Consider the following 144,179-nt stretch of genomic DNA (forward strand, 5'->3'; position numbering starts at 1 on the left):
GGTGCAATTCCCTCATTCAGTGATAACCTACGACATACCAACCTCTATTTTCTTTAGGGGCAGTTGCCTTCAGCCTCCTGCCTTCGTGAATTAAGAGACTGTAAAAACACTGGGTCATTTTATCTACAGATATACGCAAACCGTGTGGAGATGTTAAATATGAAAGGACATTTAATCACACAGGTCAATACAGATTCAAAGTAATCTCAACTCTCCTGTGTAACCAACTTTCACCGTGAGCTCTGGCCCTGGCACGTGCCACGTTGCTGTGGGGAAGAGGAATATGCTGTAGTGAGGAAGAAGAGGGCAAACTGTAACATCCTGCTTAGTGCAGGCTTTTGTCCTGTTCAAGTTAGCATCAGCCCATTTCTATGGATCACAAGTGTTCTGTTTAGGCCACTTTGGTAAATTGTTAAATAAAGAATCATGTAGAGCTTTTAATAGATCTTTCCTCTATAGTTACTGAGTTTTGATAAGTAGTGTGACAGTAATAGTTGTTATTTAGGGAGCAATGCTGGCACACACACAAGTAATTTGCATATAAACACAAATTCCTCTTATTTAAATATGTGACTTAAGTGCTAGTAAAAGGCACTGGCTGATTTGGCCTACAGTGGAAATGAGTCTCCAATTTCCTTCCTAGGTTTGTTTTCCCTGAGAGTTATGAAAAGACATGATCTGTTTCTGTGCACCTCTTGTTACAAAAATATACCTCTTGTTATGAGAGAGATGAACAAGGGCTTGAAGGAGAGAGTGAGGAGGGAAGGAGGCTGCAGGGCTGGATTCCTACCGAAACTCCTCCGGATGGGCACCAGCTCCTTCAACATGTAGGTCCCTGCCTTTCTCCTGATCTTGTGTTACTCGTCATGTGAGCCCTGATAAACTTCTCATTTTTCTGTTTATTTTAGAGCTCTCCTTATCTCACTGTTACTCTGCTTGTACCTACATCTCTCCTTCCCCTTGCTGCTCATCAGCTTTCCCTCTTCCCCTGCTCCTGGAGGTGCCCTGCTCTAGGTACCACCTTTCCCAGGGATCACCTGATGTAATTGGGAACAATGAGGCAAATTATAAAACAGATGTAGTCAATGGTAAAGAAATATCCTGATTGCTGGCGTGATCTCAGCACATGGCACAGTGCCTTCCAAGGGCAGGATCTGTCACTTGAGGATCTTTCTTGGAGTCTGGTTTGACGTGCACATCATCCCCTGCGGTACAGGGCTGCAGGAAGCAGATCTTCATGCATAGGTGTCCCTCGAGAGGTCTGATGCTCGGCAGGTGTGACTGCACTGTAAAGATCATATTTGATTGTACCAGCTTGGTACAGTCCCGCGAATTAAATTGAAAAGATTGAAGGGGCCTTCTGGCTTGCACAGGTACAATGACAAGCTACAAGATTTTGAAGGCAGCTGAAAGAGTGGAAGGAACTTGTGAAATATTTTTGTAAAAATACACCCAAATGCTTCCTCCTTCATTTCCCCCATACATACTCATCATTTTTCTTCTGTTTTAGAATAGACAGAAACAAGCTGAAAGCAATACTTTTATAAGCTGGAGGCAGGTGCGGGGTTTTTTTTCAGTAACTTTCACTATCAGATGCTATTTTAATATGCTTGTAGCAGCTGGTCATTCTGTTACTTCTCATAGTTACTGTCTGCTCATAAATGTTGAGAGAAAAGCTCTCCAGATTGTGCAAAAGAGACTCTAAGGAGTTAGAGCGTCCCTTTTCTGCTCTTGTGTGGTAAGTGGAGGAAGATGTGTGCTAGTTTCATGTGTTTGTGAAAGATGGAGTTCATCACATTTGAGCCAATTAAAAACCAAGCATTGGATCTTAAAAGCCCAGAGCCTAAAAACCCAGGGATCTGTAAACCACCCCCAAACAACAAACCCAAAACCTAAAAAAAGGCAAGTCTTAAGATGCCTGTATTATCTGCATATGATAAACCTGCTTTTCTTAAGCTTTGTATTTACCATAGATAGTATTTGTGATCTTCTGCAAGGACTGTAGATTTCTTCCAACTTACATCAAGAAAATAAGGCTATTTCTTTTGGTCATCTTATTTCTATTCAAGCATTGAAGCATATAAAACTGTCTGTTGTGAAGCACTTGTACTAATTTGGTTGACAGCAACAGGTCAAGTTTTTATTTTATTTTGTATTTAAGTTTAGCATCCCACTATGCTTTGCAAATGAATCTGTAACAACAGAGCAGTAGAAAAAGCAGGATCTGTATCAACCGCCTGGCATCATTTGAAGCCCTACAGGGAAGCGTAAGCACGAACGCAATGGCAAGATTTGGAAGCTGGCCAAGACGTGACCCTGCTTTTGCAGCAAGTCGCCTATGCAATGAAGACGTTAGCTACACTTCAGCAGTGCGCTCCCTTTGCTTGTTAGTACTAAAAATAATTCTAACACTGATTTCCCCAGGGTAATTAGCCTGTGCAGAATCAGGTTGAGATTAGACTTTTTTTCTGGTGCCTTATCAAATTTAAGTTCAGGTATTTACCGTATGCTGTAAGACACAGCTGCAGGAAGAAAAGGCTGTCTCAGTTTCTCAATATTGTGATGTGTGTATCTAATGCAGTGTCCCTTGTTAGCTTCTGTGGTCGTACCCAGAGAGGAGTGGCTTCAGGCCCACCTAGGTCAACCTTTCGGTTTGGACTTGTTTTTTCCGCAAAGGAAACGCAACTCTTGAAGGTGTTGATAATCCAAGGGACATCTTGCCCCGGTAAGGTGTTCCCTTCTCTTTTAAATGTTTTAAATATCGTATATGAGTGTAGCTGGTGTGCTGGGTTTGGAATGCTCCAGGAGAAACTGGTAACTCTGAACAAAGGGTTACTTTATTTGGATGATATTTTCTTACTTCCGTGGCTGTTGATGCTTATCATAAAGCTACTGCATTTCCAGATAAGGTACTGAAACAAGCCATTGCAAAGAAAGAAATGTAGATTTCTTTTTCTAATGTAATTCCACTCTTAGTAATGATTTGTATTTGACTGTGTTCTAGACAGTGATGAGAAAAGCCTGGAGTACTTAGTGTGAGCTGTTATAGAAATAACCACCCAGCACGTACAGTTGTTGTTTAGCCAGCTGAGAGCTATTTTCCTGATATTTTCCTTTTTCTCCCAGGGAGGAATGGTTTAATTTATGGTTCTGAGGGCCAGAGGGTAGAATTTATAGCAAAAAGCTAAAAGAAAGGGTGTGAAAAGAAGATCCCAATTCCTTTCCCCCCTGCTTCCTTATCCCCTTCTTGATGTCAGCCTCGTTTCTCGGCGCACTGAATTCAGAAATTATAAATCTAAAGGTGTTATACTCTTATTATAACTTTCAAGAGCCAAATACGATGCTGCATAGCAGAAGTGTAATTAGCTTTGCTTGTGACTTGTACAGTGTCTCATGCGTTAGGTTTTAAGCCAGTGAATCTGCACCAGGCAGGCAGAGATTGAGGTGAATATCCTATGCCAGAACAGCCAGAATCAATAGAGGTTTTACAATGAGGAAGTTTCACTAGTTCCTTCCAGTTTGAACCCATGTTAAGATGCATGCAAGTAAGGAACATCTTCCTAACAGCCTCTAATGCGTGTTAGTGTTTTCAGCTATGATGGGTTTAAATGTTGGCTAGCATTTAGTTGTAGCTGAAAACATACTGACTGAATCAGACATCACGAAGATGGATGGCGTGCAAACTGACCCAACGTTTTTACCTTAATTGGATAAGCAAATTGAGTACAATGATTATGAGATTTATGAAAGTTGTAATAGCGGTGGTGTTGTGCTCAGTTGCATTTTATCTTCTTGCTGGCTTTGAGGATGCTTCTTAAAAGTGTTAGCAGGGAGTGTTTCAGGGTGCTTCAGGGAGTATTGTGCACTTCTGGGTGTGCAACGAATGGTTACTTAGTGAAGAAAGGCAAGGTATTCCATAATTTCCAATATGTAAATCAATTTGGGTTTGTTTGCCAGTTTAGTTATATTGGGCACTTTTATAATGTTTTCAGAGTGTCTTGCAGTATTTCTCACTTGTGACTTTTCTGGCTTCCTGACAAAGACAGTAAGTGAAGCAGAATTGCAGAATGATTTCTCTAGGCTTTCAATGGCATTTGAAATATCTCTTATAGCCACCTGCTAGAACATCTAAAAAAATCATTTCGCTCTAAATATCATAACAATTTAAGGGAGTACATAGGGAGTGTTATAGTAAGAGAAACCAAAGCACATCAAAAAATAAAAAAAATCCCAAGGACCATAATTATAAGATACTTAAGGGAGGATAAAATGCTAGAAATATTTGTTATGTCAGTCAGACGGTGAGCTGTGACCAACTTTTCTGTCACTAGTCCTTTCCTTCTTGCCCCTATTGCCCCCCAAAGAGGAGGAGATAGCAAAAGAAAAGGATATAATAAAAATGACAGGTGCAATCAAAAGTGGTCTCTCTGAAGGAAGAGAGTAAACTGTATGGATTCTTCAGAGCATTTGAGATTTAGCTCCATATTAAAGAGAAGGCTGGAGAAGAATAGGCTAAAAAGATATTTTTTTTTTCTTATTACATAAGAACAAGGAGCCATTCAGTTAAATTAAAAACAAAGTTAAAATTGATAACAGGAAATGTTTCTTTTTGAATGGTTACTGTTTGCGATTTTTGCTACAATATGCCATTAACGCAGGGAAAGAATGAAGAGGCCAAGTTTAGACCAAGAATTTGGCAAAGTAGACTTTTCCCTGTGGTTGCTTAGGGAATATTTGGCGATACAGTTGGCACCGAACTCCTGAGACTGTGGAAGGAAGAGGGAAAACTTCTGGCCTGTGGAGGATGAGTACGTGAACAGCATGCTGGTACCGAGAACATACTTTTTACAAGCGAGGGAGAATTTCTCTCTCTTGAAAATTATGTGTTTCTATTGGTGTTGCTCAGTGTGGAAAAGAAAAGCAGAGCAAAATAGATGTAGGAAGAAAGAACAGTGGTGTATGCGAATATGTGCTGGTATGGCATGGGGGTACCCCAGGAAGCCTGGCGCCCCTGGCTCCAGTACCGTGCTGGGGAGGGAGGGTGGTCCCCATCCCTGATCTTCCAGTAACCTCTCTGGGGAACAGATTTCTGGTCATGGTGGTGATGTGTGTTTTTTCTGCTTGAACTGGGGAAGTGAAAAAGGTGCCAGTCTGTGGATGGCTGATATCAGAGCGCATTTGCCCTTCAGACTCTATTTGTCCTTTTGTCAGATTAGAACAGATTGTGTATTTGTCTTTATTTGTGTATTATAACCATCATTTGGATTATTTTTTTTTGTAAATACAATATTTATAAAAGAACAGTTATAGCTGCAGCAGGAGTGTGGGTATAAAGGTTCAGAGGCGGAGTATGGCCAGACTCCTTGGCAATCCAGGGATGAGCTTGTTTCTTCTGTGGCCTCAGTTCAGGCGACCTGGTGCTCGCTATGCAGCAAATATCACCACCGTGTTGCCCCAGCATGGGAGCTGGAGTGGGAGCTGCTAGGTGGCTGGTAGCTGGAGCCATCCCTGCTGTCTTGACCAAAACCCAGAAACTTTTCCCCCAGTTTTTTTTTTTCTTTTTTGTTTTTAATCTTCCACTGTGATTCTACCTGGCTTGAGGAAGACTCAGCTCATTCTGGGTTAAATGCAAGTGGGTCTCAGAGATATAGTATGATTCCTGTACCATCCTTGCAGAATGGGCATTTCTATTCAGCAACTGAGAGAACGTAACTGGAAAAAACATTCAACTGGGGGAAAGTAACTGCAAAAACCTACAGGAACAAGTCCGCTGCTAGGAAACAAAATCTCAAAGCAAACAAAATAAAAACAACAGGAGTGGGTCGTCAAAATGAGAGGGGTGGAGAATAACAGGAAGGGAATAGGAAGCAGTAAGAGCCTTGGGAAGTGGATGTTGAGCTGGGTCCTGCATTTATTTACAATGTCTTTACTTCAGCAGGTTTCTGTGCATGTAGACGAGCAAAGCAGAGAGTGCTGGCAGTAGAGGAGTTGTTTAAATGAGTCCCAACAGTGTGTTTCATAATGTTTTGTGCAAATGTGTTTAGCCTAATAATTTCTGTTATTGGCATGTGATGTAACACTACCAAGGAGGCCTACGGGTGCCTTGTCAAGTATTTATTTAAAGAGGGAAGAGCCTAAGTGAAAGCTATCAGCTGACGAGAGCAAATTCAGCCACATCTCAGGTGAACTTGTGCAGGGCATCAGGTGCTGCTCCAACATGGGCATCTCTGCATCTCCAGTCAAATGTGTTAGGGTTGGCATGTATTTCTTTTCTCCTCCCCCTGTAAATCTGATCATCTTGCACTTCACTGCAAGTTCAGTGGGAAAAGAAAGCCCCACCATGCCTTTGTGTGCCTCAAATCTCCCTCTGAAGTTCAGAAAATTGTTTTTGCTTCTCAGTGATGCTGTGAGGGGAAAATATAATTTCAGTTTGTCCATGTGCACTTTGATACTGGGTCTGACTTCTGGAGACAGGTAAAAATACTGTTAAGCTGGTGTGTCTATACTACCACACCTTCCTATTTGGGCAAAATTTGTTACTGCCTTGTGAATGCATGTAATGTCATTAAAGCTTGTTATTTTTTGTATGGAATGTAACGATGCTGATATCATTTACATACCAATATAAATGGAGGGAGGATTGTGCAGCTTTACCTGGTAATACAGTTAAAGCATTTTTTGTAGATGCCTGAACACTCTGCAAGTATGGTGGGGTTAGTCATAAAATTATTTAAATAAGTTATTAAGTAACTGGCTATACAACCTCATTCAAATTAATGAATCCAAGAGTAGATTTCTTTGAAAGCACAGTGATTTCTCTATTTGGATTCAGCCAACAGTTGTATTTCTATTGCCTGTTCTGGTGTCTTCCCTAGTGATCAGGAAAACAGTGGGATAAGTCATTTTTGGCCAACTATACAATTTTTAGAACGTAAATATGCTGTGAGTTTTGGAAGCAGTAGTCATGTAATTAATGGGTATACGTTTCTAAGGACATAGGTATATACTCTAACCTCTGTGTTTGTGTGTCTTTGGGATTGTAAAGGAGTAAATCTGCAGGTTTCATCAGCTTTTTTCTTAATGAGTTTCGATGATGATTTGACTCTCTCTGCTTCACAGAATAAGGATGGTTGCTCAGCTGTTAACCACGAAAGACGCTGTCCGTGAGGATATTCCTGTGCACAGAGGTGTCCATTCAACCGCTCCGTTACGATGCAGCTACAGTGGATGATTTTGTCTTGGCTCTTTTCTTCTTGTCTCTCCCCACTGTATAAATGCTCAGTATGAATCAACTCGAAAACAAGAGTCCACCAGTAGGCTTTCAAAATCTGTAAGTGATCCATCCATCCATTTTTGTCCTCGTTTTCTCTCAATTGCTGCCTTTATGAGGAAAATTGATTCTGCAGCGGCAACTTTCACTGGCAGTGGGTTAATGTAAGGGAGTGTTTTGGGGTCTTGGCTGGGATTTCTCATGTCCTATGCGTCCTCTTCAGCCTCAGCCACTTAGTTTATGGAGCTGTTTTTCGTGTTGTGCTTGTCCACTAACATGTTGTGTAAGAATCCACATAGCCTAACAAATAGCCAAAAAGCCCCTGCACAGGCTGGAAAAGTGTCAGCAGAAATTATGGTGCCAGCTTTGCCAGCATTTTTCTTGTGCTAGCATTATCGCAGTTTAACTCCCATCAGTAAGTTTTGTACAGAAACAGTTTCAAATTGGATAAATCTCAAATTTTTGCAAATCGGGACTTGGCAGAAGAGGAAATATAACATCTCCTCTTAGCAATCACAAAGTAGTGGGCAGACATTGCATTTTAGTGTAGGATTAAATACTTGTTCCGGCTGTTTTCCTCCTAAATAATCAAACCTACCCACCAGACTGTATTTGGAAGCACTTACTAATGCGGCGTGCTTTGTTTTAACTGTTTAGAAAAATGACTGAAAGTTTCAAGATGAGACAACATGAATCATAATCTTCAGCGGCTGTTCACTTTCGTGATTGACTTGCCTTCTTCCTACGTTCCTTTTAGTCACCCTGGGAATCGCTGAAGCTGTTTTGTGCAGGAGGCATTGCTGAGATTCCCCTTGCAGCAATGGACTTGGATAAACCATCCGTCTGGGGATCCCTGAAGCAGAAAACTAGACCGTTCCTGCAGAACCTAAGCGTGAAGAAGACAAAGAAGAGGGCTAGCAAAATGGTAGAGAGGAAGGTCCACTCCTTGGACCGACGGCTCAGCGTGTCGGTGCCTGACATGCTGGAGGTGGAGACTCTTACGGAAGAAGAAACGACTTATTCGAGCGCTCAGGTGTTGTCAAGCTGCTCCCCTAAGAACTTCTCCAGGTCTGTGGTGTCCCTGAAAAGCAGAAGCGCTTCGGTGAGGCCGGTGGGAGAGGACTGGCCGTGGACGTCGCAGCAGGCGACGCGCACGGAGGTGACAGTCACCCACCTGGACGCGCAAGTGGCGGGCAGCCCTGTGTCCGAGGGGAAGAGGAAATCCAGCGATGACCTCTTCGAGCTGCTGCAGAGCGCCCGCCTGAGCGCTGCTCTGACGGACGAGAGGGCAGAGGTAGGTGGCTTGGGCATCAGCCAGGCTCAGTGGCTGCCTCGGGCTCGTTGTGTAATTATCTGGGTTATAAAGGGATGGAGGAGGGGGCCCTATTCAAGGAATAAATGGGGGATAAAAATAAGCATAGACTATACATGGTATGCAAATTATTGGAGACTAATTCAGGTATCCTTTCTGTCAGTCTGGAGCTGCAAAATAACCCTGCTCCTTTTTTTTTTTTTTATTCTGGCAAGGTTATGATACTTCAGACTTTCCAGGTTTGTTGGAATTGCTTGCTTAAGTCAAAAGTTGTTGCAGCCCTTTGAGCTCTGAAATGTGCTGCTGATACTTTTGCCATAGTTATCCTTTTTAGTTAATGTAGCTTACCGGGATTGCTATATAGCAAAATCAATTTACCATCTGCCTACTCAAGACTTAGCTGAAGGCAAGAGGTGAAAGATGATGGGTGAGTGAGGTGAACTCTGCCTGTACCTGGAATTAACCAAAACAAGCACGTGATAGAGAACAGTGAACGTGTAGCATCATGCTCAGGGCTGTCCTTGGGTTTTACATTGTGATTATTTAGAGGAGGTGCAAAACCAAAATTTTTCCTCTGCATTCCCCGCCTTGTCCCCCTTCTTCCCTTCCCCCCTGCCTCTGCAGTCAGTATTTCTGTGGCTGGACATGATGTCCCATGAACAGGAGGATCAGAGACCAAGGTGCTTCAAATCTGACATGAAACGGCAATTCCTGCCTGGCCTGAGCAAAATGGGGAAGCCTGTGGAGTTGCACAATGGCTTTTTAATGTAGACAGCAGGTGAAGATTGTGGCTGCGTGAAACTTTTTAGGCAAAATTTGTTTTATTTATGTTTTGTGGAAGTGTATCTCCTCCTGTTGACTTTTTTTTTTTACTGGGGAGGTCAGATTTTGAATTTTGTTTTGAGGCCTTTTTCCCATTACCTAGTTGTTGCAGTTATGGTAGCTGCTTTCCTTAGTCATCCGAGATGCGAAAATGGGAAACAGACGTTTTGGTTTAAAGTCATCCTTTGGGAGTGGTGATTTCACAGGTTAATTAACATTTTTTTAACTGCATGTTCAAAATGCTGGTTAGTGCTGCTGTGGGGAAAATGGTCGTTTCTGATGTAAAACTGCTTGTTCTGCATCTCAAAGGTCTCTCTATTCCTATCAAATCAGTGTTAGCTCCTAGTCTGTTGTGATGCAAAGTGTCAGACTGGTAGTTACTGACCATCACTTCCAGTTTAGTGTTGCTAAATTGTTAACACATTGGCTTCAACTTACTGGAGTGTACCATTATTCAGGGGTCTACATAAGAAAAATAGCTGAAATAGTATGTCACTTTATTTCTGTGCTTAAACTTTACTCCAAAGTTGTAGCAACTCAGTTTATGGTAGATTGGACATCACGGACATGTCATTATTTTAGGAGTTTTTCCAGGTTGGTGTAATGATAGCAGCAGTTCTTTCCTGCTGTTGTAGACCAGAAACTCTAACCTAAAATTTACCACAGCAGCACCAAAGTTAATCCTAAATCCTGGTTTGGCTTTGGACAAATGAAGTCCTTTAGGAGAAGGAGGTACCTGTATAGTGATGGAATAGCTTAACTTCAAGTCAAGTTTCCTCCAGACGCACACTCTGAGTCTGGCTTATTCTCTGCAGTATTTATATCTTTCCCAAAATGTGTATTTGTATATGTGCTTCTGTGTGTGTGAATCGTTTAGTATTTACTTCTATGGCAAATCATGTCACTATGTGAATATCCTACATTTCTTCCTGGAATCTGCCTCCAATTACAACTTTTAAATGCAGAAAGATTTTTTTTTTCCCTAAAGAATACACAGGAGAGAGTGAAGCAAAGGAAAGTAGAAATAGATAAGGAATATTGAACAAATTTAATTACGTTTCAGTTGAATTTGGTGAAAACCTCAATATTCATTTTTTCTTGTACTTCATTAGACAGCTACAAAATCTGTACTCTGTGCCTCAGATGGGAACAGTTTATTGCAGAGGTTGTTGGTCTCCTAATACTTGGTGGGGTTGCTGTGAGGAGCACGACAATAGTTTGCATCGTTCTTTTGTGAGCATCATTCACTGATCAGTGAGGGAAATCAGAAGGAAGGCAGATCCCTGGAACAAAACAAACTAAAAAAAGCAAAAATGTAGGTTGAGCTCTCTTTCCCTCCTGAATTGCTTGTCACATGCCACCTACTCATTTCCTGGTTATCTTTGGTCACCCAATATCATCAGATACTTTCCGAGCCTCATGCACGAGCTCAGTGTGGGCTTGTGGTTTTTACACTCGTCTAAACTCTCAGTACAGAGCTGTCAGTGCACGGAGCGTGCCACCTTCAGTAAAGGCTCTTGCCACAGCTACCATATTTCCATTTGCAAAGAGATTTACTTTATCTGTTCTCTATTGCAGCCCAGCTAGGCAAATTTGAAGGGTGAAGAAGCAACTGCAGTTGCACTGAGCCCCTCTCTGATTGATTCAGGTTGCAAAGGGCACCGTTAAAGCCACTTATTACAGTTGCATTTTGTCCGTGGTCACGCGTCATTGCTGAAGTGCTCTAACACCACTTCTTCATCTTCTTACTAACACCTTGCAGTGAGTCACTGGCAACCCAAAGCCTCGTCCCATTGCTGATGCACTCAGTGCCCTTGTATTTTGAATCATTCTTCCGCAGAAAACAAGAGGAGGTAGAGGTTACAAATCTTGTCAGGAGGAACATTTAATTGATTTTTTCAATATATATATACACACACACATATACTCTTGTTTGATTTGCTTTTTACACGGATACATTTGGGACTATGACCTGCTTGGTGGATGTGGCCGTGTTTGTTTATACTTTAAAGTTCAGAAATGTCCCTGTAGTTAGATAAAAATCAAGATTTCAGGACCATTTTTTCAGCGAGGCTTTTGTCTATATTCAGTGGTCTCATTGCAATTAGCTACTGAGAATAATAGCAATTTACATTATAGGGAGCTAAAATGAAAAAACAGGCTTTTTTATTTAAAATTATAATCTTTCTTCAAAATCTGTCAATGTAATGCAAGTAAAAAAGCAGAATAAAGACAATCATAACTTTGAGGGTAATTTTTGTATTATAAATGATATCAAGCTAGTAGAGAGGATACTTTTTTATTATTATAATTTCAATACAGTTCTTGGATTCTGTGTTTATGCCATTTTAAACAAGCCGTAAAGAGAAACCATTATCAGTGCCAATGATGGTGCCTGAAGGAGATTCCTGTGAAGCCAGAGACTACGAGAAATACTAGGTTTAATGCACACAAGTGAGATTTTATGCATACTAGTCAGGAAATTCAAAGTTAGGGTTCCCTTAGCAGCTGTAACTCAGCTCTGTTGCACGAGAAAACTCTTCTGCTGCTCTTTATGATGATAATTTTTCTACTTTTAATGTGTTTTTGCAAGGTGGCCAAGTTACGATTACTGTGGGAACCATAATGTTAAATTTCGTCTGTCATGCAAGTGAAATTTTACTTGCAGTGCTGGATTACTGTACTTCCTGATATGTAATATATGTATTTGGGGGGAGGAGGGGGAGAAGAATTACACGCAAGCATAGTTATATTTATTTCAGCATATCAGTATCTCTGAGATTTATGATCTTTGGTGCAGGAGCTGTTTTTTTATGTTTGTATCGTGCCCCACACAATGCAGCTCTCATCTGAGAGATTTGGATGTTACCACGCTGCACGTAACATTTTCACATGAGGATCGAATTCCACTTTGTGCATTTCTGTAGACTGAGGTTATTCTTATATCTTTGTATTTGAATGGGCTGTGATTGCCCTGCATTAGACCAAAAGAGTTGCCCAGGCACTTAAGTCCTCTTCAGCTGAAATGATGATCATAGGCTGTTCTAGCAGTCAAAATAGCATCAGAGGTGTCTTGACTGATGAATCCCTTCTGTGTGTCCAGACAGTCTAGACGCCATGCCACCGTAGCCTCAAGTCTTTGGATGAGTCAGTATTTAGGAAGAAATGTTTGACGACTACTACTATGCTGGGCACTAGATAAAAATCCTTTGGATCTTCCAGTTACTGCAGAAAGTGGGGGGAAGTACATGTCCAACATCTTTTTTCCCTTTCCCTTTGACCACTTCTTTCTAACTTTTCCCCTGAGCTTTTTTTCTTTTGGGAAAAAAAACAAAAACCCAAAACTTTTCCTGGACATTGACTTTTGGATGATGAAGGAGAAATTGTAGTCAAGTGAGAGAGCAGCCAGCTCTCCAACCCCAGGATATTGCTGCTGCTGCCACCACTTCTGGCATCTTTTGTTTCATCTTAGCGAGGACGCTTGGAGATTCAACAAATAAAGTTCTGCTCAGGAATAGGGGTCAGCATTACAATGCTGACTGATAAGTCACCAGATGCGATAACCTTCAGGCATCAGGAGAGTTTGTGGTAAGGACCTTCAGCACCGAAAGCACAGGTCTCTACTGGGGAGGAGAAGAATTTATTCCAATAGCTGGAAGCAGGCACTTATTTTTTTTTTTTTTTTAGATTAAACTCAAGAGACTAAGTGCAGTTACTGTAAAACAGGAAAAAAAAATGTATATCTAAATTATGGAGGGGAAGGTTCTATAAGCAGAAGTAAAAGAATTCCACTGGTTACACATATGTATGAGTACTTTCTTGACTGATACTATGAGTATTTTCTTGATCCCTGTATTACTGTTGTCTAATTCATTGTATCTTTTATAGTACCCATGTGGAGAAATGGATCTAGACTCTTCCGTATCGTCTCAAATTTTTGATGATCAGATGGTAAGTCCTTTCATTTTAAAGCATTTTGAAACTTGATCAGAAGCACAATTTATTTTAGGTTTAGGTTCTTTACTTCTTACAAATTTAAAAACCCAGCAGGCGAAGAAGCCTTCTAGAGATTTCTCCAGTGTGGTTTTTTTTGGTTTGTTGGGTTTTTTGTTTGTTTAGTGGTGGTTTTGTGTTTTGTTGTTGGGTTTTTTAGTAGTGCAAAGCAATTGCTAATGTTTTAAATAGACCCAGATGTTCTGGATTTTTTTTAAGTATTCTATAATTTCTGTGTTGTACTGGTAGCTGATGAAAGCATCAACATAAATACTCAACTAGCAGCCCAGGAACAAACTGGATTAAAATAAAGATGACAAATACCTTAACACGGCTGTAGGGTGTGATGGACAACAAAAACAGTTTTAGGGCAGCATGAAAAGGCATTGGCATTTTTGACACGTGCTTTTCTCATGTGAAGCATATTTGCCTATTCCGGATGAACTTCGCTACCGTTGCCCTCTGGTAACCTCTCAAGTGCTGTCCAGAGGCTGTTTTCACTGAATGTACCAGCTGGATGCTGCTGCTGCTGAGGTGTGTAACCCTGGCAGCATCTCTGAACAAGAATCCTCTTGAGTTTGCTACTGTAAAACCTCAGAACTAGCATTGCCCACTGCTGCGTTTCTCTCTTAGAAGTGTATAAAGAAATGCAGTTCTCTCAGCAGCTATGTGAAACGTGTACTTCCTCGTGAGGTCATCAGATGAGTACGAATGGACTCGGTGATCCTTATGGGTCCCTTCCAACTTGAGATGTTCTATGAATGCACAAGAAACAGCTAGGAAAAAAAAATGCATTAAGCTGGTAGGATTTGGAAAACCTGTGCACGCATTTATGATTGTTAATATTACCACTCCTTTTCAGGTATAACCCTCCTTGTGTTACCCTTTGCTTTGTTGAATGTACCTCATGCTGATAATTAGCTATTTGGATAATGAAACAAAGCCTGGGAAAGAAATCTTTTTTTTTTTTTCCCTTCTGTAAAAGATTGCCCTAAGGAAAGATGAGAACTTTGTCTCTGCAAAACCAAGAGAACACCTGCTTCATTCATGGTCTGCTTCAGGAGGTGTGCAGTGGGGACTGATTTCTTTGTTCTCCTTAGGCTCTAGAGGAAGCAAACGATTGCCTGAGTGACCTGCCCAGCCCCTTTGCCTACCTGCTGACCATCCACCTGAAGGAAGGCCGGAACCTGGTTATCAGAGATCGCTGTGGTGAGCCCCACCTTGCAGCTGATTTCCCTTAAAATTCACATGGCTCTCCTTTCACTGACTTCAGTTTGGCAGCAGTTGGCTTCTTTTCTTATCTCTAATGCAACAAGTCATTGACCTGTGTCCCTTGCCCGAGTCAGAGCACTCAATGATTGGGTTTATCCACCTTAGGTACACAGGGGAAGGAGCTGCTCTCTGCTTGCTGCTCCTCCTGTCTGACTGCGCAGCTGCAAAGCGCCTCCTTGGCTGGACTTAGCATCTGTACCTATTCAGGAACTGCAGTGTCATTAACCTTGAGAAATTCTATTTGAGCTTAAAAAAAAAAAGTCAAAGAATATTTTTAAATTTATTAAATGATGGAGCTGCTCTAGGAGTGCTTTTAGGGTTATCTGTAAAGATTTTAATAAAAGGGAAACCCCAGGAGCAGGGCTGTAAGCCAACAATCCCCTCTCTAATCTGAGATGCAATTTAAGGATGACAACATGCAAAAAAAAAAAAAACCCAAACCCAAAACTCACCCCTAAATGACGTATCAAATAAATTAGAAAAGATTTGGGGAATTCCTGGAAAAACTGTGTGAAAGTGCCTGCTCTTAGCCTGGCTCTGTTTCAGGCTGTTGCAACAGGGAGTAAAAGTGCTTATAAGCAGCTGGTTGGTAGTTTCTCCACTTGCTGCAGAGGGAAGAGCTGTCCTGCCGGAGGCTCTGCGGAGGCTTGTAGGGCTCTGCAGCAGTAGCTGCTTCAGGACCTTCAATCTGAACCTGTCAGAAAGCTCTTCCATGTGTCCAGTCTTTCTGCATTTTAGATTTATTCTTTATTTCATATTTTTCTGCATGTGGAAACGGTTCTAATACTTTTGCATTGCAAAATGTATGAGCAATTTCTCTCTTTTGAGATGAAGCAATAGGTTTTATTCATACAGTTTTAAAGAAAATAAGCTTGCACAGCTTGAAGGCCTGTGAAAATCTGGATGGACCTGTATGGATTTAGAAACCTTCTCACATGGGGTGCTTGTTGTTGGGATTTCCCTTATCTATTATCTCAGTTAACTTTTTCCATGCTGGTTTTTCATGTCTTTACCAAACAGTAACTCTTGGCCAAGTGTACGCTCGTTTTTCCTCCCAGCTTTTGGAAGGAGTGAAAGAATACTTAGATTAAGATCTTTACTGTTTAAACAGAAGCATGTATTTCCTAACAGTGTAGCAGTTCATCAGGTTTACTAGCAAGCTGCACAAGCCAGGACACATCCAGCTCTTTGTATGGAAAAGATGCTATAAATGAGCAATTCCAGCAGAGTAGTTCTTCTAAAGAAGACAAAGCCTAGTTTGCTCTAGGCTGTGTTTTGTTGCATAAGAAAGCAAATGCTTGCCTTAGTGAAGCATTGGACAACACAGTGAAACAACATAAGCAAGGGGAAAAAAAAAACATTTTGATGTGTGTCTGTTGCTTTGTGGCAAATGACTACTCAGTTAGTAAACTAAGTATGTGAGGTGATGCATCTTTCAATAAAATTCCTGCTTTTTTTGCACAGACACTGGGAGGGGGGAAAATAGCGACTTTAATGATTATTCTTCAGTCACCATCATGTTGCAGTGGTGGCTCCTTAAAAAAACAAGCATGCTGCTGATGCCCTGATGCACATCTTTGTAGGTCTCTGCTGTTGTAATGGTTACTTAGGATTTTTGTGTGACACTCAGGCCTGACCTGCAACCGCTGTGCTTTTTGCAGTGTGCTTTTAAAAGCAGGAAGTTGTCAGCTTTGCTCGTATCTCCAATGTGAGAGAACCTCAGAGAAAACTTGTGGGCTGGGAGAACGCGACTTCCCTCTTCTCCCGCCACCACCATGCCAGATACAGCCACTGCACTGGGGTATACCAGCCTACTCTGAATAATCTGAATATAGGAACATGTTGTCCGCAGCCGGTGTATCTTGCGAGTCAGACTGTGGCTTGGGCTGAAGGCCAAGTCGTCCTCATTCACGTTTTGGGAAGAGCAAACCTCTAGAGCTAACCAAGCAATGCTGCCTGACACAGCTGGGAGAGCGTTTCAGTCCCTCTTCCCCGTGGTTTTCTGTGTGCAGCGAGGTGCTGGAGCTCTCCAGCGGGTAACGCTGCATTGCTGGTCCTGTGTTTTATGTGTGTGGTGGAGTTTGAAACCTCTTCTAGTCAGCCTTGTGTGAGCAACTGCAAAAATGCTCTGGTTAGGTAGGAGTGGTGGCAGAGTGTCGGAGTTTGTAGGTAGGAGTAGCAATGTCCTCCTTTTATTCAAATAAAGTGGTCATACTTAGCGGTAACTTCTTGCCTGGTCATTGATGGAAATTAACTCCAAATACTGCGTGGAGTATGCTACACATTAAATAACAAAATGTTCACCTGAAAACCACAGACTGAGTGAAGAGGGTATGCCAGCATCTTTACCCTAAATCGAGTTTAAGGTAAGTTTTGTAAATTTCCTAAATTTTAGTATTCAGTTATGATGGTATCAGCAGTTGCTCTGAAAAGAAAGTCTCAAAGCAGTCATCAAACCCATCCATCCGTTCACATTTTGAGGGGGAAGCTCTGTATCTGCTCAAAGATAAAGAAAACGGCACTTCAGTGTGGTGTCCTCCCCCCCCTTCTCACGCGTGTACGTGTCCCCTTAATTCTAACTTAACCGACAACTTCTTAAACAGCTCGGGCTGAAGGGAAGCGGCCCCACGCCGCGTGTGGTGGTTGCCCTCTCGTGGCGGTTCCCGCGCTGCCCGCAGCCGGCGGAGCCCCCGGCCGGGGAGCGCCCCTCAGCGCTGCCGGCGGGGGGGGCCGCCCCACGGGCCCCCCTCGGGCTTCCCCCCCGCTCAGCTGCCGGCTGCCTCTGCTGCCGTGAAGGCCGCGGCTTCGGAGCTGGGCGAGGGTGCCGCGGCTTCAGGTTGTGCTGTGCGTTTCGGCTCTATAGCAACTTCTAGCGCGAGAGGCGATGAACGAGGTGTACTTGGAATTCGGGCGGACACAGCAAAGCCTCTTGTGCTGGCGTTCAGTCTTTGTTCCTGCCTCTGTTTTGTCCCAGTGGAAGGAGTACGTATCTGTGTGTGTATGTAAGTATATAAAAATAAATCTAAGGTGTGTGACCAAGGAGAAATATTTCTGCCATTGGAAACAGCTGTTGCTGGAAACTCCTGGTTCTACTCAGCAAATTCACAGGGCTCTCCCTGAACTTACTCATTATATGCCTAACAGTTATTAAGTAGGAATTGATTACACTTGGCTGAGTAAAGGTGAGCAGTAGTTCTGCTGACAACTGCAGGCTGTAAGACCAACATGTGACTTTACTTTTTCCCAAACTTTCCAGATATTTTTCCAGACTTTTTGACTTGCTATGTACTTGTTCTTTCCAGGATATGTTCCCTTTGGTGTGATTTAAATTCCTCTTTCACTTTACCAGATTTTTATTACTCTCTCTTCCCCCCCTTCATAATATTATCCCTGTTAACCTCTGTTCTTTCCTGCTTTTCTCTTCGCCTTTTGCCTCGTGCATTGTTTTTTGTCTGTCTGTTGTCTCTCTACTCCCTGGCTTTCTGTAGCTCCTCTCCTTGTACCTGCTCTCTGTAGACCAGGTACAGGGTATCAGCCCAGGAGTCTGGCTCAGGTGCATGTGCTCCCTGTTGCTTCCTGTAAAGTGCATGAGCAATGCAGGAAAAAAAATCAGAATTGCAGCATTTCAGTCTCGTGTTTTTTTTTGTTTTTTTTTTTTTTTTGTGGAAGGGGGAAAAAAAAAAAAGCCTCCATACAGCAACACCCTATATATGTAGTCTAGCCAAGAAAGCAGAGCGCTGTTAGGATCTGGGCTCTGGTGGAGAGGCTCCAAAAAATCCCTCTCTGGGTCAAAATTGCAGTTTCCCCCCTCCTGGGGATGTAGGATGGCAGAGGTGTAACCTGTTGGTCTTCAGTTTGCTTGGAGTCTGATTTATTTGCTTCTCACTGATGCTTCTTGGGATACAGGCTCACTCAGTCATACATTAGAAACTGCCTGAGAAGATGGCAAGGTGCGCTTGGCAAGCGGCATTCATGTCACCTGCATGTACGTTTGGTGCCTGGTGTTAGATGGTGCACGGGTCCTCCTGTATTTATAGTTCTTGTAATTGATGAACCAAACACTGAAGGTTATGGATCTGTGTGTGTACCTACACAGTACCAAAACTTTGGGTTTTGTGTACTTTGTTTTGTATTACTGTTAATAGATGACATGATATATCATGGTGATGGTGAGGAGTTTGTGACCTATGTAGTTTTAATACTGTAAGTAGTAAGAAAGCAGAAATGCATTTTATTAATTAAATATCTGTGGAGTACTGGTAGTTCTGCAGAAAATAGAGATAATTATATTTTATTTGGCTTAAAAAATTAAGCAATCTTAATCACCAGTGCTCTAACTGTTGTCATTTTCTTGCAGCCTTAGTGGTTTTACAGCCTCACTGAGCCATTTTTGTGAAGCTCGCAACTTTTGGCTACACATGCTTTGAACTGGGGGAGGCTGGAGCCCATTATCTACTTGCTGGTTCACTGTCAAAGGGCAGGGTGATGCCTGATGTTCGTTTGAGTCAGTCTAATGAAATCTGAAATGTCCTGCTCCCTTATAGCTCTGAGATGCTCTGACTGTGCACTTTGCTGCTGGTATGAGTCACCTTTGCACAATGGTGACCCTGTGACACTGAGCAGCAATGTGATGCCAGAGCTGTAAGGAAGTGTTACCTTCCTTGAGTTGACAAACCCAGTTTTACTGGTATAAGAAAAAACAGAAACTGGGTTTTGAGTGCCTGTAAGGGTGAGAAGCCCCTCCTGTTTCCAAATCCTGTACTTTCAAAGTCTGAGCATGTTTTTTCATCTGTTAAGTAGTGTGGTTACAAGAAATATTTCTCGGATGTGATGTCAACTGGTGAGTGGCTGTGGTTGCTGTCTTCCCCCCCCGCCCCCTCAGCTGCATTGCTGCAGCCTGAATTTTGTGTCTGTTCTCTTTTCCACATGGTTTTGTGTTTTCTAGATTTGTACAGGATCTTTGTGCCCCGTCTCTATTTCTTTCTTTCAGGTTTCCTTTGTTGTTTCCTGTTGCTGCACTTTGGTTTTACTTTCATTTCTTTCCTCTCACGATGCAGGCAGCTGAACGTGCGAAGGGAGCAGGGTGGTTTGCAGTAGTACAGAACGTGCCATCGTCTTGCTGGGTGCATCCTGCTTCCCCCATCCAGAGCACATCATCTGCTCTCACATCTAACACCACCCACTGTCGGAGAGTCCTGGTGGGCTCCTGGAGCTGGCAGAGAGGCTGTGCTGCTCTGCTGCATGGGCAGCTCCTAACATCAGTTTGAGCTGTACCAAAGCTCAGTCTCCCAAAGGCAAAATAAAGTGAAAGAGGACAGAATAACATGTCCTTTTAACTTTTAAGCAGTAATGAACCTGCAGTAGCCCACCACTCATAGCTCTGGGCTATCTGCTGCCTGGGTCCACGCCGATACCAGGGTGCTGGAGGAAGGGATGTGTTTGTGCTGTGCTGGGCGTTTGTCAGCTTAGAGCAAGTCCATTGTTTGGAAAGCAAATGCTCAGTGCAATTAGGCTGAATCGCTCCCTGCAAACACGCTGATTAATTTAGACTTTCTCTGTTTTCAGGGTATCGGCAATTAGATCATTAGTCCTTCAGATTTATTAATTATTGAGATTAATATTAATTATTAGGCAACTTTTCACACTTCTTTTTGAAAGGCGTAATCATGGCTAATTTACAACTGCTAAGAATTTGAATGGTGCTGGGTGCTTATTCTGATGTTTTCTGGATCCCGTGTAGCTCCACGTACAAGGGCTTGTGCTGCAAGCAGTTGTCTGCACCAAGTCCAGTTTCTGGAAGCGCAACGTGTGCGGCTGAAACTTTGCCCTTATACATAGTGATCCCTGCGAGCATCCCTCCTGGACTGGCCATGGGAAATGAATGCGCAGAGATAGGAACTGCAGGAAAATAGATTGAGTTCAAACAAAAGCAATTAATCCATTATATGCATAGCCACCTTTGGTAAATGAATGTTAAATTAAGAAGTACAGAGATGGCAGCACAGGAAGAGAATACGTAGGGCCCAGAGAATGCCCTATGACTCTTCTTTTGTAGGTAATTGTAATTTAGGTAACTTTATAGTTATCTATATATAACTTTATATGTTGTAGATCAGTTGTCAGAGCTGGCTCTTGGGGAGGCACCTGCCTGCTTTAACAGCTCACACTGCGTCTTTCTGGGACCCCATAAGGAGATTTTATTAGTCCAAAGACTAAGAATACAAGAAGATGGAACTACTTACACTGAAGGTCCTCAGTGCTGCCTAGTAATATAAATGTGCCCTGTCCTTGTGCCCTCCTGTGCGTTCCTACCCGAGCCCTGACTGGGAATATGACATTCAATTGGACTAATTTTGCCATAGGCAAGTGTTCTTTGTGTCACCGTGTCCCTAACACAGTCACGTGGAGTTTTGGTAGGGTCTTGCAGCTTTTCTTAGTTCCTTTAGGTTTTTTTTAAACTCTGTTTCTGAAGTGTCTTGCCTAGAATGTTCTGCATCTGCTTCTTTCATTCTACTGATGTTCAGTTCAGGCTTTTTTCCCCTCTTTTTTTCCCTGTCAACTGTGGGTTTGCTTACATTCTTCACACTTCTCTGGTCTTTTTGGTTTATTGGGTTTTGTTGCGGTGGTTGGTTTTGGTGGGGTTTTTTTTGGTTTGTGGGGTTCTTTTTTTGCTTGTTTGTTGGTTTATTTTCCCTTGGAACCTATTGGTGATGCTTGTTTCCAACCAATATTTCATGTCCATCCGGCCATGTAAAACTAGCTGGGCACAAAACTTTCCGAAATTACCTGAATTTCCTGCCAGCAGAATACTTTTTTTCCCTGATTGCCCCTTTAAGCCTTGATCTCAGCTATTTCATTACATGAATATAGTGGTTTTCCACTTAAAAAGAAAAGTGTGTGTTCCATTTTAAAATGTCTGTTACTCCTTGTTGTAAATAACTCCAGTAATTCTATTTCTAGGAAGATTTTAAGAAATTTATTCTTTACATGCATATAAAATAAATCCTTCATTTCCTTCTTCAGATTAAAATTCAGGTTTTTAACCAAAACTTAAGATGGTCTAGGTTATATTTCACACTGTTCTTTGATTTTTCAGGATTTTTAAGGCAACTTGGTGGTAATTTTTATTTATTTATGTAACGAGACTTGTTTCATATGCTATATTTCCAGTAAGTTTACTCCTATAAAGTAGTGTGTGGCTTGAAATTATATCGAGTCTTCTGGTCTGGATTTTTTTCCTAATTATGAAGCAAATGTGTAGTAGTATTAAATACAGTTGATGTGATACATCTCTTGGTAGCTGCTAGAGGGCAGCAGTATCCATTTAAAAACACCATTAACAGTTTCTTGGGCTACTAAACCCTCTCCTGCTGCTGTCCCAGCAACTTTTGCTCACTGAAACGTGGTCAAATTGTAGCTGATGTTTGGTCTGCCTGCACTCGTTGCTTTTTAGTGTTAGTGGAAGACAATAGAAGTAAAATAGGTACTACTCAAATGAATTTAAGGGTGTATCACTGAGATGCGTGTTCTTTCTCTAATGGGAAGAGAGGTCCAGCTGATGGAATGATTTTTTTCTTAGAGGTCATCTTTTCTTTTTACTCTTACTGGGTTTGTTTTAGGCTGAGAAGCAGATAATCCTGTTTGGTTTATATATTTTGTCCATATATTTTACTGTGAGAACCTTCTTGTCATTGCGTAACATTTAAATTAACCTCAAAGCATCACACCTTGCTTTTCCCACCAGCGAAGTGTTTTTCTTGGGCTAAATTCTCAACTGATTTCAAGAATAATCAGTCTCCTTGCATTACCTTGTTGACACGTGGCTACAGCTGATGTGACTGAGATGAACAGGTTCAGACCTTGCATTGCAGAAGAGCCTGGGTACACATACTTGAAAGCTGACTCTGTTGCCTTCACTAGGAAATGGCTGCTGAAAAGCTCAATTTTTTATTTTTTCTTTTTTAATGGCCTGGCTTCTTAAGAAGATTATTGGGTGCCTGTCATGTCTAAATGAAAACTATAAAAAATATATCCTTTTTTTTAGACCAGTTTGTCTCTAAAATCACTAGGCACTTTTTTGAAAAGTTACACTCTTTTGGCTAGATTGTAGATTGTCTCTAATAAATAGCTTTTAATAGATGCAGATGTCTTTCTGATCTTGAATCCAGAAGCCTTCAAGCCTTGAATTCAAATGCAGTTAATAATTTGCAGTCTGTGCTGTTCATCCTGTCAGGTGAGGCTTGTCCACCTGCTTTATTGCTCATTCCCTGTCTCCTTTTTAACCTATTTTGATCACCTGGATGCAATCCGAGGCATCTTAAAGAAAAACAGAAATGGGCATGCTGACCCAGGGAGGTACAGGAGCTTCACCAACATCCCAGGAGCAACTTGGGGGGAGCCTTGAAAGCCCCAAAAGGGGCTGTGGTACTATATCCATCCCCATCACTTCTCTCCTGGCCATCCAGGTCCACCTCAGCAAATGCCACCGAGCCCCGGTACGTGCCAGCTCCCGCCGCGGAGGTGAAAGTCCATCTGTTTGCCGGCGTGGAGATGTCAGCTCGTCATTTGTATGATCCGGGAGCCGCGCTCCTGTGCCGCTGACCCCTTTCCCCCGCCTGCCTAGTTGAGATGTTACCCCTCTGACAGCCAGACAGGCGAGCGCTGCCGAAACCCGTGCCCCTCCGCAATTATTTTCCCTAACAATTAACACCGGTGCTAACTTGACACCTTTTCCTTGTTTGGCTTTTGTAAACCATCATCCCTTTTTCTATTAATTCCTGGCATTAATATTTTCTTCCGCGCAAGTGCCGCCGTTCACCCGTGAAACAGTTTGAACATTATGTAGCTGTCAAGATAGCGAGGGATTACCCAGTGTGCCTTGCCGGAGTAAGTGACACCACTGAGGCCCCAGTTTGAGATGTTTATTTTGAGAGTAAGCTGACAAGCATGAAGGCCTGATCCCAGAGTGGCAATCTTATTTAATTAAAGGCCTCTTTTTATTATAGCTTTCTTCCCCTCACTGTTTTTTATATATTTTTATATAAAAATATGTATTTATATAGAAATAAATATAAAACATATATGTCTATAAATATATGTAAATATAAAGGAAGACATTCTTGTATATATAAATGAGAATGATTGCTAAAGCCTGGCTCACATGAGCAGTGCTGGGCAGCCCTTCCCCCTCTTTTATTTGCCTTTACTGTATAACAACCTGGAAAGCTTTCAGAGCAATAATGCAATCGGGATGCTTACTTAGCTATAGTCTTCTTGCTTCCCATCCTCAGAGAAAGGGCTTGGAGTTTTCTACTTGCAGATATTGAACTTGCTGGCTGTTTGCTTTCTCTGTCTCCTCTTTCTCTCTCTCTCTTTCCAAGTTTTGCCCTTGTTCATGGGTTTTCTGTGCCAAAAGCAGATGAGTTATGGCCATAGATCACCTCCCTCCATCGCCCTCTTCATGCTTTCATTTCATCAGTTGCTTTCCTTGTCTCGGCCAGTTGCTATTTCATGCACAGAATAGGTTGTGGACATTATTATTACTATTACTGTTATTTTTTGCTCCTGCTTATCTTGTAAATAAAAGCCAGTTCTTTTTTTTTTTTTTTTTCTTTTTAAAGGAGCTGGAAGAAACTAACACCAAAGAGCTCAATGCTGTTATTTCTTAACTTCTGCATCCTCTGAGAGCTACTGCTCACATTGTGGGGCTACGATTTATCTGTGTGTTCCCACTCATTGTGGAAAGTGTGCTGGTTTTAAGCTGTACATTTTAGATAAGATTGTAATCATAGTTCTGAGAAGTATTCCAGGGAAAGGTCTAGTCCTAACTCATTGAAAACAATGAGAAGCTGCCCTCTGACTTCCCTGGCTTTGGATCAGGCCTTTATTATTATTCTCTCTTAGAGGAGAAGGAAAAGAAACTTCTTTTTAAGTTTGCAGCATTTTTCACAGAAAGGGGTTGATTTCAACAATTACTGTTCAGGAGAAGGATCAGCTGCAGGTAGTATTTGAAAACCAACTGATATTTTCCTTCTGTGAATGAAACATCCTTTAGGTGCAGAATTGGCCAGGGCTCTTCCCTTTTGAAATTAAAACAGAATAAAAACTTTCTATAATTCTTAAAAATAAGTCTGTATGTTTCAGGAGCACAGTTCTTTACAGTACTACTACAGTACTAATTCCAAATAGATGCTAATGCATAGCTATTTTTTTCTTGAGTCTTAAGTCTGTCTTCACATAACACTGATTAGAGCTTTGGATGTTTAAATACGGATTTTTCACATTCTCACCGTTTCACCAAACTACAGACAAGACTGAGTATTGGTCTTACGCTGGGTTATCCTGAACTGCCATGCGTTCGTCGGCCAGTGTCTCAGTGGGAAGCAGGGAGGACAGGTTCAGATTATTTCTGAATGTGAAGTCTGGTGCAGGAGTCAGTCTTTTCCTGCTGGCAGCCCACAGTGCAGGCTGGGGGACAGCCAGGACCATCGTGTTAGCTGTTATTTTTCTAATGAAATTGAACTGTTAGGAGGGAAGTTTAATTCCAAATATAAGGTATAATACAGACAATATTGAATATGACAGATGAATGGCACCTGGGATCAGTTAATTGTATATGCTGCTACACCTCAGTTTTATTCTTTCCCTTATTTGCAGCTTGTGAGTTTTTTTTTTTTTTTGCAAAGTCTGTGTGCATTACTAAATCAACCATCTAGATAAATCCTTCGTGTACCTTGTTCCCCCTTTTGTATGGTGTCCTGCATGCCGGTTGGTGTTAGTGCAGATGCCACTGGTTTAATAACAATAATAAAAAGTTGATTCCCTCTTCTGTTTTCCTTTGACAGCTGCAAGTCTTTCTATCGCTGCTGAGTGGCACGAGCCTCACGCTCTGTCCATGGACATCTGCTCCATAAAAATATGGGGCATTATTGCCATGGCAAATTGTGCCGCTTGGATTAAAAAATGTGTTACCTGAATATTGTTTGTTGTCTTTACGGAGTCTGTTCCGTGTGTGGTTTTTATCCTGAGCTGGTGAATAATGTTAGTATTTTTTCACTGAAACTTCAAATATGGTTTTAAGTAAATTGGCAAGTGACACCAGTGATGAAATCCTGATGGGTATTTTAGCTATTGTTACTGGTTTCCTTGGAGCTCCTATCCAAGTTGCGATGCTTCTGAGTTTTGGTCTTTTTATATATTCATAGTCACAGAATCACATTTTCTCTCTTCCACTGTCTGTGTTAGTTGGCCTGTAAATCGTCCTTCATCCCTGCTTCTGTTTGCTCTATTCCCAAATTAAAATGTTAACTAAGTTATTAAAGAATAATTAACGTTTTTTTAAGTATAACACAGCAGAGATCAAGCAAACTATGAAGAATTTTTGTTGCCCGCTTTCAAACGAGTTTCTGGTTCTGTTCTATAGATTTCCTGTATGAACTAGCAATTTTTATATAGGTAATTAAGTATATGCATGTATATATAAAATAAGTAATTTTACCTATTATTTATTGTTTTATGAAAATATAATTTAAGGTTGTGGGGTTACGTGGGGGCATGCTAATTTATTTTTTATTAATTATCACAGGTACAAGTGACCCATATGTGAAATTTAAACTGAATGGGAAAACTCTATACAAAAGTAAGGTAGTCTACAAGAACCTCAACCCAGTTTGGGATGAAACTGTTGTGCTGCCTGTACAGACCCTTGATCAAAAACTCTGGATCAAGGTAAGTTTTCGTTTTAGATTTTTGACAGATGGGTCAATATTTTTTTAAGCAATTATTTTCAGCTTCAGAAACGTATTGATTTTTATTCACTGTAGCAGCATAACATAAAACACAATCCGGTTTAAGAATTTCAGCAATTTCAAATTAAAATGCACATATGTCTTTTCCAGATTCTACTCACATGTTTTGCTTTCCGTCTGCAAAAAACCCAAGTTGAAATAAAACTCCTTGACTGGATGTGTTTAAAGCTATGGAGCTAAATTCTGCTCGCTCTTACTGTGCTTGTGCAAATGCAGTGAAACCAATAGCGGTTTCATAAGCACGTTTTAAGAGCATAATTTGGCTGGGTTGAACAGAATTATTACCTGGGATGCAGCCGTGACAAGTAGCAAAGCCTTTTCTCATTATGAGTAACGTTACAGTTACCAGAACTGTAAGCTACCAGTTGCGAGCACTAATTGCTAAAACATCTGTAGCCAGAAGTACCTGATTTTTGTGCCGTGTTTTCATTATGCTATCCCGCAGAGCATAAAGGAACAGGCACAATCCATAGCAGCACACATATCTCTGTTTACATAATATTAAGAAGATACTTTCAAAATCCTGTTTAAATATTTAGTTAAAAATACAAATTAAAGCAGGGAGATGGAAAATTATCCCTGAATTGTATCTAAGCTTTGATCTTTCAAATACGAAATTGAACTGAAAGGGCTTAAAATATCTGTTCTTTTATCGGCTGGGATAAAACTGGCTTATGATGTGAAAATTAGAAATATTTATTTTATTTTGCTACCAGGTGTACGATCGAGATTTAACCTCTTCCGACTTCATGGGTTCGGCATTTGTAGCACTCGCTGAACTTGAACTCAATAGGTAATACGTTTATCTAATTAAAGGTTGTTAATGCAGCTTAATTGAGAAACAGAGGAAAATAATGAAATGCTTTTGCTCTAGCTTGGAATTTGTCTATTCGTGAAAACTTTGATAGAAGGGTGGGGAGCACATTTTAAGAGAAATTACTTGAGATAAATCCTGTACACGCATGTGTTTATCCAGCGTTACGTACCGGATTCAAATCCAACCTGGATGGAGCCCAGTTCAGCAGAAGGCACCCTTTCCTTTTCATATCTAGGAATAAGAGTTTCTATATGCGGCATTGTTTAGGGAGAGCTACACCAGAATAATTTATGGAGGTGGAAGAAGAAAGAGACCCCTTCTTAGTCCCACGTAGCGTGGGGTGCCTTTTTCTGTACATAATTGGGCTGGGGAGCGGTTTGCCTGGCTGGCTGCGAGCGCCCCGTTTCCAGCCTCCCCCCGCAGCCATCCATCCCTGCGGCAGCTCATCTGGCCCTGATTTAGTGCGGAGGCAAGCCCTGCGCCTTTTGTCTGCTGCTGCTTGGTCTCAATGTGGAGCTGGAAGCCAGGAATTCAAGTTTTAGTTCTCTCTTTTATACTCCCTTGCTGTGCAAATTTTTTGGGGAAAATGAGTTTTCCCTGTGCGGGTGTATTATAGCTCCCGTGGCTGTTGTATCAGAATTTCTAGAAACATTAATGAATTTATCCATGAGATAGTGCCGCCAGGTAAATACCAGCATTCCCGTTTTCAGAGAGGGAACTGAGTCACGGAGGGAGATTAAATGCGGGCAGGAATAAGGCAGAATAAATATCTCTGGAGATGAATCCTAGCTATTAATGTTAGAAAATTCCCTTGGATGAATTGTCCTGTCACTCTTCTTCCCTGTGAAGTGGAGAGAGTAGTAACTTAATTCAGCATGTATCTGCATATGCAGAGTTATGAGTATTAAGCAATGCTATATAAACACTATGCTACGTTATTAAAAGGGGGGTGTATTTTGTCAGAACTAAGAAGGAACCCTCCAGATTTCCCGTTTTAACATTTAAACTCAATATTGGGAATTCCAGACAAGAAGCTGAAATTTGCACAGCTCAGTGTGACCTTTAATAATGAACTCGAGTTAACTGGAGTCAATAAATGCACGTCTTTTTTGCTTGTAGAACTACTGAACAGGTTTTAAAACTGGAAGATCCCAACAGTTTAGAAGATGACATGGGAGTGATTGTATTAAACTTGAGTCTAGCAGTCAAGCAAGGAGACTTCAAGAGAAATGTAAGTGGTTTAGGAAATCAAATTTATAGCTGGAATGTGTAGGGGGGGGAAGACCTGGCATAATCTGATTTACTGGGAAATGCCACCTTTATTTTCATCCTCTGAGACTCAATATTGAAATTGAGATAGATCATAACTTTAAAAAAAACCTCCATGTTTAACTGGGTAAAAGTTGTGTAGACATCTGTAGCTGGATGCTTCTGTCTCGTAGCTGTGAGCAGCTCTCCGTGAGCTGTGCAGTATCCACCACTGCAACGTGCAGGTTGCTGAAGTGAATGTATGAACTGTACCTGCTGTGATTGCTATTCCAGAGCATACTATTTTCTGATTTCCACCTAGGAGTTTAACACTAAAAAAAAAAAGTTACTACCTTTTTCCCCCCCCCCATGACAGTGAAAAAAAATCTATCCATGTGAAATCTAAAAGCAGAAATTTGATGTTAAGACTTAAACTGCACCAATCCTGCAGAGGAGCACACTGGCTGAGAGGAAGAGATTGCTTGCAAAAACCCTGGTTTTGCCACTGACAGTTTCTTGACTGAGTTCAAATGAACCTGGCTCCTGATGCTGAAATGTGGTGCGTTTAGTGATGCTAGAAACCCAGAAGAACCTGGGCAGAGACTGGGAACACCACAACTGAAGCTGATAGTTTTTAAATTTCAGGTCCTGCACGTGTTTTTTTGCTTTGTTTTCATCTTTCAAGTTTCCTACTAGTGTTTTACACAGTGCGGAGCATACCTGTGTTGGTGAACTCATCCTGTTCCTGTCCTGCAAGGGGTGGGGAAAAGCCAAGATCAGGCGTTTACTTAGCTCTGGTTTTCAAGCCAGTCCAATTTTAAATATGTGTAATAAATATGTAAAGAGAAAATCTTTCTACAAGTCTTCGATATAGTCTAGCATGAAAGTTGCTGTTTACAGCACTTCATTGAATTATAGGTATGGAATTCCAGTCTGAATGGGATTATTTATAGAAACATAAATGTTTCAAGGGGTTGGAAAGCAAAATAAGAAAAAGCTAATGTGGGACATCTGCCATTCATTATTTTTCAAACAGTTGCCTTTTTTGAGAATTGTAAAATATCAATTAATAATAATTGTAATATGATGTAAATGATAATTGTAGAGTTATTTCTACCTCAGTATGTGATTATTTAAAAGCTTAATGACAACATTCAAAACACGGTTGTATTTATATATCTATATTATGAGATGGCTTTGATCTGAGAGGTGAATTCCCCCTCTAACTTGTACAAGAGTGGTGTTGGCACACGTGACACTGGATTGCAGAAAGGGGGGAAGCAAAGACATAAAGTTTCTTTAGCAAAAAAGCAGCCAAAAGAACCTCAGGAATTCTTCTGGGATTTTTAGGAAGGCATGGGCTAAAGTGGACCTAGCCAGTGAGACAGAAAATACATTGGTTTAAAGTAGTAGCTTTTGGTACTCTTGGGTGTGCTTAGTTAACATTCAGAGTGCAGATGATAGAAGAGTTGGTGCACACTGTAATTTTTTTTAAAGACGATGTTTTAAGCCCTCATATTTCAAATGCAAATTGCTCAGCCATTTCCAGTGGAATCAGAATAGTGAAATGGCTCTGTCCACATTAGCACTTAACAGCAAGATGATTTTTTTTTTTTCCTTTTTAAATTAGCTTACTGTAGAACCAGATGGCACCAAAAGTATAAGCCATGTTTCTTACTAATGGCTCTGGGTCCCTCCACTTTTTATTCTTGATTTTTTTTTTTTTTTAAATTTCCTCTTTTTTTTTTTTTTGGTGCAATGCAGGTATTTTGAGTTTGTTGATTGTTGTGTTCCATGAGGGAGGGGAGGTAAGTGAATGCAGTAGTAGATCCAGCCTCCTACTTATTAATAAGCTTTTCTAACACATTTGACAAGCTGCTGTTTGAATTATTTTACTAAACACTTTCTTTGTTTTACTCCTTCTCTTTTTCCTCTTTCTGGGTTCTCTTTGGTACGGTGGTGGGGACTCATGAATAGAGATGGTCAAGTCGGAAGAAGCGAACTTCATCCAAGGTAATCCATATTTTTTTATCTTCAAAAAAAAGTCCCCTCCCAAAATATTTGTGCCCTCCTCTGAAACAAAGCATAAAAATATGAAAACTCTGAAGTCTAGATGCAACCTGTCTAAAAGTGGTAGCAGTATTTTGCTTTTTTGATTTTTTTTTTTTTGTGGTGAGAAATTGCCACTGTTTTGTTATTGTAGGTCCTACTGTAGTGTCTAGTGGCAAGTGACAGTAAGACACCACTCAGCAAAGAGCTGTAGAAAGAGAGAAACTGTCTGTGCTAAGGAAATGGGTGTAAATATAACCAAAAAAAGGGGCTATGGGAGATTTGAGTTGCTTAAGGATACCCGAAAGATGGCCGGTAGTTGCTACTGGAGTTGAACATGGGTCTCCTGGTTCCCAGTCTAATTGTTTGGATTGCCTCTCACCATGGGGGGAATTTGTGAGGCAGTATTTCTTCTGGTCACTCCTGTGGGTTTTGAAATTCCTTTTGTTTTTAGGAGGGAGACTGAGCAGGGAGTTTTCATTACCAGCAATGTAACAGGATTTCCAAGATTTGTGTGTTGCTGCATATCTACATAACTTGCTTCCCTTGGTCTTCTGTAGTATCCCTGCAGGCTTACATTACTTTTATATTCCTGTACTGTCTCATTTTTGCATTAGATTTTAGCTTGTTCGGGAAACAGACTGTGGCTTTTTATTTGTTGTGTAAAGCTTTAATTTGCTATTGAGTAAATAACAATGATATAGAAACTGCAGGCCCCAGTACCCAGCTTGAGCTATACAGTCTAACTTTCTGAAAAGCAGAATTTGGCTCTTATGAGAACACATACGCATCTTGATATTTTCCCTATATAACTATCGGTTTGTGCCTAAATAAATTGAATAATTAACCTCCTCTTGTTTTAGTCATTACAACTGTAGTGTGCTATGTAGAGGAGCCAACCCTCTCAGGTATTCTGCCAGCAAGTATATTTTTGTCAACAGAAGAAGTGCAAAGTACAACCCTTGGAGCTGGACGGCAGCTCGGCGAGCCCCGGTTCCAGGGATATCGCAGCCCTTCCCGCGGGGCTCAGCGCGGAGAGCCGCCAGGCATCCCTGAATGCCATATGACAGAAAGTGATGGAATAATTGAAGAGCTCAGCACTTTAGTTTTTAACTGAAGCTCTGGAAATTACTGTGCCCTCACTCAATCTGTGTAGCTTGATCCCCCTTTTTCTCACACACGCACACACAGCTGTCTCTTGATGCTGGTTGGCTTTGGGTCCCAGGAAAGGGAGCCAGGTTTTTAAACTCTGGTCCTTTTTGTCCAGAATAGCCAAACTTCTGTCTTGGTTGCTGTCACTGGAATTTTTTTTTTGGTTGTACGCTATATCTCATTGCATTTTGAATAATTTTACATACAGTTTTTTGGACCTTTAGCTGTAAGCCATACTGGCAAATCATTCAGTTCTCAAGACTCTGGCTTGTGCCTTAGCATCTTTTAAAACAAAATTAAGAGATGCTGAAGCATGGTACTGATTTAGAAGTGAAAGTATTGTTTAAAAGAGGAGGGGAAAAAAAAAAAAGCTGCAACCCTGTGCTCTATTCTGTTCCAGTCACTAGAGGGTAGGAGAGCTTCAGTTCTTCCTAGGGAAGACACAGTTCATGCTCCAGTGTGATCTCTAAAGAAAAGCTCTGTGACCATCCAAAGGCAGTAAAAACATTTCCCAGCATGCGCTGGAAAAATCTGACAAAGCAGTATTTCCTAGTTTATTGATTCTGCTACTGCACTAAAACACTAGTACTGTACATCAATAACAATCTTTAGTTAGGAAACTCTGGTCTGTGGAAGCGGTACTAGCAGTTTGTGGCAGAACATAAAGGCTAGAAAGAAAAATTGTGTGCATGGGGAATATAGGTGTCTAGGGAAGGCACAAGAGGTTATGGAAGAATAGCCAGAGAGTATGATGGGGTAGAAAACAATGTTGCTGGACGAGATAAAGACACAGGAATAAGGAGAGCAGGGGAAATGGAGAGAGCTCTGTAACAGATACACAAACTCGTCTCTTTTGGCTACTGAGCTGACTCTGGTTGTTGCAGGAGAAAAAGGCCGTATACTTCCCATTTGAGCAGCTGAACTGAGATCTAAATTTCATCTCTGTAGGTTTAGGCAAATAAAAGTTTTCTATTTGAAATAGTTTTCCAGGGTTTTTTGTGCTGAACTATAGCTGACCTCTATTGTAATATTTAGCTTTTCCTCTACAAATACAGGGAAAATGTCTTATATTCAATTTGTCCATCCTTAAAATAACTTTCACAGCTTTTTTTAATCTGTATTGCCTATATGAAAGAAATCTGGTTATACTCTAATTTGACCATTTTATGTTATCTTAGTGTGGATTTGGCACATCAGTGTCATAAATGAGTCTTTTCCCATTAATCATGGGATTCTTGCTGGCTTCTCAAATTCACCCCAAATGGTTAGTACCCCTGTTGATGGCATTAATACCTGATGCAACTCCGTGTCAGACTGGTGAAGGGGTTCACGTGGGCTGTTGTGGATACTATATACTCTTCATGTGTGTTCTTTGAGCTCCCTTGCTTTTTGAAGAAAAAGCTACATTTCAGACAACAATGAAAACAGCATCAGCACAAGATCTCCAGTCTAGCTGCGGTTGCCTCATGGTCATTACAGATAGTATGCAGGAAGGATTTCAGCAACTGAATATTGTCTTTTAAATCATTTTGGTGCAAGAGCTGTTGAACTGGATGATTTAGCTATCTCTTGATTACACAGTATATATTTTTCACTGCTGCTAGAAGGGAATCATCGCACATTTGGGCAGACTCCCAAGACATGGGCAGCACATCCAGATCCCTCATTTTTCATGGGAGCTGAGAACAGCATTGTCCTCTGTGGGAGCTGTCTCCAAGAGCGCAGCTTTCTTCTTTTTCTCATGGAGGGTGGCATTGCAAAGGGAAGAGGATACTATTAGGCAGTATTAATATGTGCACTCATATCTGTGTATTGGCAAGCTCTCCCCTCTTTTCTGTTTTTCTTTCTGGGTCTATCTGGGGCGCAGAGGGAGTTGGTAGCTATCTCCACTGGAGCCCAACATGCTGATGCTCAGTAGCCTTGTTTGTCCCGGGTGGCTTGAGTCTCACCCTGAGTGCCCCGCACACTATTTCCAGCATTTGTACAGCTGAATAACCTTTAAGTGTTGAACATCTATGAAGCAAATAAGCAGGTTTGCTTGGGGTGGATTGACCTGCAGCAGTTCAGTCCTGAAACAAAAGCGACACAATTGCCACCTTGATAGCCTAAGCTGATTGAATAAATTGGCTGAAAGGCTGACCGGACCGAAGTGCTCCTCAGCATCTCATTGCAGGGGAAAATCCCTCACTCTCCTTTTTTTTTTTTTCTTTTTTTCTTTCTTTTCTGCGTGGGCTGTTAGGTTTCATTTTTGCCTGCCTTGTTGTATTTGGCTTTCTCCCACAATACCCCGTGGGCAGCGACGCTCTCCAAGCGTTTCGCGGAGCGGAGGGACTCGGTTGCCACAGGGTCACGCATTGTGGCGGCAATCTCGTGTCGGTTCACTTGCCTTTTTCTCGCTGCCCTCTCCTCTTTCCCAAGGGGAGACTGCCTCTGCAAAATGGTTTCCTTGCCTAATGAGGAGAGGTCCAAAGAGTCTTCCTATTTGTGTGTTGTTGTTTTCTCAAATGGCAAATTACGTGGCCCAGTTTCGATGTTGACCTCTTCACAGGGATTGCAGCAGGCTTTCTGTTGTCCTGTCTCATCCTTTTAAATGAAAGATGTGAGAGACGGGCTCGCTTCACACTTGGCCACCTCGCCGTGTCATTTAAATGTACAATTTTTCTGCATCTCTTTATTGCTTCAAAAACAAGTTTGAACTTGGGGCATGTACGCGTGTGTCAGGAAAAGAGACAGATTTGAAAGCAGCCCTGATGCACCAGAGGGGATTCGCTGGGTGCCTATAGAGGGAGATTATATACAAATGGTGTTATCGGGGAGACCCGAGCTCCTAAAGGATTTTGTGAAGCTGGATCAATGAGCTGGTTCTTTCCCCTCCAAAGCTCTGTCGTTCTTGCTTGTCTCCTGTATTTGGCTCTGAAGGCAGAATATGGCCCACCTGCTCATTCTTGTCCAGCTTTCTTCTTTAAACCAGAAATAGAAAGTAATAAAAAAATTGAAAGTTGGTGTGAGAAGCTTTTATATTCATTTTGAAACCAGGAACTAGATTCTGAAAATCATATTGTGAGCACTGATTTTTAATTTTTCTGTTCAGAGATGTGGGATGTTTTCTGGGCAAATGTTCTTTCTATGCAGTAGGGAGAAGAACCATCTTCTGTTCCTCAAGTGGCAGGGTCCTGCTCTATGACAAGGCCGTACATTTGTTTCAGAGAAGATTACTCATTACTTACCTGATGTTGCACAGTCCCTAAATCTGCAGTAAATAAGGGCTCTTAGACTTTAAAAATATCTAGTTTGTTTTTAAGAGTAAAGCTGTCTGGATATTCTTGTGCTTATTGTTTTCTTTCTGACTGGCTTGTTTGAGGGATGCTTTTTGTTCAAATTGTTATCCGTTTTACAGCAGTGAACTGCTCATAAAGGTGACCTTTATGGTATCACTGGTTATTTGCACACAGAGCACAGCCAAAATCCGAGCTGTATCTGGAGACAACCCCTCAAATTCTGGTCTCAAGGCCATCTTGATTTCAGAAGTGATGGGGGGCAGGAAGGAATAAGCAAACTTGTCCAATGTCTTGTGCTTGACATGTGCCAACTTCCATCATAAAGCATGTGTTTCCTAATTTCCCGCCCTATAGCCTGATCCTAGCTTCAGCCAACTTTTCCGTACCTCTGCAAGGCACCTTTACTTTGGTCTGGGATGTAGCCAGAGTGTGAGCTGGCTGACTGCAGGGAGTTTACAGGAGAATATAGCAGGAGAGTCCTGAAGGACCTGGCATCCAGTCTGGGAGCATAGCTGGAAAGAGCTCAGGTTCAGCAGCAGGAGGAGCTGAAGTACCCAAGTGCAGAGGTGTCCATAGCCTGGGAGGTAACAGGGAGAGGGAAGAGCCGAATAGATAAAAACACTTTAAAATTGTCACTCTTTAAGCAGTTATGTCCTCCTTTTCTGGCCGGTATAGACAGGGGCTTTGACTTTTCTGGTCTCATTGTGAAGGCAGGTTAGTGTAGTGATGGCTGAAGCGAGGGAAAGTGTTTGGCATGGTTTTTTCAGTGCTTGTTTTGCCCCTGAGTAATTTTGTTGGACTAATCGCTGCACTTCTCTGTGCTCTGCTCTGTAATAGTTTTGCCAACTCGCAGGGAGGCTGTGAAGTTTAATCAATTAACTCTGTGTAAATCAGTTTGAAACAAGTAGGTGCGGGGTATCAGAGAGGAGGTAAGACTTTTACAATAAATAGTACAATATCATTTTCTTGTCACATGGGAGGCATTTTCTGTAGTGCAGGCTTCCCCAGGCAACACTGAAGTCTACTCATTGATGGTCCAGGTCTGTGGATCTACCACACATCTGGGTTTGCCCAGATGTGCTTCCTTCCAGAAACTGAGTGGAATCTGAGACGCTACCTGTTTGGCTGGGATTTCCATCAGGGTGGTCAGAGGAACAGCCTGCCAAATACCCGGGGAGGCTGGAGAGGTGGCCGCAGAGCATGCACGGAGTGATTCTTTGGTATGTGTGTAGATGATACGAGGCACAGGAGACGTGCCAGACCTGCTGAGCACACACTGTGGGAACGACCTGGGCATGTCCAGGAAATCCAAAGTATGCCTGACGTGACGGGCTGTCTTGCAGGGGTGCAAGGCAAGCAGCCTTCCCGGGCTCTGTGCTGCTCTGTTTGGAGAGAGGCTTGTGGTGGTGGTAGAGCTGGGTTGGGGGAGGTAAGAAGCAGCCTGCAGTCATTGAGCCTGTATCGAGGTGCTGCAGATCAGCACTGTGCCAAAACCAGTTGCAAACATCTTGGCTTCTCTATCTAGTGTGATGTTCTAAAGTGATGCTAGATTTCATGCAGAAAGTAGCCAGGTCCCGTTAGCTGGAGGCCAATGTACCCCTCTTCTGAGATGAGCACAGAGCACTTTTGCAGCTGTGTAGCCATCCGGAAAGGGGGTGCACAAGGCCATTTGCTAGAGGCCACCTGTTTTGGAAGGTCAGAGTTGATGCATTGCAATGTGCTCTAGTAATACTGAGCTGCAGGCGCTGATTTTTCCTGGGACCGCGTGGAATCCGGGCTGGTTTGGGTACCTCCCAACAGTCCTTTGAATTGTCAAGTCAGTGGCTAAAAGGGTGGGGTTATGTATGCTACAGAACTTGGGTAGGGAGGCCCCCAACGCTGTGACTCCCTAAAATTCTGGCCTGGTTAAAAAATGAGAAGAATCCAAATTTGATTTGAAAACTGAGTGATAACAACTGTCTTTTGTGTTCAGCCTGGAAGCTTTGAAGAGAACTGGATGCTTTGTTTTAAAAAATTGTAACGCGGATAATAAACTTTGTCTGGGTGTTTTTTTTTTTTGTGTGAACTAACATCAAATACCTCTTCCTCCTCTGAGGAAGGAGCTGGGAGGGAGGGAAAATCCTTGGTCCTAAAGCAGCAAGTACATCACATCAAACATGACTATGTTAAATACTAAAATGTTCAAAGTACAACCGAGATAGATAAAGGCTTTGATGGGAAGTGGATATTTCCCAGGGACATTACAAGCAATAATCCAGATGTTATGGTGTAATGCAACGAGTGTCCATGGATAGATGGGGAGCTCAAGCCAAGCAGCGCCTGCTGTAGGCCTTAGCCCTCCACTCCCATGCTGTTACGCCATATGGAAGCAATCTCCAGGCCCCCTTAATAGCCAGCTTTGGATTCCATTTTCACAGGGCTCATAGAGCTAAGTGGAGCTGTTTTATGGACAAGTTAGATAGAAGCCTTTCCAAGATAAACATCCAATTCGAAATTAGGACATACCAAGCTGCAAAATTATTTTAGGGCATATTTCATGGAAGCACTGCCATTTTTCTAAGGCGATTGCCAGACTGTAGAATGCCCTTTGATCCCTTGTGGACATTACTCCCTTTTTTTATAAAAAGGATTTTGAAATAGTTGCAGTGTTTAGGGAGGAATATATCTGCTGGGACTTTGAAGTATGTCCATGGGAACAGTCATGCTTTAGCTTTTTGGCCTAAAAGACGAACTTTCAAAAAAAAAAAAAAATAAAAAAGAAATTACATTGCAGCTGGATTTATGAATCAAAATCTCATTTTCTTTTTAAAGGTAGGAATTTTTAACCAGTGTGCCAGGAAAGCCAAACGAGGTGTTTAAATAGAAGTATATTAATATGCTTGTGGGATTCAAAGAGTTGGGAATTTAAACCAGTACAAAGTGAGTAAAAAATTTGTGAGTTCACCACCCATGATTTAAGAATTTTGTTGCTGGGTAATTGATCCATAAAAAGTAATCTTCAGACATCAGGTGCTTTTGCAATTGTTTTTTTTAGAAACAACATTTCTTACTTGCTTTTAAAGCTAACACGTCCTGTTTTAAAGTGACTTGTGAAATCTTCTCCTCTGTCTTGCTCCCACCTGTATATGACATGATTGAAGCTCCGAAGTGTGGCGAGTTAAAAGTTGCTTCACGAGAATAAAATATGGCAGGATTTTTACTGAGAGAAGAAAAGTATAGCCTTGAGTTTTAATGTTTCCAGCTCACTCCCCCCAAATAAAGGCCTATTTAATCATCCTCTGTCCAATAAAATATTGCCAGTTAGCAAACTGTTAGCACAGCCGTGCTATGTAGGATGAAGCTGCGAAGGTAACAAATGTGGCTACCAGGTAACCATAACTCCAGATAAAGAGCCTGGCGGTGTCAGTGTTTTTTCAGCAGGCATCAGTATTTTTGATTCGTGAGCTTGGTTTCTGGAAGCAGGAGCTCCAAAGGCAGCAGGCAAAGAGCTAACGCGGATGACAGGCGGTTGAGTGACTGAGGAGGTGGAAGATGCGTGTTCAGCCTTTCACCTGGCCATAGACTTTATGGTTGTGGGCTGTCTCCCCGGAAAGGACAGACCCGTGTTTTTATGGACGTAGCTGGAGACATTTAAGAGTTTACTTTAGTTTCTCCCCTCTTCCACCTCTCCTCCCCATCGCTCTCCTGTGTCCTTCCCTGAGCCAAGGTGACAGATTGCTCTGAATGCTTGAGGTCTGCTCTTGCCGAAGCTCAGCCAGGTTAGCTGAAGTCGACTTCTCTGGTGGTTTAAGCTAACCCTGCTGATTTTGCTCTGATGCTGAGCACCGTCCCTTAACGGGGCCGGCTGTAGTACAGTACAGGCAGAAAATCTATAGCATCCTACTGTCCTCCATTCTGTGCTTATTCCTGGGGGATCATGGTACCTCTCTCACTTCTGGTACTTTCATATCACAGTCAGTCTGAGCATAAAAATGTGGGTTACGGTGTATAAATGTTTCGTGTTGCTGACTTGCTTTTCAGTCAAGTTTCATGCGGAGCATGCGACTCTCCGACTCTTTGCGCAAGAATCAGTTGTGGAACGGGCTGGTCACCATCACGCTCTTGGAGGGGAAGAACATCCCCGGAGGGGGCTTGGCAGAGATTTTTATTCTCCTCAAACTGGGAGATCAAAGATACAAGAGTAAGGTAAGTATTAAGGATTTCCTTAAGTTTGCTGAAGCCAATAAGGTACTTGGTGTTTCTTTACTGGTGTTGCTACCTCAGATGGAACTATTCTTGAATCTCTTTTATATAAGTGAAATCAAAACCAGGAGACCAGATCAGGGACACTAATATTTTGCTAATATGTTTTACATGCCAATATAGAAATAGGAAGTTAGGAATATTGTGTGTAGCTGGTTTTGTGCATTTAACATAGTCATCATATTGATGGATGTTTGACATTAGTATGAAATAAAGTTACATGCATCACATGTGTTTTGTTCTCTGCACATACAGAAGTTAGGTTTGCAATGTTAGGTATGCTGGAAAAGCAGACCTGAAATGGTCCCCAGTGCAGGGGAATTTTTTTTAAATTTTTATTTTTTTAAAGCACCTTTATTGAAAAATATGTTACCTATAACAGGAAAAAAAAACCAAAACAAAACACACAGAATATTCCATGGTTTTAATTTGAATTTTTATTCCTCTAGGCTGTGTTTACTTGTATCCAGTACTGTTTCATGGGAATCTAAGAAATGAATGGGGTTCCCAAAGAGATATGTTTCATCTCCGAAGTCCAATAAGGAGAGGGGCTGTAATTAAAATATTCTGTTGAGAAAGCAAGAGCTCTGTATGTCATGAACTGGAAGTGCGGAGGGAGGAGGAGGAGGAAACAAACTCCCTTCTGTACAAAATGTACAGAGCAAGCTCACAGAACATAACATTCAGATGTAGGCGCATCTGAAAGCTGCAGTCTGTCCCCCACATCAGACCTCAAACCAAGGTCATGATATAATGTTTTTATTTAGAAAAGCAGCTTTGAAAAAATAACAAATGGGTGAGTTATTTTAGAATAAATATACATTATTCCAGTTAAGATCCCTTTTTATGTTTCTCTTTTAATGGTCCATAGCCTGTGTCATGAATCTGCAAGACTGCACTGTTTGCAGTCACAGAAAATTAAAAAGTTTAAAATGGGGAGTCAAATACAACGATGTCTGCAGTGAGTTAATTGCTTAGTATTTCTGTCTGGGGTCCAGCAAAAGTTGGGGACTGCAGCTTTTACGCCCTAATAAGACTTCAAACTGGCAGTAATTCACATTCTTTCCTGGAGTTTATTCAACTTATAAAGTATGATCTCTCATGGTCCAGAAAAGCAGACAAGGTGGGAGGAATCTCAGTCATGGTCCAGCTCATCCTGTCTCCTCTCAGTGGCCGTGCTGATATTGATGGTGGGTGGTGCAGTGCGATATGAATTGCAAGTGATTTAAGTCCCAATCCAGTGAATACTCAGAGTAACCTGAACACATGAACAATCTCGCCAAACTCAGAGGGACAATTTACAGATATCAAATTAACTGGATGTTCATAATTTCCAGGCTGTAATAATTTCTTTGTAATAATGTTCATAATTTCTTTGCCTGTATCTTAACACAGAAGGGTAAAAAATACTGATTTGGGTTCCTTAATTCATTCAAACCTGTTTTCAGGTGATCGCCCTCCAAACGTTTATTCTTGATTTCTTCCAGTCTGATGTTGAATGATGATCACAGTCCACTGAAAGTGGAGCTGGTGGATCCACCTTGCATTTCAGAATTTCTCCAGCCATTCATTCATGTCACGCTTGTGTATTTATCATTATTGGGAGAGAGGAAAGAGTTTTTAAGGAAGATGAGGCTGTGCATGATGGACTGGAGAGCTCTGGCTGGAATGACTTTAGTACTTGATGCCCTAACATCCAGCCTTGTTCTCGTAGAAGAATTGATATGTGCTTTACTGTCGAAATAAGTACCGTTTAAGAAAAGTAAATATTATAACTGCATGTTTTCTAGACACTGTGTAAGAGTGCAAATCCTCAGTGGAGGGAACAGTTTGATTTTCACTACTTCTCTGACAGGAAGGATATGTTGGACATTGAGGTCTGGAGAAAGGATAACAAAAAGCATGAGGAACTTTTGGGAACGTAAGTTGGGGATTTTTTTTTTCTTTTTTTGGGGGGGTATAAGTACAAAAGATAATGTGATTTTTATTATTATTTTTTTAAATTGATCAACTTATTTCATTACCAGCATCATGCTGTGTGTTTCTCTCCTTATTCTGGTCATGTCCAGATGCCTCTGTAAGGGTATGTTTATTAAAACCTATTAATGGGTAACAGATTAGCCACAACCTGGATGCAGAGACACCCCAGCTGACTCTGCACATGCTGCCTGTAAAATCCAAAATACTGCGGGAGCTCGGTGGCAGCCGTTTCTGGGAGAGCCGGTGGCAGCAAGGAGGCAGTGTTTGTCTGCGTTTGCCTGGTGGTATTGCTCCAGATCCCGTTGTGCTCTGCAGGGCTGATCTGCGGCTTCAGGCTGGTGCCAGATCAGGGATCTTTGTGCTCCTTTTGAGAGTGGCACTGGTGTCCCTTTTTTCTGTTTGCACTTTGATGGTGTGTTCTTGTAGCCTTGTTTACGTATGGGTTGTGTTACCTGGGTTTGCTTTATTTGGATAATCTCTTCCCCATTGCCACAGAGGACTGATCTCTGTGGGTTTGGTGCCCCATGCTATTGCACAAGCTCATGTTGTTTAAAGCATCGTTTTCAGGGGCAGCCTCACAGGTGATCTACCCATCTCCTGACTGATACTGGATTTTGTCCCACTGCATTATTCCATTATAGCTTCAAATTCTCAAGTAATGATCTTATGCCATGTTAGCGGATGAGACTTTTTGTGGGAGAGCAGTCAACCTTTTAACTTTTTAATGGGAATAGCATATGGTTCCTACTCTTATGTCCTGTTCTTTCCTTTCCACTCTAACTCCATCTTACTTTGTATAGTATTAGTACAGTCTTGATTTTGTAGTAGTAACTGTATCTTCTTCCTTTTGGCTTGCAGCATTGTCATCTAGACCCATCTCCCCAGACTGCATCTGCACAGTTGGCTACATGCTGCAGCACCAAGAACCATTTAATTTACTGGAGCCCCTCTTGGGTCTGCCTGTGCTTATCTCCTTGCAGGATCAGTGCCACAACCTCTAAATTCTTAGGGGCAGGGATCCAGTCTGCAGTTGTTTGCTGTTCTCACCTGGCAAGGGTTTCACAACTTGCTGACTAAATAACAGAAACTCATAAGAACATTCTCTTACTTTAAGCATTCAAATAGTTTGAAACTATTCACTGAAAAGAACAATGCCCTTTGGCTCTACAAATGTTTGTGGTTTTGCAGAGCAGGAAATGCTTTCTGGCTGAATGCTGTTGCTCATCACATGGAGAAGTGGCTGAAGATTAATCTGTTCCTTCCATTCTCACAGTTACTTTCATTACTTCTGATATTCTGTTTAGAGTTAAGAAATGTAACAGCATTTGCGGCTTGCCTCTGTTCAGTCTCCCTGATGCTGGAGTAATTCTTCCTTAGGTTTTCCCCCTCTTTTTTTTTTCCTACTCGTTTCTGGCAGGTGGTGTTCAGTGTGGCAAAAATTATCAGCAAAGTGCTTATTCTATTATTAAAGATTTCAGCACTGGGAAAACCTATGTGTTAGATTCACCTTAAAGTTATTTTTGCTGTCTATGTGGAGAGAAAAATGTTGCTGCTGTTGCCTTAAGCACAGCAAAGTCGCTGTAGCATCAAAACAGGAAAAGATTATACTAGATTTTAAAGAGCAATTGCAAAAATAGGTGAACACCAAATGCATAACAACAAGTATTGTTTTTACAGTGTAGAAACTTCTGACACCCAATAAATAATATTTTATGAAGGGTTCAAATGCAGTCTAATCTGGAAAAGGATTCTGTAGGAAAAACAGCATTATGAGGTGCCATGTTTATTGTCTCCATGACTTCCAAGTTGAATTTTGGGATTTCTGGATTTCACAACATCATTGTAAGAAAGATTCTTTAGTAAAATGTTTGTGGGTTATATTTGGTCATTGTACATAGCAGTACACCCCAACTGCCTTCAAATAATTTGCATGGTTTTAAGGAAAAGGCAAAATTTGCTGGATCTGAATTAATAATTCTGTGGTCAATTTGTGGATAGAGTTAGGATTCATTATGCTCCCCTCAAGGCTGTGTAGGTTGAACTGTGTTGGTTAGACCTTTAAATATATGTATATTTTTAACATTTAAATGAAGTTGAGGTGATGCACGAGGTGGAGTCATGTCTGGTAATCCAGACTGCTGAACTTCTGTGGAATAAAGACTGCTGTTAATTCCTTTAGACCCAGAATTTCATGTAGGATGGATGCCTTAAGCCCTTGGAACATGGCATTTCTCCCAGGCATAATTTGGTTTGAAGGTAAAATATTGTTCTTGAAATAGGACCTGAAGTGTCTGTGGAGACTATGGAACATGTAGAATAAGAAAGGCGTTGGACCTCCGGTGCTAAGCACTGACACCTGGGGCATTTGTCTGCTTCTGAATTAGTGAGGAAACATTCGGTGCCATTTCATGTCACCCTTCTCCTATCACGAAACGAACCCTCACTGTCAGTGCACATGGCAAGCTAAATTATTACATGCAGCCTACATGCATTCTCCTTAGATTTTCAACTGGGTCCAATTTCTCTTCCTCGCTTAAAATACTGCAGCCTTGAGTGGTTCAGCTGCCAGGGTCGGACACTTGAGGGGTGGCTGTGTTTTGGTGCTGGATGAAATAATCCCTCTATTTAGTCTGCACAGAACTGTTAGTAACATTTATTGAGTGCTTTTTGTGTCCTTTGGGATAAGAGGCATGCTATAAACAGGAGACGATGTTAATGTATATTAATAAACAAAGGTGTTAACGTGTGCAGAATTTGTCCAGGCAGAGTTAAATTGTTTATGCCAGGTTGTTACAGAGTGTTTCTGCATTAAGGGATATGTTTTGAAAAAGAGATGCTGCAGAATGTTGGAGGGTTTTTTTCTTCACATATTTACCTCAAGAAAGAGGTTTTACAAAAATTGCTAGACTTAAGACCATGAGCTATGAGATTGGAGTGCATCCAATATCTTTCTGATGAATGCCTCCAGGAAACAGTGTCTTTGCAACAAGAAACAATCCTTATTTTAAAAGCCACGCTGTTGAGATGGAACAGTAAAATCTACTATGGCTGTGTCCAAACCTTTCACTTAAATTTCACCAAGCTATAGGAAGAATGAGACAACCAAAATTTATCTGTAGAATAAGTCAGAATAAGACCTTATTAATTGTCTCCCTGACACCTGTGGCATTTGAAATTCCTTTTCAAATATTAATCACAGATGCATCTTACTGTATACTGTGATAATAATTCTGGCCTCTTTTTGAAGGCCTTTCAAGAATTCTGCAGGGGAAAAAAATGGCAATGTTGTGTGCAGATTTTTTCATATGTATTTATATATATCTAAGGGATACTTATCATAATTTGATGAACTGTGGACTGGGTAATAAAATACAACTCTGACTACTGGTAAGAGGCTAAGCTCAGCACCTTTCAGTGAAATTTTAACATTTGATTCCTGATAAAGTTAAACAAATAAATTAACCCCAAATTTACTGTATACTGTTCTCAAGCAATATTTCTCTGCAAAACGAATAAAAAAGGGGCGGGGGGAAGTTTGGGAGCTAAAGATGAGGGCTGTAAGTCAAAAGAACAGTCTTAAATGAAAACTAAAGCTGTAGTGTAATCCTCTACAGGACTAGAGGTTAATATAGAGGTGTAGACCTCAATATTGATCAGGACGAGGAAGAAAAGCATTTAATTAATTGTGGTTAAAAAAAAAGTGATACGTTTGTGTGCACAATGCACTCTTAACTTACAGAACTGTATCCCCTATAGATCATGTGTATAGCCATGTGTGAAAGATTATACCTGCATTTAATATGTGACGTAGCAAAAGATGACAACAAGCAGAGCTATCCTATTCTGAGATAGGATTACTATGTTGAGAATTTAACTCAGGAGATCATTTGCATCACCTAAAATACAAATAATCTGAGAGTTTTGCCCTTTGCATTCAGATCAGGCAACTTTTGAGCAAAAAGTGGATTGCCTCTATTAGTTTTATACTGTGCCCATCACGATAGTCTCTTACCACTTTCCTGTGAAATAATTATCTGTAATAAGGTCTTGCAGATAGAAAGCTGAGAAAGAAGGAAAGGAAGAGTTTCTGTTTCAGGAGGATGGAGGAAGTAGTTTGGAAATCATTAAACTCGTTTTAATAGTGTAGAAGTGTTTGTGTGGAAACTGCTGAATTTATATAGTAAATTGAATGTCTAATTGTTTTACCAAGCTGCATTCTTTGCAGTCTGATCAATTATGTTGTATAAGCTAAATGAAACAGATTGTCTTTTTTTTCCTTAAGCCTTTTGCCATTTGCAAGTGCAAATGTGGATTTTCTTTTCAGTTCCTCAAAAGAAAATAGAGGCATACCATCACCTTGAGTGAACACAGATGTTTTAAGGAAGTTAGTTTGCACGGAAATCAGACATGATTTGAGGAAGAAATGCTTATACTCCACCTCCTGCTGTTTTCCCCTCCACATGTGCATCCCTCCTACCCCCATGCCCTTATAATCGATCTTTTCTTTGACCTTTGGCTAATCAAATTCTTCTAATATGAGAAACAATTCCAATTTGACAAAACAAGCTAGAATTATATTTAACTTTGCCATTGAGATACGAGAGATTTCTAAGGTTATCTATTGGTGGGAGATGCACCGTTGTCTGAACGAGTTGTCTTTTCTCTCTTACCCCATGGAAAGTTCTTAACATAAAAAAAGCAAATGCAGCTTTTCCCAGTTGTGGACTGTGAGTGGGTGGTGTATGAAATGCTGATGTGGGAGACGTGGCCTCTATTGCCAGCTGAACCACAGACCAGCTGGATGACCCTGACTTTTCCCCTCTCCTTCCTTCAGTTTCTTCATCTGTAAAAAAACCAAAAATAAACCCCAAGATAACGATACATTCCCCCTTTTGCACTGATACCTTAAGGTATCAGTAAAACTGCTGCAGTCTGAGAAGCGACTGTTAATGCATCCAAGGTGATGTTGACCTCCAGTGTGGAAGCGATAAGGTCTTTTTCTCAAATGCTTGCCTTTTTTTGTTTTTGTTTTGTTTTCCTTTCTGCTGTAACTTCTCTTGTTATATCTTTCTGAAGAGTCTAGGCGTAGCAATGAGCATTAAATGCAAACTCTCACACTTGGAAATTGTGTTGAGAGGCAGCCTACGCGCCAAACAGTGGTGGTACTCTTCCTGGTTTATTTTCTTTCTCTTTCAAAGCACTTGAAAGCAGTTAATAAGAGTAAACTTACAACCTGTTGTACGTTCAGTGCGGTGAATAGCAAAGAGCACACTTAAGGCAAAGTCATCCCCATTGATTCTGGTCAGAAGAAGCTTACACAGAGCTGTGTTTTAATACATGGAGCTACTGGATGACTTACAAACTGATCAGAGCAATGACTTTTACTTCATAACATAGCTTCTTGGGTTTTCAGGCTGAAATGTTTTGGGATTTTTTTTTTTTTGCCCCCCTTAGCATTCACAGAAAATAGGCTGTTAAGAAGCGGAAAGCATGCAATTTATAGCAGATGGGTATAAACTGCTCCAGCTCTACTACTGGAATGGGATCAATCAGGAACACTACATGCACCATTTACCCAGAAGAAACCCACCTGGGGGAACCCTGTGGAATTTTAGCCTATTAAGACAACACCTTAACAAGTTTAGTTTAAATAAAAACTTGTCGGCAGGCATTAAGCAGAGCAAAAGCGCTCGCTCTCCATCATCCATTTGCCGTCCCTTTGAGGAATGTGACTCCCCTTGCACTGTGGCAACAAAGCTTCTCCTTCCTTATTTTTGTTTTTTCCTTTTTCATCTGTAACTTTTGTTCAGCCTGTTCTTAAAAGCCAAGCCCCACGGAGGTTCAAAAAAGTTCCACTCCATTTACTGGACTTCTAAATAGAAGGCATTTAGCCGAGCCAAGTGATTAGGCTTTCTGTTGCATTTAACCGCTCCCTTTGCGTATAACTGGCTGTCTAGTGATCTCTCTGCTTTAGCCCATACTCATCTTTTATTATTGTCTCGTTATGAATGTTTCTCTTTTCCTCCTTATTTTTATTTTTGGGGGAAGTATCAGGTTAATGATACATATTATGTGCAGGGGGTGGGGGGGGGACTTTTAAAGACAATCCTTCCCTTTGGGAAATATAACAGTACACTGAAAATGTAGCTCTAATAAGGATTGTAAAAGAGATTGGGGCATACAGTATAATGTAGCATAAAATGGAGTATGTGACTTTAAAGAAACTAATCTATTTTAGGCTAATGTTTTAAATTTTGCATTTGCCCCTTTTCTTTTCCCCCAGGTGAAATAAAATTGTGTTTCAAATCCATCACAAAACACTAGGGGATTTTAGAGGGAAAGTGAGGCAGGCCAGAGTTAAGTTTTCCTACTGTACTTGCAGCCCAAACCTTTTCCCTCTGCTTACCAGTAGCTGAACCAGAAAGCAAAACTTGACAGTAAGTGCAATAGAAACTGGCTAATTGGTTTCCCATGTTTAATTTTGAGATGCTTTTTTTTTTTGCATTCTTTCCATCCTGAACAAGCAATAAGTTTTGGTGCCTGCTTGCTACTGAAATCAATATAAATGTTGCTTTTTTTTCCCCCCCCAGCTCCTTTTTCTTATTAACCCTTGGCAATGTCATTCTAGGTGCCAAGTTGATGTTACTGCCCTGCCGATGAAACAGACCAATTGCTTAGAGCTGCCTCTGGAAAAACATCCGGGGTCCCTGCTAATGCTGATTGCTGTCGCCCCGTGTACAGGAGTGTCTATCTCCGATCTGTGCGTCTGCCCTTTGGGAGACCCCAGTGAACGGCAACAGATTTCACAGCGCTATGTGAGTTTGCGTTTTTTTTCAATTCTTTTTTTTCTCCTTTAGATTTGACAGTAGTCAAAATTGCAGGAAAAATAAAAATTGTCCAGTCATAATAACATGTCTCCTACCAGAGACAACTATTACACGGAATAGTAGTTATGTTTAGAATGACAAGGAGATTGGCAGGGCAGATAGACCCGAGCACTTTGGCTGCTTGTGTTTGTTGAGTTTTAAACTAATACTTTTCTTTGCAAACTTGAATTGTATTAAGAGATTATCATGGGGAATGAGACACGCTGAATATCACAGAGATCATAGTATACTTAGCTTTCTTTCCTCCTTTGGGGAGGATATGTTCTGGACTTTCAACTGTTGGAAGATAACGCTATGTGATGGCTTCCAAGCCTCAATCCTCAAAAGCTGGGTAAGAAGGACTAAGTGTCTCTCTCTGAAATGGGGTGTGAGACTGAGGCATGAGGAATTTGAACCATGTAAGTCAAAGTTTTTTTTAGGATAGATTCCTCACTCCTGATTGAGCGTGCTGCCTTCCTGACCCGTGCTGCTTCTCCAGGTCTACCCATGTCCCATTTTCTGTTTTAATTGGGAGATGATACTTGCATAAGCATGCAGGGCTCCTTCCAATCTCTACCATAAGGTTAACATGTAACTTATGTGAACGGAGAATTTCCTTAGGAGCGCAGGTAGTGTGTGATGTCTTGAACCTCATGGTCATGATGCAGTGAGACTGGGATAGTGGACACGTATTTATGGGTATATCAGCTGCTGAACTGAAACACTGCAGAAATAGCGATGGATATAAAAATGTAAGTCATCGAGTAGTTCTGTAATTTCTGTTTCTTACTGAATTACAAACAAAATATCTTTATGCTTTCCTCCTTGCAGTGTATAAAGAATTCCTTTCGGGACATGAAGGACATTGGCTTCTTGCAAGTCAAAGTTTTAAAGGCAGTGGACCTGTTGGCAGCAGATTTTGCAGGTATTTTATTTCTATTTTGCAGCCTAAGATGCTATAATATATTGTGAGTGCTACTTAGACTTTGTGCAGTACTGTCAGTTGATCAAGGAAAAGTAAATCTTCCCATCACTTCTCCAGTGGTGAAACCTGCTTCAGGGAACTGAGATACCGAATGGTTTTGACTCCCAAAAGTATGTGGGAAGGTCCAGTGGATGGAGATCTGATTTCCCCTTTAGATCTGAGTGGCGTGACTGATAACTTAACACTTCGCATGGTGTGCGGTTGTGTTTTCCAGCAGGAATATGTAAAATAAGAGTCGATATAAAGTGATGGTGCCTGCAAAGCAGCCTCTCCATCTGTTAGCGGGTGCCTTGTGAGTTTGTGAGCAAGACTGAAAGATTTTGGGGGTGTCTGACACGGTGCTGAATGTGTGGCTTTGGGTGGTGCTGCAGGCTGCACCCAAAAAAGAAAGCTTGCCAGCGATGGGTGTGTGAGTGCGATGGCTTCTACTACATCTCATTTTAGGCTTCAATTTGGGATAATCTTTTTGGCGCTTTTACCCCAAGAAAAGGGTGGATTTTCCACTGAGCTGTACCTCAAATTGTGCTTGGTCCTGACAGCAATGGACACTAACACCTTTTAAAAATACAACTTTATATTGTTTCTCCAGGGCAGGTCTAGGGAATTGATACTTCTCTAGCACCTGCCTGGATATTATTATTTTTATTATCATCTTCTCCAGGATTCTGGAGACCTTTTAATTCCCCTCTGTATCTTGCAGCAGCTCGTAATTCACAGACACAGCATTGTGTGTTGTATATTTGCTGACATAGTCATTTTTTAAGATAACTTTTTGATAAAGGCAGGAAAGATGCTAGAGAGAAAACACTCTTGCTTCATTCCCTGGTATTCATAAAGACATTGTAACATAAGAGAACGTTGGTCCTAAAATAAGGACCAAAGGAGAAAGCCCAAGATTAATTACGATACTATTTCAGTTTCAATTCACTGCTTAACCCTGCAGTGGAAAAAAAAAAAGGTTACTGCAGAGAGCAGCACTTTAAAGAACTGAAGAACTTAATTTGAAAACAAACAAAAAACCTGCCAATGATGAAAGGTAGCTTGTACAGAAACGCATTTCTAAATTGACATAATGTATATGTCTATATGGAATTAGGAGCGTAACTGCACCTTACTAACAAATTCAATAAGAAGTGTACCACAGCAAAGCAGAACCTTTGGCAAACGGCAAGGCTAGGGCTATCTAGAAATACGTGAGGTTTTAATATAGACAGTGTCCAGGGAAATTGCTGAGCCTGGAAGGTTGTTTACCCTTTGAAAAACTTCACTGATGCTAATGCAGTTGCATCAGTGATGGACTTGGCCCCCTTTCCCTCAATGCTTAAACAGGAGCATGTGGGTGGATAATGAACATTGGAAGAGACATGCAGGTTCTTGATTCTGCAATTCAAAGACTTTTCATACAGAGTGTGTGACACACATTCCTTGTGCATAGCACAGAATGAAATTCTGCTTAAGTAAAAGGTTACTCAGTCTGTCATTATATTCAAAATAACCCAGGCTTTGAGCCTGATTCATGAAGCAAATGACAAATTGTTTTTCAATGGCAGTGCCGAAAATATCCTAGTATTATGCTGTAATAGACCCACCAAATTGCAAAAGGATGCAGCCATTTTAGGTAAAAATAGCATAATTTCTGATCATGAAATGAGAGACATAAAGATTAATTATCTGTTCTGAGCCATTCATAAATGATTAGTGCAGCAATTATGGGCTTCCATAATAGAGCCCTCCTAAAGCAGTGCCATATTTCCTGCATTGCCAGGGAGACTGCTCAGATTTATTGTTATTGATAAAAGTAAATTCAGAGTCCAGCTGAAAATATGATAAAGGGAAAATCGCAGAGATAGTAAAAGGTACCAAGATTTCTAAGGGTTAATAGAGGAGCAGTACGAGCAGGTAGCATTCCCTCCCTGTCCTGTCCCATAGCAGTCATGGGTCTTGTGTGGGTGAACTTCTGCAGACCAGTCATCGGATGACAAGTGTAATGCCACCTTATACCTTATTCCCATAGTAAAGATTGGATTTTGGTGTGATTGGGATTTCTGTTGTTAGTTGATTATATGTTGGCATTATGGATTTTAATTGCAAGTTTTTAGCCTACTGTAATAATAGCTATCAGAAAACAACATAGTATCTGCTTTGGTTTTGAACAGTGTTTCGAAAATCCATATTTTACCATTTGACATAAATTTTAGGCTAGTTTCCACACAGCTATATCAAATATGTAGAAGCTCTTCAGCCACAGCTAGCCCAGTTTGAGCTTTCCATACTTTTATATTCCTAGATGATAGTTTTGTTGACGTGAAAATGACTTTTTCTGCTTTGTTGGATGTTTCCTGTGTACGCATGAGAGTTCTTCTCAAACACTGCATTTGCTCACTGACCAAAAAATAGCATTCAGCATACCAAATTATACAGTGGGATTGTTTTTGGCATATACCAGTTTGCATTTCAAGCAGTTTCTCTGAAAAGCTACATGCGTTTTCCACACTTATCAGGGAATGGGCACGTAAGCTGAAAAGATGACGAATAGATTCCAGTAATACACATGGTCTTTAAACTTTACCAATATTGACTAGTTAATACCCACTGTTTACATACTGAAAAGATTCCTGTTTAGTTTATAAACTTCTCAGAGTAAGAACATTAAGAGCTCTGCATTAATAATACCAAAAATAAGGATTAAGAAAAAGACAGCTTTTCCTTAAATATCTTATTTGTCTGCTATCTAAATCCCTGCATTGCTGACATATTTAGTTGCCTACATAAAACTTAGGCTGGAGTGTCTGTGGCTGAGTTATACATGAACACTGAAGATGAGATTAAATCAGATATTGAGCCAGACATGCTGATAAAGGGTACTCTGTTCACAATGGAAACTGCTGAGCTGCAATAAGTTGTGAAAGCTACAAATTCATGTCATGTGAGTTATCAAAAAAATACATTAGCAAACATGTCTTTGCCATAATGGGTTCCGCATTGACATCCTTCTTTTGAGAGGAAGTTGGGGATTTTTTTTGGTTTTGGGGATTTGTTTTGTTTGTTTGCTTTACGTACAATACCTGGTTCACGGATGGATTCTCCAGTTGATGTTGGGGTTTGTTTAAACTGTGGCACCGTTGTAGGGTCTTCATAGCTTCAAGGGCTTGCTCACGTGGAACTAATTGAAGAAATGCTGCTGATAAAGACAGTGCCATGCTGCTCTTCTCATGGTGCGGGTACTTAATCCTGTAATCAACAAGAAGACCACAGACTCTAAGCAGAGGATAAAATAGAGAGCTGTAACTGCAGCACTGGTGCTTACCTGGGTCAGAATGATGGTACTGCTTTGGTAACGTCGTCTGAGTAATTGTCAATGTGAGCAGATTTTTCTTGCTATAAAGACTTAGAGATGATTCACCGTAAGTCTCAGATTTCAGGTGTTAGAGTGAAGCCACCTGAATGAGTTGTAAGGTAAGTGTTAGAGTTTCCAGAACTGAGGATGCATCAGAGATATTGTTTATTTAGCAAGTCATTCCAACAGAACGAGGCAATTTGCAGTTGTCTTAATGGATCTAATGTTATTTGGCCAATCACTTCCTCAGCCCTACTGCAAAGAAAGAGTGTGTGTGCTAAATACAATAACTGATCCACTTCATTTTTTTTCTTTTTTTTTAATCTCTCTGATCTTTCCCTAGGTAAAAGTGATCCTTTCTGTGTATTGGAGCTGGGAAACGACAGTCTTCAAACACACACCGTTTACAAGAACCTCAATCCAGAGTGGAACAAAGTTTTCACATTGTAAGTGGATTGCTTTTGAAAACATGCTGCAACACCAAACAGTTAGCAGCTTAACTATAAAAGCTATCGACTTTGGGAAAATACAAAGGTCAAGTTTAAGATATGTCATTTTTTCATAGTCAGAGTGGATGTTGGAGAAATATCAAATGTAACTCGATTAAAGCCTTTTGCCTTTTACTAGTTCTTGCACGGAGTTTATTAATAGAAGTCATTAAAAGAAAAATTACTGTGATATTTATAGGAAGAATCATGACTAGACATAATGGAGTCATAGCTGGATCCAAGAGATAATATAACAGAAAGTAGAGACCAGATACTCTCGCCTACATTTTCTGTAATTTAAAATAAAATATGTTTCATTGAACCGTAGTAGAATCCTTGTTTAATTTGTAAGTAAGCAGAAAATTAGAGCTCATGTTGTTTCTGGTATATCTTCTGAATTTAAACTAGTCAAACATAGCTTACCCCAAATTAGAAGCATAAATTTTTATGGAAATCAAAGTATTCTTTTTTTTTTGGTGACTTTATTAATAACAAAAGTGATAATTTAGGCATTGCTTTTAGGCAGCACAATTTTTTAATCTTGCTTTATGCTGACAAAGATTTTTGTGAATAACTGGGTGAGATAAATGTCTCCAAGACTATAGTAGTCTGTGGCAAGGAAGGCAACTGCGAGGGCTGGCAAAGGAGCATTTATGACACTTGCACCTGTCCACTGGAAGAATAGTTTGAGAATGATGGACTTCCTGCAAAAGCAACATTCATAAATACTGGGCTGGATGTGAAAAAGTATCTCATCTCTTTGCTAGAAGTACCTTGCCGGATTTCTGTTTAATTCATGGGTGCAGCTGAATGCATGTCTCTTGAAGTCCTTTCTCTTACTTTGGTTGTTCTCAAGAAGCTTCCTCTCATCATTGTTTATTTTGAGATTATGCCAGCAGATGAGTCTTGTCGGATGTTCAGCCAACAAAATAAATCTAAAACGAATCCAAAATTATTTTATTTAAAAAGTAAGTTTGTGTCTGTACTTCCTGTGGGTCTCAAACGTCAGCTATGGACTATCTCTAACTTTCTTATTGCTGTTGCAGGGCTAGTCCAAGCACCAAATCTGCAGAGCCAGTCAGGCTCTCACATCTCTCCTTAGATTTTTGGCCACTTAAAAAAATTTCAGTTAAGCACCTTAAAAGCTATTGATGATTTAGATTTATTTTGGAGCAGAGTGGATTGTTTTGAGTGGATGAATCCATTTCAACTGGAGCGTTCAATACCATCAGAGAGCGCTTCCCATCATATTCAAATTTTCTGCAACACACTTATCTGTGTGTGTCACTGTGGGGTTTTAATATTTTATACCACTGGTAGCTATATCACATGGAAAATGATAATGACTTGGAGAATATGGAAGTATAGTTGCAGAAGTGTCAGGTTTCAATGTATTTTAAAGCCATGATGTCTTGAAAACAGTGCATTTCATGGTTGTTTGGTTGCCTCTGGGTCACATTACAGAACATGCTATGGCTGCTAGCTGGAGAGACAACCAGGTGGCTTTTAGGTTCAGATGCTGCTCCGTGAGGAGCAACTCCACGGTGTTGCAGGCAGAGGTTCCAGGAGCAGGACTGCTCTGAAACAACCTTCTTTTGGGTAGAACGGCTGCACTTAGTTAAGTAACAAACACACACTGTACCATGTACCTCTTTCTTTAACTATTGCACATGGAAAAAGGAAAAGAGGAGATAATGAATGCAACTCATAAGTCATCTCCACTTACCTATGCTTTTGCAGGCACGGCGATATAACTTTTCTCAAATGAGACTCTGATTTTATTAGTGATCGGATAAATACGTAGGGTCGAGTGCCTGCTGCCACATCAGTAGAGCATTTGCAATGAATGGAACAAAAATATTGTACATCTGGCCTTTAAGTTTGATAGGGGTTTTTTTTTAAGTAGTTGGTTTTGTTAGTACCTTAAAAGGGAGATAATTGTTCAAGTCAAATGAAGTTACACAAGTTTTGTTTCGTGGATAATTTCTTTAATGTCCTGAAGCCTGGTTTTGAATTCAGCCCTTGACCTCTTCCAATCACCAGCTTTCTCTGTTGGAGAGCTGAGTTTTACACTGTTAGCATCATCAATGCACAAAAAAAGTCACTGTCTGGTAGTTATTTTCTTCACCTAGTTATGGGACTGAAACATGAGGGGAAAGCTTGGGGAATAGCCATAATTTGATTCATTTTGGGGGGAATTTAATTAAATGTTAGTTTTATACTCCAAGGTAATACAGACTTAATTAGTAAAACAGTACTCTCGGATCTTTGTGGAGGAGACTGTGTGCATGTGTATCAAATATTATTTTTTTGTGTCTGCACTTTTCGTTCCAGCCCTATTAAAGATATTCATGATGTTCTGGAAGTGACAGTGTTCGATGAAGATGGAGATAAACCCCCTGATTTTCTTGGAAAAGTTGCCATCCCTTTGCTGTCTGTAAGTTACCTTTGCCACATACATCACTCAAACATTGATGGTTTTGCTGGGAACGAGTTGCATTTCTTTTCCCCATAGCACAAAGCAACACAGATTTAGAGATAAACAGGTTTTGTGATCTATATATGCCTTAGTTGGCAGTGTTTATAGTTCTCCTTAGTGTAACGAGCATTGCCAACCCATTTTAGTACAAATTTGGTTGATTGGAAAGAAAATTGCAGAAGTGTCCGTACTTCATCAGTACTATATGCCATGTAGGTCTGAAAACATAATTGAGTTGTTCTCTATGTTTCCACATCATCTTCTGAAGGTAACATTTTAAGCATGTCTTTGTTCTGTCTTGCTTCTTTTTACTCCAAAAGAGTAATTGCACATCACAGTAGGATTGACTAGAGATAGCTGCTGTTATTGGCACAGCTGAATAAAATTACCTAAAAGGGGTGTTTTTGACTCCATAGTGCTTTTAAAGACTGGTGGCTTTTGTTCTGTAAACAAATATGTGAAGAGTGAGCGCTACCACGGGAGTATAAAATCAAAACTGGAAACAAAGTGAGCTCAGGGGAAAGTGGTTGCTCTGGAGATTACGGAGAGTTGAAGCTTTTTCAGAAATGGCCAAAAAAGGCCAAGCTAAAGAGAAGGGAACATAAAAGGGTCATTAAAAGACATTAATCGAGAAATGGGGAAAAGCAGCTTTGTGTTTGGTAAGACTGATCTAATTTTGGAACAAGGCTGGTAATAATAGAGTGAGTAAACCAGATCAAGAGGATGTAAACAGCTCCATGTGTATGTGCAGTATCACAGAAGATTCTGGTAACTTTTGCAGTAATGTTTGGGAAGCACTTTCTAAGCTGTAACTCTTATTAAATCAATTAGTAGATGAGGCTTGAAACATCACGGGACTCTTGTGCTCGTATCGGTCAAGTTGTGTAAACACATTTAACATAAGCATGGGGGTTTCCTTGAGTTTTGAGGCACTGATGTTTTGCGGTTGGTTCCCTATGCAGAGGAGAGGGTGTGACAGGTATTAATGCAGTGAGTACTGTGTTGAGCCCTGTAGAAACATTCATGGTTGCACTATATAAGATGATTCAAGTGATACATGAAGTAGTGAGATGCTTTCGGTAATGCACAGTGTGATGCTGTGGGTAATAACACTCTCAAATAGGCAGACAGTGAATCCTGATTGAGATTATAGAGTACAAAATTGCAGTATTGTTTTGAAACATCCCTGTGAAAGCATATTCACCTCTGCGGAAAGGCTGGCACACATCTTTCATGGTTAAGGCAAGAGTTTGTCTTTGAGTTTTAGAGGTGGGCTGCTGCAGGAAAGGCAGTATTGCAATAACAGGTTAGTGGGGCTGTGTCCTAGCAGAGACTGGAGAAACGGGAGGTTTTCTAGAGGGAAAGCAAAGGTCCCATCTGATCAAAGCAGGCTACATAAGCCCCACAGAGTCAGCATAGTTTAGGTAGGGGACCAATCAAGGTCAGAGAGGGGAACCGCAAATATTTGATGTTTCCAAATAAATAATGAACTACCCAGAAAACTCTTTAACTGGCTTAAATGATGATGGCGATATGATCCCAACCTAAGGAATGCTTTATAGGGGTAAAGAAATAGGCCAATGTGCTGCAGTTTTATTATTTTGTCTAAATAAGTCTATTTCTTGTGTATGCGAATTAAAAGCAGTGTGGCTTCTGAATCTCTTCACGAAAGTGTGTGAGTTTTCATCCACTGCGTGCTCTTTCCAAGTTATACTGGAGTCCAGAACAGGGGAACCCCTGCAATTTGAGTATATAAAGAGCCTAAGCTATAGAAGCTAAGGAGTAAATACTGAGCTCTTGGTGCCCCACGCACTGTTGTGTGCTCTGCAATCCTCTTTTCTCCATGGCTCAGACTGCAAGTTCTTTTTGAGGCTGGGGATATTTTAGATTGTTTGTCTATTTTAGTGGCTTGAGTTGTCAGTATCTCCAGTTTTAGAACAATATTAGAGTCAGTTGGGCATGGAGGATGATTTGATGTTTACAGGGAGGAAAAAACCTCTTAACATCTTTTATTCCATTTTTGATCACTTTGTTAATTTTTCCCCAAGTCCTCGTATCTCTGATGTTACTGGAAGAGAGTAGCTGGAGCAGCTGCTCTCCTGCAGATCCAGTGCTTGCCAAATGGTCTGCATGACCGGCAGCAGGCTGTGTGGGCTCACAGTGAGAAGATGTTAGATTTGGATTTTCTGTTGATTTTATAGGCATTTGTCAAGTATCCCTTAGGAAGCATGTAACAAGGCAGAGGAGGGGAGTGCATGTGTGTGGTAATGTCCAAACTATTCAGCGTAGGTTTTTTTGTCCAAGGTTTGAGGCAAAAAAATAAAATAAAAATTGTTTATGCTTTCCCTTCCCAACTGATCTTCTTCCTTCCCATCCAAACTTCTCTGCCTCCTATTTCAGTCAAATCTAGTGTAAATATATTCATCTCTGCTTCTGATTAAAAAACATTTTGCACCTATTAACTTAGCCTGCTCAGACAGAGAACTGCAATTTTCTAAGCTCTTTTTCTTGAAATGGGAATGTCGATGTATGTTGTCATTTTGACTATAAATTTGAATGTATCCTCTGAACCATTTAGATAAATATGCTGAAAGAGAACAATAGTTAAAGACTCAAGGAAGCCTCACAAATCATATAGGTTTAATTTCTCTAGGTAATCAGGCCTAATATTTGCCTTGCTTTAAATTCCCGTTTGAAAATAGAAGTGCATTTGCCATTTTTTCCTGTTTAAAAATGCACAAGTTTGACTTGTGAGCTGTCAGCACATGAAGTAAGTTTACTTCAGAAATTCTTCATGGATGACTAGATTGTTTTCTTAATGAAAAATTGCCTTGAATAAAGTATATGTTGGGGGGACATGAAATGTTTAATTAACTTGACAATGAATTTTGGTTTAAATGTGTTCAGGAGTCTTACACTGGCATTTTGCAAACATGTGCACACCTTCATCATCATATTAACATTAACACATAAATAACCTTACTGCACAAAAAATTCAGAGATGGTGAAATTACTTACGCTTTACATTCATCCTTGACTGCGATGTAGGCTTATTGCTTGCACCAAATAAGAAACATTAAAAAATGGGCAGTATGAGAAGAGTTTTAAAGTGTCAGGTGAATAAAGCAGAAAACTTCATGTTCTTTTGATAGGCATGATGAAGCAATATTGGATGAATACACAACTTGCTTTTTCTCATACAGCTCTATTAATAATGCACTGTACAGACATTGATTTTGATAGCATTACACTGAATTTGGAATTTTCTCTATTTGTAGGTAGGTGGGCGACAGAGGGAGGGAAGTCGTTATTTGCTTGCATTTGATCTTTAGCTTTTCCATGTTAATCAACCTATTGTATTTTTTTCTCCTGCGCTTCTTTGTGTCAAACTGCTGTCCTCCTCTAAAGCATGTATGAGAGACCTCATCTCAAATACAGCTTTGGTCAGCCACATTCACAGAAGCGGAATTTAAACTGGAAAAGACACAGATTAGTGCTACCAGGATATTCAGCAAAATGGATCACTCTTTTGCCAGAGGTGACCTATAGAGTCTGGCTTGCCTAACCTTTGGGCTGAGAGGGAGATTGCTTTCTCAGAGCCTGGGGAATGAAAGGGAAGACTATTTACACCACCGAACAGAGCAGGCTTTTGTGCTAGAAACTGAAGAAGATCCTGGGGAACGGGGAAGTAGGGCAAAAACTTCATTGCTTCAAGAAAGGAGTTTGATAGGTTTAGAAGTTTTGTAGGTTTTGGAGGACTTGAACTAATTATCAAAGAAGTCCTTTCCATCTCTGTGTTCCTCTGTGCCCTAGATCTTAGTAAAAGCAACCGTGTTTCTCTTTGTGAGGGTCTGTCTTTTTTGTTTTGCTTCAAGAGACTCCTATCTCCTAGAAAGCTGCAAGTTATTAGAGACATGGGAGCATATAGTGTGCTTCAATGAATTTGAAAGCAGAGTATATCAAATATCCTCGTGTAGAAAGACCTTTGAGTGAAGTTGTATTGCAGAATGGAATGGTTTTTATCTGCTGAATTATCAGCTCAGAGTAGACTTCAGCTGCACCCTTTTTTCAGCAAACAGGAAGAGGTCTATGAAATATTTTCAAGTGCCAAGCAAGGTCGGCAGCCAGTGATACACTGAAAACAAGTAGTATGCCTTTTGCAAGCTTAATTATCTAAAACATGGCGTGGATTCAGAGAGCAGACACCTGATGATTGCAGTGACTTAGCACTTGACCATAAGTGCACAGACTTTTTCAGGAGAAAGCTTCAGAGTTTGAGACAAGTGAAAATGCTGCATTTATGCGATAGAGGCAGCTGTGAAGTGGCTAGTCTGTTTTGACACTTATCCCTATCATGAACCAGAAATTTTGGAATGGGGAAAAACCCCCACATCTCTTCCAGAAAAAATGACATCTTGTTTCTGAAATTAAATTCTCCCCCAACCATGCACTACTCACTGAAATGGTATCAACAGGAATGTTTTTTCTCAAGTACCACCTAGGATCTTTGTGCTCCCAGGGTTTTCAGCTCCTCCTCAGACTGCCTGGAAGCCCTCATGTGGCTGCTTGCTTTCTTTCAGACCATCAGCTCCATATCTGTTTGGTCTTTGGATATTAATCCTCTGCAAAGAACCCAAATTTCCATTCTACTTTGGATCCCACAGAAGGCTGTTAAGTGAAATGTTTGGGGCAAAGAGTTTTGGGATGAATGAGTGGGCATTTCGTACAAAATCGAATCAAGGTGTATTGCAAGACTGGGGAGAAACAAAAAAAACTTTATTCATGTCCAGGTGGATCAAATATGTGGCTTGCTTTCATCTTTTGCTGGGGAAATACGTCCTTTGATAAGGGTAGGTGTGTGTCTATTACAAGACAGCTTTATGTTATTCAGGGCAAATGGTATGACATTGTGCATCAGCAATGAGCTCAAGCAGGAATATCAGAGGTCCCAAATGCTTTAGATGAATTACCCTTGGAGAGTAGCCATTACCCTTTCCACACGTCATGAGTGTTGATGTACAGAGGTTTAACCCAGCGTTCTTCTGTCAGGTCATCAATATATGACATTGAATCTGCATCAAAGCTGGATACAGAGTGAAGTTTTCTTAAAATCAATGTAAAAAAAAAAGCCACTAAACCATATTTCTTTAAGACAAGAGCAATGAAAAAACACCCTTTGCTGTGTAAGGGTCCTGTCTTCTCTGTGTTTTGTGTCATATCAATCTCAGCTTTTGCTATTTCATTAAAACTCCCAAGCGGTCAGAAGGTTGTTGCTTAATAGATTTAGCATTGGCTGGCTACATCAATACTGTGTTTAGTCACATTTGTTTTACTGGGGACATCTGTGGGAAGAGTTTAGCAAATATATTCATTCATTTGAAAGGAACCCGGTGCACTTTGGGCCTTGACTGTACGGTGGTCTTGCGTACCTGAACGTTTTCTTCAGTCAGAGGCAACTTCTGGCAGTGCTTTGTCTGAAGTGCCTCTGTAGGTCGAGATACTTAATGCACAAAGAATTTTAGCTTTCTTCCAACTGATAATTTCCTTTGCGTGGTCCTGTACGGAGAAGGGACTGTGACATAGAATATACAATTTGTTCTGTGAAAGTACTGATATTTTGTCTTTCTGTGTTGATTCAGAACAAGGAGATGCCCCAAATATCAGAAATTCCCAGGGGATGAAAATCCTGACTTTTTTTTTTCTGATGGTGACTTTGCAAAATGAAGCATGTCGGTGGGGTAGGCACTACTGTCCTCATGTTAATCACATGGTTATGGGCAGTCTTGGTTGGTGATTGAGCCCAAGTATGTTGTATGCTATTAAGAAGCTTTCAGAGAATGCAGGCATTAGTATTCAGTGAGGATATAAAGCATCATGAATAAAGGAATAATATCGATTGTGTCTCTTTAACGACCTCACCTGCAGATATTTTCACATTTAATTTGAAGATTCCTTTCCTTCCCTTTTCCCATAAGTAGCTGTAAACATTCATAGGAAAGATAACCTATTTTAGACACAACTATGAGGAATATTCATTGAGTGAAATCTGTGTGAGATCGTTAGGTATGTAGCAAAAAGTCTTTGGGTGATAGAAGAAATCTGATCTTTCTGACCATTGAGGTTCATCCTAGGACCCCAGCCCTGGCTGCTCACCTTTTCCACAGCTGGAGAGAGCATTTAAGCAGTCTTTGCGAACAGCAGAGACTGGGGAAAAGTACCCAGAGAGGAAAAAGAAATAGATCCAAAATGAAATTAATATGACTGGCTGTCTCTCGAGATTGAGGGAGACGTTGAACAGAATCTGAACTCTGGCCCAAGAACAGCAGGCAATGAAAATGTAGAGTATTAAAAGCTATTTTGGATGTTTTCTTCTGGGCACAGTTGAGACATGCCACCGATCTAATCTCCATGCAGTCATGGGTGTTAGAATTACCCTGCACCTCTTGTTGAACCGCACTGGCTTAGCACATTGCCAAAACTGTAAGAGGGACTTTTGTTTGACATTTTTTCAGGGTTTTTTCTTTTTATCCAAATGAGAATGCAATGGAGACATGCCATTTCATAGCCAGTTGTTCTTGTGCTTTTTTCCTTTGAAGAAGGTCAAAAGCTAGGATATCTGTATGAATGTTTAGTCTTAGGCTGAGTTATAATTACATATCTCTTACCAGACAAGTTAAACACTTAGAATTAAAGATGCCAAATGAAGCTGACTGTAAAACTGTATTTGTACTGCATTACTTTCTGCCCTGTTCCATTTTAGAATAGCAGCAACAACAATAATGACACCATTTAAAAATTTTTCCCAAGCAACAAACAACCCCTATTTCCAAAGACACAGAGATGGAAGTTATTTGTTGCTGATTTGAATCTTACTGTGCGAACACACCTGCAGGCACACCCAAAATGTTTGATTCAGCTCCAGCTCTTAAAACAAAGAGTCTTTTCCTCAAAGTCAGAAGCATTTTTTGAGTGCAGAATACCATGATATCAGACTCGGACCTTCTCGGTAGTGACAGCATTTCTTTTCCTTTTTCTGTCAATTTAGCAGCATGTGACATTTTTTTTCCTTGCTGGTTATGCTCTTGAAAGATGTAAGAAAGAAGTATATCCCAAGGAATATAAAGAGAACTTCCCACTAGTTGCTGCTCCTAGGGTAACAGGATGAAATGTTATGAGAAATATGTGTAACTGAAATACATGGAAATTCAGCCCCCAAATTAATAACTATGGAGAATCCAGAATTATGATATTGTGATATCAATATCACAGTCTCTGCAGACACACTGGGAACAGCATACCTTCTATGCTGTTGCAGGAGCGTCCATGAATCAAAGCTCAGTCTAAATGTGCTACCGGTGGCATCCTCTTGGACCAAAGGGATAACAACCTCAAATCAAATCCTTCTGGCCCTATATCTCAACCATCAGTAAATCCATTTTTCAGTTACTTTGGGAAATTCAACAAAATCTTTAATTTCCAAATAAATTTTGTTTTGTTTTCATTCAGTAGCTTTTAAAATTATTTTATGCCCTTGCTTTGAGGGGGGGGAAAACAAACTGTTGAAATAGCAGAATCCTTTATGATGGGCCGACAATACTGTATGTGGCAGTTGGCCTGAGGACCTAGGAGAGGGGCTAGCCACTTCAGCAGCTCTTCTGTTTTGGGGCTGCAGGTTATCTGAGCCTGCTGGTCTGCAAATTAGTGTTTGTGCCTGCCCCTTTCTTGGGAGCTACAGCATCCTTTGCCGCCAACTCCGACCCTACGTGTGCTGTCTTGCAGTGAAAGCAAAGGTGCTTTGTGATCAGTTTAGTGCAGTGCCTATTATTGTTATTAAATAAATTCCAGATATGCCTGCATAACTCCTAGCATCCTGTTAAGCAAAACTTTGGATGAGAACATAGTTAAAAGCTGGAGTTCCTGGTTGGACACCGAGGGTGCAAAGTTGACCCTTGTGAGGAAACCCATCTACCCTTTGAGCTCTTTGGTACAGAAAGGGTGGAGCAACATTGGGAAGGAAGGTGACCTTTCCCTTGTCTTGTGAAATCACTTGGTTCCCATTGTGCCTTTTTTTTTTCCCCCTTGCCCATTCCTGCCATGGTTTATATGAGTGCCTCTTCTAAATGCCAGAGCAGCAATAGCCGTTTTAAATATGGTTGCAATTTCATGCCCCCAAATTTCCTCCGTTATCTTTAATCTTTGATCATTACAGTCCCTGAATGTAGCTTTTTGGTAAGCTGCAGTTTTTTATGTTACTGCTGTTTAGAATTAACTGGTCTGCTTCCTAAAAAGCCAAATGTTTAATCAATACATATCCTACTGTGTATAATAAATATATTTCTGCCATCACTTTTTGAAGAGAGAATGCTTTTGATTTGAGCCAAATAGTTTACAAAATGGCGAGGGAGGTTTTTTGTTGGTGGTGGTGTTTTTTTTTTTAATAGACGTTTAATGAGATGGGGCCAACCGGTGGATTAGAGCATAGAAATGGTATTGAAATTCAGGGGTGGGGTGGGGGGAGAAGTCTTTTACATGAATTAGTTAATTTTGAACATTTGTTACATTAGCATTCACTCCACTTAAGCTGATTAATTTCTTTGGATTGCATTTGTTTCCTGGGTAATAATTCGACAACCTTGCAATAAACTAAGCGTTAAGAAGTGGGTTCATGTACTGGAGTGTGCAGTAGGTAGGTAAGCTGTTGTTTGTGGCTCTTTTCCTGAACTTTGGAAGAAAAATCCCATTTTAAACCTGTAATAACGGAGGCTGATTACTTCGCATCAACTCACTGGCTTCCAGGGCAGAATTTTCAGACTGGTTATTGCGTGCACTGCTCTACTATAAAGTACAAGGTCTGTAAATTAAAGTTGGACCATAAGAGATTTAATCTGCAATTTTATAGGTCTCTAATCCAACGGTCATTTTGTATTTCAGGCTCCGAGTATATTATCAGGGTTTGGGGAGGGGGTTTTTTTGTGCTTGCAGTTTATTTATTTATTTATTTGTAGTGTCTTTAAATTATATTGTGAATTATGGCCAGGAAAATACTGATGCTTTTTCTCCCCCCCCAAACTATAGATTAGAAACGGTAAACAAAGTTGTTACACGTTGAAGAATAAAGACTTGGAACGTGCTTCAAAAGGAGTAATTTACTTGGAGCTGGATGTCCTATTTAATCCTGTAAGTTGAAATATTTTCTCTTTGCTTATCGCTGATGTAAGAAATGTATGAATCTGCAAGGAGGGGGGTGGAGGGGTGATCCTTTAAAAACCAGGAGCCAAGCAAGAGAAGTCCTAACCCGGTTGCATCTGGTGGTGGAGGGGTGTTTCACGCCGTGGGTGAAGAAGTATTGGGAGATCAGAGCTCTGCGACGGCCCCTCCAGGCGGATGGGACAGTGCAGGGGCATTTTTGGTCTGACAAGTGACCACAAATGCCTGAGGAAGGAGGTGCCGATTACTGTACGCCAGGGCTTCATTGGCAACAGCCAAAAAAGAGCTTAACGTTTAGATTATTATACATTACTTTTAACACCTACTTCTTCCCCAAAAAGCTGACCCACGATGTTCTCTTCCCAGGGTGTTGACAAGAAAATTAATGAGGCATGTACACGGTGCACTTAGTTTTTAGGTGGCTGAGTCAGTCTCAATTGTTTATGCCCTACAGCCTTTTACTGAGTTAAATACCGATTTATTAAGGCCATCGTGGGCTGCACTGCAGCTCTGCTCTTGCTGAAGTGAGTCCAGCCTTGCCCAATTTAACTCATCCACATTTTTCCTAGCAGCTCCTCTGAAGTAGCATAGAGGCTGAAAAGAGTGAAAGATCCTGAAATTCCTAATCAACGCTGGTGATACAAAGCTGAAATAATGCACTTAAAACTACATGACATCTTTTTTTAAATTTTTAATTTTTTTTTATTTTAGGTAAAAGCAAGTATTAGAACATTCAAGCCCCGAGAAAAGCGCTTTACTGAGGAGAACCGCAAATTTTCTAAAAAGGTGAAAATTGTGTCTGGGCTAAGCTCTCGCATCTGTTTTGGAAAGATTTGAATTGCTGTAGCACGGTCGCAAGAACAAAACCTATTTATGCATAAAATGCCAAACACGTGTAAATTCTGCGTATTTCCGTATATATTAAAAGGTTTGTTTGTGTTAACACGAAATTGCTTTCTGATCTAGTTTGCATCAGTAGTTCTGCTTTGTGCTTCAGAGTGGGGAAAATGATAGCTGTTGATGTTGCACAGTTCGCAGCACCTAAAGCTGAACGAGAGCCTTATTCTCTTCTTTGGGAAGGAAGAAACCAGGTCTAAATTAGTTGTTTAAAAAGTCTATAGGATTTTAGAACAAAGGCCATTATTCTTTTTTTAAATAAAGGTGCCCTGTAATAAGGCTGAAATTCCGTATTTATTTTTATGGACTGATCGAAAACATAGAATCGTAGAATGGTTTGGGTTGGAAGGGACCTTAAAGATCATCTAGTTCCAACCCCCCTGCCATGGGCAGGGACACCTTCCACTAGACCAGGCTGCTCAAAGCCCCATCCAGCCTGGCCTTGAACACTCCCAGGGATGGGGCATCCACAGCCTCTCTGGGCAACCTCTTCCAGCGCCTCACCACCCTCACAGTAAAGAGCTTCTTCCTTACATCTGATCTAAATCTACCCTCTTCCAGTTTAAAGCCATCACCCCTTGTCCTATCACTACCCTCCCTGATAAAGAGTCCCTCCCCATCTTTCCTGTAGGCCCCCTTTAAGTACTGGAAGGCCACTGTAAGGTCTCTCCGGAGCCTTCTCTCCTCCAGGCTAAACAACCTCAACTCTCTCAGCCTACACAAAACATGTAGAGAAGAGGTTCAGTGTTTTGATTACATTCTCTCTGACCCTTTTCCTGAGACATTGCTATATTTTGAGAATCGAGGGGGAATGAAGGTAGGTTTGTGTCACTGTTTTATTTAGTTTTGGCATCAAGACGTGCTTTTTTTTTTCTTTTTCTTTTCTTCTAAGGGATGAGGAAAATCTGGAAGGTTTGCGTGTAATCAGAAAGCAGACAGGAGCTGGAGTGTGTCTCTGAAATAGAGGCTTTATTTGTAGTATGTGCCCTGACATGCATTTGTGGCTTAAATTATCCCTGTTTCTGAAGCAATAGTAGGATATTAGAGTGTTTGATTAAACTCCTCTTCTCGTCCCCTCCTCCCACTCCATATTTATCAGATCTTATCAAGAAATGTTGATCGCCTGAAAAAAATCACCATGGCAATATGGAATACAATACAATTCCTTCGGAGCTGCTTTCTCTGGGAGTCCACGGTAAAGAGCGTGATAGCATTTGTGGTAAGTGGATTTCTTCTTTTATTGCATGAGGCTAAGTGATATAAGACCTTGAGTGTTACCGTGCCTTCCTCTCCACCGGCGTAAAGTCCTTTATTGTTTGCTGTTGTTGGTATTTTGTAGCTACGTGGCTGCAGGGCCGCAGGTTTCAAGGCAGCTTGGGCCACATTGGGCCTGATGAGCATGGAAATTAGACCTTCAGGAATAGCCTTTTTTTGCTCGGTGCGGAGGTGTTCACCAGCTTGCACCGAGCACTGAGGATGCCCATGTCCGTGGTGGGTGATGCCACCCCGTAAAGGCTGTGACAGTATGGTGACTCTGGATTTTATTTTTTTTTTTTCCCTAAACATGGCAACTGGGTGGTAGGAGAGGAGGGAGGTGGTGGCCAAGAGGATGATGCAGGCAGATGCCTTTGATTTGGGTGATGCAGTGAGCTGATGGGTCTTGTCCCTTCTATCTTCCATTGCAATGAGGCGGCACTTCACTACAGGTTATCAATGCCTGCTATGCCTGTGTCCCTACGGCACGTAAGCAGCTCTGCTGACGTTGCCTGTTGCAAATCTATTCTCTTGACAGTAATAATATATTGCTTAAAAAAAAAAAAAAAGGAAAAGGCTGGTCAGTGAGTTCTGCTGCGCTCTGCAAACAAAAAGCCAAGTTCTCCACCTGCCTGTCCCACTTTTCAGCTCTCTCCTTTTTCCTCTTGGTAGTAAACACTCCATTTGCAGTTTTCTTATAACCCACTCAGGCACAAAAAGGTTTTGCCTGCTCTTTATTCTGCGGTGTGACATTTTCTTCATGCTTGAAATGTTTGGCATGCCATTAAAGGTCGCAAAATCGTTTTGTGGTGGTCCAGCATGCAGAAAGAAAGTTTTTGAGTTGAGTGTTTATTAAGCAACATAACAGCCATATCTCCAAGATTTTCTCCCCCTTTTACTGTCTGTGAATTATAAGTCACTTAAATGTTCTTTTGAGGAAAACACTTCAGTGTATTTGCTGCAGATGAGTAAAGTAGACAATCCCTGATTGAAAGAAGCTCCAGAGCAAAGACAGAGGAGCTGTCTTTCACCCTGCAGGTTAGAGGGATGATTGGCATGTAAGAGTAGGTAGGATGAGAGGGTCTTTCTCTGTATTTTTTTTATTCCTGTTGCTCGAACCTTATTTAGATCATATCTAAAGTTAATGGTTCAAGAGCTGGTGGAGAGCAGAGCAGCTGGTACCTCACTGAAGCAGGTATGGCTGTGCAAGGGTGCTCTACAGTTGCGCACGAGGGAATCGGATGGTCATCCACACTGGGGCTGGAAAGGGAGGGACATATATAAAATCCCAGTGCCGATGTCCTACCATCACCGTACAGCAAGAATCTAAGCACATATTTAAGAGATTTACTCTTAAGAGATTTTGCACCAAAATGCTTGTGAAGTTACGGCTGTGAAGTTCAGTTTTCTAGACTTAGGAGACGTTTGGAAGTGGTGGAGAGGCAGAAAAATAAGAAGGTGTGAAAGTGGGTCTACAGAAAAAGAAATGGATTGCTAGTGAAAAGGAGGATGAGCAGGTTACAAGTTACAGATTATTAACGTCTTTACTGGATACCATAATACTCCTGGTTTCCTGAAAGGAATAAAAATACATGACTCTGAGAATAATTACCACAGGTTTCTTCTACAAACCAAAAATTAAGTCTATCTGATTTTTTCCACATGGAAATAATTCAGCTCTGGCACTTAAAATGAAGTGCTAATTATGTATCTCTTTCTCACTATTTCCAGCGTGTGTTCATAGTATTGAAAATACGCACGCAGCATGGTAGGTGCAGCATCCCTCCCTGCCCCAATCTGTATGTAAAATCCAGTCTTACCAGGTTAAATAAAATGTGTATCAAATATCGCATTTTTAAAATCATCATTCCCCAGCAAGCAACATCTATATACCTTCAGTACCTGGCTTTGTATCAACTTAGCCTGTACCAGATTTGTTCTTATTGATGACCTGCTTGTGGCTGACACTGAACACCAGAGGTGAGGAAGATGCACAAAGCTTCTCACCCATTTTTCAGCTGGGTTCGTGAAATCATGGCTGGCAGCTTAAGTGCCAGCCAGGCCCTCAAACCATAAAATGCCTTTTTACTTTTTTTTTTTTTTCCTTACAGGCGTCCCTTGGGCCACTGGAAATAACCATTGTGACCATATTCTACATATTCCACATATCTTCACTCTGATAGTCCTAGAGCTTGGGTGGTCCTTATGACCCCCCTCCCCTGTTGTATTGCCCTTGTTTCCCTCTACAGGTAGCCCATGCCCCTTCCTCCAAAGGGGGATAAAGGGAGGGAGGAGGAGGAGGAGGAAGGCAAGCAGACCATATAATCACGTGAACCTTGTTTTCTTAAGCAATCAGACAAAAACCACCACCAGACAGAAGAAAATATTTGTAAGAGATCATCAGAGCATGGCAATAGGCGAGGATGTGGTATCTTCCACCTTCCTGTTTTAGTCTTTATTACAGTGCACCTCCCTCCCCATTAGTGCTGACAGCTCGTGTGTGTGACAAGGACATTAGCTGCTACTTCTGGGTGTACAAGAGAAAAAGAGGGACAGATAAAGAGGGAGGAAACAGAGGACAGCACAGGCAGGACACACGTGAATGAGAAAAATGCTATCACTGTGTTTTCTCATTTGTAAAATACATAATCCCAAGCTAAATTTCTTTATTAGTTTGTAATGGTGAGAGGAGACAATCCAAGAACATATGCGTAGATTAATTTTTTGGGGCTAAAAAAATGAAATCATATTTTTCATCAGCATTCTGTGATTTTTAATCTGACGATTTTTAATCTGAGTTAATTGTATAGGCACAGAGGACACTGATCGGGCCTGCTCAGGCGCAAGTAAGATCAGAAATTTTTCAGGTTTAGAGGTTTTGGAAAGAGGGTTGAAAGGGAGGTGAGGTGAAAAGCAAAATTTCACTTTTGGTGCCATTTGCCCTGTGCACAAAGGGTTTGGTGCAAATTGTGTTACACAAATTCTGGAAAAAAACATCCTGGGTCAGAGAAGAGAGTCACACGTAGGTTTTCTGGATTCTTTATACTGTACATTTCGTTGTTGGTCTGGTGTGAAAAATGGACACACATGTTTGTGTGTGCCTGGGAATATCAGGAATATTCTCCCATGTGGAAAATGTTGCCTGTAGAGTTAATAGTGTTCATATACCAGGAGAGATCTTAGAAGACTTTGTTCGTGTGTTCTTCTCCATCAATTCAGGATTTGGGGGGATCTGTAGATTTTTAAGACCAAAAAGCTCTGCAGGCATTCTACTCTTTGTTTGATTTTGATGTCATTATCTCTGTATTCAACCCGATATGTTGTGTTTTGACTGAAACATGCCTCTTAAAAGGGCTTTATTTTGAAGAAACCCAGAGACATACTCTAGTACATCCCTGTATGGTTCTGCTCGTGTGCCTGACACTCTTCCTATCCTACCCTGGACAATTTACTCCCAGTTTCCAGGGTGAAAGTTGTGTGTTTAACCTGGTTCTCATCACTCCTTCCTCTTGTCACACCTTTGTGCATTGAGACATCACTTCCATGCTGCATTACTGGTGTCCAAAAAGCTGGAGCTGCGTGGTGGAATGTGCCTAGGGGAATGTCTGCTCGCAAGTCGTCTTGTGTATCTGTGTGATTATAAGCTGTTCGGTTTTCCTACTCGTGCATACGAAAACTTGTGTTCTTACCTTTCTGATGCGCTTTTAAACTAAATTTCTGGTCCTTCCTTCCACATGCCAACACCCCCTGCCTGCTCTGCTGCCCTTTCTTCCCTGGTCGTGGAAGTTAAGTCCATAATAACTGAATCATTCTCACTGTACAATATGTATTTTAAAAATATTTTAAAAGTTAATTTTAGTCACAGAATGATTTTCATGAGGAATTATGCATCATTGCACATTGTGCTTGTGATTTTATACAACATAATTACACCTTCTATTGACAGTTTTCTCTGCATTAATGGTAATTATGTCATTTAATGAAATTACGGTAATTGCATTAAAAAAACCCTATAATCTGGTGCAAATTAAAAGGATATATTGACTGGAATTTTTACTATCATGTATTTTTTTTTTAAAGTTTGCATGATAGTTGCAAGAGACGTTGACAGGATCAGGCAAACGATGGGAAACCAGCCACCGTAGCACCTCCGGTGTGACTGGCAGCGCTCGCTGCCGATTTGCTTTAGGGTCCCTGCACGCTCACCTATGCCAGCATGCTTCATTTTTACTGGCAGCGTGTCCCACTATATCAGGTTTAGGCTTCTTGCTAATCGAGGCTGCTGCCAGGGTGGGTACAGGTGGGAGCTGTTTTTCAGGCTCAGCCCTAGCTGGCAGCCTGGGCCAGCCAGGCAAGGAATGCAGCATGCATAGGCAGTATTTATTTATTTTGCAGTGACATTGCAGTGTGTCTGATAATTATTTTATGATGGGTTCGTACTGGGAGGAAAGGAAGGAATGCGTGGTGATGCAACGTAATGGGTTTGAAATGTGGAGTTTCTGGTCAAACTGACTGCAGCTATTTAATGGGGGGCAGCTGGGAAAATGACAGGCGTGGGATGATTTTGGAGCAGTTTGGGCTTCCCAAAAAGCCAGCTGATGCAAGAGTAGGGAAGCCCTGGGGTTTCTGGATGCCCAGCAGAGCTGCTGGGGGTTGTGGATGCAGCAGGAAACTCAAGCTTTTGAGCTCCTTGCTGCAGAGGTGGGATTTTGGCACCTTCTCCATTAAGATCTCTAAAGCTTTTTAAATCCAGAGAGAGCTGGAGGATGCCCAGTTTTTTTTGCGCTGGCCTCTTGGACTGTGGGAACTGGAAGCCTGAGGAGTCACAGAGCAAGCTGGGTGAGGCTGCACGTATGTGTGTTACTGTGCCAGTTTGCTTCAGTCCTAATCTGGGATAGCAGCAGAGACACGGGTTAGACTCTGCAGCCCATGAACTTCTGGGCATCTCTACTGAGTGTGCCATTTAACGTGCTGCCACTTAAGCTTGCTATATGGGAGCTGGATCTGAGCCCAGTTAAACTCATGTCATAGAGGAGACACCAACCATCTTATTAGACATGAACAATTTTTAATCCCTGTTGAGCTGGGCTATATTTATACTGATGACCTACAGGCAAAAGGCCATTAGCTTGTTGACAGTGTCCTCTGAAATTGCTAATTGCGTATCAGTAAGAGGGAGATGTTCTTTTCCCTCAGGAAGGATGTTAACTCAAAATCTAAGCCTTCTGGAGTTTACTTGGGGTAAATCTTTCATTCTGCATGTGGACAAGTGTCTCCTGCGTGTTATGGTTAGGCTTTCCCAAACAAAACACAAAATGTTCCAGTCCTGTTTGTACTAAGCATAATTCAACCCTGGACATGACAATATATGGGTAAAACTTCCAGTTTAACTCGTGCATTGTTTTGCAACACGGATATTTTTTTTTTCCTTGGTGGAAGGGGAGTTATGGATCGATAAAGGGAAATTCTTGGGACAGAAGTTTAACAGGGAACACGAGGAATCTGTGGAGAAGGGAGACCAGTAACAGCTATGAAATCCAAACAACTTAGGATAGAGACCGAGTCACCAAGCATCTCTTGGACCCCTGGCCAACCAAGCAGAGGATAGAGGTTAATTTTAACTGAGGCTTTGCTTGCGATTTGCCAGTAGATGATAATAATTTGCTCTGCTATAGGGTGGGGAAGGAAGATGTGCTCTCACATGAGCTTCCCTAAAATCTTTCTTATTTTCCCCATGAATTGTCTGCTAATTTTGAACAAGCAGTTCCCTGATACAAAGCACAAACCACCCTGCCATGACTACATGTGTAACTGATGAGAAGGGTATAGTCTTTTTTCTCCCCTTTTTTTTCATCCTCATAGCTGAAGACAAAATATAAATCATTGTTCCCAAACTGTTTGGGAACAGCATTAAAGTAATGGTAGATTAAAATGTCTCCACATTAAAAAGCTAAATAAAATGAATAGATGTAATCCTAAAGAGAGAAGAATGAGTATTCTTCAAAGACTGAATAGGGAACTTGGAAAAAGAAAAAGCTTAAAAAAAAGAAAAAAGTATTAATGCAAAAGAGATGGTCTTTACTTCCACTTTACTGTAGAGCTTTTGCTAAGGGCTTTTCTCAGCCCATTTGCAGCTTGTGTTTTGCTACAGTTTTAAAGAAGCAGTCGGCAAAGGGACAAATGCAGTTCCTATTTAAATAGAGGAGCTGTAAAATAACAGTCTGGAACAAAAAATTTGTTCATATTTATGGCTAGAGCTAGTGCTGGAGGAGCAGTGAAAGGCAGGGTTTCAGGAATTTGACCTGGTAAGTAATTCTTCAGAGCCCCTAATATTTCCTCCCTTCTTTCTCTCCCTAAAACCCTGGCACAGGCACATCTTCAAAATTATTGTCTTGAACTCCAGTGAAAAGGCTGGATCAGAGGTATGTTTTTATTTCGAGCTATTATATCCCAGTAAAAGCACTTTCCTAATGACGGAGGAAACGTTTACATCCTGCTTCCTCCACGCTGCTCATGGCAGCGCCTGTGAGAGTGCACCATTTGTGCATGCAAAGCCGTTAGGAGCACGTTACCTGACACATGCAAGTAACTGCTCGGATGAGAAACAGGCTCCTCTAGGCAATTAAAGGAGATGGTTTTACCCTGCTCCCAGCAATTTTTACATTTCCAGTATTATTCTTCTGTGGTTGAGGGGAATACGATTTAAGCTTGAGATCTCAGGCTTTGCTTTGCTGCAGCAGTTAAAATTCCTGGAATAGCAACAGTGATATTGATGATGCTGAGAGACACACAGCAAAGTAAACACATGTTATTTCCAGCTCTTTCAAAAATGCAAGAACAAACAAGGACAAAGTTAATAGGGAAATAACCACTTAGAAGCTTGACAACATGATAAACAAGATTTAAAAAGCAAAGTTTGAAGCTTTGGAGTCGGGGTGAGATGGAGCTGAGCAGAGACCAGTACAAATATCCCTTTTAACTTTGAAAAGGATAGCTGGTCTTATGTTGCCAGCTCAGAGGTTTCAGGGATTTGCTTTTTACCAGTGAAATGTTTCAAAATAAAAATAAAAACACAACTATGTTTTGCATCTGAGGAGTAATACTCATTTCCTATGGGCTTGCTTAACGAGGCACTTACCCTATATAGAGAGTCCCTTGCTTTCGGGGTTGGGGAGCTTCCTTTTAAATTAAGTCTATGCTGTGCTCATATTTTTGAGCAATAGTAGTGCTTTCTGTGCCGTGTACTCAAAACTTGCATGCATCACATAGGAATGAGTCCCTCAGCCCTGGTAATGAGAGAGACCTAAATCACTGCCTCTCACTCTTTAATTGCATTACGTTGTTTATAATAAGCCTTTTAATACCTTGGTTGTGTGTGTGTTTAAACTTTATAGTCAAAGCATTCACGTAAAAGCCCAGTCCTGCCGGAGGATAAGCCCCTGTACAGCTGGTCAGCAGGAATGTGTATGCAGGCATCCAGTAGAGAATTAAGACAATGAGAAAGAAATTCAGCTTTGGTGTAGTATATAGATGTAGCCCTAGAAGCTGCCTGCGTTAAGATACACATATCTAGCTATCTATCTGTCTCCAGAACTGGATTAGAAATATAGTTTTCATCTGTTTAGCTATCTAATGACAGCCCACAAAGCCAAGCCCAAATGTGCGAACGTTTTATCTAATAAAAAAACCCAAAAAACCAAAAAACAAACCTAATGAAAAAGGGCTCTTTATAGCTAAAACCTGAACTAAATGCATCTGCAAACAGTTCTGACTGCCTTTCTACTCGAGTTGTGACCTGTTGGAGAACTCTGCTCGGTGCTTGCATTTCCAGCTAATTTGATATTGCCTTTTTTTGTGGTTGAAGCTTTGTCATTTGTTTCGAAGCTGTCATTTTTATTAGTCTCCCTGGCTGATCTTTTTGGGCTCTCGTCAGGTGGTGTATGTTCTCCATTGTCTGCCTGGTCTTGGCAAGCTGTAGGTCCTTTTATTGCCATATGACGTGGGCGTGCTTGCAGCAGTAGCCTGTAATTATACCCACCACAGGTGACAGTTACAAGAGAGCTTTGGTAATAATTTTAGCTGCCTGATCTGATGTTTACGAAGAGCGCACCCTCTTTGTGGTCTGGCTGGAGTTTGCTATATTGTTTTGTACTTTAGCTGTTTGATTTATGAAGCGCGCCCCCCCCCCCCCATGTATGCTGTCTTGTGTCTTTTGAAGTTCTGAAGTTTTATAAGAGATTATTGTTGATCTTATGCTGTTTCGTACATTTTCTATTTATTTTTGCATATCTTGTATTTATTTTGCTTTGTCTGGCAGGGTAAAATAGTACTCTTGCCTGTTGCTGGGTTTACTTATATATTTAACATTGCTGAACTCCTGTTCCTAACCACTCGTTGGCAGATATGCTGTGTTCTCCTAGCTGTGAGACTAATCATAGATTAGCATTTAATTATGTTTTTTTTATCGTTGACTATTATTTAACTGTTTTATAAAAGATCAAATTTGCTATCTGTGAAGGCAGCACTGGTTCCTTTACTCTCGATGGAATTGCAAAACTTGCATATGCCAAAGGTGAATTTAGCTCATGATTCTTACTGTTACCTTACAGACCTACATCCTGATGTTAGGAATTTGCTACAAAAAACGTGGAAAAGACTGAAGTGCACGCTGCTTGAAAGCTGGCTTTTCTTTTGTGGTGTATTTCTTTTTGTAGCTTTAGATTCTTTAGAGGAACTTCAGATTAAATATCTTGAGCATCTTCTGAATTTGTGAGAAAGCAGTAATTTGTAATTCTTATCAATTGACTGGTAGGCTAAAAAACAAGAGGAATTTATTAGTAACTATTTGCTAGCTTATCTGGTCCTAAAGAGACGATATTCCATATCAGGATCCAGTCATTTTTATTTTCCCAATTTGCCTGTTGCCTTTCCTGAAAATTCACTTTATTCATAGATTAGAAATTGCATAAACAAAGATGAAATTAGTATGCTAAGTTTAATGAATGCTGCATCTGTGTGAGACTCATTAAACAGAAGTGTGAGAGAGAAGCTACTTACCCACCACTATTGGAAATACCAGAATTTGGGAAGCTTATGTGTAAAATTCCCAAAGTTTGGCATGGATTTGCATTATGCAAGCTGTATGGAAAAAGGCATACAGCTCAGCCCAAACAAACAAAAAGGTAGGAAGCCCATGGTATCTATTATGAAAAAGGTATGTATTAGGAAGTGAAGTTGTCATTAAAAGTAAAAATTCTTTTACTTAGTGTGCTCTCTTTTTCCCCAGAACCCCAGGTGTATTGATTTTCTTTCACTCAGGATCTGCTTGGTTTTGTCTCATTACTCGCATTACTTTGACCTGGCACCTCTTAGAAAGTACTTTAAAGCACTTAGTTTTACAGGAAGATTGTAGATGTTGACTGTTATCTCCCTTGTCATTGGTGGAGCAATCCTATCAGTATTTTGTGAGCTTTTTCCTTCTTTTTTTTTTTATTTTTAAAAAGGCAAATCCTTTATTTTTAACACAGGTGTAATCTTAGAACAGTGCATTCCCTTGAAATATATAGGCAGGTTGTTGGTTGTTTGGTTTTTTTTTTTTTTTTTCTAAAATAAGGGAATAAGTAGAGACATGTCTGTAGGTGGTTTAAATCCCTGTAACTCCATTAACTTCAGCAAACCGATGTTATTTAACATCAGTTAAAAATCTCCATCCTCATTTTGGGGCAAATCCTGTGTGAAGAGGAGTAGCAGGTTTCCTGAAAAGGAGGGAAATCCTGTAGGTGGCGATGGACCCTCACGGATGAGCCAGCCCTGGCATTCAGGCTTTTGTCAGATTTTTCTGGCAGGTTTTCTTTCTTTTGCTTGAACTATTTTATTTTTAATTTAATTCACCCGTTCTCTCAGCGCTAATCTAACACTAGTTGCAGAAATCTTGACAACTGGAAGAAATTTCCTATTTGAAGGTAATGGAACATTTTGGTTTTATGATGGAGACAGATGCACCTTGAGGGGTTTCTCTTAAGGCATTCTACTTCTTGTGGGGCTTTTTTTTTTTTAAATAAGGAGTTGGATCCTTTATAAGATCTGAAATAAAGGGGGATTAGTGTAGAAGCTACAGAGCAAATACTTTTTTTTTTAAAAGCCTGTTCTTTTTTAGTTTTGCTTTTCTTCACTAACAACTAAGATGTGCTTTGACTTAGAGGTTAGTCTTAAGCAACCAGGAAGTTCTCGAGTTGTTTAAGGATAGCAATAATAATAAAAATACTCTAAATCAGGATATGTCCCTTCTACTTTTTTTTAGCATTCATTGGGAAATAAAGCTGGAGCAATGGGATGACTACAAAATCCCAGAAATTGGATTTAAAAAAAATCTGTACTATTAATTATTCATAAATTTGACTACTGCCACAGTAAAGAATTACACTGGTACCAATAGCATCCATGAAGTTTTGATCGCTTCCCCCACCACTTCATGAAAATGAAATCTGTTATTCTTAATTGTGACATCCACACTGTAGTCAAGCTTAGCTTGGTTTTGGGTGGCTTTTTTTGTTTTAAAGGTAGTGTTGTGATTTTGAGAAGTGTTAATAAATATGTAAAACATGTAGTGTTTTGTACTAGTCTAATATGCTGATTTATTTTAGCCTTAACATTACCCATGTAAAGTCAGCATGTTTACTGAAAGATGAGTGTCATCTGTGAGCAAAAGTCTCCACTAAAACAGCCTTTATTTACTCTACTAGCTCAGGTTCAGAACTTTCTACTTGCTTTTTGGGAGAAGTTGCTGTCTTCTGTACTTTCCCTCAGCTTTCATCTTTTAATGAAACAGAGGAGCTGCACAGCTCTGTATCAAAGCCAATTGTCAACTTTCATTAGATGTAGTCTGTTGTTTGTTCAGATTAGAAATAACTGCATTACACTTTGACTTTGACGGCTTGTTTGTTTTTAAATATACTAGGTATATGTGACCTTTTTGTCATTTGTGATGCACTTGGCTTGACAAATTTGAGATACCCATTTAAACAGCAGCAAAAACTATTTGTAATGCGGGTACTTCACAAAAGGCACTTTTTGTAGGTCTAGAAAAGTAAAACAAAATCCTGCAGCTCATACAAAGCATTAATAGATTCATATAAAGTATTGTTAGCTAGCACTGTACCTCAAATACATTGCATGGGGGGGGAAAAACCCCACTGCTTAGTGAGACTGCAGCACCCGTTATTTAGCAGTGGGTGGGAATCCAGTTAGCTGGTTTTAAAACCCCATTATGCATTGTCCATATGAGAATGGTTCAGATGTGGCCTCTGTCAGAACATGATGGCAAGGAAGTCTAATTCCATTAAAAAATTGCACTAAGCAAATTTTCTTAAAATGTTTAGAATATTAAATGGGAAATGCATAACTGATACAGTGATATTAGCTTTTTTTACCGAACATGCCCATCAGGAATCAAATGATGACTTGTTCTAGCAGTTAAGAAAACTTCCCCAGATACTTCTGTGTACACATTTGGGAAAATTATTTGCAATGATACATTTCAATTTCCTTAATAAACTAGACCTGTCTTCCTAATTCCCTTTCCCTCAAGTCTCCCTCCACAGGGGTTAAGAAATGAAGTATTTTGAAATTATTATCAGATAACTGTTTCTATGAATAAAAAACTAATCTATGCTTTTTTAAAAATAGATTTGTATTCCAAAGCTGGGAAATAGACAGTGGCGGTACAAAGGAAATATGAAATTAATAAAAATGAAGACAGTTTGCAGAGCTACTCTGGATTGTTTTAATTTTTTTTTTCTGGAAAGTAGGACTTCTGTAACAGCATGCATTGCAATGGCTTTCCTGCTTTCTAATTTAAAAGTTGTATGAATACTAGCAGAGATAGTGGTCCTTTAGTGCCCAATGAATACTATCTTACACACTCATACCTATAGTAATGCATACAGAGTGACTATGAGATCAAATGCTCTGGTTAAAAAGCCTTAGGGAAGCATTATGTGTCTGAGGTCTGATCTATTGTCTGGGAGGTGGAGAGTGTTAATGCACTCTGCAAAGATTAGACTCCCTCTCTAATTGCTCCAACACTTCCTTAAAGGATTTAAACAGTCAGGAAAGGTGATGCTCCTTGTCAATTTTTGTCTTCTGGCAGCCGTTGAAGTTTATCTGTCTTTCCATGGAGACCACTAGATCACGTAAAGCAGGCAATGTCAAAAGCATGAACCCTGAATTAGGACTGAGAGCAATGAATGCCATTATTTACAACTTCATTATTTCAGCTTTTAAATACTTTAAGGGTTCGGGACCAGATCGCTCTTACGTGCCATGCCATTTACATTTGGTGATGGGAACTCCCAAAGTCTCACGAAAAGTTTAGCTCACCGAGTTTCATGAAAAGTCACCCTTTTAATTCTGAAGTGTATCACATTATTGGCTGCATTCCTTAGAGTGTGGCTGGTGCTTCCCCACTGCATCTCTGCGGTACCGAGTCAGTGTGTGTAACAGCCACTGCTGTTGTATATAGTGCTGCTTATTTATCTAAGTGCAGTGCTAAGTCTGAGCTACCGTGAGACACTCTTTGCTATTTTACCCCCAAATTTTCCTTTCCCTCACTAAGTCTGATAAGGATTTGATTTCCCTTGGTTCATAGAGCCTAAATCACATATAAAAAAAAAAAAAAAGACTTGGAAATCTGATAAAGCTCATGCAGGAAAGTTGTTTGGTTTTTTTTTTTTCTGCTGCTTAATCAGCATGTCCACACTGACAAGTACCTGACCCCCGTCACTGGTTTTACAAAGCAAAATAGAAATTTGTCCAACGGATCAGAACCACTTAAAACAACTAGATTGTTATCGTGCAGTCTAGCTATTTGAAAATCAGTTTGAAGCACCAAATAGTTTTGTTGCTGGTTTAGAAGACTAACCTATTATAATGGCTTACATTTGCAAAGGATGCTTCTTTTGCTTGGAAAAGCACTTTAAGAGCAAGGGATGAAAAAGGGTGAATGATACTGAGAAAGGAGAAGCGCAGCTCAACCCCCAGAGAATTTGGAAGATTTAATATTTCTGCAACAAGGCTATGGTATCCTAACGTTGACAGTAGGGTAAGATTATTGCAACAGGAGTGGAATTTGACCCATCTTTTTAAAAATATCCATTCCTGTTTCACAGACAGATGTGAGTGTGTCCTGTTTACCTGCAGCTCACACAACGTGACCGCTCCTACCGAACAGAGAGCCATCCTGTAGTTATTTTTTTCTGGCGGATCAGAAGCTTTTTAATTTGAGATAGTGTCTGTGTTTTTGCTAGTCTAGCAGCATCTAAATGTGTTGGTGTATATAATCCATTTCACACACATAAATGTATAAATATGACCTATATAAATATACATATATTTAATGCCTCTTTTCTAGACTCTGAGCAGATGACTAATACAGCTGTTCAAAGAAGAGGCTCTTTTCTTTCTTTTTTTTTTAAAAAAAAAAGCCCTCTTGGCTCTGAATCGGAAATTGAGGAGCAGAATTCATCAAGTGTATTCTGATCGTTCTCACATGGGTAGTTCCTCCTTCCCTTCCTGCATAGCATGTTCCTTTGCACTGTTGCTATATTACATGAAATGTTTCATCTGTATATAAAAATTAAAAATTCAAACAAAAATCTGGCCCACATGAAGAACAGGCCCTTTGGGCATATGGTTCATTATGCATATTCGTTTAATTACTAAAACACTTGGGATGTCTCTACTGCCCTTGCTTTCAACTTGTAAAGTTGGATCTGTTCTGCAGCACAGAATATGTTGAACAGGCATGTGTCATAAAGGACTTCAGTTTTCTCCTACTTAAAACTCTATATAATGTTCTTGGCTGGATTGTTAGAATTTACTGAATATTAGTTCAATCCACTGTATCAAAACAGCAGTTTGGGATCTCTTTTCCCTTAACACCTTCTCTAACCCCAAAAAGGCAAGTTTTACAGTGGTTAGTTCAGAGCTGTGTTTAGTATCGAAGTAATGTGAGACTAAGGATTTAGATTTCAGGCACATTCCCACAAAGTACCTAAAGTCGCACGTTGAAGCTGTATAACTTTTATTAGCTAAGAAGGGATTGCTGTGATAGTGTGACTTTAATTGATTTTCAGGGCAAACAGGTGGTGATGGTTTAGGCATCCCCTAGTCTCCTGCCATTCCTAATTTGGAGCTGCACATATAATAGCTTTATTAAAATAAACAATCTTCTGGCTTTAGTTTTACCTGAACAGCTGCCTGAAATTGCAAGAGTCTTGCAACTTTTTTTTTTTTTAGATCGTTCTGTATTTTGGCAAGCAAGATGCTATAGGTCCGCTAGTGGAAAATCTCTATTACATAGTCATGCTGTCAATACTTAGGATTTTTTTGTGTTGCTGCTGTTGTTGCTAGCTTACAATAGTAACATATTTAGGGTATAATTACAGTGAGTCTCCCAGTCATCTTCATGCGTTTGCTTTGTAATGCAGCAATTTTGTCACACTGCAGATTATGAACCTGCTGAAATTGTTTAAGTGTGTTGTAATTGCTCTTGCTGTTCTTGGTGTCCAGTGTGTGTGTCAGGTGTGGGGAGAGCTGGGGTTCAATTACGATTTTTGCTCTACTCTTGACTGTGGGAAATGGATCTCAGGTAGATGAAGAGACCTTCATCTTGCTTTATACTTCATACTGCTTTACATGTGCTTTATAGGTGTTTTTAGATTTCTGGGTTTACTGGGGGTTTTTTACTTAATTTTTTTCAATTGATTTTTTTACTCCTTTTGCTCTGTTTCAGTCTGGAAACATTTCTTTAGGACTGGAGGTTTTGGAAAAGAAGGTACCAGACAGTTTTGCAGCATTAGTGTGTATAAGCATCTATTTCTCATTTATGTGGGTTTACTGCAACCTGATATTTTTTTTTATGCCATAGTTGAAGACTGCCAGGAAAGTAACCTTATGTGTGATCCTCCTGCCACTGAACACTGAATTAAGTCTAATTAAACATACTTGCTGTATTAGAGAGCCCTTTTGCCTTTACTCATTCAGCTCTAATATACACTATGAATGTGAAGGAGGAAGTCATTAAAGTAGTTTAAACACATCATTTATGCCTCCCATTTGCTACCAATTGTAACCCTATGTTGAGAGCCCAAAGTTAAAGAACACTTCCACCAAATACTCTTTCCGCTCGCTGTACAATTACGTCACCATCTGACCCTCACTGCTAATGTTTCTCACAATGTTAACAAATATGTCTCCAAAGTAAGTGGACATTTATCAGCCTAGCTAATGATAAATTTTTTCATGACCCTTTTAAGGTGTTCACCTTATCCAGAATAAATAAAATTAACTTACATTTTTGCCTCTGTTTAAATAGCACAGATATTTTTTTCTGACACTTTTTGGAAGAATTATTTACTATAAGATCAGGCTTTTAACTTGCATAATGCCTGTCTTCCCTGCAAATAGATCAGAACTTTCTGTATGAGAGTAATTCCTAAACTATGACCCTGCTGATAAACCAAAACATTAGAGATAAAAATGACCAATTAATTTAGTTACAATATAAAACAACAGATTTTTTTTTTTTTTTGCATGCCACCCCCCCCTTTGTTTTAGGATCTTCCCCCATTGCCTTTGTCTGTGATAGTTACCCCTTTAGAAATAAAATGCAGATTTATTCCCTGGACCCACTCCCAGCGGATTACCCCAAAAGATAGAAAAGTGTTTTAATACTTTTTCCCTGTTTTTTTCAATTTTAAGCTTTATTGCTTGAGGGTCTTAACTGTATTTTACTTGGCACAGGAAATGTAAAATATGTTAGATAAAAACATGAGGGAAAAATTAGACCAGTCAGCATGCCAGCAAACAGCTATTTCTTCAGTGTCTGCAGCCTAAAAGGATTTGAAATCTTTTACTCTCAAACTGTTGTACATACATAAATATAGAACCCCAAACTTGCGGTGTTGTAGTTGGTTTTGTTTTGATTAACCTCTTCTGGGGTTAGGGATAAAGAGAAAGTAACAGCCACAAGAAAAACTGTGTAGAGGCACCCCGTTAGACGTGTGGTGGGCTGTTAGGCTTTGGGGTCTGAATGTATGTGTCTTAAAGGACAAAGAAGAGACCCCCCCAGACACACACCCTTTTGTGTTGAAAATTATCATCCACGTTGACCAGTTTGACAGATAATCTTCAAATAGCTGGAATGCAATATGTAAATCTTAACTTACACATAAACTTAACAGGTGGTAAGTTCAGTGAAATAAACTTGAACCAAGTGGCTCTTCCCTGACCCCTCATTAAAGAAAGATCTCTAAGGATCTTGTTTTTAATTTCCTAGGCTGGCTAATCTCATTAATGTAACCAAAATAATCAAAATAAAGGAAAACCCTCACTTTTTAATTAGTTTGCGTTTATTTTGTTGTTGTTTATCTCTTTCTGATTCCTGGCATTGTTATGAATAAAGAATAAATCCATTGAAGATGTTAATGACAAAAGTAACTCAGGATCAGAGTGCGGACGTTTTGTAAGTGTTTGCAGTCTTAAGCGTAGCATCCCAACCTTCCCTGATGAAGTTACCGACGGCAGTGTCCCAAGAGGATGGTGGAGAACAGATTGTAATGTTATCAACTCTTCTGATTTCGCTGCAACTTTTGCAGAATAACGTGCTTTTTCTTAAAGCGCCATTTCTTAGAGTCCTGTGATTGCACATGAATCACAGCTTTCATTTAAAACACAAATGAGTTTCTACTTCCTAGCAGCAGCAAAGAAAATGAGATCCCCCTGAAGAGTCTAAACCAGACAGTGATAAAAAAGGCCCTAACACATATTGACTTAAACAGTATGAGATTTTTCGTATGTTCTTCAGGGATTTTTTTTGTTGATTCTTTTATGTCTTATTTTGTTGGGAGTGGGAGACATTGGGTTTTTTCTTTTCTTTTTGAACGTTCAAACTGATGTTAAAATTGTGACCCTGATGACCACAGTTCCTATCCTTCGAAGGCTTTACTCTATCACTCCTTTTCCTTGTTGCGTCCTCACAAGTAATGTAAATTGTCAAGCGCAAGTTGGGTGTCTTGGGTTTTCGTGCCCCTTAATCTCATCCTGGGCCACTTTCTTAGCAAGCTGCAGCTGGGACAAGCAGAGATGGGACACGTGGGTATGGCAGCAGGACACGGCTTTGCAGCTGTGTCATTTAGAGTACGCAGACAGCTCAGGTGGGCAAATGTGGCCACGTTGTTTCTGTTACCCAAAGGATCTTCTGAAAAACAGGTAGACCTACATGGTAGCGAATTGTACAAACATATCCTTTATTCCTACCTCTCAATTCTGTGCAGTCATGCATGTAATACAGACTGAGTCATTTTGGAGCACAGTTTGATGTTTTGGTTTGGCTTTGGGGTGTTTAGGTGGTTGGGTTTTTTTTGTGTGTCTTTGTTTTTAGAGTGCAATTGTGTTTGCGCTTGCAACAGAAAGCTTGTGTAGAAGAGCTAAGCTTTTTGCCTGTGGTACACCCGTAAAAAATTAGTAAGTTGTACGCTGATGTGTGGAGCAATGCAGAGATAATTTGTAATGTGGCATAAATATTTAAAGACCTCTGTTCCTTCAGGTTATTTTTGATTTTGGTCATCACCTTTCAATACAGCGCACGTTTCATACCGCCATTGAGATGCTCTGCGTTTTTTGCTGGGGATGCGAAAAAAGCAAATTGAGTCTAAAGTAAATAGGTTTCTTCTGACAGTGCCGGTTTATTTAAGTATAATTTCTCTTCCTGCCACGTTTTTCGTTATTGCATCGCAATGAGGGAGCGACTCTGCTCATAACTGACCCTTCCTTGAGCTCCAGCTTGGTGGCTATGAAGTGGCATAGGAGTGCTCTCAGCTGGCCATGGCATGGTGAGAGCGCATCATATGGATGCAGGAAGGAGAGTATTAGTAAGACCGATTCTGGAATGCATCTTTGGAAGAGGATCTGTTCTTAAAAAAGGGGGGGGGGGGGGGGGACGGACTTTAGTGGGAAATACATGGTACATGACTGCCTCAACCTTTATTTGCCATGCCCTGAGGTGGGGCTATATTAGTCTAATTTCCATAATTTTTGTAGGCTTCTTTTTTTAATATTCTCACTAGTCCAATGCACAAGACAGCCCAAGAGCGCAAGCCTTGTTACTGCACTCACATCAGGCTGAGCCCACACCGGGTACCCTGATTTTTGTTAGCGTGGGCTCAGCACCACTGTGTCCATGCATCCATATTGCCTGTATCTGGAAGAGATAACTCCTTATATACAGGTATATATACGCATATGCACAAATGTACTGCTCTATGTGAGTGTGTTCATTCTCTCCTCAACTCTTTTACTCTCCCTTTCTAAGGGCAGGAATAAGTATTGGTCAGAAATAATTTGTTGTCGACAGGCTTATTGCCTCCAAGAGATTCAAGTGCCCTTTTGGGGAGCCAATATCTTGCATTATTGGCTAATATCCTGTATTTTGTTTGGGGCAGAGGGACGGAAAGCTTAAAAAAAAAATGCTGGAGAGTTTGTCCCTGAATGTTTAGCTGCAGAAATTTCTCCTTTTTTATAGAGTCAATTCAAATTCAATATTTGGCAATTTGAGACTACGTAACCCAGAGAAGTTAAAAATATGTAACTCCTCTCCCCTGTAAATAAAGGAGAGCAGGTCTTTGTGTCTCAAATCAAAATCAGTGTTTTGGTTTAGTTCAAAACATAACTTGGACATTCACGGCAGTATCAGCTCAAGTTTTTCTTCTGGCTTCATGAATTGCACAGACCGTGTTTATAAATTGCAAGGAAACCTTTGACGAAGCTGCTAGTAGTTCAGAGTTCAGTTAAATTGTGTGTGGTTTTGAAAGTTGGAGTTTCAAATAATATTTTTCACAGCTCCACTGACGAGGCATTTCATTAGCATTGGAGCCTACACTGGCTGAGAAAATAACCTTTTACCATAGGTTCCTTGCATGCATTTAATCTCCTTTCACTTTTATTTTTTCCATCTGATGGAATGTATCCCTCTCCTTCTCCCATCACTGTTGTTTTCCAAGAATTATCTTTTACACAGCACAGCATCTTTTACTTCTCCACAAAGACTTACCAGGTCAAAAAGAGACTGATTTTTAGAGTTAAAAAACCTTATAATTACTGTGTAGAAAAATTACACAGAAAATCCTATCTAATGCTAGGTTTCTAAACCTCTTAAAATTGTTCTATCCCATGACTGTGGGTTTGCTGGTGACAAATGTTTTATGGGCATACTTTAGTAGACACCCGTCTAAAATCTGTTCTTAATAGTCAGATCCTAAATTGGAACCAGAGGGGCAGAAAAACCAGATTTGAAACGTGTTTCTAAGGGTTTGTTTTTACTTTCAGTTGAGACTGCCTTCTCTCATCTTTTATACTGCTGTCAAAAGGGCCACTCTCATGGTTGTTCAAACTCCATGCTTCTTGACAGGAACAGTTGGACCCCTCTTCAATGATTTTCAGATGAAACAGCTTCCAAACCTCCAGAGCTTTAACTTGTAGTTATTAGGCCCTTTGAAATAGCAACACATTAATCAGCTGAAATCAAGTGGTCCTTTCTCCAAGGCTGTGATATTACTGTTCTCTTCTAGGTAGAACTCTAGTCTAAATATTAGTTTCAAGAGCTCTTTTTTCCCCCTCTAGATATGTCCCATTTCTGTTTCTATTTTGATCATTGTTTTATAATGCTGTGAATTAAATTGCTCAGTTCTATAATAGGCTTTTATACTCTCAAATTGCTTTAAAAGAAGTAATGCAGAAAGCTAGCTTCCACTTGTTTGACTTTTATTTTAGAAATTGGGTAGTGTCCTTTTAACTTCTCTCACGCACAGTATGAAGCCCAGCAGAAAAGGTATCAATGATCTAACGGATTATGTCTGACAGAACTTGGTCTAACGATGACGTGAAACATGGAAAAAAGTATGGTTTGTTAAAACTGGATCACTTGAAACAGGGACTTGGTTTCTGTCCCTGACTTTTGTGATATTGAGCAAGTGATCTGAACCTGTTAATGACTTCCCTTACAAGTCTATGTATTAGGCAAAAGACAGACAAGAAATCAAGAAGGTATTGTTCCTTGCAATAGCCATTATATACATCAGCAGCTGAACCATTCTCGAGTTTTGGCAAAAAGTATTGCTAAGAAAATAATTTAGGGAGGGTAATGCAGGAGCTTCTCCCGGGCGTAAGGTATCACTGGGGCGAAAATAAAAACATGCACGATTGCGAACCTTGTAATTTGAGGAGTGGGTGTCTATATCACAGGGCTGCTGATGCTGTAGTCAGTGTCAGGGAGCTGCATGAGAGTTGATAAAATAGGACATGGGCCTGTTTGGGAACTGCTTTGAAAACTGATGCTGCAGAACTACTCAAAAGGCTGTCAGAATGCAGAAATATTTCTATTCGCTTTATAAACACCCTCTGAACTTTTATTATGTACTGTATGTTCACAGCAATCATTTCCCGTACCTCCGAGGCTAAATAATTTCTGAATAGCTAAATCAATTTGTCTTGTGTCTGTGTTGTGTCACAGTAATGGAAGTTCCCTTTACTGCAGCGGTAGCAGTAAAGCAGCTCTTCTTAAGGAGATGTGGGAGCTCTATCAAAGCATCGCTGTCTGAGTTATAACTCAGCAACTGATTAACCAGTCGGCATTAGAAAGGAAGTGACAGTATGCCTCAGCTATCAATTGAGACTACAGTGAGATTTTGTAATTAAGTTTTAAGTTTTATTTGAGGTCTGAAACTTAATAATACACAAAATGTACTGTTGGATCTAAAATCACCAAGGTCTCGATTTTGTATCTTGCCTAAATGACCTGTGATTGCAAGGTTGTATTATACTTGCAACTGAGCAGAGCGATGTTCATATAGGATGGTGACAGATGCACTAAAATTGGTTCAAGTCCTGCAGTTGAATGAATGAAGAGAGGTTCTTCAAGAGCTTCATTGACTCCTGTAGGACTTTGCCTAGCTGACTGCTGGTGGAGTCTTTTTGCTGTGTTAAGAGAAGACTGAGTTTGCTTATACCCCAGGGAGATGATGTAAATGCAACCTCCTCCAACAGGCTGAACCAAACGTTTTGAATTAATACCTGGCAATAGGAATTTCCATGAAGGGGTTTGCATAAGGATTGGATGTATATTTATACGTGTATGTCTGGTTTTATCTGTCTGTATATACCTGAGATAGATATCTGTATAGATATGTACAATAACAGGTCCTTGTTCTTTAGAGTGACATTTGAGGTAGGACGGGAGCTGGTATCACCTTCACTTTGTCTTACAAAGTAAGTAGAGATTCATCCAAGGGAGTTGGAATAGCTTCAGAGGAACTTGTTCAGGTCAGAACTTTTCATTTATGGAAGACTTTTTAGCTTGGAATATCACAGTTTTTGAAGTCTTTATTAACTAAAGCCATGCAAGACTCCTGTAAGACAGATCAAGTACCGTGCCTTCTTGGCCAGGATTCTTGTGTTTCTGTTGCCTTGCTTACATATGAAATGTGGCTGTTGGAATCATTATCACTTCTAATTTTTTAGTATGTTGAAAAGCAGGATCAAAAAGAAAAAAAAAAAAATCAAAACCAAATCCTCTTCTATGCTCCTATGCTGCAAATCAATAGTATGGGGATATATTTCCTGGATGTCAGCCCATTTTATAAACGAATATATCTCAAAGATTGTTTTACTGGCCTACAAATGCCAAGAACAGGATGACAGTCTAATTCCTTGCATAGCAACAGCTAACATAAAATCAGGTTCACTCTAGAAAATGGAACTGCTGTTTGGGCAGGGTTATGGATACAGTCATTGTTTCTTGGTTTATGTTTGGCCCCTGGTAGATATTAACTGGCCATTTGTCAGACAAGTCTTTTTGTTTAAAAGTTACAACAGTTGCTGTTTTGTAGGGGTATAAATTCTCACCCCGCTGAATGCAGTGGGAAGTGCTTCTTTGGTACAGCGTGGTTAGACTTTCAGGTCCGTAACACAAAATACATTGCCATAAATATCCCATTCTGCAAGTGCCAGCGTTGCCTTTACATGTAGTGTCTGACAGGCCAAGGATGGAGAGGTAGAGATTTAGCTTTCTGATCACCCTTAGAGTTTTTCCTTTGTTGCAGTTTGAGATACATTAACTGGATCTGACTCACTTTCACCTACCTGTGTTAATCTAAAAATGTGATTTCCCCCCCCCCCCCCGATTACTCCAGGTTCCTTTGAGGGAACAAAAAACCAGATGAATACATTTGTGCCTTGTCTTTAAAGGAGATTGTTTAAAATAGCTTCAAGTTACTACCAGTATTAGGCAGTTCCTCTGGAAACACTATGTATGAGTAGAAAAGGAAATGGGATCACAACATGCATTTTATGGCAGTTCTGGATTTAGTTTATTAACTTTGTGTTGCCAGCCACTCCAAGTTCGCAGTCCTTTCAGGTATCGTTGGTACTTGTAAGATAGGATTGCAGTTTGGCTTGGTATCATTTTTTTTGAAAAATCCTAAGTGCTTTTTAAATCCCTATCACGTTAGTTACGTGTTTTGCTGGTTCAATTTGCAGAACAGAACTTCAAAATTTGGCTTCTGGTTTCGCTATTAGTGGATTTTGCCAGATACCACTCCAAACGTGCAAACTCATACCGTTTCTGGGCAGAGAGACTCCGAGCAACCAGTGAAATCAGAATATGCTGTGCTGAAAGATGTCAAGGGTATGAGAATGGAGACTAGGCTTACTGGATCCCTTTCCAAAATAATGCATCACATGCAACCTAGACCCTTGCCTCCTGGAAGGTGATGGTTCTTTCTCTGTGCTGCTATGCCAAGAACATAGGTGGATTAATGGTGAAGATGCATCTGCTGATCATCCCCTGTGGAGTGACAAGGGAGCTGGATGGCTCCTGTTGCACAAGAGGAAGAAACTCTTGTCTGGCCTGTGAAAGACCCCCTGGCAATTAGGGTTTGATGAAGTGGAGCAGGTTTACATCTGTAAGTGGGTCTGTTATAGACTAGCACTAAGGACAAAAGGCTTTCAGGCTTGAGGGGGTCCCAGGAAGGAGTGAATAAAGCCTTTGAACTGACCTTACATTCGTGGCCTCGTCCTTCACCAGAAACAGGGGAGGAGAAGCTAACAAATGGCAGCCTAATGGATTCAAACAGAATAGAAAGAGAGCGCGCTTTGCAAGCAGATTTTCTTTGCCAAAATAATAATATGAATGAGGTTAACAGAGATTCAAGGATGAATGTACATAGGGATAATGACTGAAAGGCCTTCTTATATATCTTTCTCTTTAAACACTCGTATGTATTCCCTTCTGCTGCTTTATTTCTCCCAGGTATTTGTGGTCACCGTCTGGAGCGTGGAACTGTACATGGTGCCCCTGGCTCTGCTGGTGCTCTTCGCATACAACTTCTCCCTCGTCACAACAGGGAAGGTCAACAACGCCCAAGATGCCCAGGCAAGTAAAGTGGCAGTAACGTTTCTGGCAGCCCCGGCTTGAATTTGCCCTTCAGCAAAATGTCATGCATTTTAATGGTATTAAGCTGGTTGTGTAGCTAAACAGCATTTTTATTTCTAAGTTACTGAAAAGAAACCTCAACCCTCTCAATTTTCGTGATTCAGTTCAAGCAATAAACCATTCAGAGTAGTAGGAGACGACGACGAGAGTGTGTAGGAGGGGGATTTCACTTACTAAATAGCTACAAATGTTTTTAACTAAATTGAATTAAGAAAGACTTACAAAGCAACAAGTTCCTAAAACCCATGCCCCTACTGCTCTTACACTTTGCCTCACACTGATGATTCGTGATTCACAGAACAGGAAAGTCAATAGAAGCCGAAAGAGAAGTTAGTTGTTTTTAAACCTTGTCCTGTGATCTGAGACTTTAAGAAGCCCTTATTCTTCCCCTCCCCCACCCCCCGCTTTTAAATGACAAATGCTTTTTCCCCCCAGAAATTTAGCCTTCAGTTTTTTAACTTGATCTGGGAGAAAAAAAGATTTAAATAGAAAAATAATTATAACATATGTGGCAAAGTGCTACTATTGGGGTATGAAATGCTGTTTGATGTTGACCACTGTCTTTACTTACATAACAATGGTAATTACAGTTAGAAGTGAGAGTAAATTCATGTATGTCCATAATATTCTGTTTTTAATGTGTAATAGGTACAGTAATGAAATACAGGCTGAATTATAGCTTCCTTGAAACTTTTGATAAAAAGATGATTGACACTTGTACCCATGAATACCTTTGCCCAAACGAATCAAGTGGATTTTATACAAAGAAATAATATCCTAGAATTAAAAAGGTCAATAGCTGGTTTGTTAGTTTTAGCGAGAAAAGCTGCTCCTAGTTCAGTTTTCATCCATTCCCAAGTGGAAAGATTGTTAGAAAATAGGGAAAGTTGCATTATGCAGACTAGGACATGGACTTGATTTGAAAACAAATGGTAAAAGCAACGCTTTTCTCCAATTTCAGCCAAGTCCAGAATAACGTAGAAAGATATTGTGTGTCTTCAGTGACTACTTTATTTCATCAAGAGAATGAGAACTTCCCATGTTGGAGAATCCCAGGCAAACAGATGTTTTTGGTTTTAATACAAAAGATAATATAAAATAATAATGACTTACTCAGGAAAAAATACACAGAGAATACCTTCCAGCACCCATCACTCATCCTGTGGTGAGTTTGTTGCACGTTCAAGTGAGGACAGTCTCACATAAGTCAGCAAAATTGAGCAATACATCATTTAGGTGGATATTTCAAAAAAGCTATATCTGAAAATACAGGTTCATTGTAGTAAAACTGAAGAAAGGCCCATCGGAAAGTTGGCCCTTTTCCTGTCGCACACCCTGTGAGCAATGCATTTTGCATAAGCAAAGTTACGCATCTGCCTAAGTGCTTTGCAGGATTGGGATCATATGGAACAAGTAGTCAAAGTGCCTTTAATATTACCTGATTTCTTTTTTATGTGTGTCTGTGATTCTAACCATCTGGAGGTCAAAAATAGACAATCAGGTGCTATCTCTAGTCACATCTGTCCTGCAGATGAGAAAAAGGTTTCTTCAAAATACCGATGCTTTTTACACAGTAATTTATTTATTTTTTGCTTCTTCAGAGCTTGGCTGCATGCGCACTACCTTTGGTTTCTGTGTGCCAGCATGCACATTTCATGTATATAGAGGAATGCGAGCAACAGTCTTTGCAAAAGTGGACCTCAAATTCTCTCCAATTTCTGTGCTATAAAATGGGAATAACAGTATTAAACTTGTATGCATTATCCAGTTGCCAGGAGGCTAAATTTGTGAATATTGGTAAAATGGTTTATGATTTACAGATGGGGAGCTTCTATAGAAATGTAAACCGTGATCGGTGTTAATTCAGCTGCTCAGGGTATTCCAGAGAGCAAAAGAGTAAATCTGGGTATCTGAGCTCTCAGTATCTTCTGCATACTACGTGCAACGGCTTTTCGGGGCAGGGGGGACGAGAAAAAAAAGCCAAAACAAAAATACCCAACCCTCCCAAAAAACCCAAATCCAAAACATCTTTTTATTGTGATTCTTCACATTCTTTGCACGTTTGCTGTATTTAAACTTGTAGTACACCAATTCAAATGTACATATTAAATAACCAATAAAAACTTGGAGGACCCTGTTAAAGACTCATCTTATTAAATACCTGAATTGAAAGCCAAGTGCTCCTAATTTCAAGCCTTAGCCAAGTCTTTTGTTTTCTCCCCTACCTGTCAGCATAGAAGTTAAAGGGAGGAAATAATGCTGCATAGAAATCTGACTGTGATTTGTGAGATTGATTATGTTCCTACTAATGTATTTTCTAAAGTCTAATGTTTCACTAATGGCCCTAAAGGGAGGGAGCAGTCATTGTAGCAGTGAGGATGGAACAAGTTGAGTATAGAGTCCTCAGCCTTGACATACTGGCTGGTTCATTTGTCAGACTAAGAACAAAGCTGTTTACAGACAGTAACAGTTGGCAATGAATTTGAAAGCCTGTTGCCTTCAAACTACTGGACGCGGCCACTAATGCTTTATTTAGACTTAAAATTTGTATAGGGTATTGCATGCTTTGTTCAGGATATTGCAAAAAAAAAAAAAAAAGAGTCCTTGAATACAAAATGTTATTTCTGAAAGGTGAAAGTGGTGGGGTTTTTTGATGACTTGCAATAGAAGTGGGAGAAAACCATGTAATGAAATGTTGTGGGAGTATCATAAGCTTTTTGAACATTGCCTGGCACTGAAAAATAAGTGTAGTGTTTTGTAATATGGATATCTGCTTTTGTAGGAGCTTATGGGCTTGGATGAAGATGAGGATGAAGATGATAAGGTAAGCATATCTCACGATTGTGTTAGCTAGAATCAGAAGGAACGTGGGAGAGCACAAACCCACCATCGTATCTCCATGAGATCTTCATTTAGTCTCTGTATTAACTGGGAAAACAATTGTTACCAGTTGGCTGATTGGCAAATTTGAAAGTATGAAAAGATTGGTTTGTGTAACATTCCATAGTGGCGTTACCTACGTGAGACCTCTGAACGGTAATTGAATCTGAGCCGTCCCCAGTTTGTGCTTGAAATCGTAACAGGCACATGTTCATGTGTGTGCACTTCTAGGTATGTGTATGGGTGGACGAGGTGCAAAGACATGCATGGGTATGTAAAATCCCCCATCGCTTCCATTTCGAGTGTTGGATGACAATCTGTACGAATGGTTTTCCCCAAATGATTTGGCATTTCCATTTCTGTAGGCCAGAATTGGTGTGACTTGTGGAGGACTGGTTAGAATTTTCTCAATATTTCTTTCAGAGCCTGGGAAAAAACGGTTTTAGTTCATCGGCTGAAATGTAGAAAGAATTGGAGTTGGCAAGGCGTGTTTTTTATTTTATTGGAGCATACTTACTCATTCTTCTCACTATGAAAAATTCATTGGAATTTTTTTCAAGTTTATCAAACCACAGTGACAAATGATAAAAGGATTAGAGGGCATGACATTTGAAGAAAGATTAAGAGAACTTAATGTATACAGCTTGAAAAAACATAAGTAAGTGAAGGAAGATCTAATAATCTATAAATACTTTAAAGCTAAAAGGTGAGGAATTATTTAACAAGCAACAGCATGCAAAGGAACATTAGCTGTTAGGAAGAAAATGTTCACAAGGCAATGTGAAACTTTCAAATTGCATACTAAGTTAATAAAACATAGAATATTCAAGAAGAGTCTTAAGAGTGTTACAGTGAAATTGTTGATCATTGAGAAGTAAATCGATACCACAGTTAGCAAGTGCACCTTAACTCTTCTCAGTCACAGACACTAGAATTGAAGCTCAGCGGTCTAATTGATGGGAATAGTTATTTAAATTTAACATGCTCTTCTGTGGTGGTTATATTTTAATGAGCAACCAGAAATCTGTCACAGTTATAACATGAACTTTAGACAACCTAGTTGAAGATGATCAGACGGCTGGAGCACCTCTCCTATGAAGACAGGCTGAGAGAGTTGGGATTGTTCAGCCTGGAGAAAAGAAGGCTCTGGGGAGACCTTATAGCAGCCTTCCAGTACTAAAGGGAGCCTACAAGAAAGCCGGAGAGGGACTTTTTACAAGGGTGTGTAGTGATAGGACAAGGGGTAATGGCTTTAAACTGGAAGAGGGTAGATTTAGATCAGATGTAAGGAAGAAGCTCTTTACTGTGAGGGTGGTGAGGCGCTGGAACAGGTTGCCCAGAGAAGTTGTGGATGCCCCCTCCCTGGAAGTGTTCAAGGCCAGGCTGGATGGGGCTTTGAGCAACCTGGTCTGGTGGAAGGTGTCCCTGTCCATGGCAGGGGGGTTGGAACTAGAGGATCTTTAAGGTCCTTTCCAACCCAAACCATTCTATGATTCTATGAATTACAGGTTTCTTGCAACACACAATAATTGTTTAAAAGTTCTTATTTATAATTTACTTTTTGTATCGTAAAATTGGTCAGCTAAATGGACCAATATCTGGAACTCATCAGAAGTTGCTAAATGAAAGTTGCATCTTTTTCAAAGGAATACTGTGTATCTCTGAAAGTCGATAATTTCTATTTTGTGGGTACCCAAAGCTAGACACCTGTAAATATTGACCCTACATCTTATTTGTGTGATGCCTAAAGGTGTAACTTATTCATTGGAACCAATCCCATTTACTGGGATTTTTTAATATTCCTCTTTTTCATTTGCAAGTGCTGAGGTGGGGAAAAAAAGTAAAAATATATTAAATAGGTATTTAATCCTCTGTTTCCTGTGCTCTGCAACAGATTCATTGCTCCAAAGCCAAAATATTCTAGGTTACATTTACCCTAGATTTAACTCCAGTGACTTTGATTCTCTCTATAAATACAACTGGATCACTTAAATATGGATCTAATCACTTTGCATTTTTGCCTCCCTCCTCCCCTGCTCAACAACTTCACTGTCATTTTCTTTCTTGATATCTTTTAACTAAATATGCAGGTTTGGGAAAACTCCTGAGAGTCAATGTTGAGCTGCTGATGATTTGGCCCTACCATTTTGTAATCAGCATTGCCTCTATCTCCATTTCATGTATGCACAGTGACTCTTTGAAATGGAGAGCTGGTAGCACTGGCTAAAGCTACTCACAGTAGACACCTCCAGCAGGCTTTCTCATCAAGATAGCACTTTATATCCCAACATTACAGCAATAATAATTCATAACTTGTATACTAGTGTTATGGGTCTGTGGAATTCTGACACAGAATTACCAGGAGAGAGAATTGCCAGCCACTACATGTGTCCCATGTCAAGTGCTGTGCAGCACTGCCTTAATGTCTCTGTCCTGTCCTGGGTATAGCCTTTTTGCATCAGTGATGGACCATGCTTGCATTCTGATGACTTGCATCTTTAAGTACATTAGGTTATTCTAAGTGACTTTTCCAAGTCTGAGGGTGGCCAATGCTCTCTAGGGAGTGTAAGAAAAATGTAATTTTATGACATTATCTCATGGCAATGTCAACATTTAAACAGACAACTATACTTTAAAAAGAAGTCTGTGTATTTTTTTTTTTTTTCCTTCCCCTCCCTAATATAAGAGCTCCTAAAGTTGAAATCTGCTAGTTCGGTTGTGGTATACGAGGTCACTGTTTCTGTTTCCTATCATCATGCTGTATCAAAATACTTGCACACATAGCCTTTCTGGGTTCTGCTGCATGTTAGACATAACAGATCATGCTTCTGGGAATTGTAACACACCCTCTAAGAGATGAACTGTTTACAAATTATAAATACACAGACGCTTAGTTCAAAAACCCAAGAGCAGATTAACTCCCTCCATCTAAACTATCTGTCTTAAATGACAGGGCTTAATTGCCAACTCCCCCTTTCTTTCCCCTCTCCCCTCCCCAAATACCAGCATGGAGGACTGTAAAAGATAAGAGAGCTCTGTCCCTTTGGCACAAGCTGTTCGGTGGATGAATGCCTTCTCGGATTTGTGCCATCTTGGACATGGAGTTCAGGCTGTGTTGTGTCAGCTCTGGGATCTGTCAGGCTGTCTGAATAAGGATTGTTGTAAAATTACATCACTGAAACATCTTTTGCCTGCTAGTAGAAAGGTATAGACAAGTTACATGCAGCTCAATGTAAGTTGTCTGATTGACCGTTTCTATTTATTTTACTTTTTTTTCTTTTTTGACAATGACTGTAGAGCTTCAAGAGCAGATGGTTACCCTGTTGAATGAGTGTATCATAGCACCCGACTGGAAAGAGTCTTGGAGTCTCCTCATGATCTTAAGTTGTCTGGATAAAAGTTTGCATCTCCTCCAAAACAGACAAAACTTAAATTACTACTATTTCCAGGTCTGGTAACTGATTCAAAAGAAAATCAGAGACAAAACTAAATCAACAGCAATTTCTGGTTTTGTGGGGTTTTTGGGGTTTTTTTTTTTTTTTGGAGGGTTTCTATCCAATGGTGAGCCAACGTAGCCCTGCTTGGCTAGTGGGATGTAATAGGGAAGGATCAGTTGACACTGTGGCTTTAAGCCAAGTTATTTGGCAACTTCCAAGAAATGTTTAGTATCTCATGTATTGGAAAAAAGAAAAGGGGGGAAAAAATCCCCAAAGAAGAAAAATCCAATATTTCTAATGTAGGAAATTCTCTGTCAAAAATAGGTACCAAAAATATACAAAGTTTTATGAACACAATTCAAAAAGACTCCAGCCAAACAAATTAAAGTCAAATTCATCCAGTAGCAAACAGCTGACATTTTCCATTTGAGTTAGATTCAGCATGTGGAAACCTTCCGTATGGATCTTATTTGTATGGGTGGATTACGATGAAAATTGCATTAATTTTCTCCACAGTAAAGGTCAGTAATTGAAACATGAACCAAGAGTCTATTGTGTAAGATGCTATATCCCCATACTTAGGAAAGGTCATTCAAGACAATATCATCTCATTGTTTTCTTCCCTGGAAGTATAAATAATTTCATTAGTTTTTCTTTTTCTCTTCAATACAACAATTGCAATATAATATTTCAACATCTCCCATTGATTGCTGAAGAGAAATGACGGTAAAGACTTGAAAATACCCCATGATACACAGGGTATGTTCAGACTAACAAGGAGCACCCACCTTCTCCACAAAATTATGGGCAAGATTGTGTCCTAAAAAACCCCACAAGGTGTGTGTTTGTGTAGACGTGGACTCCCTTAAATTGCTGTTCTTTCTTCAGTTGGCTCTTTGTGGCTTCCCTCTCACTGCTTCCTAATGAGTCTGTGCACAGACCGTGAAAACACTAGTGATGGAGAAGCCTAAGGGACGGATTCTGCTACTTGCCTGAGCTATGCTCGGTGCAAAGCTGGAGGATGGGACGCTTTTAAGCACACATAATCATCTGGTCTTGCAACCATCTTGACTAAAGTGCAATACAAGTTTCCAGGTATCACTTAAGACATAATTATAGCTTCTGTAAGTTTTCTCCAAGCTTCTTATTAACCTAAGCAGCTTCTGGTTAAGACAGAGTGCAGGGGTTGCTCTGGTTGTGCTTTGCTCTTTGCTTGGGAGCCTCCTGTGTACAAGAAACTGGAAGATAAATGGTCTGTTGTTATTTCTTATTTACACTGCAGCATTGCTTAGTACTGCTCTTATCCACAGGCATCCCATAAATTGGCACAAACCTTGTCTCAGCATCATGACCCACCCATTCATAGGTTTAGGAGTGATGGGAGAGAGGAGTTGAAAGGAGGGACTTGCAGAGGACTTTTAGATATCCTGGGGACTGTGGTATGGCTCTCCTCACAAAGAAGCCTTAGCAGCCCTACGGCAGTCTAAAATTCTCCCTCTTGCCCTGGAGGTAGGTAAGCCAACACTGTAACTTCTCTAAATCTCTGGAGAAATATTAAGTAGCACTAGGCAGGTCACTGGACCGAGCACATAAACCTCAGGGGGTTCTTGTTCCTTAAAAATTCCAACTATTTAAAATGTTGTTAAAATTTATTTTGAATTGGCCAGATGTATGACTAGGTCTATCTTTCTCCTGTACCCCAAATTGCTAAAGATCATTTACCTAGATTATAGATGATGATCCAGTAGATGATGATCCAGTAGTTTAAGTCTAATCACCATGTGATTGTTCTTAGGTCTCGTGTATTTCCAGGAGAAAGCACTTATTTTGACCAAAGTTGTTTTCTTTCCCCTTCCCTTTTTTAAATCAAAGGTGACTGATGACTTTTTATCTCTGTTCAGGCTTCTTTCTTGTTGCTGCTTACACGCATGTTCCTCACCTGAAAGGCGTTTTATTCTGTTGTGACTACCAGTATTGCTTTAAAACTTGTAGCAGTACCACCAGACTTGGGCTTACTTTACATGTCTATGAAAACGTGAGCAAGTACAGAAAATGCCCCTTAAACCTCCTGCATTTCACGCCTGTGCAGAGACCAAGCAACAGAGTTACGACCTAAGCCTCTCCACATAAGCTTTTTCTTGGGTTGGGCTTAGGAGACTTTTGCTGGTCCTCTGCGCACAGATGCAATTCATCTAATGTAAGCAAAGAAAGTGTAAGCATGGCTGAACAAGGCGTAAAGTGGTCATCTTCTGCCTTTTAGCCAGTGTTCCCCCAGCCTTAGCTGTAGGATGATGTGCCATTGCTTTTAAAATGTGTCCTTTTAAGGCCGATGGTGCTCTCCTTCATATCAATCTGAAGTGATTCTATTGGCTCTGGTGGAAGTATTCCAGATTTCACACCTTTTTAACTGAGAGCATAAATTGACCTGTATGTGTTGCATTTCCTCTATTTGGTAATTATTTCAAGTACAGTCAGATTCGCTAAATTTCCACCGCCAGGCAGGCACATTTGCAGCATGGTGTTAATAAACAAAAAGATCCTGTGATGCACAGTTTCAGGACTGCATGAGGCAATTGCTCAGAGTTTGGCTGCCATCCTCTCCGGGTACCCGTCCTCCTGGAAGTGCCGAGAAGCCCTCCTCGACACGCAGCAGACATTGCAGCACAGGGCAAGACAGTGACTCAGCAAGGCAGATTGCTGGGTTCGTTTCAGCCGCCGTTGGCTCCCACCGAAGGCAGGATCCAGTTCAAGGTTGCTGTGGTGACTATTTTCAAAGCTCTGCCTGGAATTCATTTTAGCTACCAAGAGACTGTCTGTCACTCCATGGCTACCGCCTCCCACAAGAGCTTCATTCTGCTGCTAGACTGAAGTTGTTAGTGAAGTGTTCCCTGCAGACAATAGAGGCCAGTGGTCTGCTGTTTATACCCAATAAAATCTTTCTGGTTTCAGAAGTTCTTCTACAAGTATTTTGGCCTTAAGATGCTGTTTGGCACAGGTTTTGCTGGACACCGGTAAGGTCGGAGTTTTGTAGTCTAGCACAGAGCAAGTTGCAAGTTAAATCCAACTTTGGCTAAGTCTGCTTTTCTCTAAATAACTGCAGCATTTTTAAAAAAAAAAAAAAAAACAAACAGAATAATAGTGGAGCAAAAAGACATGCATGCCTGAGCTTTTTTCCTTTCTTTCCCCTTTTCATCAATCTTGTTTGTTGCTAATACACTAGGGAATTCATATCTGGTACGTGGGATAAACCCTGGTAAAACATTGCCCTAATGTGCTTGTAGCAGCAGTGGCATAATGAGATAGCTACTGTAAAAAAGCTAATCCTGAAAGTTAGGCCAGCCCAGGACTAGGCAGACTAACTCTTTGAATTCCTGAAGATATTCAAGGTTTTCATTCCTGACTTAGTTGCCTGTATCCTGTTTTCTTCCTCCTTTTGCATTAATCCCTATTTATTTTTTCTCCTCCCCTTTTCCTCATCCTTGGCCCCAAGTGTTCCTCAGCTTTATATATTGAGTTTCCCTTGGCATGCCAAAAATCTGCTGATGAATACCACTTGTTTGAAAGTCGCATGCAAGATTTCTTTTTGTGTGAGTGTTTTATATGAAATCCAAGTGAGCAAGTATTTAGAATTTGCTCATGGCTTCAAGCCTAAGTTTTTAGTTGTGTGCATACGGTATTTGCAGTATACATCAGAAATACGCTTAGAGAACAACATTAAAAATTGTGCGTTTGGAGTGTTGCTTACTGGTTTGGATGTATCCAGAGGAAAAATATCTGAAGGATAGATTTAAAAAATTGGGAACAGCTTTTTGTAAAGATGAAAGCTATTAATCATTGAAACAAATGATCACAAGAAGTTAGAACGTCTCCACCATCCAAGTTTTCAAGTCAGTAACGGATGCTTTGCTAGAGCAGAAGCCGTAACTAGTGTTATTTGGTCCTTGTTGCAGAGCAGACGATTGATAATTTTTGCCTTCAGTCTCTTCCGCCATAGCTCTTATGATTTTCCCTTACAAGCCCAGCTCTGACAATTGTAGCTCACCCGTTGTGAATTGCCGTGTTAATGCTGGAGATGTCCTCTCCTGGCCTGCCCCATATTTCGCACGCTTTTAAAGTCTTCGGCATTGGAAGTACCTCAATTTTGCGGTCGCCTGACAGTTTCTTTTGCAACTGTCCCTGAATGTCTGGGAGCAGCATAACATAATAGGGGAAGGGAAGGAAGATCACAGAGCTGTAGTAACCCTTTGAGTGCATTTACATGTCCTGTTTATTAACTGTTACATATTTCAGAAAGAGAAAAATCTAGAAGCACCTTTCATTCGGTACGGCAGAGATTTGGTGTCTTCATTTACAAGTTTAAATTGATGTACATTCGCTGGACACGAAAGACTTAATTTTTGAATTTGCTGCGTGTTGGGGTTTTTTGAGGGTGTTTTGGTTTGGGTTTTTTTTTTTTCCTTCCCCTGACATGCTTAATCTTTTGTAAGACCCCTTCTGTGTTTTTGTTCAGGCAATTAATGTAGAAATGAAGTTTTCTTAAATCAGGATATGCAAGGAAGATTTGAAGTAACACACTGATTATATAATTAATTCTCAGCTGTAAATTCATTTTGATGGAGTTAATTCTTTCCCAGAGGCTGAAGACTAGTTTTGGTCCACCCACAGTGCTGTAATCAGCTAAGAAATAAAGAAGAAAAAGGCCGTGAAGGAATGGAAGTTTCACAACCTGTTTTAGGAAAAAAATGCCAGAAACAGGCAGGATATTTTATTTTTAATTCAAGCAAAAGCTTCTGAGCTGTGATTTTGAACCATGGGTATCCAAATCCTGTTTTTAAGCAGCATAATATATTAAGTCCAAAAGAAATCAGAAAGGAGTGATACCTGAGGAGGATGGAGAAAAATTTATCTGGGTGGTGGGACCTAGCACAGATGGGAAAATGTGTTTAGTGGAAGATGTATTTAGGATTATTTTTTACATCTTCCACAAATATGGTAACATTCAAATATGGCTCTCTGTATGACAGTTGCCCGTTTACTAATAAATACGAACCAGTGACTGTCATCTTGATAGACTATGAACTCTCTTACTGCTTCTGACAGTGTTTTGCAAGGTGCTGACTTCAGAAAGCATAAACAATGCTCCAAAACCTAAATAATTTGGAAAATCCTGTTGATTGTACTTCGTCTGCTTCTCTCTTGCTTAACCAGTGACCTAATCATCCTGTAGATGTGTTTACACTGCAGGTTTCAGAACAAAACAGTAATAACAAAGAAAAGACATTGACGAATATCCAGGATTTTCAAATGATTCTGCACATGTATTGCAGTGCATACTACAGGGGCAGTTGCTAGCCTATTTTACTCTCTAATAACTGATTTCGTTTACAAGGCTTTCTAATCCCAGTCTGTCTCTGCCTTTTCCTTGGTTGGGCATATTTTGTATTATAAATTGAAAATGCTGTTGTCTGTGGGTGATTTTAGCATGCATGGTAGGTATGAGTATGCACGCAATTGTCATTATATCCTAGGAACTGGTAGTTTCTGTTTTATTTTCTTAGTCTGCTTGGTGGCTGCAGCAGAAGTTATGTTGTATTGGTTAAACTGCATTATCACCACGTTTCTAAGCTCAATTGAAGACGTGTAAATGAAGTCAGCATGATGCAGATAGAGCTGACAGATGATCTTCCTTGCAGCTCTGGGTAGCAAGAGTAGGCTTGCCCTGGAATATCACTTTATCTAAAGTGGTTTCTTTACCCTCTGTCTGAATTTGGATAGAATGAAATTCCTACTGGCTGGTTCTCCATGAACTGCTCCCCAACTTCTACTTCCAAGTTTGGTGCAAAAAAGCCAACTATGGCTAAGGGACCATTGTACCGTTCTAGTGAGTGAATAGTTAAATATAATCTTAATGTGTCATTTACATTTGAGCCTAACAAGGTTATAACTGGAGTTGTGTGAAAATGACTTTTTGGTGCTATTTTCACATAAACTGACTACTTATTTATTTATTTTGTTCTGGGGTTATTTCACACCCTAAGGGTTTCATTTTTGTTGGTTGTTTTATTAATGTAAAAATACTCATTTTCACACCCAAATGTGTGATTATTTAAAATGCTGCTTCTATTCATTGTGCACTCACTTGCAACCTAAAGGCAAATATTCAAATGTCTGGAGCTTGATAACTCTGTAGTGGTTTTGGCTGGCTTTTTAAACTCAAAAACTACTGTGAAGAGAAATGGGCAGTGAGTAATTCAAAGGGTTACAAGGGCTGTACTGTCATGTCTGCCTCTCAGCATCCGAGGATGGTTCATATGTTATTCCAGCACACAACGATGTAGTGCAGTGCCCTGTCTCAGACGCACGCAAACCCCCTCGCAGCACGGTAGTGCCAAAAGGCTGTAGCAATGAGCCTTCACCTCTCTGGCCCACTGCGACTCTAAGTAGCCTCTGACCCTCTCTCCTGCATGGAGAAATAACGTGGGTTCACAACACAGAAGCAGAATTGCAGCAGTGTTGATCTGAGTGTCTCCGGCCCTTGCTTACTCCCACCCACCTTTTCCCTTGCCCTGGCCACTGAGGACCACAGAGAACATGGATGCAATGTGCGTTTTACCAGCATCTCCCCTCTCTGGGCACTGACTGGTTAAAACAGAACTTAAAATGTCTTTTTTCTAAATTGGGCTGATTTTGGAGAGTCTAAATGTGATGTAAAAATGAGTGTCCAGGGCTCTGCATTTTGTAATAAGTGAATGTTTTGCTGATTTCTTGCTAGAATATCTGCAACCACACCAATTTGCATGCCTGTATGTGTGTTAGATTGCTGGCAAAGAAATGCTGAATGCTGATAATTGTATACTGATTTCCAAGGCTGATTTAAGTCATTTTGATTTTTTAATTCATTCTGTGCTTCCTTTTTATTTCTGCACATGTGTAGTAATGTCCTGTAATGTTGTTGCCTAAAATAAGCAGTAAGAAATGAAGTTGAGATGGCTGCTGTAAAAGGAAAATGACATTTTTTCTTTGATTCTTTTTTCTTTCCAGTAAAAGAATAGGTCTCTGTATACAGAATGTTCAAAAAAATGTTGCATTCACTATCTTGCTGCTAATTTATATACAGAAAACAGCATGGCTGTTGGGAGCCTACAAAGCTCAGAAAAGTGATATTTAGAAGTTCTGCACAAGAATATTCTTGTTCTTGAGAAGCACTGAGTACCCAGCACTCCCCTACAGGTCAGCTCGACTCAGGGCTGTTCAGCATCTCTTCTGGTTTGACATGCAACTGGGTTCTTCAGTGAAAGCCTGGTTTGAGATCCTGCAGTCGATTTCTGTTAGAAGATGTAGAAACCTCTGCTCATGTGCTGAGGAAAAGGAAGAAAATATAGAGAACTATATGTCTTCATGTTAATTGTATGTGATAAACCTAGGGTGTGTGTTCTCTTCTTCCTTCAGTGAGATACTTGAGTTCATGGATGCATCAGCCGTACTGGGAATCTTACTTTCTTCACGTGAACATGTTAACAAATACTGAATGTCTAAAAGGTTTTGGTTTTCCTTTTTTTGTTAGGAATCTGAGAAAAAGGGGTTGATTGACAGAATCCACATGGTCCAAGAGATCATCATAGCTGTTCAAAGCATCCTAGAAGAAATAGCATCGTTTGGAGAGAGGATTAAAAAGTAAGTGATTATATTTTTCTTGCTTAGCCATGATTTGCAGTGAAGCAGAGCCAGGAGGATTAAGGTGGAGTGAATTTCTTGCTCCAAAAATGACTGTAAGCTGCAGCAGGAAAGCCTGGCCAGTCTTACCACTGTTCCTTCTTCTCATGGAATCCTTTACTCCAAAAACCTTTCCAAAGCATAGAGAAGAGGAGAAGCCATGTGTTCTACTGATGTAGCTCTCACATTCACCCATTTGCCCAGATTTCTTGGTCTTGTCTGTCTATGATGGGGTGGGGAGTCATGGTGCCACACAAGGGAAAATATCGCTTGAAGATGCGGGCACAGAAGTATCAGGCATTTCTTTCAAGTTCCTTCACAGAAAGTAGGTAGGAATTGATGGTTGGTGTTGCCTTTCCCACACCCTCCCGGCCCTGGCCTGGTTACAGGGGTTACCAGTCACTTATTTCCCTGCCCACTGCATTGATGTTCTTTTCTCTCTACCATTTTGAGCTGTCTGCTTCCTGCTGGTGCCACAAGGAAGCCCGAAGGGGGTTTTCTGGGTCTTGTCGCAAGGGGAGGCAGAAAGAGTATTCCTGACCTTACAAAGGAGGGAGGTGAAGAGCCTAAAAAAAGACTCCTACACACAAACACACACAAACTTTTATAACCCAATCTTTATTGGAGCTTAATTGACCCACATTGTTTTCTGTTTTGAACACAAAGTGATGGTTTGTGATCAAGCCACTCTAACGAGGAGCTGGGTTCAAGCTAAAAATACAGCAAACGCATGTGGTGTGGTTCCACGCCGGACACCCCAGCTGGGGTGGAAGTGGCCCAAAGATGTATTCTAGTCTATGAACAGGGCACTGTTCTGCCCAGCTGCATGGCAGGAAGACTCAGAGCGCTTAAACACTATTAATTCTTGTATTCATTTTGGTAACAATGGTCTTAAAGAACACGTTGGGTATTAATGTGGATGCCCGATGTAATTTCAGAAGAATTCCATTGTAACTCAACAGTAATGTACCATTAAAAAATTGCCACCAAAGTTTTTCTGTAAGTGACAGACTGAATTGTGCTACAGTTTCCATCTGTCACTCTAGTTATACAATCATAGGGAGTTTTAATAGTTTAACTGAATTGAGCTGTTTTGCTATTTTTTTTACTTTAACTTAAGGTACGTTGATTGATAACGATGGGTCCTCTCCCACCTATCTTTACTTAATATTTAATACATCTATTGAAGCTTAAAAGTAGTTCTTTCAGCGTCTTATTAATTTTATCTGTCAAGGGAAGTTTGTCTTATTTTATAGCCTGATAAGTGGTCCACGTTGATTCTCTGTTCTTCCTACTCCCCATCATCATGATGCGATGAAGTTAGCAGGCAGATTGTATGAAACAGAGATGCCCAGATCTGTAAATCCACCTATGAACTAATTGGCATTCATGTAGTCCACGTATCTCAATGTTTGGCGCGTGTTGTAGAGATGTATCTTACAAGCGCACGGGGGGACAAAGTAACTTCAAATGTGTTAGCAATAGCTGCTTGCCTTAAGTCCATCGTGGGCTTACAGATGAGTCGTCTGAGTGAAAGAAAGTCCTGTTTTGTGCTACAGTGCTGCAAAAGTCTGAATGACTCTGGTGACTGAGCCTCTTGAGAGTGCTCCCCTTGGGAGGCTGGTGGCATGCAGAAGCTTGGACTGCCGCTAGCATGCTATAGCTTACCCAAGACAGCCTCCTATATACGATGTAGTAAGGAATTGTTGAAAGCGTAATGAAATAAAAGCAGATATATCAATAATGAGAGAATTATATAGAATCTTAATCCCTAATAGTATACAGAGAAATGACTTTAACTGCTCTTTTAAGGTTTAGCATCAGTCATAATTAATCCATTCCAAGTTATTGGCGGGGTTGAGTCTGGCTGCCTGCCACATTTGAGTCGTGTGCTGACACACATCCCATGTCATCTCCACTGTGGCCCCGTGGAGCCAGCTCAGATGGCTCACACCTGCAGCATGTCCTTGTCTCCAGATCAGATAATCCGCCCACGAATAATGGAGAGCTGACCGGTGAGCAGAGATGTGTAACAAGTGTGACAAGTATAAGAAGAAACAAAAACAACTCGCTACATGCCTAACAACTTCACTGAGCTCCCCAGAGACTACCTTCTCTTTCCTTATCAGGATATCTGCCTCTCAGATATCTCCCTTAATCCATTATAGCATCCAGATGCAGGAATCTGCTTATCCACCTTCCAAAGGGTCTGCAATTTACAGTGCATTTGAATGCAGCAAGCACTGTAAAGAGGTCATGAAATTATTATTCGGTAGCAGAGTACAAGCAGTGTCCAAGAGCAGAAACATTGAGAAGGACTGTTTTTTTCTTTACAGCACGTTCAACTGGACGGTGCCTTTCCTCTCTGTTCTGGCCTGCTTGGTCCTGGCAGCAGCAACAGTCATTTTGTATTTTATACCACTGAGGTACATTGTTTTAATCTGGGGTAAGTACTCCACTGTGTCTTATTTGCATGTAATAAACACAATATATATCTAGAGAATGAAATCAAACAAGCTTTAAACGACCTGTTACGCAGACAATCAAGTGCTGTTGCTTAGAGGTGAATAAATATGCTATGAACTTCTTAAAATTACCATTTTTTTTTTTCACCCCTGGGTGATCCGATGATCTGCTTTTCTTAGGGTTCTTTATAAGTTTCCAATAGCACCACAAGAAAAGCATTAGCCTAGATAAGCTACTTTCAATATGATTATTATTCCGCAGGAGAGTAATTAGGTTCCTGGTTCTGGAGCCCTCTGGTTGGGAAATGGTAGGGAGTGGACAAGATGTGTATGAAGAGCTGGACCACGGAGGCCTGGACCACGGGACCCTTTTGGGTCTTAACTCCCCTGCAATCAGGAGGAGCAGTGCGCCCAGTACCCCATGGTCCAACGGGAGGCACTGAGCATCTCTGTGTCACGAGTCAGAAAGTATTTGGATGAAGGTGCATCATGAAGTAAAAGAGGAGCTTTTAAAAATGAAAACTTTCCTGGTGGTGTTATGAAGAAGAGTAAGATGGTCATTCACAAAAGGAGATGGCATTCCAGCTGCTGAAGACTTTCTTCATCTCAAAAAGGCCTTCTGTCTTATTTGGGGTTATAGCTTTTATCTCAGCCTTGAGGTACAATGGCTGAGAACATAGTGCAGGTAATCCTCACCGAACCACTGAAGCTCAGCCCCGGTGTGGCTCTGGGCTGTAGGGACCCCCCTGTCACCCTCCCAGGGCTGAGCCGTCTGCTGCTGTCTTGGCTCTCCTGGATGCAGAAAAGGGAGAGAATGAGAAGGGGACAGTACAAAAAGCCACTCTTGGGCAAAAAATAAATTAAATACAGGATTAAATCAAACAAAAGAAAGGGCAAAAGGGAAGGAGAGAAATTGCTAGGAGTAAAAGGTTCAGTAACAAAATATTGCTGTTCTTGTATGGAAGACATGGTGAGTACATGAAAACTATACATCCGTTCAACATCATCTAGACTGACAGGGCCTTCAAATATGATACATGTTAAACAACTACCCTGTGGCAAGGCCTCAAAAGACCTTATGGTATTTTCTGTTTTTTAAAAATCAGGTACACAGAAAACTGTGTTGGCATTTTGCTACAAGTATATGGCTTAAAAGCTGAATCTCAGATGTGAAGCAGGTGCATTTCAGAGAGAGGAGAAGGCTGGAGCAGCCATCACATTTGAAATCACTTTCAGGGAAACTACTATGAGATTTTGGACAGGGGCATGATGGAATTGAATGCTGTATTGTGATCCTCAGAGGCAACCAACTTTTGAATTTTTTTGCTATTCTGTAAAGTGGGTTAGCTGATTTTCTTTGCCTAATGGTCCTTTGCTCTTCTACCACGCCTTTACGTAGCCACACTACTAGTTGCTGTTTTGCAGTGGGGAGGTGGTGGCAGTGGGGTGTTAAGTGGCTGCATTGGCACAAGGGGAGAGCTGGGAAGGGTGCTCAGGTCTCTCGCTTTCTCGTCCCGGTCCGTGCAATAGAGATGGCGCTGGCTGAGGGCTGCTCATCACTCCCTTTCCTCAAAGGGAGGAGAAAAGACCTCATGAACTCCACAATAACAGGAACATTATACTCCAATGGATCTTCTGTCCAGACTAGGGACTACCTCTGATAGCTGAAGCATAACTAAGTCCATGGAGGCAGGGAGCGCTGTTGCTGCAGTTAATAAACCAAATTATTCACCCGAAGATCAAAATAAAGTAAAACTTGTGATAAGTTTTTACAGTTTCCCACAGCATCATAATATGGCCAACTCGTCAAATCTGGTTCTGCAAAAAGAGGATAAGCTATGAGACATGATGGGGATAGGAAGCTTTCATTTTCAGAAGAAATGGAAGGAAAAAAGCCTTTATCCTGCCCAATTATTTTCAGAGCCCTCCAGTTCCCTGGGCAAGAGGAGAGGGGAATGTCTTTGGTCACATAGGATAGCAGATTTAATAGTAGTCTCGGCTGCAAATTTGTGTATTCTCCCCACAATATCCCCCAGACTGAATGCATGCTGCAGTCTTTTTGCCACGTTGTTGACAACAGATGATCCCTGAAGTAGGGAAATACCTTTATAACTAATGCCCTCTACTTCCTCCAGGAGGCACTTGTGAATGATTCCACATGACAGGGAACGTGTGCGCGGCTTTGAGTCCGAGGCACTGTTTTCACACTAATTTTTACTTGTGAATTCCTCTTCCCTTTTTCACCTTGCCTGAACAATTTAGGAGGGAATAGAAAAAGGTTGTATTATTTTGTTTGCCTTTTTTTTTTTCTAGGCATAAATAAATTTACTAAGAAGCTTAGAAATCCTTATGCCATCGACAATAATGAGCTACTAGATTTCCTCTCCAGGGTACCATCTGATGTTCAAAAGGTAGGTAATGAATGGGCCACCGCCAACAGAGGCAACAAGCGGCACTGCGAGCGGCTGGGTGCTCTGCTTGGGGAATACGATGCCAGTGCACTTTTGAATAACGGAGATAAGGAATCGGGGAAAATCCACAAAGGGAGGGGGGGAGGAGGAGGGTGTTAGAAGAGAGGGGAGCCAAAATCCTTTGTCAGAAGGATAAAATGATTGCAGAAAAATTATCCTGAAAAGACCTACTTAAAAATGATCTGGAAAATCACCCAGCGTGGTTACTGAACTATGGTTTCTGTCACCTTTCTGCTCTGGTATTTGTATGGAGGGAAGAGAAAAATAGTCTCTTTGATAGATAAATCCTATGGATGTTATCTTGAATTCTTCCTTTTCTCAAGATGGGGGGGTGGGGGTGGCATTATTTCCGTGAATTTGTGCTTGCTGTGGTTTTTTTTCGCATGAGCTGTCCCTCAAAATTCTTCCTCCCCACCCACCTTGAGCTCCAGACCTCCCTTGGACAATGCTCCACTCATAATTTTTTTTTTTTTTTTTCTTTAAAGAAAGCCTTGAGATGTGTATAAAATACTCTGTGGTTGATCAGATCAATCTTCTGCCATTGTGGAATTATAACTTTCAATCTAACCACAATCTGTCCTCCCTCAATTTCAGTCAAGTCTCGTCTCTTCTCCTATTTCTTTTAAACAACACTGTCTTCAGTAATCTTACCTATCTTCCTGGAAATTACTTGAACAAGAATGTCAAGATCTGTTTATTTCTCTTGGAGGAAGGAAAATAGTCTTGCTGGGTAACGAAGCCACACAATATAAAGGATTCTTTCTTTTGTTTTAATCAGCCGAAATCTGTGTCCTCAGGCCCTGATCCCGATGCCCTGGATCCCACTGACATTGTACCTTCCTCTGTGAATCGTGGTACTTTCACAGTGAGGTGCTGCTCACTGTGAATAAGGGGATCACAATCTCGCCTATAGTGATTTTACTCTGTTGGAGACAGAAAAATAATTGCCCACATGCAGTGTCGAGGCATCTGGTAGAAGCAAGGTTGGAAAAGGCTTCTGGTGACATTTCTCTCAAGAGGCCACCAGATTGGTTGGTGGCAGCACTAATAACTTGAGAGAAATCTCACCATAGACTGGTGGGAGGAAAAAAGCTAAACAGAAATGATCATAGAGACATTAAGCTTCAGTGTATTTTTATTTTTTGTCATTGCTCTTGTAGAGCATGCTGGATTTGCAGTGATGGTTTGCATATGTCCTTCTAGTGTTTACGTTTAAAGATAAGCTGCTTTTCTATTTATGCTTTATTTAACATTTACATTTGTAACATTTCCTTGAGTGGTTTCTATCATGTTGGGATCCTTTGAGCTCTCCAAGGAAAATGATAACCATTTTCTATGGGAGGAATGATGAAAGTTCCTAGGATGGGACAAACCTTCTCAGAGTTTTCCACTAGTGCTAAAAATAGTGAGCCTGTGTGACAGCCACATGCTCTAGTGAAAAGTCATCCATGGCAGCTCCAAAGCCCCTCTGTCTGCTTTGTTTTATGTGCTATCAATGCATCATCATTTCGCTGTGGTACTCCAATGAGTTAGAAATTACCTCTGTGTGTACGTTAGCCATTTACAACCCACACATGTTGGACAAAAGACAGAGGAGGAGTGAAAAAGATGGCACGTTCAGCACAAGTTTCCCCACGATTTCAATGGGAATACTTTTCTGTAGCGCAACAGACAGTTTGGAGATTACAGCATCCTTGTCAGGTTATCGCACATGTTTTAACCATTACATTGTATATGAAACTGTTTTGAAAGGTGGAGGCAGCTTTGTCCAGGTTCTATTTGGGAAAATATTTTCCTTTTGTGAAATGATTAAATATGTCAGCATCCCAAGGTCTGTGTACAGTTTTGGCAACTGTCATCTTACTGCGTATTGGGGTCCACTTGAATTGAAACTCCTGAGAGAAGTTTATTAAACTTATAGGTTAATGCCAGAAAGATAAGAAAAACAACTCCCAAACCAAAACAAACCCAAAAGATCTAGCCTACATTGCTGAAATCAGGTAGAACCCCGTGTATCTCATTAGAAAAATCTGCTTTTAATATTTTTGTTTCAAGAAATGATGCATGACTTCTCAAATCCTTCCTGCAATTAATCCCCCATGTTCCTGTGTTTAGAAAATGATTCATTACTTTTGAACCTTCCTTAGTTTCCCTTGGTTTGTCCTCGGGGAGCCATTAACACACACTGTAGTGAGCTAGAGTTACCTAACTGCAAACGTCATGTCTATTTGTTTTTACAGGTGCAGCATGCTGAATTGAAACCATACAGCAGCTCCAGTCCTATTAGGAAGAAGCGGAGTGCGCTATAGGATGCAGGACGATTTCAGAACGCGGCATCTCCCTCCGTACCTGCTATGTGTGCACACATGCTTCCCCCCTCCCCTTCTTGGTTCAGAACAACACTATAATCACTGCCACAGACTTTTTTTTTTTTTTAAGACATGGTTTTTGATAAACACCTATCTTGGGTTGTCTTTTTTGGGTTGTCTTTTTGGCATGGAGTCGTAGCCCAAAAAAGAGCAAGGTGGAAAGTATGAACTAGTTTGTGGGGTGGGGAGGAAAATGGGAGAGGATGGTGCAACTGCACCTATTTTTTTTTTTTTTCTTTTTTCTCCCTTTGATTGCAGAGGCAAGGCTGGATGTGGCAGAACTCCCTGTTTTATGTAGGAAGAGATAATTCCACTTAGTGTAGCAGATCAGCTGAGCTGATGTGAGGAGGTGCTCTGAACCAGTTTTTAACATATCCAACAGATTTACATTAAGATATGAAAGCTATTCTTTTCTGAGTTAAATCACTGTGCCTAGAAAGGTGTAAGCTCTGAATTAACGAGTCTTTGATACCCATCTTCTGTTCAAGCAGTGTACATTTTAAAAAGTTTTTTATCATAATTAGCAGAAAGAGCTAGGAGCTCCAACAGTATCTCAATATTTCATCCAGCACTCGTGGGTTTTTCTTTTTCCTTTTTTCCTTCTTTTTTTAAAGCCCACCCCGTGGTTAACTCTTTGGATACTGGAATCATCAGAGATCCATTGCTGGCAATGGATGCATGAGAACCTTCTGCTGTGAAAGGATTAAGAGACTGTAGAAAAGCCTAACTCACTGACCTGAAAAGACTCTGACTTGCCTTTTTTTTAATTCCATCTCATCAGATATTTTGAGCATAGCATTTGTTTCCCCGTCTAAATCCAGAGGTGTCAACACTACAGATCCAAGAGAAAAAACACTTTATAGCCTTCAAGAAACAAATGCTTGTGCAGAAAAAGAGCATGGTGCCCAAAGACGTGGCTGTGCAATAGTGTACAGGCTTTGGTCCACCACTGATGTCTTGTTGGAGTGTTCCCTGGTGGTTCACAAGGAGAGGATCAGAAAGTGAAGTGATATGGAAACTGAGCAATGAAGAGACAGAAGAAAGGACCCCGTTTGTATTCTGAAGAGAATGTGATTTCTTGCTTGCTTACCAATCTTTTAGCTATTGTGCTTTTGCTTTATATAATTCAGATAACCAGCATTATTCATGTTTGACTGGGGAAACTGAAACACAGAATCATATGTAAACTTCCTTAATTTTGGTGAGAATATAGCCCTCGGTCCTTTAGGTGCTGGAGGATGTTGTGGGAGCAATTTGCCACCACCACAAGTCATTGGTAGCACGAGAGCTGGAGTTGCTTCTTGTGATTCCAAGGCGGGAGTTACCACCAGCATCCTCTGGGGTAGTTCACAGTACAAAGAAATAGAGAATCCCTAGAGACAGGTTTCTTTTTAACAAAAGACGACTTTGGAAGTCATCGAATTAAAGGTAAAACGGGTAAAACCTTGCTTATGGATCGGCGATCCAAATGGAGTTGTGCCATGTGGTTCAGTAATGCAATCTTGTGGGCCTGTTGCGTGAATTTGAAGAAGGAAAACTAACACCAGAGTATCTTCCACTGGATTATTAGCCAGATTCAGTGATTTTTCAAGAAGCTGATTTTTCAAAGTAACAAGCCCCACTGTGCCTTTGAATAAGGAGAGGCACATTTGCATAAACTTGATTGGATAAAGAATGTATTTTGCTCATGCAAAGCTGTGTGTAGCTGCAAATGGAAAGAGAGAAAAAAGATTATCCTGGTTTAAAAAGCCACAAAAATGCCTCTTTGTGTGCACGTGTGCTTGCGTACCCATGTGTATACAGAGTTGTGTATAAAGAAGAGTACATGTATCATGTATTTATAGGCGAGCGTGTGTGGGAAAATGGGTGAATATACAGATTTAAAAACCTTGAAAATGTTTATGAAAAATGCCAAAGATTCTAAAGCTTATCATCTTGCGTCTGTTCTTCTTCATTTTGTATCTTTCCCGGCATGTGTCTCTGGCTGAGCCAGATCTCTGCATGATTTGATTTACTTCAAGCTAATGAAGCTGGTTGGAAAGAGCCTTGTAGAAATTACAAAATCTCCAGTAAATCTCCTTCTTGTACATACAATAGATGTCCACGGACCCCTTTTGTTAAACCAGTTTCTCAATCTTCTGTGTAAACAATGCCTCATTGTCTCGCTTTAAACTATCATCTGCTTTATCATACTGTAGTCTTGTCATTTTGTAAGGACCAAAGTCAGACATATTTAAGCAGGCATGTGAGATCTGATCATTGATTTGAGTGAAAACATTCAACTGCAGGAAGAATTGTTTATTTATTCAGAAGTTGGGACTGATACTTCAATAGGTTGGGTTTTTTCCTATAGATTTTTCCACGTGGAACTGATTTCTGTTCAGGAGACAGGGTGATGTCTTTTTTTTTTTTTTTTTTTCCCCCTCAGTGTAGATATGTTGTATTTCAGAATAATTTGTATGAGATTGTTATGCTGGAGACATACCAAATGAAGGGGTTTGGATGGTCCAGTACCTATATATGTTGTAATGAGCTCTTTGTTTTGATAAATGTTCTTTGAAATGGAATAAACATTTGAGGTTAAGCTGATGCTTTTAATTTATCTGGATTAGGAGATATGTTTCCCATTCTTTGCAAAATGCTTACTGTGCTATAATATTTAGTATCTGACTAGGTAAGCAAGTACATTGCTTGACAGTGCGGTGTAACAACTAATGCCGGAGGTTACTTGAAATGGAGACTGTGCTGCAGCAGGAGATGAGGTAAAGCCTTACCTCACCTACGTACAACTATTTAGCAGGATTTCCTAGGCCCTACCTAAAGGGAAGGAGGGTTACGTGCATTTACTGCACGCTCCAGTAATCAAACTCTTTATTCAGATTTTTCATTTGATTCTTCAAGCGAGAATATTAGTTGACACATATCTCTGTGTCCATTTGCCCATGCAAATTATCAGTTTTTTACATTGTTAATCTATTCAATGTATAGCATGGAAATGATAAACTTACATTTTTAATTTAAGGTAGTCGTTTCAGTGCAATAATATGTCCAATTGCAGTCTAAAGTCTCTAAGACCAGAAGGCATTCAGAAATGTAAATCTAACTATGGGTCTTTTGGATGACTGTGGATTACAGAATCAGAGATGTCGGAATATGACTAAACATGTCCACTAACTGTACAGTGTGTAAATAACTGAATTTGACATATATGTGCAAATGCAATATGTACTTATGTTTGCCCAAACATAAGCTGCTGCTGAAGGTTGGTTTCTTGAATAATCATGAATAGGACTGAGGACTCGGCTCCCCTATGGATCACTGTCAGTAAAACTCAGTCACTGAAACACACCTTGTAGAAAGCAAGCAAACAACTGAATAAAGCAAAGTCGGTGGAAATGTCATGCACCTTTTCTTTTTTTCTGCTTGCAAAGCTCCAATTTTAACCTTCAGCCGTAGCCGTTCCTCCCTCTGCTTCCCCCTCGGTCCTCTCCCGAGCCACCCACGAAGCGGTGGAGAGCTCAGGCTCTGCCCCGCTGACCTGGGGCTCCCACCGGAGAGCGCTGCCCAGCAGACCAGCCACCCTGCACCCAGTTGCGTGGGAAAGGGAAAGTGCTTGTCCCCTAGAAATTAGACTGGCTGCTGCTGATTCACTGCCTGGGGTAAGAGTACTAACAACTCCCTGAATTGGGCTGTCCCACTAGAAAACAGAGGCTTGCCATTTAATTTCCTGTACTCTACATGGGGCTATGTTTTATTTTATTTTTTTAATTTGGAGGGCCTGATCCTGCAGGCATTACCACAAGTGGAACTGGAGTTATTTTCCCATCAGACCAGTAGGTTCCCACCAGGAAGGAATTTGGCAGCTCTGATGTGTTAAGAAAAAATTGACAAAATACAGTCTAATCAAACCTTAACCTTTAGATTCTCTGTCCTTTAAACTAAGCTGATAGACTGTTCGGGAAACGTTAGCTTTGACTTTAGAGACTATGGCATGCGTTAGAAGTGAATCCTGTTCTGACTTAATATTGTACATGTATTTTATCTGTAAAGCTACATATGTTAGGGCCCTGGTGCATCTACCCCTTCAAATCACAGAGACATAATAAGAATATCTGCTCTTTAGCATCCTTAAAGTTAGCAGCTCAGAAGGAAGCTGAGATACTGCAAATGATTGTTAGTCTGCTGTATTGCAGATGGACTGTTTTAATCATTCTCAAATTGGGTTAAGTTAAGCCAGGTGAAATTCCCATCATTTTGGGACAAAGTATCTGCCTGACAGTTTATCAGTAGGGAAGACCCTCAGCAGCAATAGTAATTATATAGTTCAAGGAACATGTGAGCAAAAGATATGTTTATGATTAATGTAAATATTCCCAAGCATTTAGAAATAATGTTGGAGTGAAAAAACAGCCTCTTGAGATTATAGCATTTTTAATCTACTTTTCTCTGTGATGCTTTGCCTTAAAACAGTGCAGCATTTTAAGAAAATTTAGAAGGTCATTTTGTTTTGAATAAAAGATGTGCTCTTCTGACATGAATCATGAAACTAAGCATGGGGAAGCAGGAGGCGGCATTCAGGTCTTGGTGTTTGCAACAGCAGCAGCACCTGGGCGGGCATGAGTTCAAGTTCTCAGTGTGGCTTTAACCTGAGGGCTGGTGATTCTTGTTAAATTTTACGTGAAGGAACGTTGCCAATCGGTTTCTGTGTGTTGGATTGAACACCTGCAATTTCCCTCTTGGCTGAACAAGATGATATGCCTCTTACAGGGGAAGAAAGTAAGAGCTGGAAGACATGCTGGTGTAAACTTCATTTGTGCTGATGTCCTAGTGTAACCAGCCTTCTAACCTCTTGAGGACTTCCTTGCAGAAGGAAGGTGGGACAGGCTCATAGACTGGGCACATACATCTGGTTCTTGGTCTTCCAGGGCCAACTGTGGTCAGATTTAGATGGTCAACAGACTGTGCCTCACAACAGTGATCACTGGTTGCTAGAATAGCTCCATGAAGCCGTGCATTCAGCCAGCACATTTAAAGAGTGGCTTTCAGTCCACGAAGGAAGGATAAGGCACTGGGCTTCAGTGATTTTGAGGGGTAGATGGATGGGTATGAGTTGGGAACCTGTGCTAGGGACTGCTTCCCCAGGGAACGTGGGGACTGCTTAGCTAGGGATTTCTGCTCTACACCTGATTTGTTGTGATCAGATTTCTAGTAGGTGAATGAAGAATTTTTCTGCTCTTGATCTCTGCATTTTTGGTAAGTTACTTTTTTGATGGGAAGAATATTAAATGTTTAACTGTCATCTACCAACTGGAGATGGTAAAACCTAAAGACTTGGGCCTTACACTTCCAAATGCATGATCAGCCTAGATCCTCCTTCAGTCCCAAAGGGGTGTGGGGGTAAAATGGTGCTGGATCCAAACTCCTTCAGGGAAGTGCGAAGTCTGCTCACCAGTATTGTTACAGTGACTTCAAAGATGCTGGCAAATACTTCAGTTGCACCCTCAATACAGGTAAGTGAATAAAAGGGGGTTTGTCTTAGTGACACTACGCTTTATTCCTACTGTGGATTTTTTTTTTAAGGAGATCACCTGAAAAGAAGCAAAACAACATGTATTATTTTTATTGCTTGAGCAAACACTTGCTGCTACTTCTAGCTACTATATGTGGAAGATAGGATTTGACTGATTTTTTTGATCTCTTACTATCATGTAGGGCAACTGCTTCTAAGGGCCTGAGTCTGTGCATAGCAAAACCATGTATTATTCACTTGCTCAGTACTGCCACCACCCAAAGTAGAGAAAATATCTCGTCTGTATTTTCAAGTGGAGATGCACAGTGGAAAGAGCATATGTTCCTACAGACAAAAAAAGACTGTTGGTTTCATTGACTTGTGTGCTAAATTTTGCTTTGATCATGGCTGGCTGATTTCTCCCTCCACCTTCTGTCTGCCTGTGGTCGGCTCACTCCACAGAGTGAGTATCTGGAGCCACGCAGCAGCTACAACCTTAGAAGAAGGGGTGGGGAGGGGGTGAAGTCTCCCTTCGTCTCCGGCAATAGACGACTTTACTGAAAGTCAATGCCATTCCCTTGCATTTATCACTGCCACTCTTGCTCTGCATATTTTTGGTATTCGCCATGCATTGTTAGCAGTGATTGTCATGTAATTAAATCACTGCTCATCACAAGAGCCTATTTTTATGCTGAGATAAGCATCAGAAGTCTGCTGCAGCGTCCCCCAGATCAATAAAGATGTTCCCTGTAGGATTACAAATAGTCTGGGGTTGTACAGGGCACTAGAATTAATTAGGAATGATTTCTCTTTTTCTTTCTCCTTTCAATACATTTTTAATTGTTTATCCATTTTCGATGGGCTTGTTTTTAACTCTACCGTGATGGCCCAGATGCTTCTGTTCAGACCTTTTGAGTATGCTATGATACCAATTTGGGTAATACTATTTGCTGTAAGCAGTCACTATTATCATCATCTTTCCATAGTCATGTGTGACTATTGCTTCAAAATGTGTTTCCGAATGAGACATTTGCATCTCAAGCTTTGCACTTGAGATTACGGTTAAATGGGTTTATGAAGTGGTTGAGCTTGGAGATCCAAATACAACGCGTAACCTTCAGGTGCTATCCTGAAGGTTTTGGCATTTTGATCGGAAGACCAGAGGGCAAGTGGAGAAACTTGAGCCATTTACTGAGGAAGTGTTTGCCCAAGGTCACAGAGCAAGTCTGTGGCAGAAAAAGGACTAGTACCCTGGATTATTTTGGTTTAGACTTCCCTAGTCTTAGTTGTCCACTTTCCTTTGCCTTGTCTTTACGTTTTCTTCTGCTTACGTGCCAAACTGGTTTTATCATCCTCCATGGGGCATTGATCCAACGTCAGGATCTGCTGCTCCTCCCTGCCTGCTGACCTCTCCTGCCCACAGGGAAATCCAGGATTAGCAACAGCCTCGTGTCGGAGTCCTGCTGAGCAAAGTGTGTGCAGACCCCAGGAAAGCCCCTCGAGTCCCATTGTTTGCTGTAGAGGTAAGAGCAGGTAAAAGTTGTAATGGGTCATGAAGGATAGCATTATTCAAGACAGTTGTTTAAAAAGAGGCTAACTAGAACAAAGTCAATTAAGGTGTCTGTTTGGGAGCAGTGTAAACTAGAAGCACAGTGCTGAAATTATATAGGCTTGACCGAGTATATGAATAGAAGCTGTGGACCGTCTATGTAGGACACTGTATGGTGAGACAGAAGTTTCTGGAGAGTTTCTAAAAACAGAGCGGTGATGTCCATGAATGGATGAGGCATAGGGAAGGTGAAGGTCTTTATTTTCACTGCCTGTCAGTCAAATGGCTGAGTGCCATGCCCTTCTGATCCAGCATCATCAAAAATGGAAATGGCTTGTTCAGCTGTGCTGGGGAGGGAGCGTTTGCTCTCTTGAAGGCTCAGGGAAAAGGTAAATTCCTTTTAGGGAATAGAAGCAGTGTCAGGATTCCTGTAGGGAAATATAACCACTTCTCTACATGAAAAAGGAATGAACAGTTGAGTGTTTTGCACTTGCATTGCTGTCCTAAAGTGTTGTTCTTCATGAGCTGCACCTGAAGTGCACTGAAATCAAATGCCTGCTGAGCTCAAAAGCTTTGGATGGGTCTGGCTACCTCTATGAAAGGGATAAATAGCGGCCAAATTTGCTGTTGATAAACTAGGTGCACCTAATGCAGAGAGGATGGTGGTGCCCTGGAAGAGCTTTCCTAAATGTAACATGGTGCTCCTTGGAAATGATTCTTCTAATTGGGTCATGCCCACTGCCAAATGAGGGAGGAGCAGCAAACGTTGCTGTAAGCAGCTCTCACCTGATCGTGCGTGCTCTGTGTTCGCACCACCTTGGAGCAGAGGGCTGGAGCTTGTGCTCTGCTCTCAGTCAGTCTGTCCACCTTATTGCTTCATAGTGGTGAAGATTAACTGGTTCTCAGTTAGTGGCCGGCCCTGCTGACATTATGCCAGGGTATTCTCATTTTCTGGAGAGCAGAAAAACTTCACCTTGATTCAGTGGCAAAGACTTGGGCAGCGGCTGTGTTTCAAAAAGCACAAGGATCCTCAAGAGCCCCAAGCTGGTGCAAAGATGCTACTTCAGGTGTAGCTTCACCCAAAGGCAGTGTAGGACAGCCCATGCCCAGATCTGCTACAGCCAAGATGAAATACTGTAATCTGGACCCATCAAGATCCAAAGCCACATGAACTTACTGCCTGCCTTCCGCTTGCATCGCAAACCAGCCAGAACGTAACATCTCTGTAGGTGGTGGGTTTTTGGGAAGCACAAAACTCAGCAAATGCCCCTGCCGCCCCAGGTAGTCTGACGTTACGAAGGCAAGCTTTGCATGGTGTGGGCATGCGACCATGCCCACGCAGAGGCAGTAGCTGTTCAGCTGCTGCCAGAAGTTGGCTGTGCCCAGAGCGTGATGCGATGCAGGCTCCTGTCAGCCAGCCAAAACCGATCTGCCCAGGATTGGCATGTGGCAGCGCAGGAGAAGAGCTGGCAGCCCCTGAACACCTCTGGGTTAAAAGCTTGCTGTGAACCCTCCGAATGAGCCTCTTCTCATACGATCAGCTAGGAGGGAGCTCCTGCACAGCTCACGTCTGCAAAAGTGGCATGTTTTCTCCTCCGCTGCAGCGCTGTGCGCTATTAGTAGAAAGGACCGCATCTTTCTTGCTTGTGCCGGCAGAGCCCTGGCGATTTCAGCACTCGGTCCTGGCCTACCCCTGTGCGGCCGAAAATTCAAGCTGGCTGCTTTTCCAGTTGTCAGCTCCCTCCTTCCTGGGAAGGGGCTCTGAGGGATTTTGTTTGTCCCCTGAAGCTCTGCAGAGCTGCTGCTCACCAGAGGCAGCACCCGGGGGTGCAGTGTACAAACATGCTCGGGAAGCAAGGAGTCTAGGGATGCCAGTGGGGTTTCTGTAACTTTCCTATTGCACATGCATAGTGTTAGGTTTCTTTACAGGGAATTTCTTTCCAAATAGTTATTTTCTGTTTTCTCACGTGTTCAGTCTTCTCCATCGTCACAGTGTAACTTGGATTAAGGTAATTCAGAACAGGAAACTCCTTCTATAAAATATATGCTTGCCCCAGAAATTTTTACAAGAAATAATTCTTCCTATTGCTAGCTCTTAAGGTCAGTTTGCTTGCTATCAGCCTTCTCATTTTTTTTAGTATTATTAGAGTTCAAATGTGTATGAGATAAATTTAACCTTGTTAAACATTTTGGTTGACTACAGTTTTTGGGGAATGGTTGACATTCATGCTACAGCAAAATGCACAATGTTATGGGAAACTGGACTACTATACGAAACAGGGAAGTATACTGAGATTGTCAGTGGGCAGTTGCCTTAAATTCAGCGGACACCATCCCAGTCCTGCTGAAGTCAACGCAACTCTCCCATTGTTCTGAAATTAGCCCTGGACAGCATTGCTGGGTCGTCACCTCTGTGGCAGTTGCATGGTTGCCTCGTAATCTGCAAACTGTCCGTGAACCGTGTGTACAAACTTGTGTGGTATGGTGCTAATTTACTGGCAAGGTCTGGGTACGCTGCTCGGAGCTTCAGCCATGCCCAGCAGCTGGTTTAGAGGTTTGATTTCTATGCAGCATGTCAGGGATAGCTGACGGATGGGCTCAGCCTCCCCTTCACACGTGTTTAGAGATCTCCAGCCAGGCCAGGATTTGCCAGATGACCACGGTGGGGAAGGCATCAGAAATATTTCCGTAAAAATAACCCCTCCACACCCCCAAAAATTTATCTAATTCGTGCATGGGTGTTACAAAACCCTTGTTCAGGGCTACAGGACATGGCTGGACGTTATCTGTCCCGTGTTCCGGCTGGGTTTATTTTGGGGTGGTTAGAAAGGAAATCCCAGTGTAGGGGCGGGTGGAACATTTTTGTTGACCTGATGTGAAAAAGAAAAATACCTGGCCATTTGGAAGGGTTTGAACTCTTAACATAAGGCTCTGGGAGATGGATGAATGGTCAGAGGGAAGGTGACGGGGAGGTCAAAGGTCCTACGACATAACTCATCACTGCGAGATGTCCCCATCTCACAGTGAAAGTACAAGAACTGGCTGGCAGCAGCGTGACCCGTAGCAGTCAATTCATCAGAAGGATTTCCCGTCTGAATATGCAGATGTGTGCACAATTATTTTACCTATCTTCGCAAACACAGTCCATGTCCCTGCACTCTGAAATAAATCTTGGCGCTGTCCCTTTCAGAAGGCATTTCAAGTTCAGCCTGGTTGCCTGCATCCTGCATAGTTTTGTTCAGCAGAGTTCTTGCAAACAGCCCGTCTCCTCTTCCCTTTCCGCTTCCCCTTCCTCCTCCTCCCATCCCACCGCAATCACTGCTGCCCAGACCCATCCTTCACTTACACAAAACTGATTTCTGTTTATGGAGCAGCTGGCAGCAGCAATGCTCGAGCACTGAGCGATGACTAAGAAACAAGCCCACTTTTCCCTTAGCTGTCAGGAGCTTTTAGAAATAACACCCTCCTCTGAGGAAGTCAGAATAGCAACAGGAAAATAAGTAAAACCTATTATAAAACAGTTGTCCAAGAACTTAGGCACGGCGCGGGGTAGAGATCAATATGCTGTGAAGGTTAAATCTATTTTCACACTGTGTTCTATTTCACAGTTTAATGGTGTTTTAATGTGTCTGTCACTGAGCCCCCTTCATGTTATGCAGGTAGAGCCTTTACAAAGGAGAAATAACGTTGGCTTTACAAGCTTCACAGTAACATCTTATTTACCAGCTGAGATCTGACGCTTTCCTCTCTGGAGATACGCCAGGGTTTGACTATTTTATTTTATTTTATTTTTTAGAAGACATAATGTGGTGTTGCATTTACAATAATTTTTAGATGGCTTTTGGGGAATGCCTGTAGGGATGGGAGCAGCAGGAGCGTGCGTGCGCCTGTGTAGAAGGGACAGAAATATCTACTGCTGTTTGTACAAGCTGAATACATGGAGGATATGCAGAATTCCCAAGCTTGAGTTTGCATCCAATCCAAAATGGTATATTTGAATGCTTTAGCTTGAACTCAGTTAACGCTGGGCTGTTGCATCGGGCTTGGGGAGAGCGTGGAGGATAAAGCCAGTGGACAAAGAGGAGTGATCACAGCCCAAAGATGCTGAGAGAGAGTGGGGTAGAAGGAAAGCTGATTTCAGCCTGTGCCAGCGGAAAGGATGAAAGGGGAGGGAGGGAGAGGGAGCAAAAGCAAAGGAAGAGGTGTGGTATAAAATCCAGGGTATGTGCAGTGCTAAAGCACACATACAGGCCTGTTCTCAGTGTTTGGGATGAAGCAGTTTGTATCTCCACAGCTCAGCTCACACCCTTGGCTTAGGAGATGAAGAAAGAAAAAACCCTGTTCTGCTTTAATTATCTCTCTTGAGCTTCAGCTAGGGAAGGGAGAGGCTAGGATACCCTAGTCAAAGGGTACTGCTGGTTCAGGGCTTCAGATGTGTAACTGGGTGTGCAAATGCCCCGTGTGGGTGTGCTGACCTGCTTGGTGCGGATGCTTTGACAAACCTCCCGCTGCCTGCGGCTGAGCCAGCACCTGGGCGCAGCCTCTGGCTGTTTACATCTCCATGCAATGAGCCGGGGCTACACACGGCTATATTTGCTCACACTGACGAGGCTGCTTGAGCCACAATCGAGTGGCTCCTCTAGTTTTGCCACAAGTGACTCTGAGTGCCTGTGTCATCCAGAGGGACTTGCTCCAGACATCCTCGCATTGTAATTGATGTGCGGAGTCAGGGGAGGACAACCTGCTTATGCCAGCGGCTTCTCTTGGGTGATCTCTCTCCCCTCCCGTCTTTGCCCTCAGCAGCTCCCTCGCATAGCTGGGAGAGCGCTCTCCTTTGCAGCTGCGTTGCCTTCCCACCTCTCCCATCTTTTGCTCCCTCAGTTGCTCTTTACCCTCCTCTTCCTTTGTCTCACAGCCAAATGACTTAACTCTGCGCAACCTCCTGGGAGGGATAAGGCTGTAGGAAGGGAGCGCATCAGAGAAGGAGATATAATATTAAGTCTTCTTTAGAGCAACTTTTAAAAATCTCAAGCTTCCCCTCTGCTGGTTGCTTTGCCAGAGTAATGTGCCTTTGCTCTGTCAGGGTCCGCTGAGGGCTGGTGCTTGCTGGAGTGTGAGTTTTTAGACTTGCAGAGCACTGACTTGGCTTAACCTGCGTATCCCACTGTAGCAGAAATGTCTGCAATGTGTGTTTTGGCTGTGGTGCGCTGCATGCTCTGAGTTCATCTCTTCCCCCCTTCCGTTTTCCATTGTTGGAACAACAATCTTCTGCTGCATGTAGAGCGCAACCGGCCCTGTATTGTGGGGCCAAAACAAACTCTCTGCTAGCATGTTTTCCATCCTCCACAAGGTAAAATACCAGCGCTGAGAGCAGCTGACCCCTGGTGGGAGTCTGTTGTCTGGAAATCCAACGACTGACTTCATGGGGCAAAACTTTGTCTCAAGCCATACTGCTGAGAAATGAATTTACGTCGTTTGGAGCTGGGGGATCAAAGGGTTTGGACCCGTGAATGGGGGTGACTTACTTTCAGAGGGCTGCAATGGTTCCCTCCCTGGCCACCACTGCCACCAAAGTGCAGCCTGTTGCATTAAAACGTCACCAACGTTCTGGACTATAAACCATAGCATTGCAGCATTTGCTTTAACTGTCCTTTCCAAATGGATGGAAACCTCTGAGAAGGTCAGGGCTGGGGACAGAAAACTTTAAGGAGCCAGAGTCCCAAGGAGCTGCCCAAATAGGTTCAGCCCATTTTTCTGCCCCAATTCTGCAAGTCCAAGATAGTCAAGGAAGGGTGTCACCCAATACCCCTTGCGCAAAATCTGTAACACGTTCACATCTGGCCTTGTGTGAAGTAGTATGAAAAATATTTTCTGCTCCTTAACAAAGCCTGGAGTTTGACTCTTGTGTCTTTGGGTTTTGGTTGTTGTCTTGTTGGGGGGATTCACTTGCCTTTGCTTTTTAAGGGCTATTTCTCTCACTTCAACCACAAGAGCAAGTCCATGAATATTTGAATTACAACCTTGGATGTACACGTTGACGAACACCCGCCCAAGTGAGGCCACCTTTCTGAAAACAGAACCGGATACTTGTTATGGTCCTAAGATTTAGGGACCAGCTTTATGCATGTTTACCTCCTTAATCCTAGAGATATAGATTAAACTGAAAATTTGAGAAAGCTGCCCGATCAAACAGCTTTGAAGTTTAATGCCAGCTTTTAGAAGTGAAACTTTAACGCTTTTGGCAATCCATGGCCATGTGCCTTATATTAGGTATTAGAGTTTTGGAAAAGTGACAAAAGCACCACTAAAATAGAATGTTTCATTATTATAAACTCACTTTCCTGGTTTACAGAGGAGACCTGGGGAAAAATGTTTGTTTGGGTTTTGTCTTGCTAAAAAAAAAAATTTTACCGAGGTCATTAATGCAATAATATAGCTTGTTTAAAACCTCATATTTACTGTGAGTTTCCTCCTGAAATATTAAAGCACTGAAATCACAGAATAGAAGAAAATGAAAGGTTAGAGACAGGAAGATGTCCAAAATAATGTGACTTTTAAAGAACCGATTAATACACAGGGATTTGATTGTTTGGTGCTGGCTAATTCTTATTTATGGAAGCTAATGGATGATTTTCTAGTGCAAGAGAATTAATGTTTCTGGTAGCTGAGAGATGGAAGAGTTTTGCATCTCTTGCTATGAGAAAGCCAGCAGTCCCTCAGGATTAGAGAGTTTCTCTACGGCCGGGTGTCATCTGCCTGCCTTAGTTGTATGTACTTGAGTACTTGCTGGGGCTCATCTGCGAGGTCACATTGGGAGCAGAGGATGGTGGCAGAGAGAGACTTCACAGACCTGGACAGCTTCTTCAAGGGAAATGAGTCTGGATGCTCACAGTTAGAAGAACAAGAGAGTTACTGAGCATCAGCCAGGGCAGAGGTTGTGTTACTGTCTAAAGAGAGAATGATGAAGTTTTGCTGGTATGGTCCATAGAAATGAATAGTTCTTAGATTTTTCTTCCAGATTTTCTGTTCATAAAGCTTGGAAAATATTGTTCAGAACTTTCTCAAATGAACATTTGAAAAAGCTGAGTGATGCCACATGGAGATCTTGTCCTGGTGGATTGTCTCTAACAGCATGAGAGGAGGGTCATGGTCCTAGACTCTGAGGTAAGGAAGTTCTTCAGAAGTTCATAGCCAGTTCCACTTGCATTTCACATCATTTCCAGTGGACTCTTACCTGTGGAGCTTTTTGGCTTCTTGACTGGGTGAACGTATTTTTCAAGTCATGTTTCTGATACCAATGTTCACTTATGGCTGCTCATATTTTCCAGGTATCTTAAATTTCCTTACTTCACATAAAATTCTTTCCCCGTAACATTAACCCTACAGAACACCAAAGAAGCATCAGCACCACTGAAGCAATTCCAGCGAATTCAAATACTTGCAAAACATTGTTTAAAACCCTTACCTAGGTCTAATACTTTGTGAAATTTAATGGAGAATAAACATTATCAAGAAATCTTGTATCTCGCTACTCAATAAGTAGTTTCTTTCAAGGAGCACCTAGCAATGCAGCGGTGACATACAGGTACATGCTGCTAGAATTTATCTCTGTGTCTTTATAGATATAGGGCTCAATTTATATCACATAGTTTTGTTAGTAACGCTTCTAGTTTTTTTTTCTCTTTCAGTCCTAAATTTGCAGGTGTCCAGTCAGTTACGTAGGAGGAGAAAATCAGTTCATGACCTGATGGTAAGTACTGTGATACAAATACAACTTTATACATCGCTCTGAAATTCTAAGATCATTTTGCCACTTCCAAAATGGAAAGTGGCAAACTGTCAGTTAAAACTTCTAATCGCATTTCATATGTTTTATTTAAATTTCTAGCTATGTTTCATTACAAGACTTTGGAAAATATTTTGTAACAGTGCAATAGTTCTGATAAGTCAACCTAAGATATCACAGAAAAAAAAAATTCTCAATAATTATCCTTCCCACTTAAACCTTTTCTTAGAAGCAATATTAGAAATTTTTAATGGCATTTTACTCCCACTATTGCCAAAGAGAGTTTTGTCATTGACTTGAAGGGAAGCAATGTTTAATGCCTTAATTTTTGCATTAGTAGAGAGTAGTTCAGTCACTAGTGAATCTTGGACTGAAATGTAGTTGTTATAAATAAGCCCAGTTCCATTTAAACTGAATTGAGCAGCTCCTCGTTCACCTCAGTTGAGGTTCTCATCCTCTGCTTGCACCCCTCCTAAAAATCTCTGCTCAGGTGCCATCATAATGCAATGAAAAAAAATAATCTACTGATTATAAAAAAATTGCTACACTCTGCTGCAGGCAATGCACAGGCTGAAACGCGATAGTCGTGGCCCTGACACAATGCCGACGGGAAGCCAGGAGCTGTCAGAAAGGTCAGAATTTCAATAACGTGTCTGTGCATTTCCAGCGCTCATTGCATTCCCTTCGCCTGGTCTGTTCTTTCCTTTCCATACCCTTCTGGAGCAAAGGCATCCTCTCAACAGACCTTCCTGGACAAAAAACGTAATAAGTCAATAAATGAGGAAAGTTTCAAAGTCAGAAATCTCCTTCAAAACCTTATGGAAGGAGATATATTTTGGAGCATGAAGACCACTCTGGTCCATTGAGGTCTCTCAAGTAGCTCTCCTTTCTACTCTGAAAGGTTTGTACCTTTCCTTTTTCTGAAATGATTTGCTAGTGCCCTTCTCGTCCTCTGTGTACCTGCCGGTTCTGCTCACATATGTTGCTTAACCAGTTACAAGGTGTGATTGACCAGGTTTAGGTCTGAAATTTAATCCGCTACATTTAAAAATTTAAGAGTTGTGCTCTGATCTGTGTCTGCAAAATTATATCAACTCAAGTGCAAATTAGATAAACTCAGGATGCCAGTTCTCATCTGAATTTCAGCCTTACCTGAAAGCATCAAATCGTTATTTACACTTCTGCTGTGGGAGCTCAGCGTAGGCTGCAATACCTGTCTGAGGAGCTGGATATGTAGCAGGGTTAACTCCTCCTGAACCGAGTCTGACCGACTTGCCCGTGGTCGTGCAAGAGGGCTGTAACATGTCTAGGGATCGAGTTGTGGTCTCCTGACAGTCAGTCCAGCGCTGTAACCATGATACCGTCCTTTTGAGCAGATTGCTGATCTTTTTTCCACTTATGGACCCTTAAAACATTACCAGTGGAGATGAGGATTCCTGTATAAATGTGAGCCTATGAGAATGGGCTTGGTCTTCACAACCGCCTTTGCAGACTTTTTGGATGTGCATCCACAGTTCCCTTCGGTTTGAAAAGTTCAATGGTTTATTTGAAACCAGTTGCATACTTTTTATCTTTAAGGAAATGTTTGCCTTTCTTCAGCGAACACAACAAAGTCACAACAATTAATAAAAACTTAACAAAAGCAAAAATATCCCCAAAATCCGCATCCACAGCCGGTCATTCCAAGCAACCTTTTCTTTTAGACATACCATTTCTACAGCCTCTTTCTTAGGACTTTTTTTCACAGATTCAGTCTCCCGATTAAGCTAGGACTTCACTGTGTTGTGGTCCCACCTTGCCGCTGTGCCACATGATGTGTGGGAAGGCAACAGCGAACAGCTTCTGCCTGGAAGCATGTGGACCTCGCTTTGACTGGAGCGATTTTTATTCTGCAGGTGAGTGCCCTGTATAACGATGTGTGTATGGTGGAGTGAAACATCTTATTTTCATCCCTTGCTTTTGTCCCTTTTTGCTTGCTTCAGAACTTGATAATGATTGCAAAGCAGCAGCTGGGGAAACAGGCACATTGCTCAAGTGATATGACGAGGATTTTAAGCATGGCTAAAATCAAAGGAAGCTACGGGCTAATCTCAAAGAACTTCCCTGCAAAACTTCAAATGGTCAGTAGGAATTAAAATGGCCGTTTCTTCCAACAACTTGCAGCCCTGCTTGTGTGTATAATCGTGCTCACTGAGCACATGTATCATCACGCTTCAGAGGGAAAAGCCCCACTCATAGGAGGAGTGTTAGTAAACCAAGTAAGCCAAGGTATGTGGAGAAAGCTAGTATCTTTTATTTGACAAACTAATCTCCGTCGGGGGTGAGGAGAAGACAAGCTTTCAGTTATAAAAGCCCATTGTCAGGTCTGAGACAGCACATTGGTTTTCTGGTTGCAGCTCTCCAATTCAGTAATGATCATGTCTGATCCTACCTCAGGGCATAAAACCACTACCAGAAGCTGCACATCTCTTTTAGTGGGCCTTTCTACTGGAAATGCAGTTCTTTTCTTCCATTAAATTCTTAAAGAATGAAGAATTATTCACAGCTGCTGGATTTATGAACAGGGCACAGCAACTGCGCGCACTGTATAGCCTAAAAATGAAGCTAACTTTGACTTTCAGTTTGTTTCTTAGCACATTGGCCATGTGTATTCCCAGCAGGATTGCTGGAAAGAAACAGTGTCCACTGTATTCTGGCCCAGTGTAATCTGCATTTCTAATTGAGGCTATTCGCAAGTCCACTTATCTGATGTGCAAAGAACAAATAATAAAGCAATGGGAAAATAGCAATCTGCAATGAAATCTTTGTTTTAAAATTCCTTCTTTTATCTCTCTCTCATATAAATGTCGAGTGGAGATAGCACAAAGGATGCCTTGACAATGGCACTCGCTGCTGCAGAGGGTTGTGGCACTCTTGGTTGGTCTGATCTGCTTTCCATCTCCAGACTCCAACTCAACGGGGACACTGAGTGTTTGATCAGAAATGGCTCTGAGTGCTTCTAGATCCTGTTGATTTAGGTGGGGTTTGGGGGGTCTGCCACTTCAACTTGACATTCATTCAGCTTAATGATCCTTTCCTCTTGGAGCCCTCCATGGTTGGTTCAGGGGCTGAGCTGAAGCACAACCGTATTCATAACCAGAGTTTCCTAAATTGCTCACTTGTGAGGTTTCCAGTCTTTGGTACGTCTTGTCTCTTTTGGAAGGAGAGATGGATTTTGAAACTTCTAAACCAGCTTATACTTTCAGCCTTTCTTCTGATCGCTTGCCACATTTTGCAAACGCCCTCTGCTTTCACCCAGCTTGAGCCTCACTTAGAAGCTGAGCTTCATTCACCGACCTTGCCACCCTTCCTGCTTGGTACCTCATCAGTTGACTTTGGCTCTGGTGTTTGCTGACAAGGTGCCACGCTCTCAGTGAAGCCCCAGGCTGGGTGAGACAGTCATCCAGTCTGCCCCACTGAATAGGCTGCTTACCTCTGATTTGGGAACTGCTCAGAAGATGGGAGAAAAAGGGAGTGGAAACGAAATTTCCAAAGGTATGAATTATCAAGGGAAAGGTTAAACCCACCTCCCTGGGGTGTGGGTTGCTGATAATTCCTCTGAGAGTTTATCAAAAGAATCTGCTCTGGACCAAAATTTAATTTGATTGGAAAACAGTCTCCAATGGCATTTTGTTTATCTTTTCAATTTTCAATACAGGAAAATGCTTTAATGGGTTTAAACCCCACATTTCATCAAGTTGCCTAGGGAAACTGAGGCTGTCTTTTTTTTTTTCTATACAAATGTAAACTGGAGGTAAATTTTTTTTGTTTCTCTTCAAATTTACATTTCCAGTGCTGAGAGAATACAAGCCTTGAAGGTGCATGGGCAGAGGAGTACTCTGAGACACCACAACCTCCCTGTGCATCCATCTGTTGCATTTAGAGGAGAGTTCATTTTGGGGTTTGATTTAGCTTGAGACTTCTGCTGCTGTGGTCAATAAAGGCACAACCTGCAACATTAGATCACAGTGTCACTCCACAGAGCTTTTCTCCTATGACAAATTTTTCTAAAACCCCACTACTCAGTCCTTCTCAAGTACATAATCTAACATGGCGTATCCCCGGTGTTCAGAAGTTGCGACAGGTTTGTCTAAATCATGGATTACTCTAAAAAAGCAAAAGAATTTAAAGCTCTGTGGGGCTTTTTTTAGGCTCTCTCTCACTGCTGAACCTTTAGCAGTCCCTTCTTTCTATTTTTCACGATTTCTCCACTGTTCTCATACTACGATGTTCATACTGTTTTTTGCTTTTAGAAGCCAGTGCTAAAAAAAAATAAAAAACGAAATCAAAATATCATAAGACTGGTGATATATAACCACAAGACTTGGCAATACTTAATTTTCCTTCAAATTTAGCGTCGTCTTTTCATACACAGGTTTTCTCAGATTTCTCTTGCTTGAGGAAGCAGCCTGGAGCTTCGATTTTGCTGGGCATAATATAGAAAAAAGAAGAGGGGAACAGTGGGCTGTTGCTACAATTGGGAAACCTAATTTTTATCTCAGTCCATCAGTGAGTCAATGCTGGATGGATAGAGGAGCTTGCTCTTGTGACCAGATGGAGGAAAGCTGGAACTGGGATGTGTAATCTGAGAGCTCTTTTCCGTGAAGAGACAGGAAACATAACTGGAGGGAAGTGTTCAGAAAAGAGGTAAATAATCTGTGAAGTGGTTAATCTTTGTCCTGTTTGGGCTGTTTTGTCTATTCCTCATGGTATTGCTCTGCCCATCCTTCTTTTTTGTTGGAACCAAGGTGTACCACGCACATCACCATTTATACCTTTCACAGTTTCCTCTGCCTCTGGCACTACAATTTGCAGAACTGCTTGGTGAACAGGATGAGAGACAGATCCATTTCAGTCATTTCTCACTTTCTACCTCTTTCCATGGGTTAAAATTCAGCAGGATCTCATCCCTGGTATGATTCATAGCCTGGAAGACAAGAACGCAGCTGGGGGTTGCAATATGCAACAGGTATGAGAAGGAAGGGAGATGCTTTATGCTGTTGTTGTCACCAAAAATAGATCCGTAAGACTGATGACAGAAATCCTCAAGATTAAATACAAATAAGAAAGAGCAGAAGTGAATCTTTTTTGCTAGCCACAGAGGAATAAGTGTTACAGACATACATGCGCTTCACAGATAATCCCAGCCTGTGATATGCAGCTTTTATTTTCAATATAATCTTAAAATAACAGCATGTGAAATGATGATTTCCTGCTTGTCCCAGTCCTTGCAGAGGCCCAAACCAAGACATCCCACCTGTGACCCTTGGGCTAGAAAGATCAGACCTGAGCGAGTCTCGCCTACTGTGTGAGAACCGCGACAACCTCCCTTGCCCATCGCGGGCTGTAAAAATGAACGCATGGGGGTAAAGCGCTTTGAGATCCTCAGACTGAGAAAGGTCAGGAGAGCGTCGCCGTCTCTTTCAGGAGCTCCAACACCAAGGGGAAAAATAAATCACACAAAGCTTAAATAGGAAACCGCAGCTGCTGTCAGATTAAATCTGTTACAAGTGCATTCCACTGCCTCGCTGAACAGTGTTTTATTTCACACCTCAAAATGTAAGGCCCAGTGCCACGGACTTGCTCCTTTTTCCCTATTCCCCCTAGATGACTTAACAAGCTGAAAGTGCAGCTGGAAATTAATGCTTCCTGTCTTTTTAAATAATGTGACATTGAAATCCCGGTATTTAATGCGTTGGCATTTAACATGCCACAATATTTCAGTTACTTTGCACTGGTTGGGGTGCAGAAGTGTTATTACAGCTGTTCTGAAATTCTGACAAAGAGGTGCATTTCTCTCTCTTTTTTTTTTTCTTCCCTCCACTATGTCCCACCATAATTGCTTTTTGCCACATCTCTGAACCGTAACCATGGCGATCCGCCACATTCATCAGAGGACCCTCTTGTTGTTTTGCTTGTGTGAATGTAAGAAGAGGAAAAAAAATTTAAAAAAAAGAAAGAAAAAAGAACGAGGGGGCATAAAATATTTGCAGAACTTTCAAAAAAAGCAGAGTTTCCCCCCCCCCCATTTTTTTTCTTTTCTTTTTTTTCTTAATGACAGAAGCTGTATTGGAGAAGTGGCCTGGCCAAAACACCAAGGACTTGTTCATAGCCTAAAAAAGGGAGGAGTCTGGTTCTGGAGGTGTCGCTCTTTGTGGAAAACAGACTTCGATGACTGGAGCTTTCAAGCCATTCCCCCCTGAAAGGAGGAATTGTTATGTGCAGAAGGGGCAGGAAAGGTTGACCCTTTTCCATTTCTGTCTGCTGACAAACTGGTCCTTGTTTGGAGAACAAGTTAATGCAGAACATCATTACCATATTAAAGTCATGCAGTTTCTGACTGGGGAAGGAGAAACCGCCTGGCTTTCGACAAAGATTTGGAGCTGCCCCTTTCTGGGTTTGCTGGGTACGTGGTCTGCTATTCATGCCATGGGTGGTGAGGAAGGAGAGATGTTGAAACCGCTGGCTGTGGTGGGGCAGGCAAGAGATGAAGGGGAAAGGGAATGTTCTTGCTCTGAGATGTTTTTCAATGTCTGGCACCTCAATATACTTCTCTTTCACTGCTTCAAAAAGCTTTGAAAATCAGCCTGGAGACTTTCATGTTGAGGGACTTGGGCAGTTCATCTTTGCTCAGAGTGTGCTCGTGTCCTGGAGCTGTTTAGAAGGGATGGGAAAGCTGCCCGATGTTCAAAGTGGCCTTTGATCTGCTTTGCCCACCCAGAGTAGCAATTCCAATCCATCAGTCACTGTTGGTGGATTCTCCAGGACACAAGGAAAGAGAAGCCAGCAGTGGTTGTTAGAGGGTCTGCCTGGCATCCCGTACTGCAGAGCACTTTTACGATTTCCGCTGTCCAGTCTGTCAAGTGAGATGGCTGGGGACAAGGGTTTGGTGCCCTGTAAAACCTCACTGCTCTTTCCTGAGGAACTCTAGGAGTCACTCTACATGTATTCATGCAGTGTGATTTAGCTGTAGAAGAGAATTGTCCCCCTGTAGAGGTAATATATCTTATTTCCATGGAGTAGAAACAACTACCTGATATTAGTTTACTATCCTTCGACATGACAGCCAGGAATGGAGTGATGAAGCAGCTGTGCTCTGGATCCTATGGCAGCACTCACCAAGTGATCTTGAGAGATTTCCCGAATGTCCTTGCTGTGGCAATCATCTGCAGCAATACCTGATTGTCTTGTAAAGCAGTGGCTCTTGACATAAAGCCTCATCTGAATGAATAATTATATGTCCCAAGGCTATAAATTGTTATAATCAGGGACTAGGCTTTGTTTTGGCTTTACAGCATTTGGCACGGGGGCTCTGGTGCCTGGGACTTCAGTGCAGCAATAGGCTGATGCAATTCACCCCCGAGTCCAGTTTGAAACTCCTTCACTTGGAGTCCTCTTGTGCTCCGGCTCTACAATGGCTGGTAGCACTCGTCAGCAATGACTGTGGAGCTGTGGCAATTAGGGGGGCTTCTGCTCTTCCTCATTTGCTCTCCCTCAGCCAGCTACACCTCTGCCCTCTCCACCTTCCTCACTAGCAGCTCTGGTGGATCAAAGCCTACGTGCATGCCACCAGTGCCCCAGTTTGCAGGTTGGGATCTCAGCACGCACCCAGCCTGTGTCAGTGGTTTCAGCCAGCTCACTGGACCATGCATGGTGCTGGCTGAGGCGGGGGCACGCATCTCCTCCTGCCATCAGCACAGTAACCCGAGAGGAGGAAGGCTCCTCAGGCAAAGCTACTTATTGATGTGCCTCAGCAGGGGCATTTGCTGGCGAGGCAGAGCCACCAGAGCATTGCTCAGTGACCTGAGAGGTATTTGGTTGGAACATGTCTGGTTCTGTTCTCGTCTGGGAGCCATTTGATCTGTCCCCAAAGATGCAGCATAGCAAAGGCCCTGGGGCCCTCCCATGGGTGACAATGGATACACCGGGGTCTATAGAGCAAACTGGGTTGTCTACAAGTCAAAAAGTCTTAGAGACCCATTTCTAGGTGGGATTGTCAATATAGAATAACAAAGCAAAAAGCACTCCAGGCTAAATGTTATCAGTGATTATTTTTAACTTTATTTTTACCGTTTCTGATGTGTACTTCAATCTGTCTTGTTGATGTTTACTTTTCCATTTGTGATAAGGGTCATATGTCATGCCTCCCTTGCATCAGGTGCTATACAACCATGTACCGTCCTTCCCCCAAACAGCTCACAAAGTCTTTCTCTGCAGATGAGTTCTCACTGGCGTTGCGGTCACCGAGTTGTACGTGCCCTTTAACAGGAGTTTCTTTAGAGGGTGTAAGACTCCTTATTTCTCTTCCCAAAAGCAATGAAGAGGTATGAACCTCCTCATTGGAAATAAAACAGGACATAAAAAGCCCGATAAAGTTTCAAAATATTTTCCATAATCAAAATTCTCAATCAAAATTCATAATAATTAGCAACACCTTAAAATTCAGTGATTTGGATATTTAGTATAGTGAAGCTTATTTGTCCTTGGGTTGTTTTCTTGCTTTCTGCTCTGTTTTCCCACATAAGGAAAATGTACTTCCTCCACATTCCCTAAAAACCTGGGACCTAAATGGTAATCTCAAAATATCTTTTCAGATATTTATCAACCATAATGTACAACTTCCAAAATACTCAAAATTCTCTGCTAAATTCAAAAGAAGTGTCTGCCTCTGGAAGAATGTTGTGTATGCTCTTCGCAGCATGCAATCAGAGGACAAAGGTAGAACCTTTTTTATGAGCAGGATCAACCATGTTTGATTAGGGATTCACTAAGTATATGTCTGCAGATGTAGAAACTTGTTAGTGAAAATTTTATATAAAGCTAAAGCTACTCACACTAAATAAACTGAAACAAGGTAAATTAAGTGGTGATTAATAAAAAGTGAAACAGCAACCTTTCGCTTGAAGAACTGTCTTAACTTTTTTTGCAAGGAAAATAGCACAATGAAGGAGCTATGTAAGGTCCCACTGGACCATGTGAGGTCCAGCCTGTGAGGCTGCAGGAGCTCTGGGAACACAACATCTCATCTCAAGAAAAAAAGGGCCACGGTATCAGCTGGGCTTTGGAGCTAGTTGTCAAACAGTGTGTGCTCCAACCCTGAGGTGCCAATTTAAACTTAGCTTTTTTTTCCCTAGATTTGAGCAATGGCCAGAGTTTTCAGTCTCCTGTGGATGAAAAACAATAAGCAGGTTCTCCAGGGATGCATCTTGGTGGGGCTAGAAAGGTGCACTTTCCATATTGCTAATCTCTGAGTGAATTGCTCTAGTATAAGGTAGGTTCTGAGCCACAAATGATTTTTTTTTTTTTTTTTTTTAAGCTCTCTATTTTGGTTGTTATGGCTGAACACAAAACTAGGCTCAATGGGGCTGTTCGGTGGAGCTGCCATAGGCAGAAGAAGCTGCTTGAGGTTTCCTTCGGGCAGCATTGTAGCGATCTGTGTGATGAGCACCAGAAACCGTAATGCCAGGTAAAGCAAATGGAACTCGGAGCTGAAAATTAAATATTTTTAATTAAAATCCACATCTGCAAGCCACTTGCTGGGAGCCAGGGTTTGGCTGCTAAATTATGCTGACACGCTGGGATCACCAGTGTCAGAGACGGTAATCCCAGAGAGGCAGCCAGCAGATCTTGCTGGTTAATATTTAAAAAGCTGCTGGCGCCTGATGGAAACTGTTTTGTGAACTACTCTATCAGGGCTGATTGTTTCTGCTTGTGAGTAGTGTCATACCTGTGTAGCTTAGCTGTCACTTCTGTCTATGGGGCAAGCCTGGCCTTGATGCAGGTTTCAAGATGTCTTCAAGCTCTTCTGATGTGATGGCTACTGAATTTGGTGTTATGCCAGCAATGTGCCATGAGCTCAAATTAGGCCATCCCCAGAGCTGTTCTAAATTGCTCCGACTGCTCTTTCAGTGGCTGTGGATAGCATCTCTTGACCACTCTGTCTTCTCTCTTAAATATTGTTAGGCAGGAAAAGGCTGAGGAGGGATGGCTAACGCCCTGCTAGGGTTACCGAGCCGGGGGTTTGTCCCATGCGTCCCACTCCACTGCTGGCTCTTGCCCCTCCGCTTCCCCAGCTGCTCCATTGGCCACCTTGCAGCCGTGACCACAGCATCCCTCTGAGCCAGGGTTTTGTCTCTGTGTGGTCTGAAGAGACGCTCTGGGGATGGAAAGACGTGCCAAGAGAGGTTTCAGTTCACCGTCTTTTTTTGCTGTTAACAGAATAACTCTGAATCAGTCTCACGCAATCCTTCCTAATGCAGCTACGGAGGCAGGGAAGAGCCGAAGTGGAGTTAATTACGTTCCTCTGCACCACTCTGTGTACGTTATAGGCCGTGAGAGAAAGGATTTGAAGCCTTTTAGCAGTGATTTCAAAGCCAGAGAGTAGAGCAGCACGTTTATACCTGGTTAATAAGCCTCAGCTCTCATCAGCATTTAGCAACCCCCTACCCTGTCTTTATTGCTGTGTTGGTTTTCTATGCAAATGGATCTAATAGTATGTTTTTCATTAAAAACAACAACAAAACTTGTATCCTAAGATCTTTTAGCAGGAAAGGAATAATGTCAAGTGGCAGATTAAGAAAGAGGTGCCAGAAAAGTTTTAGAAAAGCTTTTGGGAAGAGAAAAGTTGAAGCTTTTTGTTCAGCTCCCAGATTTCAGATTTGGTGTTGAAGTTTGTGTCTACTTAAAGGGAGAAACAGGGGTGGTAAGAGAGAGCTGAGAATTTACAGACTTCAAACATGAAGATCTCTGCAAGACAAAAGCTTGTCACCCTCATATATCTTCCCAATTAGCTGGGAAAAAAAGACTTAATCAGTTGAGACGGTCTAAGCAAACAGGGTTATCTTTCAGCTTTCTCTGAAAGTGGCCAGATTAATACTTAGTTCTGTCGAACGAGAAGTGAAGTTTGGGGAAGCCAGCCCGCCTCGGAGAAGGGTTGCTGTCAGCGCCACAGAGGAGGCGATGAAACGCGAATGGTCAGGTTCACTGTTGTTTAAAATCAATGTCATTTGTTCTAACACAACTTGGTTGTGTTTGTATTTTCAGTAATGTCTGGGAATAATTAATTCTCCTTCATTGAACAGATCCCCTGCTCTCTCATCACTCGAAAGAAACCCCCAAATTATATTAAAAAATTACTTTGACAACAAATTAACTCAAGATTTTAAACCAGTTGTCAGTGTCCCTTTAAGTTAAATCCTCTTTCCACTTATAGCACAGACACATGAAAGAGGAGGCTGCCGTTCCTCAGCGAGCACGGAGGAAGATTGAGTTGTGTGTGGGAGGACAGAACAGGAGAACACTCCAGTTACTTGGGCCGCTCCTCTGGCAAAATTAATAAGTATTGTTAGAAAGTACTTCGCAGGGGCAAAAAAAAAGTTAATCTCCTAAGTGTAGTTGAATGATGAGGCTGAGCTGGCAATAATAATAATAAAGGGGAAAAAAAAAAAGTCTTTATTGAAAAAAGTTGGCTAATTTTCTCCACCATTCAGACTTATTCTGGGGAAACAGGAGATAGCATTTTTGTCACTGTTTCCAAACTGGATAAATCACCCAATCTACAAGCCATAACAAATCCTTCTTCTGTTCCAGCTCTTTCTGAAGTTATTTTTTCTCCAGAGAGGGAGAATTGCAGCCCCAAACTTGATTCAGAAGGGTCCAGGATATTCAAGCCTTCAAAGGTCATTCAGACACAAACTAAGACAGACCATTTAGCAAGCATGTGGGGATTGAGTTCAAAATCAAATCTAGGTAGTACAAATACCCAGAAGAATTTTCTTTCCATTTTCTATTTTGCCCCATCACTCATATATTGTACTATTGAGTTATCTAAAGAAATAAAGCATGTTTGTTATCTAGGTATATTCAGCAAACTTTATTCCTCTCCCAAGAGTTCATCCATCAGTTCCAGCCTCCACCTAAGCTGGGGACGTGTGGATCTGTAAGTATATCACTGCATCTTTCTACACCCTGTTCCTCATGATGGCCGATCAGCGGTACTTCAAAGAAAGTCCAAAACTGAACCCCGACAAAGCCCATAAGCCTGCCAGAAGACAAAAAGGGTGAGGGGGGGATAAATCCTTCTTGCTCTCCAGAAGTAACCACAGAAACCTGATGCATAAGATAAATACAATGCAAAAAAAGAGCAATCCAGTCTCCTTTCAACCCTTTGGGGATATACTGGCATGCAGGATTTATGTCGTCTTGGCAATACAATCCCTTTCAAAGGCTTATCAAATTCCAGTTCAGATTTCTTACTGTAACTGCTTAATTTTAGAAAACCATAACAGAGTTTCAATACTCAAATAATCAATACCCATACTTTAATTTTCATGGTAAGAATATTCATGGTCGATCTATAATTAACTGATCTAGTTCCAATAGTGTCCTTCAACTTAATCTCTTTCTTTACTGTTCCCCTGGCCCCACCTTCCTGAACCCTGAATACATTTAAGAAGTGTCATCATAACCTCTTTTAATCTTTAGCTGTTTAAATAAGATAAAGTCCCTTAACCTCTTCATAAGGGGAGCCATTGCATTCCTGTCATGTATTTATACCCTTCTCTGCACTTGTCCCAGTAAGGTTTTTGTTCTTAAATACAGGTACCAGACCTAGATGAAATATTTCCACAAGTTTTTATCAGTGCTTTGAACATTGATACCATTATTTTTGGTTTTACCAAAACCACCTCTCCTAACGCAGTCTAGTCATTCCTTGGCTGACCAATAAACCAGATTCATTCTTTCCTCTGTGGCACTTAATGGATTATTTTTTTCCAAGGCTTTGACATTCCTTTTTCCAGGACTTGGTGGATCTTTGGAAGAGTACAGCTGTGGCAATTCCAGTTTGAGGAAGCCAGAGTACCTTTGACCTTCGCTGGTTGATGAAATCTTATTACTCCATTTCTTCTCGGCATCTCTTCAGCCATTTTCAGCACAACTTGCGCTTGAAGCAGAGCAGGGGTTGTTTCTGTGCCTGGACGGAACTGGTAAGATGAAGAGAAGTCACAGTTCTATAATAATAATAATACCTGCATAATGATAGTCTAGGTGATCCTTTCTTAGCCTGTGTTCCTAATGTGGTTTCAAACTAGCAGATGAAAAGGGATTTTCAAACACAATGAGAGTGTCAGTCATGCTCTAAGCGTCTTTTGCTACCAAGTTTTGCAAAATTACAAATCAATTCATGTTGCCTATCAGGTTTCCGAAGAGCCACAAAACCAGTTGAAGCCAAATTATGGGGACTGTGTGGATTGTTCAGATGGTGCTTCAGCAGCTCCGTGGTGGTTTCCTGTGTGTCACCAGTTTAGACCAGTAGAGACTGTCCCAAGTTATCATTCACTTTTGGATCACAGATTGTATTTTTATATGAAGAATGCAATTATAAATAGTTTATAAAGTGTTAGTAAATTATTAATAGAGAAGAATACTCAAGTCATGAACAACATGTTATAGATTATTTAAAGCGCATCAGTTCTGGTAGCATAGATGAATATGAACCTGGCTAATAAGCACAGTATTGAACAGTCCATAACAATTGATTTACTCATTATTAATGTATCTATTACTACCTTATTAACATGTTGTTCACTATTTACATGATTACCCTGACAGTAAATGAATCTAAACTGATTTCTTTTGAAACAATCGTTTGGAAAAGTCATTATTCTAGATTCTGAATTTTGAATTTATTGAAGAAAATACATAAGCATTTTTTTTGTCCCTGCAGTAAATTAAAAACGTGATTGTTTTTCGTGGCTTCCCAAAAGGTTGTGTTCCCTCTGCCACCGCAATCAAAACTCTTTTCCATAAGCTAATCAAGTTAATGTGCAGGCAAGGGAGTAAATGAAAATAATTATGTTCATCTAGGGCTTTGAAAGGAAAGAAGTTTACAACTTGACAAATGGATGTTGACAGGACTGGTGGAAGTGTGGTCCATGTGCAAGTACATTGGTGAGATGGATGGGATGTACAGCTCTGGTTGGACGCAACGTTATCTGAGTGCAGCTCCTGGGATGACACTGAGGAAGGAGGAGGTAGGGTGAATATCAGGAAGCATTTCCTGGCAGCGAGGTCTGTCAGGCGGTGGAATGATGTCCCCGGAGAAATGGAGGAAGTCCTGTTGCTAGAGTCAGTTAAAGGGTAGTCTAGACAAAACCATCATTAGGATATTCTCCTAAGGACCAGCCTTGTAGGTGGGGAGGGAAATGACATGAGGGATGAGAAAACGACCTCATCCATCTCTGTCACCTTTAAAATGCAGAGGCTATGTTGGTGTTGGCTACCCCTCCACAGAGGATGCCAGTAAAGATGTTAATCGTAGGGATGGTTTTGTGATATGGGTGGGAAGGAGTCAGTAAATATCAATGACTCATAAGAACTGGTAAAAAAGTCCTTATGACGTGTCTTCTGGTCACTATTTTTTTGGTGAGGTCTGTATAATAATTAGCTAAGTACATGGGAAAAACTCTTTGGTCCATTAATAGTGCCCAATCAGTTAGTGTTTGGATTTCATCATCTTAAAAGATAACAAAGGAAAAAAGATTAAACTGCAGTACACCTAAAAACATCAGAGCATCCTATGCTGGAGACAGTCATCTTGGCTCCATCCACGACTGCATTACTCTAGAATTAATGCTGTAGCATAATCAATAAAAGGAGCTCAACTATACCAGGGTAATTGCACCTAGCTTTATTTTATCTCTCATGACAGACCTTGGCCCTGTGGTTTGTAGCGGCAACGGCTGCTTGGTAGCCCTTGCTGATGCAAAGCAGCCATCCCAGTGGGAAGGTTGGGTACCTGGGGCACCCACCGACAGAGAGTCGCTGGCAGCGAAGGAGGGCTCTGCTAACATCTCTGCCCTCTCCATCCTGGTATCTGGCAGATGGGACATAATCAAAGACCTCGTCTGCCTGCCTGGCTGTGAGGTGTTGGAGCAGCTCCCTGTTGCTTTTGCAGGCAACATAAATGCGATCAGATTTAGGGCTGCTCCAATTTGTACAGCGTTGGCACCTCCAAGACAGCTGGAAACCAAGAGTGGCTTTAAAACATCTCAGGGATGCACCAAATAAGTGCTTAGCTCAAAAACTAGCCCTACACCTCATGCAGACTGACAAGGGTCTGCCAAACGCTACCTGTGCTGAAGAACAGGGAGGAGATAATGATGGTTTTTTACCTTACTAAGGTAGGAATTATTTTCTTCCTGTGTAATAAAAGTTTAATAGTGTATATCCAAGGCACAACTATACAATTCATCTCATAGTCAGAATGTTATCTTGAAAATTACACTTTAGTTAACAAAGCACACAGCAATCCTCTCCTTGTCCAACATCTAGAAGTCCCGAAAAATCAGGTAGGGAAGGCTAAAAGTAATTTTCTTTCTCTCATGCAATGTAATTGCTTTTGACTGTTTGTTTTTGTTTAGTTGTCTTTTTTTTTTTTAAAGTGAGTTTCCAAGGTCATTAAAAATGAATGCAGGCCTTTAAATTTCTAAATACCAGAGGAGCTCCCATTAGCTCTCATCCTCCTGTCAGTGTCTTTTTGGGAATATTGAAGCCACAGATGCGGAGGAAATGCTCCCAGTCGGTAGATAACGCCTGACTGGCCTCTGACCCTGGGGTTAAACTGCTGTCTGGGCTGTGCGGACCAGTATCCCCCTTCCCAGGGATGGAAAGCTGCCAGCCAGCTGTCAGCATGCCAGGGCATTGCATCCAGCGCAGGGACACGATGATACAATATCTTTTTAATGTCCTTTCCTTTCATGCCCCTCTGCGTTAGCAGGGACAGGGGGGATTGTGTGAGCCAGCGCTGAGCCTCCCATCGGTTGTGTTCTCATAGCTGCCAACTAAATCTGATTAGTTTGTCTGCATTCCCAGGAAAGTAAATCTGCTGTTTATCGCTGGGTCCATCAAATCCTGGGTATTTCGACTGATGCTTATTAAGGCATATTATTATTTATTTTCCTTATTGTGCAATAGCCACAAGGATTTTTACAGTCTGTTGAATTATAGGTAAACGGGTGGTTTATCATACTAATACAATTAGACTGGTAAGCCAGAGCCAGCCTCTCTGAGCCTCTGGTGCAATAAGGGAAGGGACAGAAAGACAGAGATTCATGTAGCTTTGATTTGGTCCTGATGGCACTAAGGAGGGAAGAGTGATTGTTGTTGTTAGAGCTGGGCAAGCCACCAAAGCGGTTTGTTTGTGGACTGAGCATCGTGCGGAGACAGGTCCCCTCTGACTGCCCTGCTGCAGAGCAGTGCCTGCTTGAAATATTTAACCAGAACGTGCCGTTTCCAAAGCCTGGATATGCTATAGCTTCGTTAACACCATCTTGAGCTTATTTGGGTTGGGTACCAGGGAATGGGGGACACTTTCCTCCCAATCCATCATAAATGGTGGTGTTTGCCGCTGCTCTGGTGACTTGGGCCCCTTTCAGGTTCCTCCCTGCCCTGGCATTATTTGTATTTGCAATAACACTGTGAGTTTACAGATGGGAAATTGAGTTTAAGTGACTTACCCCAAGCTGTACACAAAGTCTGTGCAGAGCAAGGTGCTGAACTGGGGAAACTCAGGTCCTGAGCTAACCCCCTGCCCATCCCAACACCATCTTCCTTCCCCCAACCTGAGATGGAAAACAGGGATCACGACCAGACACGCTTTAAAGCACAGCATATAAGCAAGAGTAGACATGGGACTGAACGGCTTCCAAACAGGATCTTCCTACCTAAAATACATCCGGCAGTTCAGCTGCAGAAAAGACTCTTTGCTTCCCTCTATATTATACTTATGCTTAGCTGCTGCCTACCCCAGATGTGCCTGCATCTTTGTGGTGGGTGAAATGCCTCCTGGGAGGATGCAATCTAGACAGCTTTTATTAGAGCCAGCTTTCCTGCACTTGGAGCTTCCCAAGCTTTGACTCAGCACTGACTATCAGTGGGATGCAACGTGGTCTTCAAGGAATACACATGAACAAACTCCTGGTGCTCATCAGTTGCATGGGCAGTATCTTCTGCTCTCAACATAGAAGATTCTGGTCTTTGTTTTTACCTTTTAAAAAATTATTGTTACATATTTAGAAAGTAAATTTCAAAAAATATATATTTTTCCATTGTTGCCATGAATGAACTCTTCTTAGGAAAAAAAAAAAACAGAAGTGATTTTGAATCTGGGAGTAAAGCAGTGAGTACCATGACAAAGCTTAGCAGGTTCATAACGGATCTTTTCCTCAGGTGGTAAAGGCCTACAGTTAGTCTCAGTTTGAGTCTTGCCTTGTTACGCTTACACAGAAATTGGAAAATCAGACTCAAAATACTGCAAGTGCAGCAGGTTGGGTTAGCAGAGTCTCCGGTAAGAAAGTGGAGGACAGCACAAGTACAAATTACTCTGATTTGGGTGTAAATCATTGCATTTGGCTTAAACTCAGCATTGCTTAAGCTTCCTCCATACATCCCTTCCACCCCAAACCCCCTCGCACAGAGAAGTATTCAAGTCTATGCTTAAAACGCATATAGACTTGGGAGAGCACATCTGCTGGCAGCAACAGCAACTGTACAAAAGCATCCTCTGCTTGCTTTCATCTCCTTCCTAATGGAAAGGAAAATGGAGCATAAAGATATTCTGCAGAAGGTTAAGTGCTCCTGTCTAAATGCGGTGGGTTTGGA

At 41.1% G+C, this 144,179-nt stretch overlaps 1 protein-coding gene across 4 annotated transcripts; it reads left to right on the forward strand.

The window, feature by feature from the left end:
• Positions 1-7,244: 7,244 nt before the first annotated feature.
• On the forward strand, positions 7,245-111,717 carry MCTP2 (multiple C2 and transmembrane domain containing 2). 4 transcript variants are annotated; one of them, XM_050903070.1, is made up of 23 exons: positions 7,245-7,330; positions 8,028-8,564; positions 13,293-13,355; positions 14,498-14,606; positions 26,254-26,396; positions 27,193-27,269; positions 28,413-28,524; positions 30,519-30,554; positions 39,041-39,205; positions 41,053-41,183; positions 47,871-48,057; positions 48,940-49,033; positions 52,774-52,876; positions 55,253-55,355; positions 64,473-64,574; positions 65,316-65,390; positions 66,601-66,720; positions 90,118-90,240; positions 93,083-93,124; positions 104,182-104,291; positions 106,667-106,776; positions 109,109-109,206; positions 111,507-111,717. In XM_050903070.1, the coding sequence occupies exons 2-23, from the start codon at positions 8,091-8,093 to the stop codon at positions 111,573-111,575; spliced, it is 2,646 nt and encodes an 881-aa protein (XP_050759027.1). In that variant the 5' UTR covers positions 7,245-7,330; positions 8,028-8,090; the 3' UTR covers positions 111,576-111,717. The 4 variants fall into 4 exon arrangements, with proteins under 4 accessions (XP_050759027.1, XP_050759024.1, XP_050759025.1 ...); XM_050903067.1 differs by lacking the exons at positions 7,245-7,330; positions 93,083-93,124 and having other exon boundaries at positions 8,040-8,564; XM_050903068.1 differs by lacking the exons at positions 7,245-7,330; positions 90,118-90,240 and having other exon boundaries at positions 8,040-8,564.
• Positions 111,718-144,179: the final 32,462 nt, after the last annotated feature.

This window comes from Gymnogyps californianus, chromosome 11 (genome assembly GCF_018139145.2).
Source record: "Gymnogyps californianus isolate 813 chromosome 11, ASM1813914v2, whole genome shotgun sequence".
Lineage (NCBI taxonomy): Eukaryota > Metazoa > Chordata > Aves > Accipitriformes > Cathartidae > Gymnogyps > Gymnogyps californianus.

Coding starts and splice junctions, on each gene's coding strand:
- MCTP2 (XM_050903070.1), top strand. CDS start 8,091: ATGGACTTGGATAAACCATCCGTCTGGGGATCCCTGAAGCAGAAAACT. Junction 13,356..14,497: donor AAATTTTTGATGATCAGATG/GTAAGTCCTTTC, acceptor TGTTCTCCTTAG/GCTCTAGAGGAAGCAAACGA. Junction 104,292..106,666: donor TTTGGAGAGAGGATTAAAAA/GTAAGTGATTAT, acceptor TTTTCTTTACAG/CACGTTCAACTGGACGGTGC.